The sequence below is a fragment of the Quercus lobata genome, chromosome 10 (genome assembly GCF_001633185.2).
Source record: "Quercus lobata isolate SW786 chromosome 10, ValleyOak3.0 Primary Assembly, whole genome shotgun sequence".
Taxonomy (NCBI): domain Eukaryota; kingdom Viridiplantae; phylum Streptophyta; class Magnoliopsida; order Fagales; family Fagaceae; genus Quercus; species Quercus lobata.
Genome location: NC_044913.1, coordinates 37713047 through 37857225, shown reverse-complemented (window position 1 = coordinate 37857225; position 144179 = coordinate 37713047). Strand labels below are relative to the sequence as shown.

Sequence of the window (144179 nt, the reverse complement as noted above, 5' to 3'; positions counted from 1 at the left end):
GTGATTTATAACTTTTCTCATATATTCATTTGTTTGTTATAATTTTGTCATGGATTGTCAAAGGGGGAGATTGTTAGGATATATGTGGTTCACATGTTAAGAAAATATGTCATGATTTTATGTTATTGGCTAATCTTTTGACAAAATGCACTTTACTTGTATTTAGGTAGATCTAGGATGAGGTTTAATACTTCAAGAAACAAGGTTTCAAGATCAAGTGTTGAAGTCATCAAGTCTATCCAAGAAACAAGTGAAGAAGTGCTGAGTTTTTAAAGTTCGATAGCTTCTTGACACCTCTCGATAGCTAGGCTATCTATCGAGCCTCTTAAGGTGTTTCTTATCACAATCTCGACACCTTCTCGATAGCTAGTCGATCAATCGAGAAATCTTCTGTCTCCTCGATAGCTTCTTGACACCTGGTGAATCGATCGAGATGATCCTCGACACCTACTCGACACCTTATCTGTCGCACTTTACGAAATTTAGTTTTTCAGATCTGATTTTCGGCCCATGTTTATATATTTGTTTAGGGTTTCTTTTCTCACAACCCTAGACCTATATAAGGCTTATTTTAGAGACCGTCACATAAGAAAATATAAGGAGAACATATGCAAAAGGTGACCGAGACCTTATTCTCTCTGAAAGAAGCTACTGCGTCTTTGCACCTTAGGGTTTTGTAACCAAGTGCTTCTTGATCTTCATTGTTGATGAAGTGAAGAACTTTGCAGCCAACATTCTTCTTCCTCAAGTTAGTGAGTGAGTCACGTACTGGGATTCGTACAAAGGAGTTAGTCACGTACTGGGATTCGTGCATCAAAGGGTGGTGTTCATATATTGAAGAGTTCAAAGGTTCTGAAGCGGTAGAAGATTTCTGCTGTAAGTTCATCTATGGGGATTGTAAAGTCTAGGGACAAAAGTTTTGTACTAGATTTGAAACTTCTCTTTTCTATAGTGGATTGCTTCTCGGGAAGGTTTCCCTCCAGGTTTTTTACTATGAAACTAGTTTGTTTCATTGGTTTTCCTGGGTTATCATATCTTGTCTTATTTATTTTTCCGCTGCATGATTTTGACATGATATTGATGTTTGTTTGTTTTAACAAGTTTTATTCATAATAAATTTGATTAACTACTTGGGTTTAAAACTTATTAATTCTATCAACCGGGGTCTAAATTTCCCAACAGTCAAGTCGCCAGACCACTCTGTTTAGGAAAAACTGACCTTTAGCATTCCAAACACACATCAGTATAAATACCCCTTATACCCACGTATTGTATATAGCTTCTAGAGAGAATTTTGAGAGAGAAACCCTAGAGAAAAACAAGATTGACTCATCCACAATCTTCATTCTTTGATTCTCCAAATTCCTCTACTTTTACCCTCTCCATTGTTACATCCTTGAGAGGTACATTAGCCAAAAACCTTTTCTCCCATACTCATATCTATGAGGAGGCTATTTGGTACTTGGGAAGTAGTTAGGAAGGGACCAAATGATATTGGTTGATGCTACGGTCTATAGCGGGATCCAATAAACTAGAGAAGACAAAGGTTCGGTGTAACCTCGTTGGAGCAAGAAGCTTGGAGGGTTTAGGTACACTGGGTAGATTATGCTTGGAGGGTCTTTTGTTGTTCACGTATCCTAACTTCATTCTCTAGTGGATTATTGGTCGCTTGGAGGGCGACGGAGAGGTTTTACGCCAAGGAATTTGGTTTCCTTTTCAATAACACATCGCTATATTGTCTTTGTGTTTGCATCTCTCTTCTTTTAATCTTTGCCATTTAATTTATGTTGTGGTTGTGATTTTATTTGGTTTAGATTGTTTTATCAATTCTGGTTTAGCTTATTTTCATATTTCGCACATACATTGTTTGATAATAAGCTTGAATTGGTAATTTGTAATTTGGGGGTCTAAACGTTTAAGGTGTTTTACATACTATTTGAACATTCACATAGCATTAAGCTCATTACAAAGCTTCATTGACAATTGGAATACTCTCATTGTGTATGTGGGAATTGATTGAGCCACTACCTTTATCAATACCTCATTCCCAGCTCTAGATAGCAATCTCCCTTTCCACCCCTGTATTTTTTTTCCAAACCCTTTCCTTAAGAAAAGAAAAGGCTTGATATTTGGACTTGCCAATCAGCATGGGCAAACCCAGGTAAGATTGAAATTTGTCCACTTCTTGGACTCCCAAAGAATTTTTTATCCAATCCCATTGTGCACCTATAGTATTGCCACTAAAGAAAATAGAGGATTTCTTCAGATTGATATGTTGCCCAGAAACCGTGGCATACAATTAGAGGATGTCAATGATGGCCTGTACTTCATCTTGCTTTGCTTGGAAAAACAAGAGTGATTTATCTACATATAGTATATTTGATATGCTAGGTGCTACAAAAACAGATAAATGGATAGAGGGTATCCTTGATAGCATAGTTTTAAAAACCAGACCAGCCGGTTCAACCGGTTCAATCGGGAACCAGCCTCCAATCCGATCCAGTTATGACTAAAAACCAAAAATCATCCAAAAACCAAAAATAACTGGAAACCTGCTGGTTCAATTGTAAAAACTGAAAACTAGTATGGTTGAACTAGTTATTGGCCGGTTTGCTTAAAAAACCAAAATGCAGCAATTTTGACTAGATAGTAAAGATCTGAAAAACAAAGCAATCAACCATGACCATCCTTTGCCACTGAAAAAAAAAAAAAATGTAGTTGAGGAGAGGAGGGATTCTTCAATGGGGGCACCATTTGACTATCTGAGCACACACAAGAATGTCAACCAAGACAACTTAAACAAGTCTAAAAGAAAAGAGAAGAAGCAGATCTAAGTTGAGAGAGAATGGAGAAATAAACTTTAATAAAAGAAGTGGGGATGACCCAAAGGTATCTAGTGAAAATAACAAGGAGAGAAACAAGTGGGGTAGGTTGGAAAGTGGGGTAGGGATACTAAATGGTTAATTATTAGAGTTTTTTTCTTTTTCTTTTTTTCTTTTTTCAATGCTGTCTTGTAGTGTATGTAGTGTCGTTCTTTTGGAGGGTGTGTTTCTTGCTTTTGGGCTTTTGGCAACCTTTGGGCTATTAGCCTATTTCAATGGAGGAAAAGAGCTAAGTAACATGTTACCTGCCAATTGCCAATTTTGATCATATAAATAAATAATAATAATATATAATAAATGTAGCCAAAGCATAATATATATAAAAAATGCACAATAATAATCCATATAAATTTAATAATAAATAATAGTACAATTTTTCTTTTTCTTTTTTTAAAGAATTACTAATTTATTATGAATTGTTAATTTCATACTAAATATTTTTAATACTATATAAGTTGTGGATTTGTTATTTTAATTTTCTATATATAAGATGTGATAATTAAACTCACATTTTTTTAAAATAAAAAATATATGTATTTAAAACTAAATATTCTTAGTTTTAAACTTATTACATATTTTATTATTTATACATTATAATTTAAAATTATTAATTAATTAATTATGACCTTACCGGTTCGACCATTGGTCCAACCACAGTCCAACCATAAAACCGAGAACCGCTACCTTTTTCAATTTTTTAACTGGTCCGGTTTTTAAAGCCATGCTTGATAGAGCCCTCTAGATGGCAGAATATTACGATATGCTTTCCCATTAATACAGACAGAGAAAGAGACAGTGGTGACACAACTCATAATATGATCAGTCCACACTTTAGGAAAACCTAAGTTGTTCATCATGCCTCTAAGAAAGGTCCACTTTACCCAATCATAAGTTTTGCTAACATCCAACTTCAATGCCAAAACACCATTTTTACCTTTCTTTTTGCAATGCATAGCATGAAGGGTCTCATAAGCCACAAGTACATTGTCAATGATAAGGCGACCTGGAACAAAAGCACTTTGGGTGGGAAAAATCAACTAGGGCAGAATTAGCTTCAATTTATTAGCCATAACTTTTGAAATTATTTTATAAATAACATTACTTGTTGATAAGTCTGTAACTTCATTAACATGTGTTATTTTCTCATGTATAACGCAAATATTTTTACATAAGGTAAGTCGTTACAAAACTATTTTTTTTCCATCCAATCAATTTGTAAATTGTGATTTTTTAAATCATATCGATCATAATTAAATATTCTATAAAATTTTAGATCAAGACGTTAAATAATTTAGAGATGATTATACCAATAATAGACTGTGGGTGCCTTTTCGTATTGTTGGGCCTTGACTCCTTCTGTTGTACTATGGCCCATTAGTTTAAGGTAAGAGAGTTGGGACTGGCCTTGCTGGGATTGTGCTTCAGGCCAACTTGTGCACAAGTCAAGCTCACCCAATGTAGACACATCTTGACATGAGTGTTGTGGGCTAAACGTAAGGTGTGGTCACAGCAGGAATAACTGTTACAGGTATTACAATAAGAATACACTATAGCAGAATAATTATGATAATAAAACGTATTAAGTAAAGCTAACATCGTGAATAAAGTTAACAGAGTTATGACAAAATAACACAGCGAGTGGAATAATACTACAGTAGAAAAAGGTAAATAACTTAGTAATTGCTAGCCAAACAGTGGGTAAATCATCCAATGGACATAACCAATGAAACAGCTTATTTGATAGATTATGTGCTGAGCTTTTTAGCAAAAGCGAACCTAAGAAGGGAGCCATTCTCCAAAGCAGGTAACCTCAACAAAAGGCTCCTACCATAGAAGTTACTCGCTTTAGGGAAAGGACCTAAGTGGTTTGTGCTTCGATTTACAATCTTTAGAGAGTGGGTCTATTAAGAGGGAGAGAAAATGTGGTCTATTGATGCATGCCTTTATTCCTACTGCCTTAGTTTCTCACTGGTTTTCTTTTAATCTCTCTTTCTTTTCTTTTGTCTCTCCATGTTTTCTCTTTTCACTTTTCTTTCTTTTCTACCTCCCTTTTTTGTTCTCTCATTTTTACTATTCATGGCTACCCTCTTTAATACTGTCTGCCATTGTAGGATTTACCCCTTTTGCCCCTCCCATTTTTGGCTTGTTGTGGGCATCTCTTTAGGATTGCCCACTAACCTACTGGTTGTCCAGCAATTACCTTTGCCCAGAGTGTGTTGGTTACACCACTCTTCATTTCTAGACAAAATTACTTGTCTTGTTTCTTATCTCTCTGTGTTTTTGTTTCATCTTAAGGGATAAGGATTGAACTATCTCACAACCTACCTTTATGGCATGCATCAAGTCGTTCCAGCCCACACTTACCTCTTTTAGGTGAAATGTCATCCTAGCAAGACATTCCCCCAAAGAAGCTTAGGCGAGAGCCTTAGAATAGACCCCCTTTTCTCCTCAACGCCAAACCACACCCTCTAAATACCTTGACCCATGGCCCATCTCCCATGTATTGGCTGGGTACAAGTAGGTGGTGCCTTGGTCCTTTATGCACACTCCACTTTCATCTGTGTTTGTTTCTTTCTGGCCTTCACACCATTTCTATTGCTCTTGCATTGTTTGGTTCTGTTGTGCATGCTAGTTTGTGTTTATCCTTTGTGGCGTGAAGGATGCATGGGCTTTTAGGCTGATGTTTTCTTTCTTTTATCCTGTCCTGGGTCAGGTATTGTCCAAGCGAAACCCTTTATCTCCATAGCTTGCTGAGCCCATGCTTTTGTCTCTCTCCTTTATGGCCGTGGGCCTTTTAGCCATTAATCTTGCAATACTACTTCATTGTGTTTGCCATATTTACCTCTTATCATTCTTATAGGCTTATTGGCCATCATTCCTGTCATGTCAGCTCATTTAGTTTACCACTTTATTCTTCGGGCTTCCTTGGCCCATTTACTTCTTCTTTACCTCTTTTTACTCTCATGGGTTTATTGCTTAATTCCTTGGGCTTCCACGGCCCTTTTACTATATCTTTACCTCTTATTACTCTTATGGGCTTATTGGCCATAATTCCTGCCATGTCAGCCCATTGAGTTTACCACTTTATTCATTTGGGCTTCCCCGGCCTATTTACTTCTTCTTTACCTCTCATTATTCTCATGGGCTTACCATTTCATTCATTGGGTTTTCTCGGCCCATTTACCTCTTGTTACTTTCATGGGCCTACTGGCTATCAATCCTGCCACGTCTGCCCACTGGGCTTGTTACCTTATCTCTTTACCGTTTTGCCCATCGTTTTCTTCTCTCATCTTCTGTATTGTTGGGCTTCTTTTGCTATTGGACCCTTTGTCAAAAATGGGCATCAATGTAGAGTATACTAATAGTTTTAAAATTAATAAAACATATTAAAAAATTAATCAAATTTACACATTTTAACTAATAAACGTTGCTTTACAAATATATAGAAATCAATATAAGGTAATATAACAATAATAAAAATTGAATAAAAACCTTATTTTTATAGATAACAAATACAAAAAGGATCTATAACTCTTTAACCATAAAATCTGCAATTGTCTTTTGTTTAAAAAAAAAAAAAAAAATTGTATGCATGTTTCTAATTCTCCAAATATAAAATAATAATAATAAAAATATTTTAAAAAATAATGAAGGATTACACTAATGATATTTATTTATAAATTTATAGAAACACATATCTTGAACATACTTTGATTTAACGAGCTACATATGATATGAAGAGGGTAAAATAGTAGTCGACAGGCCCGTTTAAATAAACCTGACGATGTTAGATCAGTGGTCCAGTAGTGGATGTGTCCATGATCAACAAATGAGAGGTGGACGGATCTCATTATGGACGGAGCTCATTATGGACAGATCTCTATGTGGATGGATCTCAAGGCCACGTGGCATGGTTTAAGTAACCACCAAGCAGCCCTAGATGGAAATAACTTTTGTCCTACGATTGACCTTAGTCAATAGAGTCCCAATATGAATAGAATCCTAATATGGGAAGAATCCCACAATATACACCCATCAATAATGATCTTCTCCATAAGGAAAGCCTTCCCATGCAAGAAAGGAAGGTCGATTCTACACTACTATAAAAACCCAAAAACTCTCAAAACATAAGGTACGCATAATTCACCCCAACTCTGGCACTCTAGAGTTGTAGAAAGGTTTTTAGACTTAATCTTCGGATGGTCTTTGGCTGGTTCCATACTAGTACTCTCTTAAGGTTTTCTCTATTGTTGTTTTACAGGCATTGCTACGAACGTGTGGGTATCGTGTGGCTTATTGACGATTTCTGGCATCATCAAAACATAAGGTACGCATAATTCACCCCAACTCTAGCACTCTAGAGTTGTAGAAAGGTTTTTAGACTTAATCTTCGGATGGTCTTTGGCTGGTTCCATACTAGTACTCTCTTAAGGTTTTCTCTATTGTTGTTTTACAGGCATTGCTACGAACGTGTGGGTATCGTGTGGCTTATTGACGATTTCTGGCATCATCATGATATATAAGAGTAATAAGTTGGAAAAAAAAATGATGTATGTGTTATTTAACCAATTTATTTTTTAAATCTAGGGGCCCATTAGTTAAATTTTATATTTAAAATTTTATTTATTTTTATAAAAAATAGGAAGGATGTGGCCTTCCCCCTCTCCTTCCGCCTCTAACTTTGATTTGGTTTACAATATATAATATAGAAAATATATACTTTCCTACAATTTTTTTTTCTTTTTTTTTTTTTGGTAAAAAATAGATAAATCTTGAAACTCATAAAGTCTCGCAAATAAAGATTTGAACATGAAACCAGGGTTGTCTCAACCACTTAGGCCATGGCCTCAAACCCTAAGTGGGAGAAAGTCCCAAGTATTGGTAAAAAAAAATTGCAAATATTAATCAATAAACTTTTTTTTTTAAACCCAAGTATTAATTAATAAAAGGGGAAATTGCAATTTACCCACCTGTGGTTTGACCCGTTTTAACAATGCCTACCTATGGTTTAAAAGTTGTCACTTAACCCACCTAAGGTGGGCTCCGTTAGACCCCGTTACCCACCTCTGCCCTTTCCGTTAGAAAATCTCATTTACTATATAAGCCAAAATTAGAGCACAATAAGAACCCTAAAAAAGGACTGAGCTCTCTCCCTCTCTCTACCTTCGAACCCTCAAAAATCCCCAAACCCATTTCCACTATATCAAGATCCCTAAAAAACCCCAAACCCATTTCCCTATGTACTCCAATTGCCTAAGCTTAATCCCCGAACATGTCTTCTTCAAGTTATTACTCGGGTTCCAGTCACCATTCATGCTCTGCTGACAGTTGCCGGCTACGAACTGCTCTGACCTTGAACAATTTTGGGAGAAGGTTTTATGGGTGCAGCTACTATGATGTGGTGAGTAATAGTTGGTTTTCATATTTTTTTTCCTTTTTTAGTTTTTTTTTTTTAATTTTATTTTCTATTTTTGTTGGTTTTCTGGTTTTGTTGGCTTTATGAATAACTTTAATTTGATTTTTTTTTTTTGTAAGATGATGAACCTACTTGTAAATACTTTAGGTGGTTGGATGGCAAAACATGTAAGCGTGGATCTGAAGTTACACCCATTGTCCTTGCAAGATTCAGCATGTACAAGAATCAAGCAAAAGTTGTAGAGGAAAAGGAAAAGGAGGCTATTGATAGGGAAACAGCAGCTATTGAGAGGGAAAACAAAGCCAAACAAAGGGAAGAAAAAGCTAGGGTGAGAGAGAGGATAGCTAAAGAGAAGTTACAAAAGTATAAATTTGCACTTGTTGTGTTATAGGGTTTTTTGCTATTTTTTATGTGTTTTCTAGTAGGATGGTTGAATTTGAAACAAAGGCATTGTGTCTGCCTTGAAGGCAAGTTGTTGTAGTTATTGTATAGTTTTGGGTACTACCACTTTTGACAAGTGTATTCCATGTATTTGGCACTATGTAATGTTGTTGTTTATTTGAATAGAGTATTCAATTTGTTCTTTATGTGATGTGTTCTTCTTTATGTGATGTGTTCTTTATGTAATTTGTTCTTGTTTATGTAATGCTACTTTGTTTGTGTAATGTGTTCTTTATGTAATGTGATCTTGTTATTTGAATAAAGCATGCTGCCTTGTTTATGTAATGTATAATGCTGCCTTGTAATGTGTTCTTTATGTAATGTGATCTTGTAATTTGAATAGAGCATGCTGTCCTATAATGTGTTCTTGTAATTTGAATAGAGCATGTTGCCCTGTAATGATGCCCTGTAATGATGCCCTGTAATATGTTATTTATGTAATGTGTTCTTGTAATTTGAATAGGGTATGCAACCTGTTCTTTATAAAGATTGTGTATGTTGTACATCAATTAGGTAGGCAAGGACATGCACCCCACAAGATTCTGTTTACATCAATTGAAGAAGCATAAAGAAGTATGTTTTCAAGTAAGACAATTCCATACATATATATTAATAAGCATTGTTCAAAAACTGCCAAATTTCATCTAACATTAATGGCTAAACACTAACAAATTTCATCTAACCAAGAGTACCATTCAATACTATATATAATAAGCATTGTTCAAAAACAAGTGGACTCCACCTAACATTAATGGCTAAACACTGCCATATTAATTCTACATAATAAGTGGTTCTGTCCCCACTAAGACAATAACAAAATAACTTTACAGTATGAAGTTCTGCACAATAGCAAAAAAACAAAAAAGTGGTGACATGCCACTATCAAACAAGCACAATAACAAAAAAAAAAAGTAAAGTAAAGTTGTTGCTTCCACATTCTCCAATCTTCATTTCCCAAAGACCTTGTCCTTGCCTTTGCCCTTGCCTGTTGAGAACATTGCACCAGATGTCTCAACTCTTATTCCACCTCCTCTCCCATATGAGAATAGATGACTGCTCCCAACTACCCTTGGTGGTACCAACCCCCTTCGAGGCTGTAAAATATATAGAAACTCCATATCAAGATCTAATCTAGTGTTTTATGTAAGTATAAAGGGTGGTGTTTGTGTTTGTATATATACCTGAGATAGAGGTTTCTTGTGTCCCATGTTTCCTTAGGAGTACAAGAGATGGGCTGGAACCATTGAGTTGTGGGTGCTTTACTTGCTGGTGGCCTGCTTGAATCTGCTGCAGATGGTGGTGGTCTGCTTGAAGCTGAAACAGATGTTTCAGTTGGCTGCCTCAGTGGCTGCTTTTGTGGCTGGTTGACTTGTTGACTTGCTTGATGGGTGGTTGGCTTTCTTGTTGAATGGCTAGCTACCCCACTTGTTAGTTGATTGGTTGTCTGCTTGACCTTCTTGTTTACTGGTCCAGGTGGGTGCCTTGCTTGCTGGTTGGCTGCCTTGCTTGTAGATCTAGGTGGCTGCCTTGCTTGAATGGTGGTTGCTTGGTTGGCCTTCTTGTTTGCTAATTTTGCTGACTGCCTTGCTTGCTCATTGGTTGCCTGGTTAGCTGCCTGAGTGGTTGGCTGCCTTACAAACCTCATTGGTGGTTACCTAGGTAGCTGGCTGGCTAGCTGGTTGGCTGCCTGCCTGCCTGCCTACCTGCCTGCCTGGTTGGCAAACTAGGGTGGTTGCCTTGCAAACCTCCTTGGTGGTTGCCTAGGTGGCTGACTGGCTGGCTGGTTGGCTAGCTGGCTAGTTGCCTGCCTGGCTGCTTATTCCTTGTCCCTACAAACAGAATTGTCTTGCATCAGAAATAGATTTGTAATATAATTGTCATAGTGAACAAATTCTTGCTTTACTTACAAAATTTTTTTGCCTCTTAAGTCTCTACCTCCTTTGCCATGGTGTCTCACCAGTTATTCTAACCTTACACCTCCTTGAATTATGCCCCTCCTGATGTCAAAACCCACATTTTATAGGTCTATATGACCTAGAAACTTTGTATGGGTTGTTTGGCTCATCTGCATCTTTCTTCCTTTTCATTGGTGGCCAGCCTACAGGCTTGTACACAATTGGAGCAATAGGGGCAGGAAGGTTGGTTTCAACCCATTCATCTTGGCCAGGCAGTGGGGTAATCATCTCCTTATATGCAGCCACATAGGCATCCTTTCTAAAGCATGCATGCACATAATCCTCAGGTCTCTCCAGGTTCTTATAGATTGCTGTAACACCATGCTTACATGGGATTCTTGTCAAATCCCAAACTCTACAAGTACAACACTTTCTTGTAAGCACATGCCTCTCATACTCATTATCAACCTCATATATATAGCATCCTGATGGAATAGCAGAAAATGACTTAGAATCAACTTTCAACTGCTCAAGCTTCTACACTATGTTTGGACATATGTCACTAGTTAATTTTTCAATCCCAGACCTCTTACTGTACGTTTTAGTCATCAACCTAACCCTAATCTACTCTAGCATGGCAATGATAGGCTTATCCCTAGCTTCTAGTATCATAGAATTAAATGACTCACTAAGATTGTTCACATAACAATCAGAGATGGCCCTTGGAGTGAAATGTGACTTGGTCCATTGGGTTGGTTGGATGTCTGCTAGATACTCCCATGCTTCTTTGTCCAATTCCTTCATATCTTACATTCTCTTCTCAAACTCCCTAACTGTTGTTGCTGCAGCACACCTCCATAATACAGCCTTCAATTCTAAACCCTTGAAGTTTAACTTAAAGTTGTTGTAAATATGCTTCACACAAAATCTATGTTCAACTGTTGGAAACAACATCTCCATGGTAGGTATCAATCCCTGGTTATCATAAATACAATCAAAAAACATCCAAAAAACAAAAAATGAACACCATCTGCCTAAGAAAAAAAACAAAACTTTCAAAAAGCATAAATGTAATGATTAAGAACAAACAACAGTATCAAAAAACAAGTGAATTATTGTATTACCTTCTGCCTATCTGAAATGAACACCAGATTCAGCTCATCTGGCCTCCCAATATCATCTGCAAATGTCTGTAAAAAACACACCCAAGAATCCTTGTTTTCTTGCTTAACTACACCTAATGCAACAGGGAAAATATTGTCATTCTCATCTCTTGCAGTTGCTGATAATATATAATCCTACAAGTGGTCTGCACCCCCCCAAGAATCCAACTTTTTGTGCATTGTATCTCACATACATCCTCTTGAACTTGGGTTGTGTGTTAGACTCAGTAATCTCAGTTTGCAAAATCACCTTACTCCCTACATCAGTTACTCTTATCATCTCTGCATAGTCCCTAAGCTTCCCATACTGCAACCTCTCATCACCTAGTATAAACTCTCTAGCTTTCCTCTTAGTTCTGTATGCTTGATTTATGCTCAAGTCCACATACACATCCTGTATAACTCGATGCTTCACACCAGAAACTACCCAATTAGGGTTTTTGTTGAAATCATCCAAGTATTTCCTAGCCACATATGTAGAAGTGACCTGGCTATGCTTGAATGTCCTCCCACATGTACAAGTTGGAACCATGGTCTTTAGCTGGAAGGTTAACTCCCTTGCAATCTGTGATGCATATACCCTTTAACCACATTCATACTTGCAGTGGACAGAAACTTTGGTCTTCTCATTAAGCTTGAACTTAATGCCCACAGGCTTCCTCACTGCATATTCCCTCAGGGCACCCTAAACACCTTCCCATTTGGGAACTTCATACCCTTGCATAACTCTGGGTTACTCATGCCAGTCTTCTCATTAAACTCTGGACATCTCACCCTTTCATCCTAATCCTCTGAACTATTTATGCTCCTAGTGTCATCATCATCAAGAGCTTTTTCAGCCCAATCATTATTATCACCAGCTTGATCACTTGCAGCAGCTTGATCACTAGCAGCAGCTTCTGATCTCTCCCCATTATCTGTAACTGGCTCTTTCACACCATCTCCCTCGTTTACATTTTCAGTATCTTTTTCATGCTCTCTCATATTGGGCACCTCATTGTTCTAAGCACCAAATATGTCATCAGGATAATCTGGTCCTTCATACCCTTCATCTAGCCAATCAGGTTCATCCACATGAATAGCTTGATCACTACCAACAATTTGTCCATGGGTAGCATGGTCATCCACATGCACAGCTCCACCACAACTGCCATCCCTTAAACCCTCAACAGGTTTTGCACTAACATCATTTTGGTCAACCACAGATGATCTAACAGTATTGGTCACCTCCTCACAATTAGTATCATCATCTTCATCATTTATTTCCTATGACTAGTCTACTGCAACTGGTTGATTTGGTTCAACTATAGGTTCTTCAATAGCAATTGGTTCAACTTCAGGTTCTACATAAAGTGTGATTTCATTTGTAGGCCATTCAGCATGTAGTTCACACATGTAGGTCACATCATCATCTGAATTAATTAACCTTAACCCTTGCTCTAAGTCACCACCAAGTATTAAATAATAAATCTTACTGTTAATGGGTCCCCCAGCCTCAGCACAAATGTCTTGTATCTCAAAATGACTTAGTAGATCTGGATCAACATTAGCCATTGTAGATACCTCACCACCTACATACTCTAAACTAGGATTCCACTCAAAATTCCCACTATGGTGAATGGTAAAATCAAAACAAATTTCAGCAGCCATCTGCAGGAGTTAAAACACATGCACAAACAACAGTAATTAAATACATAGCCAACACACGCATAAAGAGCAACAATGACAAAAGTAAAATAATTTCAGTTGCACACACCAAGTAACGTAGGGTCAGAGACAAGAAACACAACCAACTAAACAATTTATGTCCATGGGACCACAAACAACCTAAAGATGCATCTAACCAAAATATTCCTATGGACCATAGTCATCAATGTCAACTATAAAAGAAAAAAAAACCCAACAATGGTAAACCACTAATTTTATGACAGAAAAACTTTAATCCGAATCACCTTCATCAATCGTTACACATTGAAAAAGAATAAACACAACAATGGTAAACCCTAGAAACTCATTTCATACTTGATATAGAGGAAAACCCAAGCTTCAGCTTCAGCACACCTCCTCCTTGCTTGCAAGTGTTCGGGGATTAAGCTTTGGCAATCAAAGTAAAGAGAGAAAGGGATTATAGGTTTGGGGATTTTTGAAGGTTCGAAGGTAGAGAGGGGGAAAGGGTAGAGGGTTCTTTTTTAGGGTTCTAATTGTGTTCTAATTTTGGCTTATATAGTAAATGAGATTTTCTAACGAAAATGGCAGAGGTGGGTAACGAGGGTCTAACAGAGCCCACCTTAGGTGGGTTAAGTGACAACTTTTAAACCACAGGTAGGCATTGTTAAAACGGGTCAAACCATAGGTGGGTAAATTGCAATTTCCCCTTAATAAAATCCAACACACTTGTCTATTAGGCTTTGGGGATAATGGGGCTCCCAGTTTCGAGTAGTAGCCCGGGGGAAGGGGGTGGGGTAGAATGTAGATTATGTAAAGTTCTAAGTTCTAACCATAGATAAAAATTTAAATTAAAAAAAATTCTATTAAAAAAAAGTAGATGAAAGATTTAGGCTTGTAGGAGTATTAATTAAGTTACTAATAAATTTAGAGGTTTGGCTTACCTTCAGTAATTTTTTAACTGGACATTTCTTGTTATTTTAAATATACAATGATAAGTGGTGGTGAGTTTTAATCACCACTTTTTATTTAGTTAGTGGGTGATGTGACAGTTTCTCATTAAAATAAAAGGAGATTCCAATTAAAAAAAGTACTGGAGGTAAGTCAAACCCTAAATTTAGGCAATGCAAGAAAATTTCTATGCTCGTAGGTGCACCCTATTATCTTACTTTTGATCTCTTTTCATGAGATGGTTGAAATTCCCCCTTATTGTTGGAAATATTTTGCGTTCAGATATAATTCTTTATAAAATGTGGTCATAACTCATAAGAGAGAACACCCTTACCTTAAAATCTTACGTAGCCAAAAGTGTTATTTTCTTTAAAATTGCCTAATAATATTCCACTTGTAAACATTTCCAAATATTTAGTGTTGCAAAAACATGCATGAATTTAATGGATGATTTGGCTCATACAGGATTAATATAATCACTAATCGTGAATTAATTTGTTACGTGTCGAACTAGACATGCAATACTAGCTATAATTAGATTGACCATTTGGAGGAGAACATGATGAACGAGAAACCACATATTATCTTCAACCTTTTCTTTTCCATACAATTTTTTGGGGGAAACTCCTTCCAATCATTTTTAATTATATATAGAATTTCTTGCTCACCACCCTTCATATGCTACAAACTCCACTATATATTAAGATTTTCCTTTTTCTCTCAGCCTCATTTTCCATACTTCTTTCGTTTTAGCTACCTTATTATTACGCTTTAAAGTATTCTAATCAGATCTTTAAGTTTAGTAAAGATGGTTATTGGCAAAATTCTTGGTTTAATTTTACTAATGGAGATGATTGTGCATGGTTTTAGATTTGAAGTAGTAGATGGTTTTAGATTTGATGTAGTAAATGGTTTCAGATTTGGAGTAGTAGATGGTTTGAGCATGGAATATTATCTGCTCAGGTGCCCATTAGCTGAACTAATTGTGAAAATTAAAGTTATCAAAGCTTTGCAAGCTGATCCTACCCTAGCAGCCAGCCTTGTTAGATTGCATTTCCATGATTGTTTCATAGAGGTGCTCTCTCTCTCTCTCTCTCTCTCTCTCTCAAAAGATTGTCTTTTTAGGCTTGGTTATTTTCTTTTTAAATTAATAAAAAGATTAATTTGTTTATACTTTCTTGATCGACGAATTTTTAATTTGTTCAATTAAGTAGGGATGTGACGGGTCGGTTCTCCTTAATTCAACAAAGCAAAACAAAGCAGAGAGAGACTCCCCAGCAAATTTGAGCTTGCGGGGATTTGAACTTATTGATGAAATAAAAGAGGAACTTGAAAAACAATGCCCTGGCATAGTCTCATGTGCTGATATTCTTGCAATGGCTGCCAGAGATGCAGTATGCAAGGTAACCAAATAACCAAATGTTAATTTAAAAGTGAATATATATATTTTGTCATCTTCATTGTAATGATTGAGATCAAAATTGTAATGGTGTTATTGATTAATTTTAAAGGCCGGGGGTCCTCTTTATGACATACCTAAGGGAAGAATGGATGGTACGAGGTCTAAAATAGAAGACACAATCAACCTTCCTGCACCAACCTTCAATGCCTCTCAGCTCATTAACTTGTTTGGGCAGCATGGTTTTAGTGCCCAAGAAATGGTGGCTCTTTCGGGTAAATATGTTACAAGTTTTGAATATATATATTTGATAAATTCAATAGTTACATTGACAAAAGGTAACTTTAAACCCTAGATATCTTCATATGAAATATTAAGATATGTCAGTTTAGTTATAAAACTCATGACTTGAATGAATGATTAATTTTTATGATTATGTTACACATTTCTTCTCCCTCATGCCAAGATTAGTGTAATTATTATTAGGAACATGTTACAACTTACAAGTTTCTTGTTCCTGCAGACAAAATTTTTGTGCACACTCATTTGAAAGCTGCTTGTAATCTAATTTTTGTGATCTTGGCTTGCAGGCGCACATACACTAGGAGTGGCAAGGTGCTCATCATTTAAAAACCGATTAGTCGGGGGCTTGGATGCAAATTTAAATGCAGACTTTGCAAAGACATTATTCACAACATGCAGCGCTAGTGATACTGCAGAGCAACCCTTTGATGAAACAAGAAATACTTTCGATAATCTTTACTATCGTGCATTGCAATGTAAATCCGGAGTGCTCGATTCCGATCAAACCTTATATGCGTCCGCAGAAACTAAAGGAATCGTGGATAGCTATGCATCCAACAAAGTCATGTTCTTCTCTGATTTTAAACGGGCAATGGTGAAAATGAGTATGCTTAATGTTAAACAACGTTCACAAGGCGAAGTACGACAAGATTGCTATAAAATTAATTGATACTAAAGTTTTCCATCAAGACTTTAGTTTGTTTGGCAAAATAGTTTTCAAATTTTTTAAAAAAAAAAAAAAACTCCAAAACTAGCTTCTTCTTTTTTAAAACATAAGTTAATTTTTATGGTTTTGCCTCATATAATTTGACAAATAAACTACAAAAAAGCAACGATATACCGAACGGACAAGCATTTTTCTTTTTCTTTAGCCTGTACGAGTGGAAAGTTCTGTTAATAGATAAATGTGTGATAATGGCCCTTACCTAAGTGTGCTTTGTGTTCCTGTAGATTGAAACAATTGCTCGTCCTTGGCAGCCAGTGTTTTAGTTTACTGGAATTTTGTACCTGTCGATTTTTGTGTAAAAAAATAAATGAATATAAATTTAAAGATTTTGTCATTCCTTTTTTTGGAATTGAGTGGATTATTGAGGTTTATATATATATATATATATATATATAAAAGATGAGTTCAAGTTACACCTGATATAACTTGACTATAGTTACACCCATTTTAGACCATTCATTTTCATTAAATCTAGCAGCCAGCAAAAGACTAGTTTTCACATCATTAATATATAATTATTATTTGACAAGTCAACTCATTTTAATTAAATTCCCCCACATCCACCACCTCTCTCTCCTTAATAATCATTTTCCACTTAATGAAAAAAAAAAAAAAAAAAAAAAAAAAAAAAACTTATTCTCCCCTCCCACTTCTAATTCTATTCAAATAGGAAAATAATATACGACCTTGAAATTAATAGAAGATGTTTGTAAACATCTCGTCAATAGTTCTTTTTACTTCCTCCTTCTTTGGTGTAAATTTAATATTGGACTATTGGTGGTGAATATATTGCTGAAATTCACATTATATTGGACTATTGGTGGTCAATAGAATCAGATTATATTTCCTGAATGTACATAATTTTAAGATCATTATTGAGGTGTTTTGCCTAAATTTACTTGTTCAATGAACCTCTTGAAAGTTGAAACCATTGGCTGCATCTGATATAAATACAGCCTGCCAATCCTCAACCTAGGTGATTTACTTGATGAATAGGAAAATGATGATTAATAGTGAGGTGGTGAATGTGGGGAATTTAATTTAAATGAGTTAGACATGATAAAAAATAATTACATATTAATGATGTGAGAGGTAATCTTTTGCTAACCGTTAGATTTGATGAGAATCAACGGTCTAAAATGGGTGTGAATCCCATGACTCATGAAATTTTAATATCTCACTTAAAAACCAAGAATTTTCATCTCCCACCACTTGGAACTTGTGTGAAAGTTAAATATATCTCTATTTTTTGGGTATAAATAGAGCAAAATTATAAGAAAAAAAGTAAATATGCTATATTTACATAGAACATTGTCATCATTGATCCATCAAGGTCAAAAAAATAGAACACAACAACAAAGAGAGTATTGTCCATGAGAGAGAGCCATGGTCGTGCTATTAAAAGAAGGAAAGGCCCCAAAGCAAGGTCGTAGTGAGGGGACGAACTCAACATAATCTCTAGCATATGGGCGATGGTGGTAGCTTTGTTGCTTTCCCAAGGATAGTGGTAGCCGGGGCAAAGCCCGCTTTCTTCACAAAGCGAATGAGAGAGAAACTTAGAGGAAAACATGTTCTCTCTTTTTGAGGTCAGAAAGTGGAGAACGTATGAACAGTCCCCCAACTAGTTGTAGGGGGTACTTGTGGTAAGCTGCCTTAGATATGAGGAGTGCATCTAGTTAGCATTGTCTCTTGCTTGTTCCTTCCAGGACGATAGGACTAGGGATGAAAGAATCCATATTTTATACTTATAAACAAACAAGATTGGTTGGGACAATGATTGACCTTTAGTTCATTCGATCAATGACAAGCAAGGAAGTTTGGGAACATTGTGAGAATGGGAAAGAGCAGCTGTCCCTTCACTTTATGGAAATTGCAGCAGAAATCTATTCCAGTGTCAGTCGTGAATCCGAAATGATGGCACAGCACAAACCACCATACCTCTGGAGCCTCCGCTTTGCACCCCCCCCCCCCTTCCCTCACAAGGTGGATTAAGCCAATTTTTTTTTGTTGAAAAGTCTCAACATTCTTGTTGAGAATCACTTTATAGCATGTCCAATAGTCTATGACTCCCATAATAGTCTATGATTTAGTCTTCGAATTGTAAGTTTCCACTCGTTCTTGACTTGCCTATCTCTCAAGTTAGCCCTTCTACTCCATCTTTGAGACCGTGCGTCTCAATGTTCATTTTAATCACAAGTCTTGAAGACTCTTGAGCTACAACACTAAGCCAAGGAAGGTTAAGACAAATCTTAACATTGAGGTAACCCCGCCAACTTATCTTCGACGACAAGCAACCTCCGCTATCCCAATTGGGATGAGAAAGGGGGACTTGAAGGACAATGGGTGAAAGCCCGATCCCCTGGGGTTAGTGGGCTGGCACAAACACTAGATCGAAATCGCACCGGTATGTATTCATGTCATCACTCATCAACCACTTGCTCGAAGAGTAGTTAGAGAATGGGTTGGCTAGGTGGAGGATGTAAATTTCTAGACTTTCCTTTCTCAAATCTAGAAATTTCTAATAGATGAAGTTTTGGTTCTGAGATCATGAGAAAAATGGCTTAAATCAAATAGAGTTGTGCAAAATCTAATTGAAATGACATTCTATAAAGGTGGATTTAGGGCCAAAAAAAGAAGTTTATTTTACTCTACATTTAAATGCCCTTGGAGGCATGATTTTCAACATGATACAAAGTAGATCCAAGTGCTTTCCCTTAGAGCATTCGCATCCGGGGTTGTTTAAAAGTTGCTATTTTACGATCTAAAAAGTTACTTTATCTATTATACTATCTCACTTTATAATACACCCAACATCCCAGTTTATTTTTTTCCATACAACACAATAAAATAATATTACTACACCATAAAATATTATAAATCTCTCCTCTCTCTACCTCTCTGTCCCTTTTCTTTATTCAGCACCATTGATTCAAACGCAAGCCCCAGCCACTGAAACAACCCAACCCACACCGATTCAAACAAGCTTTAGCCACCAAAACACCCCAATACCACCGAAACAACCAACCCACATTGATTCAAAGAAGCCCAACCTCCAAAACAACATAGCACCACCGAAACAACCCAACCCACACCGATTCAAATAAGCCCCAACCACCGAAACTAACCCATCACCACTGAAATCAAGCCAAACCACACCGATTCAAACCAACTTTCCACCAATTCAAGCAAGCCCCAACCACAAAAAATAACCTAGCACCACCGAAATCAAGCTAGACCACCACTAATTCAAACCCACAATCACCAATTTAACATCTATTGAAAGCCACAACTTCAAACCCAAAACACAACAAATCTGAACTAAAGCAACCCATAACGGCAAACACGCTGCTATCTACTGGAGAGAGAGGGTGACAATGAGGGTAGTGGTGATTTGGAGAGAGAGAGAGAGAGAAAGAGAGAGAAGAAACACGGAAGGGAAGAGAGAGAGAGAGAGAGAGAGATGAGTGAATAAAATAATTGATTTTAAGTTTACAACTGGGTGAATAGTAGGTTGTAAATCTAGCAACTTACTGTAACTAGGTTGTATAATTTTTAAGATATACAACCCCGGGTGTTACATGTTTTGGGCCACATAGAGTGTAAAATAGCCATATGGGAGGTTTTACCCCCCCCCCCTAATGCTATTGCTCTTATGTGACCAAAAAGAAAAAACTGTTGTCCTTGATCCTATATCAATAAATCATATTTAAGAACCTAAATTCAATTGATAGTTTGAAACCATAAATATTATCACCATGTATCGTGGGTATACGCTAACTTCAGGGGTAGATGCACAATGTTGGTTGGGGGGCATAATTTCTCAATTTTTTATAATATGGGCTATGCGAATTTGTTGGGCCCTTCCCCAAAAAATGAATTTTGACATGGCTTGGGTTAATAATTGCATAGCCTAGTAAATCTTGTGTGTGTGTGTGTGTGTGTGTGTGTGACAGGAAATCTTTAGTTGCTTAAGTGGTTTCACCCAAATTAAAAAACTTTAACTTTTATAGCTTTACCTACAAATTCCCCGCTATTCTTTCTTTTTAATTCCTAACCCCAGTATAGTACAAGTAATTTTATTGGTTACATAGAGTCTAGACACAAATGTTTTGTAAGTAGACTTTATAACAACTTTTTATTATAGTACATTTTCTCTTGAGGTAGGTTACCCTTTTAAGTGGCTACGAAGAAATTTTTCAAAAATTTTTCAAAAGCTTTTCACTTTGTTAATGAATTCTTAAAAATATACTTGCGGTGATAAATGTGATTGATTTACACTTGGGAATTCTAATTTGTTTTAATTGATCTTGTGTCTATGTGATAATCAACTTTGATAATATGTTAGGAACTCCCATAGGTATATAGATAATAACTGTTGTAATGTTGCATTTAGTTAGTTAGTTGGTTAGTTAGTTACAAGTCCAAGCATGTTAATCACATTTAACACATATTGGAATTATTAATACACATGGGGAATAACAGGACCATTAGGATAAGGTCATATGGGCCAATAGAATAGTTTTATGGTTCTATAAATACCTACTTGTAATCACATTTCCATCATTAAAAAATAAACCAATTACTTAGTGTGTACATCTCTCTCTCTCTCTCTCTCTCTCTCTCTCTATGGAGGGTGACTACCTCGAATTAAGTCAATTCCCCTACAATTCCTACTTGTCCCTATTAGGAACCACTAGGTTCCTAATAAGTGGTATCAGAGCTGTCAATCTTGAGACGGATGAATATAACCGAATAGAACTTTGGAAAGAATTACGACAAATGGTGAACAAAGTTTTAGAGGATGTCAAGGTTTTGTATGAATCTCACAATGCTGTTTTAGAGAAGGTCAAGGCTTTGGCTGAATCTAACAAGGCCATGAATGAAGAGCTCTCAAGATTGCAAGAGAGTCTCAAGAACATAACGAAAGAGGAGTTACAATCTCTTAATTCAATGGAACTCGAAGAACAAATCAAGTTCCAAGAATCTACTGCTGTTGTTGCAAGCTGGGATGTTGATTTTTGTGTCAAAGTGGATGATGATATACATGTACACATTGCTCTTGAAGTTCGGTCCAAAGAACCAACAAAGAAGGTGATGATGATCTTTCAAGAACCAACAAATGAACATTGCAAATATGCTAATGCAAGAATAGAGTTTGCGGAGAAAGAAATGGATAATTTGTCAAGAGGACTTTCTGTTGGTAGTTTTAATTTTGGAATTGGCTCCATTGGGTCAAAGCATATGGATGTTGCACCCACAAAGATCTTCCCTATAGATAGCTCTTATATTCCACAAGCCAAGAAAGTAGAGCTTAGAGCATCTTCAGCAAATTAGCCAAATTTTTGTACTGTTTGGACAATGAACAGTAACATTTAGTTTTTACCTACTTACTTTTTCAAATACATTTTCCAACAAATTCTCTATCCTTTTCTCAATCTCATTTAAATATTATTTATTCATTCATTCTTTATTTTTTTTTTTTAACATCTACACATCTTTCAACATTTTTTTATTCAATACCTGATTATTATAATAGAAAAAAACATTTGAAGTATGAATAGTAAAAGTTACAGTGTTCTCTATTTGTAGAGAAGCACTGTAGCAAATCTAATCTAAAAAATGGAAATGAAAAATCTGTTGGAGAGTGAACAATGGTGTTTTTGCTCCAAAAAATAGATATAGAGTATTTATTGGAGATGCTCTTATAGCGGCATGTTCTTTAGCTAACCAATTTGCAACAGTGGCATGTTCTTTAGTTCCCTTTTGGTCAGTCGCTAAAGGTTATTATGAGGAGCGCGGAAAGAAAGGAAATTACATGAAAATCATGTGTCCTCTAATAAATATCTTTTCAGTCAGTCTCTAAAGGTTATTATGGGGAACGTGGAAAGGAAAGAAATTACACGGAGATTATTGCAACAGTGGCATGTTCTTTAGTTCCCTTTTGGTCAGTCGCTAAAGGTTATTATGAGGAGCGCGGAAAGAAAGGAAATTACATGAAAATCATGTGTCCTCTAATAAATATCTTTTCAGTCAGTCTCTAAAGGATATTATGGGGAACGTGGAAAGGAAAGAAATTACACGGAGATTATTGGCACTGACTTAAGGGAGTTGACTTGGAATCAAACTCTTGCAAGTTTATTCGTGGTCCAAGAAAGCTGGTTTTTTAATAGGATCACATTTGCATGCCATTTCTTAGTGTTGTTGTTGTTACTGTTTAATAGGTCATCTCTTTATTTGCATGGCATTGCCAAGTAAGGCACAAAGTGATTCTAAAGTGGCTTTAATTGAAGACTACAAGTGGACAACAATGGGACTTTGCAAAGTAACAACAAGGTGTCCAAGAGTGGCGTAAAATAGCTCTAGCAAGCATGCGGGTCGTGGTAAGAGACCAAACTTTCATTAAGATGCACAACAACACCTTGGGGCAAAGTGTTTTGAAAGGGAGGGAAATGTTAGGAACTCCTATAGGTATATAAATAACTAGTCGCTAACCCGTGCGATGCACGGGAAAACTATTATGTATGTAGAAGTTAACAATTATTTGTCTCTTTCTCTTTGATTGTTTATTAAGATTCCAGCCTCAGAATTTTCTATCCTTGATATAAAACATTAAATTACATAATGAAAAATATAAAATCAAACTTAAATTAAAATTAAAATTAAAATTCCAATCCTTAACATCCTTAATTATCCAATAAATATATGAAACACAAATTTAAAGAACTACTTAATTAATATTTGAAATAAATTGAAAGCCAACTTTAAAGTATTATTTGTATTTTCTTCCTTTGTTGCTTCACAGTAGCCACTGAATAACTCCTTTTATTTTCCTTGATTACAGATGTTGGTGTGAGTTGTACATTGCTTTCAACATCAACTTTTTGAAACTTTGTAGAATCACCATCTTAATGTCACATTCATTTGAAATACCACTGATGTAAGCCTGTCAATAGAATAGGTTGAGAAATCTATTAGAAACAAACACATAAAGAACAAACACAAAGATAACCAAGACAAAACCCTCAAACCCACATTGCTCCTTTTATAGAACTTGACATACAAAACAAAAAATTGGTTATATCATAGGTGCTAAAAAGTACTTAATACAGACAGTTATTTAAAAACAATGCAGAAAATTATTCAAAACAATGCAGATTTTATGAAATAGTGTAGTGCAGTGCAGTACAGTGCAGATTTTTATGAAACAGTGCAGTGTAAATTTTGGTTGTAAAAAAAATGCAGATTTTTGATGTAAAATAGTGCAGATTTTATGTAGAAAAATAGTGCAGAAAAATAACGTTTTGAAGAAGAAAACTTTTTAAAAAATTGGATCCATAGACCAAATTTTACACATAGAGAACAAACACAAAGATAACCAAGACAAAACCTTCAAACCCACATTACTCCTTTTATAGCACTTGACATACGAAACCTAATTTATTTAGATTCGAATACATGTTAGAAACAAAAATCCCAAAGCCAAAACCTATTAGTAAAATCACATACCAACCAATACAACAAATTAAATCATAGGAACAAATAACAGTGCTCCTTTTATAGAACTTAACATAAATAAAATAAATCCTAAAGCCAAAGCCTATTAGTAAAATCACCTATCAAACTATACAAATTTTAAGCCGTGAATTGCGATTGTAATAAATAATCTCTAAAAAAACACTATTTATAATATAGGGTTCTGTATTTGCCAACATACTTGAAAAATGTAGATGTCCATGGGTAGGAAGTATTGGAATTTGGGGGAGAAATAATTTGGGGGAGATATTAAAAGTCACAAACCAAAACAATGCAGAATTAAAACCTTTTATATAGGCAGCAATGCATCAACCACACACTAATAACACTAAAAGAAAATTACACAATTAACTTTTCATATATACATTACTAATTAAATTCACACACATGCTCAATGTTTCGGTATCATATTTCACTAAACAATCAATGAGTAAAATAAGAAACATAGAAATATGATACACACCAACATTGATGTAATACACTAAAAAAAAATAGAACTAACATAGTGATGACAATGCAAGAATACACAGAAGGTTCATTTCACTTATAAATGGCCTCGCTAAATGGTCAACAACAGAAGAGACATATGATAGAGAAAGCACAAGATTAAAGCTACTACAAAAGAAAATGAGCATTTTGAACTTACCAGTTACCAGTACTGCCCAAAAACAATGTAAAGTATGAAAAATCAGCAGATCCAAAGAGAATATATATTGGAAACTTAATTGGATTAGGAATCTCTCCACTTATGACTGTCAACCTTAGCATCAAAACTTCTCTCTTCTTGTATCCATCTGGGTTGGAAGAAACACAATGAGAAAGAAACATAAATCTTGCATACTTTCATGAGTTGGAGGACCCTAAAATCATCATTAACATATATCACAAATTACAATGAGAAAGAAACATTGTTAAATCTACATTGAAAATTTAAACACTGCCAAAATTCAAACATTTTTTAAGGGCTGAGTTATTGTTTTTCATAATTATAGTTGTCGGATGCTTTGGCTAGGTAATTTGACACATATTGATTTGAACTTAAAGCATCTCTTGAAATAGCCACCACTATAGAAGGATCTTATAAATTATTGAGAAACAAAGACTTTTAATTTTTTTTTTTTTCAATCAATTAAACAAATAAATGCATACCTAATAAAATCAATCTAAACCATGATATACGGTTGAGTACAAAATCAAGGAAGACAATAAGCAAACAATTTTATATTTGAGAATTAAAAAAGAATCTACTAAATTGAATTGATTATAGATTATAACTAAGCTTTCTTAGTCCATTAGTTATTCACTGATAAACACAATCCAAAACAAACTTGGACTATGTTAAGGTCAAAAGCTATCTTTATAAGCCATGCCTCCAAGCCAGGCATTTTGTCGAACACTTTGAGGATGATGGGGTTGGCCTCTTTTCTCTTCTCATGCAGTGAAGAACTATTAGAACTACGGGTTTCCATTATTTATTAAACAATCCAAAATTAGAAAAAGAGAGATAGAGATAGACCTGGTGATGCCAACGGTGACAACCGAAAAAGCAACCACACCTCTGCTAGGATTCAGTTGGCATTGGGACTGAGTAATTGGCATCATCATCATTACCTGAAACTGAAACTCAAAAAATAAGATTTAGAGAAAATCATAGAGAAAGAATTTCTTGAGACTAACCTACCCAAACCTTCAAAACAGAAATACTTGTTTACTGTTTCATAATGTACAAAACTAACTTATGTTTACAATGCCCGTATAATAAATTATAGAAAAGGAAAACCAATGTAAGATAAATACAACAAAAAATACCATACATCAAACCAAAACAAACCCAGAATCAAAACCAAATTAAAGAATCCTAGGAAAATAAAAATCCAATAAAATTGCATTAAAAAAAAATTCAATACCAGGATTTTAATGATTCTTCTTTGGTATAACTCTGACAACAAAGGAAGAAGAAGATGTAGAAACTCCGCAAAAAACAAAAAATCAATTAAGAGGAAAGAGAAAAAGGAAAAGAAGCACACCACAAAGCAACGATCGGGTTTTCTGAAGGACGACTCAGTCGACTGGGTCGGACTAATGGACGGGCTAGGAGGCGATTATGGAGGCCACTTTCGCCTTCAACGGTGGCGATGTCAACAACCCTGGTTAGATTCAGAGAAAGATGAGAGATAAAGACCGATGGCGTTTGGGATTGAAATTCAGAGTTGGGTTTTGGGGAGAAAGGTAGAGAGAGAGAGAGAGAGAGAGAGAGAGAGAGAGAGAGAGAGGAATCAGCGTAGGGTTTGTGGGTACTGGGTATCGGGTTTGCTTTTTATGATTTTGGAAAAATATTTTGGGCTTCTTATTGTTATTTTTTATAATTTAATTAATGTTTTTTTAAAAAATTTAATTAATGCTGATGTGGAAAATTGTGGGAGCTTCAAAAGCTTTGGTTTTATATATATATATATAGATAATTGTTGTAATATTGCATTTAGTTAGTTAGTTGGTTAGTTAGTTACAATTCCAAACATGTTAATCACATTTAACACATGTTGGAATTATTAATAAACATGGGGAATAATAAGACCATTAGGATAAGGCCATGTGGGCCAATAGAATAGTTTTATGATTTTATAAATACCTACTTGTAATCACATTTCCATCATTGAAGAATAAACCAATTGTTTAGTACGTTATCTCTCTTTCTCTCTCTTAATCTCTTTCTTTCTCTATGGAGGATAACTACCTCGAATTAAGTCAATTCCCCTATAATTCCTAGTCGTCCCCATTAGAAACCAAGTGGGTTCCTAACATAATAGAATAGGTAGGTGCCAAAACATATTTTTAGGGGGTTGGCCTCTAAGACCAAAATGAAATTCTATAAAACTTAAGTTATCTATACATTTTTTTTTGGTTTGAAAATCTGAGTGAAATTTTTTATATTTTATTATAGATACTAAACTACAACTACAATTATAGAGAAATTCTTAATTTAATTTAATTTAAAAAAAATATATATATATATATATATATTGAATAATTGAAATATCTATAAGTTTTATATAAAATTTAAATTAAAACTGCATATTTATATAGTATCTGATGATGCCGAAAATATCACTAATAAGTCACACGGTCCTCGCGCACTTCAAACAGCACCTGCACAGCAAGAAGAAAGGACCTAGCAGAGAGCACCGGTGTGGTGCCGGCCAAATACCCTCCAAAGGTCAAGTCAGAACTATTCTCATAACTCTAGAGTGCTAGAGAGGGTAAATTACGCGTATCTTGGTTCGTGAGGGTGCTTGGGTTTTTATAGTAGTAGGGGTTGACCCATTTTCCTTGGAGTAGAAGTCTTTTCCTTATAGGGGTCTTCTTGGGCGTATTTTGCGGGATCCTTTCCATATAGGAATCCCTCTTAGGTTTCTCAAAACGTGGAGGGCAAGTCATTTCCTTATACACGCAAACGTAGTTAGCAAGCATTCTTTGACTAGTGCCGTCAGCTTACATTATGCCTTCAGTCTTCATCCCGTCAGCTTCAGGATCCCTTTAGCTTTATGATCCTGTCAGCCTTTGGATGCCTCTGGTGCCTCTCCCTACAACTCTCGCCCGTCGTCAGTCATTAAATGGGGGCTGACGGCTCAATAGATCCCGTCACCTATAAACCATCGGCTTATCTTTGGTGATCAATCTCTTTTATCCTTATTAGTTGCCCCATACTCCATATCTCCGTCACTTTTCATACTGACAGGTTATGGAGTTAACGTTTTTGTTGATTGTTATATTCTTTAAGGAGGCAAGAAAATTATTTACATGGGACTCCTCAAGCCGCCATGCATTTAATGCTTTGGACAGGTGGCGTGTTCTCATTGGCTTTGCTTTTGACGAGGGCATCGCTTCGTCTTCCACACCCTTCTATTCCATATATAAGTGGCACCTCCTCCTCATTTTCTCTATTTCATCCTTACTGATCTTCGAGAGAGAGAGACCGTCGCCTTTAATTTCGTCAACCCATCCTTTACTTCCATCAGCTTATCTGTTGCTATCCTTAAAGCCGTTCTTCTCTAGAAGGTCAACTTACCAGTAAGTTCTATTTCCTTTTCTCTTTCATTTTTGCTTATGCCTGAATAATTTTTTAGTGAGGACGTCACCTTAGGTACTTAAATCGGATCCGTCACTTGTAGGTAGTCAAATGTCAAGTGACGCGTCTTGTGAGGAGTCGTCAGTCCGCGAAGGAGCGGGCTACGACGAGGCCTTTGGTTCTGGTGATGAGTTAGAGGACTTCTCACCTTCATCAGAGAGGGAGACGTTGGCCCAATCTCCTGACGATGATGAGGGTTATACTGAGGCAGGTAATGATGAAGTAGAAGAGGGAAGAGGAGAGAATGGAAGTGACGGGCATTATGTTAATGTTGACGGGGATGACGTCGATGTTGACGGGGATGACGTCGATGTTGACGGGGATGATAGTGACGGTGATGAGGAATCCAATGGAGGGACCTCGAAGGGTCCAGGGGATAACGGTCTTTTTATTCTTCCAGAGGATTGGGCCGTCAACAAGTTTTTACCTATGATGAGTGATAAGGTTTTTAGGGAGTTGCGCGTCCGTTACCAAATTCTAGACCATATCCCGATCCGTCTCCCTACAGAGAATGAGAGATGTTACTCAGGGAGAACCGCTGACGTTGGCATGTATGATGCCATGTTTGTTGCGGGTCTGAGATTACTGCTAACGGCCCTACACCGTCAGCTAGCTGATTTTCTGGGTCTGTCCGTCACTTAAATCGCCCCAAATGCCTGGAGAACTTTCATAGGTACTGAAATCCTGTAGGGTCGACTTAGTGGAGGAAACCGTCAGCTTACCTTGGACGAATTCTTTTACTGCTACAGACCCCATCACATTGCCTCGTCTAAGGGGACATACCATTTTAATGCCCCAGAGAAAAGTTTGAGGCTAGTATCAGATATGCCAGATTCCAATAGGAACTGGAAAAGTAGGTTTTTCTTTGTTAAGGGGACGGATTGGGTTTGCCGTCAGGAGGAATGGGCGACGATGCCCCATGGTTATTTTGACAACACTTGGGCTTTTGTCAGGGATTCAGGTTAATCCTGTCAACCATGTTGCTTTCGTTTTGAAGTGACGCTACTAATATTCTTTCTCTTTTTTCTTTTCAGCTCATACTTGTCCCCACATAACCGACGAACAGGAGGAGTTCATCCGTCGGGTTCTGGAAATCCCTTTGGAGGAATGTAAGTGTAGGGATTTGATCACCCTTGACACTATTCATTTATACTGTGGGGGTCCAGAACCGTCAGCTGAAGCTCGAAAGTTGGACGAATTTTCTTGCTAACGTGAATAGATTTCTTATTAGCTCCGTCAGTCTACTCCTCCGTCTGTTGTTCTAACTTTTTAACTTTTTTTTTTTGCATAGAGATGGAATCTGCTAAACAGAGGGTAAGGGTTGCCACAGCTCGTCAGAAGGAGGAGAAAAGGGCAAAGGAGGCAGGGGGCAAATCTCGTCAACCCCTAAGACCGTTGCTAAGCTTGCAAAGAGGAAGCCTGACGGGAGTGACGACTGTCCGTCTAAGAAAGCCGCCGTCACTCCTGGGGATAGTGCTCTAAAGGAAAAATCCCCTCTTATGCCAAGCCATGGTGCGGGCAAGGGGGTAATGACTTCCTCAGGTCCCGTCAATGAGGGTCCCTACTGCCTCTTGACCCATAAGGACTACGCCGTCAGGGAGGTTGTATCCTTCATAAAACCGACGGACATAGGGCCTTGTGATTTATTGGGGACGGATGACTTAGGGGCGTCAGCCCTTTTTGATCTCACCAGGGTATGCTTGCTACCTTTTTATTGGTTTTATTTTATTTTGATAAACTCTGACTGACATCTGTTTCTCTTCTCAGGCCTTGGTGCACGTCAAGGCCCTTTAGGATCGTTGCGTCGCCAAGGAGGGAGTCGTCACCCGGGTCCGGAAGCATAATACAAATCTGATGAACGAACAGGAGTAGTACAAGGATGCCATCCGCACGCTAAACCAAGAGCTAAAGGAAGTTAGGGAAAAGCTGGCGGAGGCTAACCATCAGAATGAAAAGCTCCAGGGGGAGGTGACGGATCTAGGCCAAAAGGTGCAGACGGCTGAGGCTGACGCGGTTCAAGACTTTAAAGCGACACAATCGTTCATTGACTCTTGTGTTGAGTATTATGGCACTGGGTTTGATGATTGCCTTAAGCAAGTCGCGTCGGCATTCCCAGAGCTAGACCTGTCTGGAATTACAATGGGTGATGGAGATGACGGCTCCTCTGAGCCTAATCTTACTCCGGAGGCTGACGGTGTCATTGTTCTAGCCCAGCCTGCTGCAAACCCTCCTACTCCTGCTTCCAATACTCCGGCTGTGATTGTAGACGTTGAAAGTCAACAAGCTGACGGGAGGCCTACTGACGCTCCTGTTCCTTAGTTCTTTTTATTCGTATTTTAACCTTGTATTCTAATCATTTTGCAAACAGTCATTGTATTTTAATCATTTTGCAAACAATCGTTTAAGTGCCTGTTTGGTTTTCTCAGGTTTTTGTTTGTATACAGCTGCATTTATTACATGGCATGTTATTCCCGTCGCTTTCATATTTTTTAATCAGTGATTGTGCCAGACGAAGTCTTGGTAAACATTCCTGTCTGTTTTGGGAACCCCGTCAGTTTTTTGAACTACTTGGGAGACTCCGTCGGTATAGCCTTTCTACGACTTCTTATCTCGTCAGTTTCACGAGTTTTCCCCTTGGATTTTCGACCTTGTTCGTCATTGTTCAAGGTCCGTCAGCTTGGTTGCATTATCCAAGTAATGGCTCCGTCGCTTGTAGCCCATTGGCTTTGCAGCTTCGCCCGTCAATTGTCACCATTTTTATTATTTTACTTACTTTAATGTGGCCGTCAATTTTCTAATTTCCAGTCATCTTATGGACTTAATGTAAGCCCGTTGGTTCTACAATGACCCCATCCGTTTGGTGAGACCGTCAGCTTTTTAGTTTTAGTTTGTCATGGACTTGATGAGCTTGTCATCTTTGTAGGCTCGTTGGTTTTAGAACCTTGTCCATATGATGATAGCCTCATCTATTAGGTGGGACCGTCAGCTTTTTAGCTTTAGTCTGTCATGGGCTTGATGAGCTTGTCATCTTTTGTAGGCCCGTTGGTTTTAGAACCTTGTCTATATGATGATAGCCTCATCTATTAGGTGGGACCGTCAGCTTTTTAGCTTTAATTTGTCATGGGCTTGATGAGCTTGTCATCTTTTGTAGGCCCGTTGGTTTTAGAACCTTGTCCGTATGATGATAGTCTCATCTATTAGGTGAGGCCGTCAGCTTTTTAGTCCATGCGTTATGGACTTAGTCGTTTACTTCTGTTGTTCACTTTTGTGAACTTAGTCGTCCACTTTTTTGAATTTTAAACTGTAGATTTCTAAAATAGATACTTCAGCAATTTTGAATAAACTCCTTTTATTGCCATGCATTTGTAAATAAAAGTAGTTCTAAAACCAAATCCTGCCTTTTGGGCTTAAAATGAAAAAGAGGTATTGTTGCAAAAAACTAAAGTAAATGATAAAGCTGAGGAGTAAGACTAAAATTTGCTGAAATGTAAATAAAAAAGGTTGGTCTTCATGTTGCCGCTTCTACTGGTAATACTTTTGTAGGTGCTCGGTGTTCTATGGGTGTGGCAGCTTCTATCCGTCTAACGTCTCCAGGTGGTAAGTGTCTTTCCTCTGCCACGACGTAACTCGGTAAGGTCCTTCCCAATTGGGGCTGAGCTTCCCTTACGTAGGGTCCCTAGAGGCACCCATAACCTTTCTAAGAACGAGATCTCCAACTTGGAAGTCTCTGTGTCAGACCCGAGAGTTGTAGTGTTTAGCCATGCGGTCCTGGTACCTAGCGAGCCTTTGTTCTGCCGCCGCCCTGATTTCGTCCACTAGGTCGAGCTGTAGTCGCATTGCCTCGTCATTTTTGTTCTTGTCATGGTTGTGCACCCTGTAACTCGTGAGCCCAACTTCGGCCGGGATGACTGCTTCGCTTCCGTACGTTAGTCGGAACGGTGTCTCTCTTGTGGGTGTCCTTGCCGTCATCCTATATGCCCATAGTATGCTTGGCAATTCTTCAGGCCATATACCCTTTGCCCCCTCGAGCCGAGTCTTGATAATCTTGAGTAAGGATCGGTTCGTGATTTCGACCTGGCCATTAGCCTGAGGGTGGGCGAGGGAGGAGTAGTGGTTCTTTATTCCTAACTGTGAGCAAAAATCCCGGAAGGAGTCATTGTCGAATTGCCTCCCGTTGTCCGAGACAAAGAATCTAGGAATGCCAAACCTGCATATGATGCATCTCCAGACAAAGTTTCGTACGTTCTTCTCCATAATGGTGGCCAAAGCTTTAGCTTCCACCCACTTTGTAAAGTAGTCAATGCCCACTACCAGGAACTTCAGCTGTCGTACTGTTGTAGGGAATGGTCCCATAATATCTAACCCCCATTGTGCGAACGGCCATGGGGCCGTCATCGGGGTCAGCTCTTCGGTTGGTTGTCTAATAATACTGCTGAACCTTTGGCACTTGTCACAGGTCTTGACATAAGCCTCGGCGTCCTTCTGCATGGTGGGCCAATAGTACCCTGCTCGCACAAGCTTGTGCACTAATGACCTTGACCCTGAATGGTTTCCGCAGATTCCTTCGTGTACCTCCCTCATGACGTAGTCTGCTTCTTCCGTACCCAAGTATCTCAGATATGGACGGGAGAAGCCTCTTTTGTACAGGACGTCTTTTATTAAGACGAACCTTGCCGCCTGGACCTTCAGCTTTCTTGCAGCCTCCTTTCCGTCTGGTAACACCCTGTTTTTTAAGTATGAAATTAACAGCGCGGTCCAGCTACTGTCAGAGCCTATTTCCTGCACGTTGCTGGAATCTATTAGTGGCGAAAGCTGAACAAAAGAGAGTACATTACCAGGGATGACCATATGTTCTACTGAAGCGGCCTTTGCGAGGCGATCGGCTCGCTCGTCTTCTCCTCTGGAGATTTGGACGATTTTGGCTTCTAGGTCATCTACTCTTGCCCTTACTTGATCAAGGCACCTCTTCATCCTTTCGCCCTTACACTCGTAGTCTCCATTTATTTGGTTAGTAATGACCTGAGAGTCGTAGTATATGACTACCCTCGCAGCTCCTGCTGCTTTGGCGAGGTTGAGTCCTGCTATTAATGCTTCATACTCTGATTCATTGTTGGTAGCGGGGAAGTCGAGACGGACCATACATTCAACTGTATCTCCTTCGGGCGATAGTAGCACAATGCCAGCCCCTCCGGCTTTTCTGTTTGATGACTCGTCGGTATATATGCTCCAATGAGGGGACTCTTCTACCCCCTTGTCTTCGTCATGAGTGAATTCTGCTATGAAGTCTGTGACGATCTGTCCTTTGATGGCGATTCGTGGGCAGTACTGGATATCAAATTCGCTCAACTTTATAGCCCATAATGCCAGTCGACCCGCGGCCTCATTATTGCTCATCGCTCATCGCAAGGGCTTGTCAGTCAGGACGTTCACCGTATGGGCTTGAAAGTACGGTTTGAGCTTGCGGGCCGCCGTAACTAACGCAAAGGCAAGTTTCTCCATAGGTGGGTATCTTTCTTCGGCACCACGAAGCGCTCAGCTCGTGTAGTATACGGGCTTTTGTACTTTTTCTTCTTCTCTGACTAAGGCAGCGCTGATGGCTGCGGGGGAGACGACTAGATAGAGAAAAAGCTCTTTTCCTAGCTGTGATGGGCTCAGCAGTAGCAGGGAGGAGAGATAAGCCTTTAACTCCTCGAACGCCTGCTGACATTCGGCAGTCCACTTGAATGATCTCTTCAGCGTGCGAAAGAAGGGCAAAAATTTGTCCGTCGCTCTTGACACGAACCTATTTAGTGCTGCTATTTTCCCGTTGAGGCTTTGTACCTCCTTCACCCCAAAGGCGCATTTTCCTGGATTGAGCTTCATGTTGTAAGAACGAAGGGTGTTGAATGTTTCCTCGAGATCTTTCAAATGATCTTCCTCCCTTCGGCTTTTTACTAGCATGTTGTCAACGTAGACCTGGACATTCCTCCCAATTTGCTGCGCGAACATTTTGTTCATAAGTCTTTGGTATGTTACTAGCATGTTGCGTTCATAAGTCTTTGGGATCACTCTTCAGCTTTCCAGGGAACGTCAGAGCCTCCTCGTCCTTGATTTGCATTAGGACTTGATCTATCGGGGCGGTCAACGGAGTGAAGCTTGTGAATCTTCCCCCCAGGGGCTTAAGGCGCCTCTCATCCCTTCGGTCTCCCGTCCTTGCTTTCTTTCGGCCTTGGTCCTGCCGGGTGTCTTCCTGCCTTTCTCTTTTCTTGGGCCTCTCTTCTCGGGCTAACAGCATGTCTTCGGCGTTCATATACTTTGTGGCCCTGTAAAACACTTCCGACATGGTCTTTAGGTCGTTTTTATATAGGGAGAACAAAAACTTACCCTTCTTCAACCCATTCATGAATGCTGTGACAAGTATCTTATCGTCGGTTTCGTCGATCGAGAGTGCCTCCTTATTGAAGCGGGATATGTAGGCCCTCAACGTTTCCTCCTCTCGTTACTTGATACTCATCAAGCAAGCCGTAGACTTTTTGTACCGATGTCCTCCGATGAAGTGTGCAGTAAATTGAGCGCTTAGCTCCTTGAAGGTGCTGATGGAGTTGGGTGTCAGCCTGCTGAACCAAATTCTTGCCGCACCCTTCAGCATCGTAGGGAAGACCCTACACATGATCGCGTCTGCTACTCCTTGAAGGTGTATCAGGGTTTTAAAGGTCTCTAGGTGGTCTAGAGGGTCTCTGACTCCGTCATAACTATCTATCTGCGGCATGCGGAACTTACTTGGCAGAGGGAAAGAGTTGACGGGCGCAGTGAACGGTGAGTCAATTCAGTTAACGAGGTCGTCAAAATCGCTGGACACTCGTCCCTTGAGAGCGTTCATCATAACTTTCATTTGTTCCTTCATCGCTTGCATCTCTGCGATAATAGGTGGCGGAGCCGTATCTGCGAGGGAAGGGAGGCTCACGTTCTGATGCTCTGGTTTGCTTAGGGCGTTACTGGCCTGGGGTCCCTCTTGATTCCTTCTGTCAACGCTGGCTCCTTCTTGATCTGCTCCTTGGTTGTCCGGTGCTGCGTTTTTCTGGCGCAGCTGTTCTTCCAGGTCGCGATTTTGCCTGGTGAGGCATTCCACGGCAGCGATGAGAGTTTTAACTTGCTTCTCAAGGGCGGTCGTGGGTAGTTCCTCTTCTTGAATGTCGTTAGCGGTTGCCATTGAGCGGGTGAGCACCAAGCAACTTTTGTCCGGGAAGCGGTAATATGACTTTACACTACAACCTTCCCACAGACGGCGCCAACTGATGATGCCGAAAATATCACCAGTAAGCCACACGGTCCTCGCGCGCTCCAAACAGCACCTACACAGCAAAAAGAAAGGACCTAGCATAGAGCACCGGTATGGTGCCAGCCAAATACCCTTCGAAGGTCAAGTCAGAACTATTCTCACAACTCTAGAGTGTTAGAGAAGGTAAATTATGCGTACCTTGGTTCGTAAGGGTGCTTGGGTTTTTATAATAGTAGAGGTTGACCCATTTTCCTTGGAGTAGAAGTTTTTTCCTTATAGGAGTCTTCTTGGGCATATTTTGCAGGATCCTTTCCATATAGGAATCCCTCTTAGGTTTCTCAAAACGTGGAGGACAAGTCATTTTCTTATACACGCAAACGTGGTTAGTAAGCATTCTTTGACTAGTGCCGTCAGCTTACATTATACCTTCAGTCTTCATCTCGTCAGCTTCAAGATCCCTTCAGCTTTATGATCCCGTCAGCCTTTGGATGCCTCTGGTGTCTCTTCCAACAACTCTCGCCTGTCGTCAATCATTAAATGGGGGCTGACGGCTCAGTAGATCCCGTCACCTATAAACCGTCGGCTTATCTTTGGTGATCAATCTCTTTTATCCTTATCAGTATCAATGGTATATTTTTAATATTATTCACATGTTATGAGATAATTTTTGTTTAGTTGAAACTTTTATCTGCTTAAGCATTTGGATTTATTTTTGAAAAAATAACTTCGTTTACCACTCACAATATTAAGAAATTTGTGGAATCCACTAGATTTCTAGCATATAAAACAATTATTTGACACAAATAGCAAAGTATTACACCAATCAATAATTATTTTAAGAAATTATTGTTTCAAGACTCTTACTTTTGAGTCATAAACTAGAGGTTTTGTGCAAAATGGATTCAGAGGGTGATTCAAAATAGTAAGTTAGGAACGGTTTGAAAGAATTTAGAAAAGTAGCATCTCGAGTTTTTAAAACTCGAGATCCATCTTAAAACTCGAGTGCTAAAGACTCGCGTTCTGGGTGGGAAAATGCCACATAGATCTCGAGTCTTTAAGACTCGAGTTTTATGCAAAAAATTTCACCTATAGTGGCGTTTTTAAGCCTTACAGTGACGTTTTAAAGCCCTATAGCGGCGTTTTCCTGCAAAAAATTTTTCTAAGTACCAGGTTTAGGGTGCCCTATAGTGGCGTTTTTAATCCCTATAGTGACGTTTTAAAGCCATATAGCGGCGTTTTTTGCAATTTATGGAAATCGAGTCTTTAAAACTCGATTTTCAGCGCATTTATTTTTCTTCAAATCGAGACTTAAAAACTCGAGTTCCATCTGGAACTCGAGTTTTAGATACTCGAGATGTTATTTTTCAAAATTGTTTTGAAATATGACAATTAACTAAATTTTTTAATATTTATTGTTATTTTAAAAAAAAATTCCATAAACTATTACTTTGTCCCCTCTCGAGTATTAAGCAAAGGCATTGACTCCTTAATCCTGACCCAACAAAATATCTTAGTCCAGAGGGCCCAAAAACAGTTGTTATATCAAATTAATCAAGCCAACGCTGTTGTCTCTTTCAGAACATTTTGTTTTTTCCTGAGAATTGAAGCAAAAGTTTCTCACTCCTTTCCGTTGGATTCTCATAATCACAGATCCAACAACTACATTCTTATTTTTTCTCGAGAAAGAAAGAGTGAGAAAACAAAAACAAAATCAAAAGTGAAGAAAAAAAGAAATGGAGAAAATGAACCAGGCGTTGGAGAAGATGAAGATGATAGTGGGAATGGAAGTGGACGAAGAACAGCAAGAAGAAGAGAGTAGCAGCTCCTTCGCTTTCATGGATGACTTCAATCGCAACTGCACCTTGTCCACCAAACAGGTTCCATCCCTTTTTTTTTTTTTTTTTTTGAAGTCTAAAGCTCTAAACAATTATAAAGACTAAACCAAATTATGTGAATTGTGAAGAGAAAAAATTCAAGTTAAAAACATTGTGTCAAATTGCAAGTAAATTTTATTTATTTTGGTTATGAGATGAATCTGAAATTTAATTTGCATTTTAGACTAGTACGACCTAGTGTGGCAGAAACTTCTTCTGTTAAAAAATTAACCCTTATATTGTTTGCTAAGGGAAGTGACAATGTATGAGAATAATTAGAGGATTCAGGATTTGCCTTTTGATTTGAGAAGAACATGCATACTTACTTGTAGGTTCTAACTAGCTCAACCAATAAAGTCTCTTTTAGTTAAGTAAGAGATTTGGGGTTCAAACCTTGTAGACACCAATAACCAATTGGTGTCTTGTATTGATAATGAAGCGTGAATTACCAAAAGTTGTATGACAATCGAGTCGATTTGATGATTTAAGTTCATTACATACCTGGAGGTCCAGGACTGACTGGAATAGGGTTAGGTTATATTGAAAGTAGATGATCTTAAAGACTATTTGAAATTCAAAAGAACCGCGCAATTTTTGGGGGGGGGGGGGTGTCCTCCCCTTGCAGGAAAATAGCTGGTTCCTTCACTCATGGGGCATTTCTATGGTTGATTTTCCATGTGAAGTGGGTGTTCAATACAAGTTATGATTGGTTAGATCTGTGTTTTTTGTATCCTTTATTTTGGGAATTTTTCATGGGTATGTTTGTATGTTTTGTTTTCAGCTATATAGTTTCAGTTTAGTATCGACAAGCTTTTATTTTTAGAGTATTCCATGTTTTGCTGATTGACCTTTGAACATTTTCTATTCGTTGATAAGATTCTTTTGAATTTATTGATCTCACTCACTCTTCTCTCGGATTAAACAGAGGCTTTATGGTTTTGCCATATGCTTTGTTGCTGGTTTGACTTGTACACTCTTGGTAAGTTTTGAACATTTAGTTATTTCAGTTTAGATTTCTTTCTGGTTAGTTACTACTGATTATTTTGAATTATATATGTGCTTTGAGTGGAAAGTTAATGGAGGTGACTTCATTTGGTCCAAGCTATTCATTTATTACCTAATTAGGTTTTAGTTTACTAGTCTAATTAGGATTTGCTTTAGTTTTATTAGATAGTTAATCCATATAAGTAATAAGTTTTATTAGAAATAAGGAAACACTATACAGGATGTATACTAGATGTACATCACAACCAAGCGCTAAGTGTACAATGATCAAGAAACTCTAATAAGCTGGAGAAAGAAAGACTGCCTGATGCCAACAACCAAACAAAGTTATCAGAAAATGCAATTTCAGATCTTTTTTTTTTGATAAATAGAAAATGCAATTTCAGATCTAGAGTTGTCCGCTCATACCCTTCAAAGTTTTCTCAGAAAAAAGTTAAGATCTAGAGTCTATATAAGTGTGTTATTGTACTAAAATAAGAGGAAGTTGTTTTATAAAAAATATATTTAGTTTTTTGAGTATTGAGGCATGTAGGCTTCTATTTCCTCTTTTCTCCCTCTCTTTTCTTCTTTGTCTCAGGGTGTCATTTATAGATACTATTCATACAGCCCCTAACAACATAAATTTCTCTTTTTTCTTTCTCCCTTACAACCCCAAATCAAGACCTTCCTCTTACCTATCAAAATCAAATAGGCCCACATAGTTTCTCCACTAAATAGTCATCAAATAACTCATCAAAACCATTCTTTAATTATGAACACAAGTGCTGTCCATAATTTTCTAGCAAATTGTTTTCTTCAATAAAGAGTATTCTTGTCCTTTTTACCCATCTTATCAAAATCAAGTCAACTTTGAGCCCCAACCCATTCTTCTACATCTTTAAACTCTAGATCCAAAAATTCTCCTAACCCTCAACCCACAACATGCACACATGGATAAATTTCCCCAATGTACTATGTCAAAGTGCCATTTGAGTTAGAGATCATTAGCACACTTGAAATTTTGACTCGTAGTCATATGTATCTCAGCGCCAAGTGGAAAGGTTTATGATCATTCTGGTTCATTGAAGCATAGGAAGGTTAAAGTAATGATTAGTATCCTAATGTATTTATCATACATTTTTTACTTCTGTGACAATCTCTGAATTGAAAATTGGTAGCTCTGCTAAGCCAATTTATATTAAAAGGTAAGAGATATCTAACAAAGGGCTGGCCCTAGAAAGCAAGCCCAACAGTAAAATTTAAGCTTGCAAACAAGAAATGGTACAATGACCACACATGTCGGCAGAAAATGAGTGCTTTTGGTACAGTAAAAATTACCCAACCACTTGCAAAAGAGGCTGCTCAAGATAAAGGCAATAACCAATAAACGACATTTATACTTACTAAATTGAGATGTGTAAAAATCTAAGAAAATGAGACACGGAGGAATCCTTACTTATCAATAGAAAAATAAATAAAAATACGAGCAACAGTAGAATCTTCAATGAAATCCTTGACAGAGAGAACCAGTTAGCAAACAAAGCATGGTTGAGCATGCTTTTTAAGATAAATTAGTCATGACTATGAGCTCATTCTAATTGAGAGATCCATTTTCCTTTCATGCAATTTATAATGATTTTTTTTTTAAAGTCTCTTGATGCATAAAGTTTCTAAAGTATAGACTCTAGTTATGTGAAGGCATGAAACTAAGTTTATTTATTAAACAATGAGCTCTTGAGATGCTACAGCCCTACTTTTCTTGACTTTCTCCCGAGAAAATCCTAATTAAAATTTCAACCCATTGCCAAGATGCTTCAGCTTATATAAAGGCAAACCAAAGGAAGAAATAGATAAATAAAATAAATTTTTGGAGCACTAAATTTAGTTTTTACGAACAAAAGTGTCACATATTTGGGGAATTGGAGCAACTGGGATAGATGGAAAGGAAATTACCCTTTTCTGCAAAATCTGGTTCATCCAAATGTATCTAACTAGAAAAACTTCATAGATTCAATAGTCTGCCAATAATTGCCTTTTTTTTTTTTATAGGTAATAATTCCTTCATTCAATATACATTTACCAGTTGTCAAGGTTCTTAGGAGAGATACACATCTTAACAAACACCTAATAAGCCACCTTTCGAAAATGCATCTAAGATACTTAGGATCTCCTAGAAATTTCTATACTCAACTAAATTACCAAAATACCCTTATATTTCTGGAGTTACTGAAATTACTGTTTTGACCCTGAATACAGAACTTAAATTTTTGTAACTAGGGCTTTAGAACCACTCGATATATACTTCAATTGGACTTCACATGTGGACCAAATAAAATCAATCTTGAATAGACAAATTTGCAGAGCAGTAATTAGTTAATCTTCCATGTCTGCATCACACTTTCTCCTCTCTTAAGAATGGGTGGAGGGTGGGGACTTAGGTTCAAAACCCATTGGGTGTATAACTTACAGACATCATGTGCAACTTTAACTTATTACTTTTTCACTTAGCAAAGAAAGAAAAAGGTATTACTCTTTCAAATAGATTCATAGCTGCATTCACTTGATCAGATTAGAAAATTTAGTTGGCATAAGTAACATGGTAGTCCTTGAATCATATCTAATACACCATGTCTCACTTCATGTATGCTTTTTAGTGGGGTAGCTCTGAAAAATTTTATAATGGATTACTCACAATTGGAAAAGGTATGTTGTTTCACAGTTTTGCTAGAACTTGAGGTTTAGTCACTGAGAAAGAGCTACTTTTGCATGAGTTAGAAATAAGAAAAATCTTAATACTTTCATGAGGATAGGACCGAGTTTAATGCACATATTCTTCGAGGGAATCAACCTCCAATAGTATCTCAAAGAGAACTAATCACTGTATTATTCTTCAATGAATTACACAATACAATCAGTTTAGTCTTATACTCTACAGACTAGCAAGAGTACAACAAATTACAGCTTATTCACTCAACTAACCAAGTACAAGCTTCTAATACATGTCTTAACCAACTATAACCAACTCTGTACCAGTATTTACTGTGCAAAGAATACTGCAGTAATGTATTGTACTGGAGCCTTAACAGTTTTTTCCCCCTTTCCATGCAACAGTCGATGCTTGTATTCTTCAACCCAATCAAGTTTGGAATGACATTCACAATGGGCAATCTTCTTTCACTTGGAAGGTGTGTTTCTAGATTTGTAAGTTGTATGCCCCATTTTGCTATTTTCAAATTAAATAATTAGGTGGCCATGCATGTTTCTTTCTTTCTTTATTTTATTTTATTATTTCTGCCTGAGGGTGGTGGGATTGAATATGGTATTTGTACTTAATGTGGATGAGATCATGTGAATTGTTTTGGTTTTTTCATTTATTTTGGCTCTACGGATGGTCCAAACCTGATATCTTCCAATTTCCATTAAAGTATCAGATGAATCTTTTGAGCTTATACAACTTCAAATGCTTGTCTTTAAATAAATGGTATAGAAAATAAAGGAGTAGAGAAAGGCTATTGGTCATTTCATGCATGGTCTTAAATTTAGGTTTTTCTATTCACCTGTGTTTCAGATTTGAAATGTTGTGATTTCATTCCTGGTTTAAATGTAATCTCACGGTTCCAGAGCATTTTTCTTTGTCCAAATTGATATGAGAGCTTTAGTTATTTTTCCACTGAATGTAGGCAGTCTTTTTTAAGAGATGAATTTCTTCAGCTCTTCTTCTTGTTCTTCTTTTGTTCCCGAATTTGCCACGTAGTGCTGGCATCCTGTTATATATTCAGATAATTGTATTGTTACTTGTGTCGATTTTTTTAATTCAGCCTTCTGAAATAAATTAGGCATGTAGCTATTTCTTTTCTTTTCTTTTTTTTTTTTCTTTTCATACTTACTCTCTATGGCTATTTTGTGTCTTTGGATGCTAAGCTGGACTCGTTTGTTTGGCAGCACAGCATTTCTCATTGGCCCTAAGAGACAAGTGACAATGATGCTTGACCCTGTTCGTATATATGCCACAGCCTTATACCTTGCAAGTATGATAATTGCCTTGTTTTGTGCTCTCTATGTAAGTTGCACAGTGGCCATTTTGTTAGTCTTGTTGTTTCTAATCCCCCCCCCCCCCCCTTTCCCCTCTTTTTAGAGTCATTCTAAAGGTGTTTTTTATTTTCTTGGGTATTGAAACAGGTTCATAACAAGTTATTGACACTTTTGGCAATTATTTTAGAGTTTGGTGCGCTAATTTGGTATGTCAAGATGCTGCATTCTTTCTCATTATGCCTCTTGTCTATCCAATCTCATTCTTATGTATGGAGTTGAGATCAACATAAATTTCATGTGGCATATTGTATGGTGGAAAAATTTAATTAACAAAATTGAATCACTAGCAAAACAAAATGATGATAAAAATTCATACAAGAACGAGGTCAATTTCTTAGGTTTTGAAATGCATCTTCTCTATAGATTGTTGAGTGAAAATAAACTTATTAGGCATGCTACAAAAAGCAAATTACCAATTTGGATGACTTGCAAAATTGATATTGTGGCATATCCTTCTTCACAAGTGTGGGTGCAGGGTAAGGTTGTCGTTTATTAAAAAAAAAAAAGAAACCTTTAGAGGGTCTAACAAGTGACAAAAGTTTTGAACTCAGTGTTTACAGCGTAATGATATCACAACTGAATCTTGTGCTCTGCTATAGCTGATTTTTCTTTATAGAATGTGTGCTGAATTTTTTAGTATTCTGGAGCTTGTATGGTTTTTGCCATGCTCACACCATTTGATTGCACCATCACCTGAATCTTGTGCTTGGCAGCATGTTGATATTGATAGTCTATTATAGTTGATTTCTCTGTAGAATGTGTGCAAAGGTTTTCTGTATACTGGAGTTGTATACTGTTTGCCTTGCCCACTCCATCAATTTCACTGTTTGTGTCCAACAAACAAATGAATTCCCATATTGGCCTAAACCAATAAGTTTCAAGTTGTCAAAAGGGAGTTGGCTTTAATTTTGAATGCTCAATTGAGATAAGAAAATAGCTTAAATCAGCTGACTCCCTACTTATTTCATGGTTATATATGCCAGATCTCATAAAGAAATGGAAAGCTATTATGTTCTTTCGTACTCCTTCAGAGATGTGCTACTTCTCTTTTCATCTTTGTCATTGTTGCACCATGTTATTTATTTATTTTTCCATTCTGTCATGTGATTAACAGGTATAGCTTGAGCTACATTCCCTTTGCGAGGTCCATGGTTTCAAAGGTCATGGTAGCTTGTTTTGACACAGAGTTTTAGGCTAATACAGTAAGAAACTACTATTGATGTACCCTTGAAGTGCTTCGGACATTATTACCATTTATACATGTTATTGAACTATGGAGTCTTGTTGAACAAAAAAACAATAACCGAGTCTTTTCACCTAGGCTGTTGAACTGTGTCTAAACCCAACTAATTGAACTGGAATTTTGTCTTTGTGAGCTGAAATTGTGGTGATCCTATGCAAATCTGTAATTATATCTTTACGTTTCTTCTATTTCTTCCATCTTATTCCCATTTTTGTTTGGGTCAAAATCTTTCAATTATTTCCCAAACTTCCTGTGGTTGCAACTATTTGTTGTGCTGGTGTGCAATTAATATTACGTATCTCAATGTTGTAGTTGTTTCTCACTAACACAGCTAATAAATATGTAAGCAACTAATTTTTGTATCTGTTGTTGTTGCTGTATTAGTGCTGAATATCAATTTTAATACACTATACTAACCAGAAATCGAAACCTAAAGGCGCACATAAACAAGTTCATCTATTCCAGCCTAATTTTGGCAGCCGATGATGCATTTTCGGATGGAAGCATTGCTGAGCACTTGCACATTCTGGTGGAGATGGGCTCAAATATTTTGCAGACCTGTGAAATTTATCACATGTTATTCAAGGAAAGAAATTCATAATTTCATTATGCATGAACCATCACCATTGAATGATTAAGGTGTGTCCTAAGGGTATACGTTAACTAGACTACTTTTTTTTTTTTTTTTTTTAAATTCTAAACCATAAAGAGTTCATTGTTATTCCTTCCAGTAACTTTTATCTCACGTGTTTAATTAACTGGTACTATTTCCTTTTTCCTTTTGGGAATTTGAACCTTAGACGTATCTATTAAAAACACTAGAAGGTGTCAGTTGGCTACTGTAGGGACAGAGGCCCAAGATCATACAATAGGCCTTGGGTCCCGTATGGAAAATTCGACCACATCCAAGGAGAAGGCGTGGGTGCCAAAAGGGCTCCCGGCCCAATTCTTGTGGGCCTGAAGATGTTTAAAGGGCGGTCTGAGGAGAAATGTCTCCTCAGACGTACCAAATATGGTTGAAACATGCACTCTGCCTGCTAGAAGGATCCACCCCAACGAGCATTAGTAACAAGGATGAGTCCCACAAGCCCGTAAGAAGGAAGAAAGCATAGGATGCCAAGGGTGAGGCTGCAGCTGCCACATTAAATGCATGACAGTTACTTTTTTGGCCGCATTAATGTGGAGAGGACTTGTAAACAGTGTTGTCTTGGCTACCACAACTCATAGAAAGATGGGGGGATGTCCGATGGGACAGGCACTCAAGTGAAGATCCAGATGATCAACAAATGTAAGGCCCTGATGACTTCAAGAGGGCTATATAAGAGAGGGGAGTTCCCATGAAGAGGGGGACAGAGAAAAAAGGAACTTAGAAGAGAAGAACAGTGTTAGAACCATAGCTTTTGAGCAGTGATCGAAATACATCCTCCACGTCTCCTCGGACTGAATATCTAATGGACATGAAGGGGATTTTCTTACTTTCAATTGTATTATGGCCCACTTTTAGCTTGTATACACTTCGTTAAGGCCTAGTTCTGTAACCCACCTTCTATAAATTCATTGTTTCGGGCTCCTTGGGACAGAACCCAATACCTGTTGGGCCTGGGTCTTGAATTGTGACCCTACAATTGGCGTCGTTTGTGTGGAGAACTTGTGCCTCAACAAGTGAGACCGTTAGAGATGGAAGGATCAGGTCCGCGTCAAATGGGACACACAGACTCCCAACAGCAGGACAACTTTTTGAACCTCGAACGGGAGAGAGATCAAGACAAGCGACGAGAGGGTAGCGTAAAAATCTCCGACACGAGCAGAAGTCGCTTGAAAAGGAAATGTCATGCATCCCAAAAGCGGGACGATAATAGGGCTCTACAGTAAGAAATCAACGACTTGAAGAAGAAGTTGCGCCGAGCGCAGCGAAGGCGTCCTTCCCCCAGTCCGGACACCAACGATAAGGAGGACAATGAGTACAAGCGAAGATCGAGAACCCCACCAAGTGAAACCTTTTCTTATGAGGACGAGTAACCTCACAAACGTGGCCACAAAAGCCCGTCTTACAAGGGCCTAGCAAACGACGCCATGAGTAAGGCCCTGGACCGCATCTCTCAGTCACCCTTCACGCGAAGGATAGAGGGGGCTGAGCTTCCTCGGCGGTTCCACCAACCCACTTTTGCCATATATAATGGTCAGACGGACCCCGTAGAGCACGCAAGCCAGTTTAATCAGAGGATGGCCGTCCATTCCAAGGACGAGGCATTGATGTGCAAAGTGTTTCCGTCCAGTTTGGGACCCATGGTGATGAGATGGTTTGACAGCCTCAAGCCAAACTCCATCAATTCTTTTAAGCAGCTAACACAGTCTTTCGGTGCTCGCTTCATAACGAGCAGCAGAGATGTATAACGAGATAGAGGGAAATTACGATGACGTCGCCATCAGCACATTCAAGAAAGACCTGCCAACAGAGCACGGTTTAAGAAAGTCCTTGACAGGAAAATCGGTCACCAACGTGTGCCAACTCATGGACCGAATCGACAAGTACAAGAGAGTCGAAGAGGACCAATAGACGGGAAAGGGCAAGGCGAAGGTTGTCCCTCAGGAGAGGAGGGACTTCAAGTCGGACTAATTTAACAACAGTAACTGGTCGAGAAGGGATTACTCAGAATAGTCTGGATCTACCGGGGTACAGGCAGTCCATGCTGTGTTTCGGGAACCATTACATAAGATCTTAGAGAAGGTCAAGAACGAATCATTCTTTCAATGGCCAAGTAGGATGGCAGGCGACCCTGCAAAGCGCAACCAGAACCTATATTGCGAATATCACCAAGAACCAGGCCACACCACCGATGACTGCAGAAATTTGAAAAACAACTTGGACCGGTTGGTCCGAGAGGGAAAGCTAAGACACTTCTTGTATCATCCTGTTGGACGACAGGAGCAGACAAGCATCGAGGCAAGGCAAAGCACATTGAGACCGCCCATTGGCATGATAAATGTCATTCTTGCCGGTTCAGGAAGAACCGGCTCCCATCCTTTCAGAGTGATGTCGGTGGCCTGACTCCCCATGGAAGCTGACGACCGGGAGTTTAAGAGGGCCAAAAGGATGGCCTCGCCCATACTCGGATTCTCGGATGAGGACAAAGCTGGAACCATCCAACCCCACGACGATGCTCTAGTCGTCACACTCAGGATTGGGGGATATGACGTGAGGAGGGTGCTAGTTGACCAGGGCAGTGCCATGGAGGTAATGTACCCCGACTTGTATAAGGGGCTGAAGCTACGACCAGAAGACCTGACGGCATATGACTCCCCTTTGGTGAGTTTCGAAAGGAAAACTGTTACTCCGAAAGGCCAGATTAGGCTGCCTATACAAACAGGCTCGGACATAGTGGAGGTGGACTTCATAGTGGTGGACGCATATTCGCCCTACACTGCCATTGTAGCTAGACTGTGGCTTCATGCCCTAGGAGCTGTATCATCAACCGTACACCAAAAAGTGAAGTACCCGTCGGAGGGTCAAGTCAAAGAAGTGATAGGGGACCAAGCCATGGCCCGGCAATGCATGGTGTCCGCCATCTCACGACAACCGCGTACTAAGCCCTCTACCTCTACCGAGAATGGTTTATAGCAATTAACAACCCCGGCCTTGGCCTCGGGTAGTGGGGGACCCGCCGAAGAGGCGAGTTGTGAGGATTGGAAAAAGTTCTTGTGGGCTCCAATCCAGAAAGATTTTTCCAGGTCGGCTCGGAATTGCCGCCCCAAGAAAAGGAAAAGCTGATTGATTTTCTCAGAAAAAATGTGGACATGTTTGCATGGGATGCCTACGAGACTCCGGGGGTCCATCCGAATTTCATCTGCCACCATCTTAACATTAGTCCGGCCGTGACACCTAAGAAACAACCTCCTCGAAGACCGTCGATAGAGCATGCGGATGCGGTAAGGGAGGAGGTGATGAAATTAAAGAAAGCAGGGGCTATCAAAGCAGGTGATGAAATTAGGTACATGCCCCGCACCGCTGTGAAGGGCCAAGTCCTCGCGAATCTGGTAGCTGAGTTTGTCGAACCCTTACCAGAAGAAGGGAGAAGGGCACTGAGCACAGACGGAAAAATGGTTGGCACAGTCTCTCAACAAGAGCCCATTTGTTAGAAAGCATACGTTGACGGTGCGGCCAATCAAAGGGGCTCCGAGGTGGGGCTCGTCCTGATTTCCCCCGAGAGGATTACCATCGAAAAATCGCTAAGACTGGGTTTCTCGGCCACGAATAACAAGTCAGAATATGAGGCCCTGTTGGAAGGAATGTCTATGGTCAAGAAACTGGGCAGGAAATCTATAAACGTGTTCTCGGACTCAAGACTTGTTGTAGGACAAATAAATGGAGAATTGGAGGCAAGGGATGAAAGAATGCAAAAGTACCTCGTCCAAGTTAAGCGCTTGTGAGCGCGTTTTAACTTTTTCAGCCTAATGCATGTATCCAGGAGCGGAAACACCCATGCTAATTCTCTTGCCACGTTAGCCACCTCCTCGGTGCAATGCCTACCTCGGGTTATACTCGTGGAAGATCTACACAGACCCTCGGTGGTGAAAGCTGGGATGATGCATGTTCACAGCGTCAGGGCAGGGTCTAGCTGGATGGATCCTTTAATGTTGTTTTTAAAGGAGGATACCTTACCCGAAGAGAAGAGCGAGGCCGACAAGATTTGAAGAAAGGCTTTTCGATTCTGGTTGTCCGAGGACTTGAAACTGTATAAGCGCTCATTTTTAGGACCGTACTTGCTATACGTACACTCAGATGCCACGGAGCTTATCCTAGAGGAATTGCACGAAGAAATTTGTGGGAGCCATACCGGGGGTAGATCCCTGTCCCATAAAGTCATAACCCAAGGTTATTGGTGGCCGAGCATGCAGAAAGAGGCGCACGAATACATGAAGAAGTATGACCAATGCTAGAGGTTCGCCCCAAATATACATCAACCAAGCGGGACCCTTAATCCGCTGTCCAGCCCTTGGCCGTTCGCACAATGGGGCTTGGATATTCTAGGACCATTTCCCAAAGCAGTGGGAACAAAAGGTTCCTTCTCGTCGGCACTGATTATTTCACAAAATGGGTCGAAGCTGAGCCACTAGCAAACATTAGAGACGTAGATGCCAAGAAGTTTATTTGGAAGAACATCGTTACCAGGTTTGGAGTCCCTCACACCCTAATCTCGGACAACGGTCTCCAATTCGATAGCAAGGCTTTCAGAAGGTATTGCGGCGAGCTGGGAATTGCGAATAGATACTCCACACCGGCTTACCCACAAGGGAATAGGTAAGCCGAAGCTGTCAACAAAGTCATAGTAAATGGGTTGAAGAAGAGGTTAGATGACGCGAAAGGGAGATGGGTAGAAGAATTGCCCCATGTCTTGTGGACGTACCGCACCACGCCGCGCAGATCGACAGGGGAGACCCCCTTTTCGATGACCTATGGAGCCGAGGTTGTCATCCCTCTAAAAACAAACTTTCCAATGTTGAAGACCAGCACATTCTGTCCTAATGTTAACAACGGGCTATTGGAAAAAAGCTTAGACCTCATCGAGGAAAGAAGGGAAAGAGCAATGGTCCAACTCGCCTACTACCAACATAAACTTAAACAAGGTTATGATGCCAAGGTGAAGCTAAGACCACTAGCACTTGGGGACCTGGTATTAAGAAAAGTCCTGGGCACTGTAAGAAATCCCGCGTGGGGAAAGCTCGAACCAAATTAGGAAGGGTCATATCGTATCACCTCGGTGGCCGGCATAGGGGCCTACTTTTTAGAAGATTTGGATGAACATGTAGTGCCACGTCCTTGGAATGTAAATAACCTGAAAATGTACTATTATTAATGAAAGTTCATATTCATGGTGTTACCCACTGTCTGTTTTTATCTAAGTGTTAAACAGAACTCAAGTCCTGCGTGGCCCTTCGGACCACAGGCTTGGGGGAAATTAACCACGATGCTGTTTTTATCTAAATGTTAAACAGAACCCAAGTCCTGCATAGCCCCTCGAATCACAGGCTTGGGGGAAATTAAACACGATGCTGTTTTTATCTAAGTGTTAAACAGAACCCTAGTCCTGTGTGGCTCCTCGAACTATAGGCTTGGGGGAAATTAACCACGACGCTGTTTTTATCTAAGTGTTAAACAGAACTCAAGTCTTGCGTGGCCCCTCGGACCACAGGCTTGGGGGAAATTAACCATGACGCTGTTTTTATCTAAGTGTTAAACAGAACTCAAGTCCTGCATGGCCCCTCGGACCACAGACTTGGGGGAAATTAACCACGACGCTGTTTTTATCTAAGTGTTAAACAAAACCCAAGTCCTGCGTGGCCCCTCGGACCATAGACTTGGGGTAAATTAACCACGACACTGTTTTTATCTAAGTGTTAAACAGAACTCAAGTCTTGCGTGGCTCCTCAGACTACAGGTTTGGGGGAAATTAACCACGATGCTGTTTTTATCTAAGTGTTAAACAGAACCCTAGTCTTGCGTGGCTCCTCGGACCACAGGCTTTAGGAAAATTAACTACGATGTTGTTTTTATCTAAGTGTTAAACAGAACCCAAGTCCTGCGTGGCCCCTCGGCCCACAGGCTTGGAGAAAATTAACCACGACACTGTTTTTATCTAAGTGTTAAACAAAATCCAAGTCCTGCGTGACCCCTCGGACCACAGGCTTGGGAGAAATTAACCACGATGCTGTTTTTATCTAAGTGTTAAACAGAACCCTAGTCCTACATGACTCTTCGGACCACAGGCTTAGGGGAAATTAACCACGACGCTGTTTTTATCTAAGTGTTAAATAGAACCCAAGTCCTGCGTGGTCCCTTGGACCACAGGCTTGGGGGAAATTAACCACGACGCTGTTTTTATCTAAGTGTTAAACAAAACCCTAGTCCTATTTGGCTCCTCGGACCACAGGCTTGGGGGAAATTAACCATGATGTTTTTTTTATCCAAGTGTTAAATAGAACCCAAGTCCTGTGTGGCCCCTCGGACCACAATTTTGGGGGAAATTAACTATCATTCTTTCATTCATACTTAGCTGTATTGCTTAAACTACGAGTAATGGTTTGTCCTCAGAAATTTAGTAACATAGTCGAGGTTCATTCTTAGTGAAGGCAAAAATGGAAGCAGCAAAACAAAATTCAAAGAAATTATATCATTCATTAAGTTCCAAGAGGTGTCATCTTACAAGAGTCAACAAAAGCTAAGGAAATGAAAGACATAACAAAACAACTACAAGAAAAGCCCTACACTAATGTCCTAAGTTTTATCTTGGGCTGAGCTCTTAGCAGGGACCTCTGTCTCGGGGTGATCACCTCCTGTCGTGAGCTTGGGTCCGGCCTCCTTGGCTTACGCGACAAGGTCCCTTATAGTAAGGGCGTCCTCAGGAGACTTGTCCTTAGCTGGTGGTTGCACCTCCTCGTTCCCCCCTTTTTCTTCAGGTATGAGGGAATCTGGAGTAGTGGTCGGAGCAGAAGGGGGCTCCTTAGGAGGAACCGAACTCGGAATCTCGCAAATATCTTCAGGAAAGAAGATATTCTCAATCTTCCTAAGGTCGAAGTCCGTAGGAACTGCCTCCCGATCCAAGGCTACCCCTCAGGACATGGTGATGTAGTCTCTGCAGACCGCAACCACCTCCTTGGTCAGCCTGGCCTCAGTATCCATCACTCCGCGCTCATAGGAGGTTGCCACCGCAGCCTCAGCCGCCTCCCTGGCCAGGCGAGCCACCTCTTTTGTCTGTAGCAGCTGTGCCTTGAGGTCCGAGACCATCTGCTTCTTGGTCGCAAGGTTTATTTCAGACAGATGAAGCTGTTGGCGCATGTCCTCGGCCTGCTTTGTTGTAGTCTTAAGGCCCGCCTCAGCACTGTCTCGAGCCTTAAATGCCTCTTTTATCTCTTTGCCCAGGCGCTCTTTTTCCAGCCTGAAAGCACCCGCAGCCTTCTCTACGGCAAGACGGGACTGAACCTTACTATTCAGATCTTCCCGAGATTTCTTCGCCCATTCCTCAGCCACGAAGATTTTTTGAGTAACCTGCACAGGAGTAATGGAAGAATCATTAGAAGGAAAACGACGAACAGACAAGCATGGAATAAAGGAACTGAACAAGGAAGAGCCTTCGTTTTACCATGGCCAGATCTCTCTTCAACGACATGAAGAGATCTGGTTGCCAGGTAGCTCGGAGCCCCTCCATGTCACGAGGCAGAAGGAGGGGCTGCTACAGGGCCTCGGCGAGATAAGACGCCTGCCTTCGTTGGGACTCCCAAAGAGTTGCGTCCCACGAAATAGGGGTGCCTTCCAGCTCTAGGCGGGGGGACCAGATGCGCTGTTCTCTCTTGATAGCCGCCTCCTCTCGGTTATCAACGAACCTTGTCCTCTTTTCCTTGGGCTCTTTACCTTTCTTCTGTTGTTTGGCCTTTTCAGGGCTGACCTCACCCTCTTCCAATTCTTCCATTGGCCTCTTCCGCCTCAAATTGGGAAGGGGTTGTAGCGCGGGGTCAGTGGAAGGAGGAAGAGGAGGGGGAAGCTTGGCTGGAACCTGCTCCTTGAGGGCATCTTTGGAAGACTGCCCCTTGTTTCTATTGGATAAAAGGCCCTTCAGACCGGACCTCGGCTTCAAGTCCATATCGTCCTCTTCAACCTCTTGGCTCGTGTCAATCTGAGCAATTACCAGGCCAGAAGTGTGAGTCGCCGAGAAACGATCAATGTCCGAGCCGGAATCTGAGAGCTCTACAGGCCTGGTTGACACCTCTCCCTCATCAGCGAAGCAGAATTGGTCGATTTCAGCCTCAAGAGATGAATGCGAGGAGTCAACTCCTTCTCCTAGGGCGGCTACCTCTTGGAGAATGTGCTGAACGGGCAGTTGGGCTGGTGGTAGGTCTCTCCGAGCAAGAAAGCCTGGTTTAGAAACGTCGATACAGGCTAATCGGGGACTTCCAGCCCTTATGGCTTGACCCACGTCCACGAAAGCGCGAGAAAGGGGCTCGTAGTCCAAGATAAGGGGAGCGGCACGCAGTTACCCGTCCTCACTCACAAAGATCTCGGACCTTAGAAGGAAGTTGAGGGTTTGGACGTTGACCAAACTTATCCTCGGAGTTGTTTGTTCTTTGTCTGCAAAATACCCAAAGGAAGGGTTATGTCAGTCCGAGAAGGCAAATAATCAAAACCAAAACCAAAATAAGTGAGAGGAAAGCTCAAAAGTAAGATCCCTGCCGAAGGATCTGACCCTACAGTGCCCCACCTGGTGTTCCCGCCCTAACTGGGCAGTGAAGACCGTCGTGTCATGCTCCGGAGATGATCAAATGGTCGTCCTTCAAGCCTTTGTTAGACTTGGGAAGGCAGGATATCAGCCTCACCTCGTCGAACCTAGATTTCAGGTAATACGACTCATTGAGGCAATGGCATTCGTACAAGTGAACTACATCGTGCCATGAGAGGCCGAGATTCATCTGTTCGTTCATAGCGTCTATGCACCCTAGGATCCGGAACATGTTCGCGGGGCACTGGTGGGGGGTCAGCCTATGACCGCGCAAATAATCCCTAGTTATCCTCCCCATGGGGATCGTCATTCCTCCTCCTATGAAAGCTATCATTGGAATGGCGACCTGTCTCGTCGCTTTCTTGGTGAAGATCTGGTCCGAGGAGCAATACTCTAGACCTACTCCTGGCGGGATACGGTATTTGGCCCTGAAATCTTCCATACGGGCCGGAGAGTCTACCAGTTTCTCAAACTTACCCATCCTACTAACCCTAGGTGATACGAAGAAGGTTTACTTAGGAAAGGAAGCCGGGAAAGGCAACAGAGAGAAAAGGTTAAGGAATATGGGAAATGAACACTTACGGGAGCGAAGATCCTAAACCTCTCGAGCTTGTGAAGAACTCGCCGGAAATCCTCACGGGAGTGGCTATGGAGTTTTGAATGTTTTGCAAAAGGAAGTACTGGAATGCTCTAGGATGTTTGAGTGCTTTTTCTAAAAAAAAAAAAAGGAAGTAATTCCCCTCAGAAGCCTTATATAGCAAGGAGAAACTGAACGGGCTTACTCCCGCCCAAAGGATTGGGGAAATATCAACCGTTGATTAGGTGCCCCACCGTTGGATGCGGGGGACATAAAGCCGCCTGGCGCAATTAATAGCGCCTCGTGGGTTACAAAACGCCAGTATCAGTAATGAGGCACGTGAGGCTATACTTCCATACGCATGAGTCAAGAAATTATAATAAGTAATCCCATAAGTATCAAAATCCCACATTTTCTCCTCGGATAAGAGGGAAAACTCGGAATTTTGAGGGGCTATTGTAGGGGCAGAGGCTCAAGATCATACAATGGGCCTTGGATCCCGTATGGAAAATTCGACCACGTCCGAGGAGAAGGCGTGGGTGCCAAAAGGGCTTCCGGCCCAATTCTTGTGGGCCTAAAGATGTTTAAAGGCCAGTCTGAAGAGAAATGTCTCCTCGGACGTTCCAAATATGGCTCAAACATGCACTCTGCCTGCTAGAAGGATCCACCCCAACGAGCATTAGTAACAAGGATGAGTCCCATAAGCCCGTAAGAAGGAAGAAAGCGTAGGATGCGAAGGGTGAGGCTGCAGCTGCCACATTAAATGCATGGCAGCTACTTTTCTGGCCGCATTAATGTGGAGAAGACTTGTGAACAATGTTGCCTTGGCTACCACAACTCACAGAAAGATGGGGGATGTCCGATGGGACAGGCACTCAAGTGAAGATCCAGATGATCAACAAATGTAAGGCCCTGATGACTTCAAGAGGGCTATATAAGAAAGGGGAGTCCCCATGAAGAGGGGGACAGAGAAAAAAGGAACTTAGAAGAGAAGAACAGTGTTAGAACCATAGCCTTTGAGCAGTGATCGAAATACATCCTCCACGTCTTCTCAGACTTAATATCTAATGGACATGAAGGGGATTTTCTTACTTTCAATTTTAGTATGGCCAACTTTTAGCTAGTATACACTTCGTTAAGACCTAGTTCTATAACCCACCCTCTATAAATTCATTGTTTCGGGCTCCTTGGGCCAGAACCCCATACCTGTTGGGCCTGGGTCCTGAATTGTGACCCTACAGCTACAATTTGACATATTTAACCTAGATCAATACATTGAAAAAAGAAAAAAGAAAAGATACACATGAGATTAATATGGCATGAAATTGTTGGTCATAAACAGAGTGTGAAAGATCTTTTTAAAGTTTAATGATAGAAAATATAATGTTTTCATTATTTATGAACGTTTTCATTATAATGCTAACAAACAAAGTCACATAAGGAGTGTTTGTTTGGAGGTGAAATAGGATGGATGGATGGAAAAATTTTGGAGAAAAAATAGGTTATTTGTTTGGTTGTTTGTCACTTTTTTTTTTAATTGGGCATCATTTTTAACAAAGGTATATGAGTAAATTTATACAAATAAAAATGAGGGAAATTAAAAATTTTTCTATTCTTTTGTTTTTCCACCTGTCCAACCAAACAAACCCTTAATTTTTTTCTTTAAGATAACATTAATCATAGATAATAGAAACCTCTGGAAGACTGTTCCTTTAAAGTTTTACTTAATATGCCTTGTCTCGTGACTCTAGTCAATGGCAAAATGGAGCACAAGTCAATAAAATGTTTTCATTAGCATTGTTTTTCTTCTCTCACTTCAATGAAAAGCTAAAATTCTAATTGGACTAAACGAGCATCCAAGTCTAAAGCGTGTTTTAACAATCAAAACTTTGGAGTAGTCTTAACATTAATCATATCATTGTTAGCAAAGAACATGAAGGAAATCAGGATCAGCCGCCTAGCAAATCCACTAGCCACCATTATAAAATAAAGAAATATGAGAATCAATTGCAGTGGCCTTTATATATCACAAGGATCATGGAAGCAATTAGTGCCTAGATTATCATAATTATACCTCTAATTCTAATTTTAACTTCTTTGGGTATCCTAAGCTTTAGATAAATATATTCCTCCAGTGAAGATAGATGATAGTCAGGTCCTATTCAACCCAGCTTTTTTTTTTTGGTTAATAATTCTTTGGCCTGGTGGCATTTTTTCAAACATTCCTCAAAATTATAGTACAGGTTGCTATTGGGAAAAAATTCAAGACAACCCATGTTCAATGTTCGTAGTGTTATATATAACCAGTAGAAATTAAAGGTCATTAATTATAATTAAACTAAAAAGGAAAATGACAAAAGTGTAGGGTGTTTTTGAGAATAAACGGCAGATAAAAGTGTAGGGTGTTGATGCCACTGGATTTGGCTATTATAGGAGTTTGACATGCGTAGTCGCTTCCGTGTGCTACCCAACAAGTTTAAGATTAGCATAAAATATATCCTAGATGGGTAGAGGGAGATCACCTAGTCTCCTAGATGTGGACTACCAGCAAATAAAACCTGAATAAAATGTTAATATCTAAGTCCATAGCAGCATAAAACACCATATCACACGCTGAACTTTTGCTTCATTTGGACACAATCATTTAAAAAGGAGGGCTGATTTCAATTTTTAAGTTTAAATCACTTCAGCAAGGTTAAGGTGTGAAAGGACATTTTTTTTATTTGATGAAGTTTATAAATCGAATTGAAATTTGCTAATATGTAAATTAAAATTAATGAATAGATATTAAATATAATTTTAAATTTCCATTCTTTTTTATATATGTTCATGACTTTTGTTATATTTTTATACTAGCTGTATTTATCTATGATATTTATTTCACCTTCTCATTTTTCTTTTTGTTACACATATTGGAGTAGAATTGTGCCGTGCGCCTATGCACATGCATGCATTACCATTCTCTCGACTCTCATTGCATTTTTTCACCTTCATATTAAATATTATATATATGAAGGCTCAAGCGAATAAAAATGAAGTTAATTTTTTGTTCTTTATTTGTATTCCCTTTTCTTTGGACTAGCAAATAACGTTAAAAGTTTAATTTGTATTGATGGAGGCGAATTAGGAATATATTTAGGTGTTTATCAGCACATAAGAGCTATAATTATGTGATGGATATACAAGTAAAGCACTCAAACCCACATCATGTATCAAATTCAAAGTCAGTGTACAGAAGAAACCTTACAAAGTAGAGGCGTACCCCAACTCCCAAGTGAGGATGGCCATGGAATTGAAAACTGTTCTTTAACTTAATTGTTAAAAAAAAAGGGGGGGGGGGGGGGGGGGGGTGTTATACATAAGGGAACAAAGCATGGAAAGCACTTTCAAGTAAGTATTTTCTTTGGGGGGATTAAAGTTTCAAGTAAGTATACTACTTTACGAAAAAATCATTCAAGAAACCGACATCCACTGATCCACATGATTACTTTTATGGTCTCTCTCTCTCTCTCTCTCTCTCTCACTCTTACACACACACACAGTGAGCAGGAACACAGTCACATACACACTTGCTCGTGCATGCAGACATAGCTTACCTTTTAGTGTTACCAAGATATATAACGAAGTGAGTAAATGGCTCATCTATCCTCTTCCATAACCTTTTGCGACTTTTTGGAGTTCGAAAGTACAATTGTCTATTTATGATCTCATTTTGGGTAAAATTCATTAGTGCATCAAAGTCTAGTTAGCAGTAAACTTGCTTCAAGTACATTAGCACGCTTTGTTCTATTCACAATTATGATCTTGTCATAACAAATAAAAGAAAGGGTGGATAGCACTTTCGGGAGTCCTACAGTGAACACCCTCCTGAAAACTCTGTGGTCACTGAATTATTTCATACACCACATATTATTGACTTCATTATCATTTCTTGTATCTCTAATTCAAACTGAAAAAAGAGGAACGTGTTTAGAGAGAGAGAGAGAGAGAGAGAGAGAGAGAGAGAGAGATGAAACAAACAAAGATGATAAATGAAACAATTTTACAAACTTCTTAAGCATGGACATTTGCCATTTGCTGAAACTGACAAACACCACACTAAACTAGACTAACATTTATATAACCAAAAAACAATCAGCAAATGGCAATCTTAAATGAGAAAAAGAAATAAATAAAATGTGAAAATAGTTTTGTTGCACAATAGATTCATCTAGCTATTTAGTGCAAATTTGTGTTTGTTGTTGTGCATCCACACCTTGAGGACTCTCCTCTTGATCCCAGTCTCTTGGCAGAACTGCTGCACAGTAGATTCTTCTAGCTTCTGCATCTTCCACCCAGCCTTCTCTGCAAAGCTCAACATCTTTTCCTTCTGTTCTTTTGTGAACTTGGTCCTAAACCTCTTTCTCACCTTTTCAGCTGGTCTTGCCACAACACCACATCCATCATCATCATCATCATCATCCTTCTCATCAGACTCTGAGGGGACTGATCCACTTTTGTAGGACACTATCAAGGAGTTTGCAGGGTACCCTATTGGTGACCCCAGAATTGCATTGTTGAGTATCAAAGGGGTGTGGTAACATTGAGAGGAACAGTGAGATTCTATCTCTTTCCTATGGAAGTTTCTGTGGCAGTTGCAGGCTGAACACTTGAGGGCTTCAATGGTGCCTTCATCTCCAGTACTCGGCATAAACTCACCACACCCATCAGTTGCATTCCCTCCAATTGTTGCTGCATGGTTCTTGAGGCATTCCTTGTACCTTACCACTTTCTTGTGGGGTCTGTGATCCTCCAAAGTTGGACTTGGACATGGAGGGCTTGCACTATTTGATTTTGAGGGTTGGGATTCTGAATAAGGAACTACATGACCATTTCCTTCAGCATGAATGCAGCTTCTTGGAAATGGCATTTCCCCTTTTTGGGTTGAACTATTCATCTCTCTCTCCAATGTATTAAACGAATGGGAAGCTAATTTATCCTGGGATTCTTGGGACCCTTTGGAAATTATGTTAGATCCTTTGGATCCTTGTTAACAAAAAATGAACCTTTAGTTTTCTACTTTTAGCTGGTGGAAGAAATCCGAGGGACTTTCTTAAGAAAACTCAATTATAAATAAGGGGAGGAAGCTAAAATGATGGCCTAAATTCTTTTTTCATTGGAAACAGTATGAAATGGAAGAAAGAGATCCTAGCTAGATGATCAAATTAAGAGCATGAAAAAAATTGCTGATAGAGTCGTAAGAGTTAAAGACATATGGACGAATAACATTCAACTTCTCTAAGATCTTGAGCTGAAAATGACCAGTTTTTAAGAGGAATATACCTTTTTTCAGACGAGAGAGAGAGAGAGAGAGAGAGAGAGAGAGAGAGAGAGAGAAGAATAAGGACAAAAAATTGAAAGAGTGAGGAAGCCTGCTGCAAGGAATAAACTCGATGCTGAATTTGGCAAGTGAAGCATCTGAAGCTCATTTATAAATGAGAAAGAGAGATTGGATAAAGCTTAGAGGGCATAAAAAAAGTCTTTTTCTTTTAATGATAGTATAAAACCTAATAGGAGGAGTACTAATTTGTTATAGGGGAGAACTGAAGGCTCTTGTCTTACAGACAAAATGGAAAGGCAGAAAGTTGTAAATTAAGGACGTTTAAAAAGGTTGCTTTGCTTGCAACACTATTAGATATCAAGCCTAAACCATGTATAGGTGTCCTCTTCATCTTCTTCATTTGAATTTCACCCTACGAATAATTTGTGATTTTTCAAAATAATTAATTCTAATTATAAATTAGCTTGCTTTTTTGGGACCTGCGCTTGCATCCGCATTCTCAGTAATTGGCTTGTGAGTTAATCTGATTATATATATTTTGATCGTCTCGTAATAGGGGTTTATGCTATCCTATTCCTAATCCTAACCCTGGCGTATGATTGTGGGTTAGTAGCGTTCGTTACTTTGGAATGTCTGACTAGATTGGGCTTGAAACTTGGGCCAAAGTTTGCATTTTGGGCTGTTGGACTTCACACACAGCATTGGCAGTGATTGGGTTTTTTCTTTTCATTATTGGGACTGGGGACCTTGGGTTTAGACGACTCTGTTACGAAGATTAGAGATGGGTTTGAAAAAAATTTACTTGTTAAACCAAAATGTTGTAAAATACCCCAAAATTGTTCATGGGCATAGAGGCGGATTCTAAAACTCAGAGGGATGTAAGAGGTTTTTTTAGAATGGATAGTTGGTGATGGTAGCAAAATTCATCCCTAGCATGATGATTGGCATCCTCAAGGGGAGCTTAGCTATAATTGTGATGATTAGGCTATCTTTGCAGTAGGTAATTATCCTTCTGCTAAGATATCTAGTTCCTTATACAAATTTTTTTTTTTTTTAGTTAACAGTAATACTTATTAGAACACACACGAAAATAGTAATAATAGTGTTTTAACCAGGTTTATAATACATTACATAACCAGAGTACAACTACAAAATAACCTAACATTTGTAGTTGTAGACCTTTGTAGTTGTAAACTGAGGTTATAAACCGCGAACATTAGACGCATACAACCAATGTGGGATAAACATATTATTGTAAAGAAAGGAAAATTAAATTGTTATGAATGGGGAAGCAAAAAAATTACTATCTCTGGCTTGTCCATAGGGGTCGTCTAGGAGCCAGGAGCCAGGTGTTTAAAGAGGTTGTCCATGGAAAAATGCCTGGACGATCACATGACACTTAGGAAATTCTCAATGATGGGATTTACTCACATATGTTGAAGATCCGGACCACAACGAGAATAAAACCCTTATTTGTCGTCGTAACTTCCTCATAAATGCTTAACTTCCAGTAGCAGTTGTAGCAGAAAGTTTGGAGGCTATAACTTCCATAGCCGTTGTGGAAGTGATGTCTGAACTTATTAATTCCCTCAAATCTTGGAGAAGTTATTAAGTAACCGTTTCGAGACCCTCTATATAAGGACTCACCTACATCAAATCAAAGTAAGTTTTTTCCTAAGAGAATTCCTCAAAAGTTGAAACTTTATTTTCCAGAACAAAACTGATTTAATCATCGGAGGGTACTTGGCTGGTTCACCCCAATCGCCTTTTGATTGTGTATTCTTCCTCTCAAGTCTTCCAAGTGAGTCATTGTCTCACTAAAGCCCGGAACATTCAGCCTACTAATCCTGTGTAGCATTAATTGGCGCCGTCTGTGGGAAGTCCAATTGTCTTACAATTTTTCTTTCTACAACAAAAGGCTGAATGGTTCGAACCAGATCGAGGGCTACCAGCCCAGGCCATCAGGAGAGTGGGATGCTTCAAGCAATCCTCATCGTGATCGTCAATCAGCCCCAATGATGCAACAATTCTCTGTTCAACACATGCAGTCTATGGCAGTCGCCATGGCGAAGTTAACCCGTCAGAATCAGGAATTGACCAAGGAGATTAATTTGAAGAAGCAATGCTACGAGGGGTACACTGAAGGTCAAGCCCAAAATCAAGAAGCTAGGGGAAATGTTGAACCTAAAAGCCAATCAAGGGGTACCATGTCAAGAAGGGTGCTACATTTGGAGAAGGAAATGGACCAAATGAGGAAGGTTATGGAGGAGATGAGGGAGAACATGAGAAGGGAAAATCCAATAGAAGATCTAGTCCACCGAACAGATTCCCTTTTTACGGCTTCCATCAACGGTCACCCCTTGCCTCCGAAATTCAAGATGCCTTCATTGGATTCGTACGATGGAACACGTGACCCATTTGATCATATTGCTACTTTCAAGACTACCATGCACCTTCAAGGAGTCCCAAATGAGATTATGTGTAGAGCCTTCCCTACCACTCTCAAAGGACCGGCACGAGTGTGGTTCAGCAAAATACCCCCGAATACAGTGAGTTCTTTTGAAGAATTGAGTAAGTTATTTGTTAATAATTTCATCGGAGGGCAAAGGCATAAACGTTCTTCGTCCAACCTGTTAACCATAGAACAAGGGGAGAATGAAAGCCTGTGCATAAACGTTCTTCATCCAATCTGTTAACCATAGAACAAGGGGAGAATGAAAGCCTGCGCTCCTTCATCACTCGTTTCAACAGGGAAGCCCTAACCGTGGACGAGGTGGATGACAAGCTACTCTTGGCGGCCTTCCATAATGGGGTTAATTCTGATTTATTCATCCACAAGTTTATGAGAAAGAGCCTTAATCCATGGCTGAACTTGTCCATTCGGCTCAAAACTTTATGAATGCAGAGGACGCAATCATAGCTAAGAAAAGGAAGATAGCTAAGAGAATGGAAGCAAACCCCACGCGCCACTTTAAGCAAGGTCCCCATCCAAAGAAGGGACAAACGGAAGATAAGAAGGACCAAGATAATAGGAAAATGGGCTCGTCCTCGGGAAGAAGTCAGAACTGCACGCCCTTAAATGCTCCACTTGATCAAGTGCTCGTGCAAATCAAAGATAACCCTTCCTTAAAGTGACCAGAGAAAATGAAGGGAGACCCCAACAAGCGAAATAAGAACAAATATTGTCGCTTCCATAGAGATCATGGACACGACACGGATGAGTGTTATGACTTGAAGCAACAGATTGAGAATCTTATTAGATAAGGAAAGTTAAGGCATTTCGTAGGAAGGGATCATAAAGATGAGAAATTGAAAGGAAAGGTGGAGGAATCATCACGGCCCCCACTTGGAGAGATAAGGGTTATCATTGGAGGAACTTCAACGGGGCAATCTTCCAAGTCAAGGAAGACGTATCTCAAAGTGGTTCAGAACGTCCAACTCTCTGGACGGTCGCTAAGGACGAGGGGGACAGACGAGCCACCTATTTCTTTCATAGACGAGGAAGTCGAAAGAATCCATCACCCACATGACGATGCAATTGTCATTACTTTACTCATCGTGGATTACACAACTAGGAGAGTGTTGGTGGATAATGGAAGTTCAGCAGATATATTGTATTACCCCGCCTTTTAGATAATGAGGCTGGGACGAGATCAACTTCTTCCAGTATGTTCGCCATTGATAGGATTTAGAGGAATAAAGGTGCAGCTTGTAAGCACCATTACATTACCTGTAGTGGTGGGATCATACCCACAACAGATAACCAAGGAAGTGAATTTCCTTGTGGTGGATTATTCGTCCTCATACAATACCATCATTGGAAGGCCAACCCTAAACAGTTGGAAGGCAGTAACATCTACCTACTATCTCTCAGTCAAATTCCCTACAGAGTACGGGATAGGACAAGCGTAAGGAGATCAGTTGGCAACTAGGGAATGTTACTTAGCCATGTTGGCTTTGGATTAGCACATGCAGACAATGAGTATTGAAGAAAGAAGGATTGTTGCATAGCCCACGGAGGTACTAGAAGATGTTCTTTTGCAAGAAGATGATCATGAAAAATTCATCAGAAATGGGACAAGCATGATGGAGAAGACGAAGCAAGACCTCGTCCAGTTTTTGAAGAAGAGTATCGATGTTTTTGCATGGAGTCATGAAGACATGCCAGGAATTGACCCAAGTGTAATTGCTTATCAATTGAATGTATACCCTTCTTCCAAACCTATTCGTTAGAAGAAAAGAATGTTTGCTCCAGAGCGAGACAACGCTATCAAGGAAGAGGTCTAGAAGTTAACAGCAGCATAATTCATTCGGGAAGTCTATTACCCGGATTGATTAGCCAATGTGGTGATGGTCAAAAGGCGAATGGTAAGTGGAGAATGTGCGTGGATTTTACTGATTTAAACAAAGCTTGTCCTAAGGATAGTTATCATTTGCCCCGCATTGATCAGTTGGTGGACTCCACAGCTGGTCATCAATTGCTAAGCTTCATGGACGCTTTTTTGGGATATAATCAGATAAAGATGGACGAGGTAGACCAAGAAAAGACGTCTTTCATTACCAGTCAAGGTTTATTTTGCTATAAGGTGATGCCTTTTGGCCTGAAGAACGCGGGGGCAACTTATCAAAGGTTGGTAAATCACATGTACCATCCACAGATAGGACGAAATATAGAGGTATATGTGGATGACATGCTTGTAAAGAGTGTGGATGAAGAAAAGCATTTGGAAGATCTCCAAGAGACCTTTGAGACGCTTAGACGATACAGAATGAAGCTGAATCCAAGTAAATGTACGTTCGGGGTGTCATCAGGAAAGTTTCTAGGATTTATGGTTTCACAAAGGGGGATTGAAGCAAATCTAGATAAGATCCAAGCCATATTGAACATAAAACCACCAAAGAACATCAAGAAAGTCCAGTCTCTTACTAGACGAGTTGCAGCTCTGAACATGTTTGTCTCAAAAGCCACCGATAAGTGTTTACCCTTCTTCAAAGTTCTCAGGAAGGCGCTCGAGTGGACGGATGAATGTCAAAAGGCCTTCTAAGACCTTAAAAACTATCTCACCACGACTCCATTGCTAAGTCCCTTCGTGCTCGGAGAAGAGTTGTATTTATACTTGGCAGTATCCCTACATGCTGTAAGTTTAGCACTGATCAGGGAAGAAGGGAAGGTGTAGAAGCCCGTGTATTATACTAGTCGAGCACTTAGAGGAGCAGAAGGATGATATCCGCTGATGGAAAAGTTGGCTTTTGCGTAAGTAACAGCTTCCAGGAAATTGAGGCATTATTTCCAAGCTCATCTCATCAATGTCATGACGGACCATCCACTCAAGAAAACAATGAACAAGTTAGAAGCCGCAGGACGATTGATCCAATGGGCTGTCGAGCTCAGTGAGTTTGATGTCAGGTACCAGCCAAGAAATGCAATAAAGGCCCAAGCTCTAGCAGATTTCATTGCGGAATTTACTCCAAGTCATGATAACTTAGACGAAATGGAAGGCAGTAAACCATGGGTCATTTATGTTGACGGATCGTCTACACAACAAGCAGAAGGAATAGGAGTTGTTTTACAATCCCCAGAAGGAGATAAAAATGAAGCATAAGGTTCGTTTGCAATATCAAACAACTAACAATGAAGTTGAGTATGAAGCCCTTCTTAAAGGGCTAGAGTTGGCAAGGTCTGTACAGGCAGAGTAAATACTCATCCTGGGAGACTCTCAATTGATCATAATCCAAGTGAATGGAACATATGAAGCCAAGGAAGAAGGAATGAGGAAATACCTGAAAAAAGGTTGTACGCCTTGTGAAAAAGTTTAAGGAAGCCAGTTTCGTTCAAATCCCAAGGGAAGAGAACATGGAAGCTGATGCCTTAGCGAAGGAAGCCTCAGCAAATAAAGCAATGGACGAGTTTGACAAAATTTAGTACATGCCTAGCATTGATCTTCCGGAGGTACTACAAGTAAGAAATGAAGAAAATTGGATGACCCCAATAATATCATACCTGAAGGATGGAACGCTTCCAGAAGGGAAAGACGAGGCCAGAAAGCTCAGGGTCAAGTCAGTTAGATACATCCTCATGGACGAGGTGCTATATAAAAGAGGTTTTTCTCAGCCCTATCTAAGATGTTTAGCTTCAGACGAGGCGAATTATGTGTTAAGGGAAGTTCATGAAGAAGCATGTGGTAACCATTCAAGAGCCAGATCACTTGTCCATAAGGTCGTCCGTGCAGGATATTACTGGCCAACCATCCAAGCTGATGCTAAAGCATATGTTAAGGTCTATAGTCAATGCCAATGATTCAGTAATGTCCCTAGACAGCCGTTAGAATACCTTACCCCAATGATGGCCCTACGACCTTTTGCACAATAGGGTTTAGATATTCTAGGCCCCTTTCCAACTAGAACTAGACAAATGAAGTTTTTGGTCATAGGAATAGATTATTTCACTAAGTGGGTGGAAGCTGAACCCTTAGCAAAAATCACACAACAGAATGTCAAGAATTTCGTCTAGAAGAACATTGTATGCAGGTTTGGGGTATCTAGGGTACTAGTGTCTGACAATGGACAACAATTCGACAATACACCTTTCAAGGATTTTTGTGAGCAATTAGGAATCAAGAATCACTACTTCTCGCCCTCCCACCTACAGGCCAATGGACAAGCAAAAGTAGCAAACCGATCCTTGTTGAAAACCATCAAGACTCGGCTTGAAGGGACAAAAGGAGTATAGCCAGATAAATTATTGGGTGTTTTATGGGCTTACAGAACAATAGTGATGACCCCCATAGGGGAAACTCCTTTTAAACTAGCCTATGGAAGTGAAGCAATCGTACCTGCAGAAGTGCACATGGCCAACCACAGGGTGATGAAGTATCAAGATAAAGAAAATAAAGAACATCTTCTTCTAAACCTTGATCTTATAGACGAGGTAAGGATGGACGAGGAGCAAAGAATAGCAAGGTACAAAAATCTGATGGCAAAGCACTATGATGCCATGGTGAAACCCAGACGCTTCAACATTGGGGATCTCGTCCTAAAAAGAGTTTCCTTGGCAACAAGAAACCCGGCGCATGGGAAGATAGGGCCAAATTGGGAAGGACCTTATATGGTTATCAACTGCAAGAGACAAGGATCCTACTACTTAGAAGCTTTGGATGGACGGAGGCTAGAGCACCCTTGGAATGTCGAGCACCTAAGGAAGTACTATCAATAAAGGGTGACCATGGACGAAAAGTGGCCATGGACAAACGCTATGGGCGAGTGAAAGTAATGTGCTGTTTTCTCATGTTTGTTTATGTTTACTACAACTACTACCGTGTGTCTTTAGTGTTTTAATAATCCCCTAAATAGTGCACTAGTTGTTAACTTTTGTGCTATTCATGGACAAAGTTGTGTTGTATAAATTTTTAATTCCCTAAAGCACTAGCTTTTAAGCATGTGCTAAGCCTATGGACGAATTTTTACGAATAGTGTGAATTTCCAAATATATATATATAATGATGTGTTTTCAAATACATATGATGATATGGGAATCAGTCATTTTTTGTGATTTCATTCAAAATAATCCACCATAAGGCAAAGAGTTAAGGACGAACAAAATCCCTAGACGCAGGGATATATAGTCTATAAGGTTCCCTTGAAAAAGGATAAAAGTAAAGGAAAATAAACCTAAGGTATATCCGTCTAAGCACAAGGTGAGGTAAAACCCAAGGTAAATTCATCTAACCAATGGATAGGGAAGATGTGCCTGCAAAATGTCTCAAACCCATGGATGAATCTAAACAGCCAAACAATCCAATTCATGGACGAGCAATGGCTGGGAACATCTTTTACTAAAGATGAATAAATCATCGTCCTAAGTGTAGATGAATGAAGTTGATAAAAAAAATAAAAAAATAGTAAAGCCATTCATGGACGGGCCACGCTTATAAATAGCAAAGGCTAAGCATAAAGGGTTTATTTTGTTTGGGACGATGTAAGTAAAAATTCGTCCACATACTCAAGACAAGATAAAATGTCTCCATTAGTGGGCGAACCCCACAACCACAGAAATAGCATGGACGATGTAAATAAAATTTGTTCATAAAGCTTATAACATATTCAAACACATAAAACGATGGAAATGAAAAGCATTCATTCATTCATAAAATTCAAAGAAGGGTAGACGACCACCGTCCAAAAACCCTTAAGTAATGTCAAGAGTGATTGTACATAAAACTCGTCCATAAATTTGGACGAGAGAATTGTACTTTTCTAAATTTAAAAAAAAAAAAAAAGAAAAAAAAAAAGAAAAAAGAAAGGGAGAAAATAACAAAGCCCAAAACAACAGGCATCCCCAGCAAGACTAAATAATAAATTTTCTAAGGAAAAAGTAAATTCACTTGGATAAACCACTGGGGGCATTGCCTCCAGACTTTGGATCGCCCTAGGTTACTTCGTTATTGGCATCGTCCACCACATTGACGTCCTCAGAACTCATTGCAAGCAAGGAACTCTCTATAGCGAGGGGAATCTTAAAGGTATCAAAGTTCAGCTCAGGGAAAGCCTCCTTGGCATCAGCATGGAAGTCCTCATAACCAACTGCGTAATGACTGTCTAGACGATTCTTGTACTCATCAGACTTCTTAAAAGCTGCCACAGCTTCTCCACAGGCCTTTTCCAAGGACGAAGTGAACTTTGAAACTTGTCCCTCTAGATGGGCAATGCGAGTTTCTTTCTCAATATCACCTGCTTTAAGTTCCTCAACCTCGTTTTTCAGCTTCGTCTCTATTCCTTGCAAATGATTGAGATCTTCAGTCAATCTAATTACCTCCCTCTTTTTCAATAAAACTTCATTGTTCAGCTTTTTGGCCTTTTCCTTAGACGTTTTAGCTTCCTCGCAAAGCTCCTTGGCCTGGTAGGATGCTGTGTAAAACTTTGACATAGCCTATGAGTGGATGAAGGAAAGTTAGAATTTTTTTTTAAAACTTGAAGAAAACAAAACAAAGACGAATGAAATTTATATACCTTGAAGAGGTCATGGATGGCAGAACGTTCAAAGTCTTTCACTGACATGTTATAACATGAATTTACTTCATTATCAGTTATTATTCCCTTGAATGTCCTCCATGCATAACCCTCGTCCAGCACCAGGTTTAGAGGACGATCAAATGACTCTAAGGGATGAGCCTTGCGAGGAGCTTTGGTTTGAGGGGGGAGGATCAGTCTAGACGGGTGGAATTGTCTGGATGGGCACCACATTAACCACAAGGTCGTCCAGGTCTATTGTCGGCGTAAATTTTGGAACCTTAGGAAGAGAAGCCTTGCCAGATTTTTGCTTCTTTAGGACCTCGACGACTTGGAAGGTCGTCAAGGTCCACTGAACTAGATATGGACTTGGGCTTTCTCTTCCCTGTTTGGATGGCAGGTTTCTAGACGACTGAGGGTACAGTAGTGTCTTCATCACCACTTATAATAGTCTTTTCCCTATTCTCTTTCATGGTAGCCATTCTTGTAACAAGGAAAAATAAAGTTAAAATAAAAAAAGAGAAGAAAAGACTAAGAAAGAAAAGAATAGACGATACTTACTTCGACGAGTAGTTTCCTCGTGACCAAGATTTTCAGCAGTGGGTACTGGGCCAAGTCCCCAAACGTCTAGACGACCAAGGGTCACTAGACTATAGAAGGATCTCCCAAGGAAGGCACGAACCTGGTTAATGCGATCCAAGTAAAGCTTGTCCAAATGTGGACGAGTAATAGCTGCATCAATAAATAAAAAGGTTAGACAACTAAAAGTTAATAAAATAATAAAAGAAAAAAGGAAATGGAATGAGAAGAAGACATACCCTCAGGACGAAAGTGACCTAGAGGGTTGGTAAAAGGAGGGAAGGGGACATTACTCACAGCAACTAGGTCCGCAGCCCAATTTTCAGAAATAATTAAAAATTCAATTTTCCAAAGCCTGTCAGACAAGCTATGACCCTTTATTAAACTAAAGTGAGGGCCCCTAGACGAGAACTGGTAAAAACCAATAGACTTTTTATTTTATTTTATTTTATTTATTTATTTATCTCTGAGGGCTTATAATAGTAGAGGAACTCATCCACTGTGATTGGATGGTTCCCTTTTAATGTCTCACGCCATAGCACTTGCATGGCAACTATCATCCTCCAACCATTGGGGTTGAGCTAGTTAGGTCCAATACCCAACCTATGGAAAAGACCTCTACAGAAAGAATTTAAGGGAAACCTAAGACTAGCTAAAAGGTAAGAAGTATATACTCCTAAACCAGAAGATGGAGAACAACACCATTCTCCTTACCTAGGTAGACGAGGCTTAAATTTCTTAGGGATTTGGTATCTATCTACAAGGGTTTTCAACTTAAGCGCGTCTAAGGTGGATGCTACTTCAGGGGCACAGCTATAAATCATATTCTCCTCCTCCTCTTTCTCGTCTTGGGAGGAGCTAGGTGGCTCTCTGGATGAGCTAGTCCCAGCTCTAGAAGTCGTCCTACGTTGCATTTCTTGGAATTCCTCTAAGGGAATACCAGGAACCCCAGATGAATAATACTCATCTGAGGAGCTACTACCACTACTGCTTATGCTACCCTCACCACTCTCATAACTACCTCCACTCCCAGAAGAAGCGTCCAGGTACTCGTCTATCTCTCTCTCTAAGCTACTACTAGACGAAGACATAACTATTTGGAAGAAAGATTAAGATGAAAGCCTAAGGATGAGAAGAAATACCTGACGAAACTAGGACGAGAACTAGACAAGGCTCATACACAAGATGGCAAAAGAGAAATTATGAGAAGGGTGAAGGGCAAGAGAGAGAATGTACCCATTTATAGGGCCCAAAGACAGGGTCAGCAAAGCGACATGAACCATCTAGGAAATGACACTTGGCAGTCTCTTTGAAAAATGGAATCGACGCAGCAAGCCAACCAACAGAATCACAACACGTGGCACAATTTAAGTTCTATCAAAATCATAAAGACACGCATTAGATCCCCACGGCATTCTGGATGACCCTTGGATGGGGGCAATTGATGGGGAAGCAAAAGAATTACTATCTCTGGCTCGTCCATAGGGATCGTCTAGGAGCCAAGGGCCAAGTGTTTAAAGAGGTCGTCCATGGAAAAATGCCTGGTCGATCACATGACACTTAGGAAATTCTCAATGATGGGATTTACTCACATATGTTGAAGATTCGGACCACAATGAGAATAAACCCTTATTTGTCGCCATAAATTCCTCATAGATGCTTAACTTCTAGTAGTAGTTGAAGCGGAAAGATTGAAGGCTATAACTTCCATGGCCATTGTGGAAGTGATGTCTGAACTTACTAATTCCCTTAAATCTTGGGGAAGTTATTAAGTAACCGTTCCGAGACCCTCTATATAAGGACTCGCCTACATCAAATCAAAGTAAGTTTTTTCCTAAGAGAATTCCTCAAATGTGGGAACTTTATTTTCCAGAACAAAACTGATTTAATCATTGGAGGGTACTTGGCTGATTCACCCCGTTCGCCTTTTGATTGTGTGTTCTTCCTCTCAAGTCTTCCAAGCAAGTCATAGTCTCACTGAAGCCCGGAACATTCAGCCTACTGATTCTGTGTAGTATTAGTTATGATTATTATAATTAAGAATATGAAATTATTTCTTGAGTGAATCAAAAAATATTTAATTATTCCCACTAATTTAAGCACAAAGATGAAGGGAATTCTATTTCCTTTTTAAATAATGAGCCACAAAGCATCGCCTTAGTGAATTCAAACAATTAAGTTGAAATATAATTAAAAATATGAACATATTACTTTAGTAAATTCACAATTATTTAATTATTTTGAATAATTTAAATACATAATAATTTTTATATTCTCGATTGCATCTATTATTAAGTTTCTTTTGCCTTTTAATGGTTTTTGTATTGTTACCAAAGCAACTTATTAACTTAACATGAGGAAGACCGTCACATTCTAAATATATTATTATTATTATTATTATTATTATTTTAGGTTGTTAATTTTTGTATTTAATGTTGACTTTATTCTGTAAGCAAATTTGATTGTCTTTCATGCTTAGTTTCTTGGGGGCTATTTGGTAGACTTGTTTAAACACATGTTTTTAGTTTTTAAACAATATTACACACATTTCCACAAACTTTTTTATCAACTCGTATTTCCACACATGTTTTCAAGCAATAAAACACATGTACCAAACACCCCTTGTATTCTTGGACTTTTTTGTATTTGGGTTGGGCTTATGGATTAGAATTACTAATGCTGTTGAAGATAATTTCGCACCTATCAAATGAAGTTGGCACCTATGAATTTGGCACATGACTGCCATTTAAAAAGCAATTGGGACTCTTTTCGTGAGTCGCTAGGCTTGGAGTTTGCACCCATGAATTGCTCGTACTAGAGACAAATCTATTACACATATCACCTACTGTTCTAGCCCCTTACCCACTACATATACTCTCTATTCCCATGAATTTTACACTAAGCACCTGCCTAATAGTTGAGAGAATTTAGCCTATTTTTGTGAGAGCAAAACACCATTAATTCTCTACACTCATTTCTCTCACCATTGTTATCGTACCACAGAGAGGAGCTTACCCAATTACAAACATCACCATCCTTGAGTGTTGTGAGTGTTTTGGAATGCTAGGAACCATTGGAGATTGCCTAATTTTAGCCTTGGAAGTTTGAAGGTGCAATCGGGCTTGGTTATGGGATCCGAGAAGCTAGTTGAAGAAATAATTCGGTGAAGTCGGTTGTAAGTAATCATTATCTTATCAAAGAGATTTAAAAAACAAAAAATCAAAAGCCTAGAATAAGATAGTGAGACATACATAGGCTTTAGGAATTAAGGAATTTGGATGTTGTTTGAAAGGCAGAAAACAGGCAGAAGTAAGTTTTGAGGTAGCTCCTCTTCTTTAATCCCTTTCTTTGCAATCATTTATTAAGCTAAAGGTGTCAATTGGTCAAAAAAGCCACTCCCGACTACCTTAAACAATGCCAAATTGCGTCTTTGGCTTTGCTTTTCAGACTTCTTAAGTTTTTTTTTAATGAACGTGTGATCTTGCTTCGATCATGAGACCTTTTTCAGTGACATCCCATTCAAATCATCTATATCTTTTCTTCAAATTTTTTTAGGGTCTATCGATTTTTGTTGCATGTTCATTTAATTTAGAATCTCAAAAAAGAGACTAAGAGAGTACATGTACCCAAAAAAAGAAAAGAAAAAAGAAGCTAAAATTCAAAATTGATCCTCTAAGTTTTAACTTTTGCCATTCCAATCCTTTAATTTTTAATTTTGTCATTTCAGTCCTTTAACTTTCAATTTTTGTCAATTCAGTATTCTGTTAAGCCCCAATTAAGCGATGGCACTAAGTGAGCCACCAAGAGTGTACATATACCAAAAAAAGAGACCAAGAGAGTACATATACCAAAAAAAAAAAGTTCAAAATTGATCCTCTAAGTTTCAACTTTTGTTATTTCAGTCCTCTAAATTTTAATTTTGTCATTTCAATCATTTAACTTTCAATTTTTGTTAATTCAGTATTTTATTAGGCCTCAATTAAGCAGTGGCGTTAAGGGAGCCAAAATAATGCCGTTTAGGTTTTTATTTATTTATTTATATAATAATTTCGTAATTAAAATAAAATAAAAAATTGTTATTTAAAAAAAAAAAAAGAAAAAGAAAACAATGAAGGGGGGAATGACGTCGTTCCCCTTCTTCCCCTGAATATCAAAACAATCCGATACACTAAGTCGTCATGTTCACCCAAGTATCTGAGGATTTTGGGGAGAAAGAAAGAGGGGGAAAGAGGGCAAAATTTGCCAAACAGTGAAAATTTTGAAAAATTTTAGCCGGACAGCACGCGTTCAAACTTATTTAGTTAGTTAGACTGTTTTTGAAAGTCGAGTTTGGCAAACTCGACTTTGGGCTGGAATACAGACACAATAGTGGCGTTTTTTTTAAACGCCACTATAGTGTTCGTTTTTTTTAAACGCCACTATAGTGTTCGTTTTTCAGCCCAAAGTCGAGTTTGCCAAACTCGACTTTCAAAAACAATCTAACTTACTAAATAACTTTAAACACGTGCCACGCGCCTAATTTTTTCCCAGAAATAGTCTGTTTGGCAATTTTTTCCAGGAAAGAGAGAAACCGAGTCGAGACAGAGAGAGAAAGCGAGATCGAAACCGAGAAAGAGGGATATCGGGAAGGGGGGGGGGGGAGACAGACTGAGAATGAGAAGAGGTTTCGCGGTGGGCTAGGTTCTACTCCGGCGGCTCCGGCTCCTGCTCCGGCTTTGGCCAAGTGCAGCTTTGGGTAAGTTCTGAAAACCCGTCTTTTTTGCTTTGTGTTATAGTCATATAGATGGGTTTTGTGCGCAATGTGTTATGAGAACTTTTGATTTCATAAATTTGGCCTCAAGAGGGGAATGAACGAGTTCTGTAGCAATTATTTTCTTAGTTGATTGGTTCTTCTTCTTTTCTTTTCTTTTTCTTTAAAAAAAAAAAAAAAACTTCTTTTTTGTTTTTAAGATTGATTTTATGGTTACAATTGTTCTGAAAGCCAAATCAGATGCAATATGATGTTATGGTTACAATTGTTCTGAAACTCAAATCAGATGCAAATTGATTTTATGGTTACAATTGTTCTGCTTTTGTTGGCTAGTACCTGTTCATTGGCTTTGTACTTTACTGATTTTACTGCAAATTAAGGAAGGAACACGTACTACTATATACTAATAACAAAAAATAGTAGAATTTGGTATGGCAATCTGGAAGTGTAGGCGTATTGTGACTAATTTTTGTAAGGGAGCAGTTTAATATCAGATGCAAGCTATGTTTTAGATGAATATCATATGCAAGTTAAAAACTATTGCTTCTGTCATGATATCCACATCCTCCACACCAACACCACAACCAACCAAATTCACAGCATCAACAACACTGACATCTCTGGCTAACAATTGTTTTTGAATAGGGGTTGTATGTTCTACATAAATGTCTATTTTAGGATCAATGGGGTCAAGACACTTAAATAGTTCCTGAGTATCAGCATCATTGGTCAAATATCTTAGGCCATTGTGAAGATCCAACCCAAGCACAAGAAAATAAAACTGGACATAATCTGACACTCCCAACACCACACAATAATGCTTAACCCCCAGTATAGAAAAGCTATCTAAATCCACATTATCATAGACTTTCACCTTACCGCGTATATACTTCCTCTTAACCGAGTGGTGCAATAGTCTATTGCTACTAATAGAGTGGCCTCTGTTGACTCTTCTCTGATAAGGCAAGGAGCAGGGGACATGAGAGACTAGGATGTTCGTTTTATTAGGGTCCTAATGATTAAGAGGCAGAGTTGATGGATGATTTCTTTTGGTTTTTGGCAGCCAATTTACTTGTAGAGGATGATGGTGACCATTTGAGATGGAAGTTGACAAAGAATGGAGATTTTAATATCTGCACATTTTATCATAAGTTGCGTAGTTCTTCTTCCATTGTTTTTCCATAGAAAGTTATTTGGAAGGTTAAGGCACCCTGGCATGTCTCTTTCTTCGTTTGGACAGTTGCTTGGGATAGGATTCTTTTTTTTTTTTTTTGATAGGTAAGAAAGATGTATATTCAAAAAACTGCTAAATGCAAAGTAGCACCAGCATATCAAAAGTACAAAAAAAGATGGAAAAGCAAAAACATAAAAAAACACTAATTACAAAGAAGAAGAGAGCTAAGGAATAAAGGAAGGGAATCACTAGATGTGAGTCCCCAAGCCCTAGTCCAATCAAAAAGGGAACTAGAAAAGAGGGCAAGCAGTTGGTCATTAGATCTATCCAAATCCTCAAATGTCCGCCAATTGCGTTCCCTCAAAATACACCACATCAAACACAATGGAATTAATTTGCGGAGTAGGGGATTTGATTTTGTTGATTGGTGCATCATGTGTCGTTGTGGTGGGGAGACAATGGAATGTGTTGCTACATTGTGGGAAGGCTCATCGTTGGTGGAGCTTTGTCTTTGGTGCTTTTGGGATTTCGTGGGTTTTCTCAAAATTGGTTGCAGATTTCTTTTTTGGTTGTTGGAATTGGTTGGGGAAGCATTCATCTAGCATTTGGAATTTAGCTCCGTTGTGTTTGATGTGGTGTATTTGGAGGGAACAAACCGGCAGACTTTTGAGGACTTAGATAGATCCGATGAACTGTTGCTTGCTTTTTTTACTGGTTCCCTTTTTGATTGGTCTAGGGCTTGGGGACTCACATCTAGTGAATTTCTCCCTTTGTTTCTTAGCTCTCTGTTTCTTTGTAATTAGTTTCTTTTTTCTGTTTGTTGCTTTTGTAATCTTTGATATGCTTTGTGCTTCTTTGCATAAAGTAGTTTTTTGAATATACATCTTTCTTACTTATAAAAAAAAAAAAGGTGAAATTTTGACCAATCATCTTTCTTGTGAAAGTTGTAAATTAAAAAGTCAACACACAACACAACACAAGTATTTTAGATGACAAAGACAGTGTTAAGTACCCTATACACCCCAAAATATCAACAGAAAAATAAAGTGCTAACTTCTAAGTACCCCACATAGCAAATAACTCCAAGTGGGGACCAACTTATTTCAAAACAATAAAACTGCACGTGAAGATGTTCAACAAACAGACAAATTATGTAGATTATCCACACACACACACACAAAACAATATAAAGTAGATTATCTCAACGCATTTAATCTCACCTATCAGTTAACAAAGTCCAACACAAACAAACAAAATGAAACAAAAATACTCTTCAACAGAAAAAATCACCGGCTTTATATAACACAGCAAAATCCAACACAAAACCCATCTGCTACTACCTATACCCAAAAAAACACAAATAAAAAATTCTGGGTTTTCATCACTTACCCAAAATTGTACTTGGCCGGAGCTGGAGCTAATGGAGTTGACCCTAGCCCGTGGAGTATACCCTAGCCAAGGCAGTGAAAGGCGAAAGGCGCCAAGGCCTTGTATCGCCCAAGGTGACGAGGCGCCAAAAAGGCACTAGCCTAAGTGAAGCAAGGCGCCAAATTCTAAATATTGTTATTTTACATATAGGGTTCCACTCTATTGTATTTGATGTATAAGAATATTATATGAACAAATCTAACTCCATTCCTAATGGATAGGAGCTGGTCTATAAAACCAGTTTTTGGGTTTGAATCCCAACTAAAAAATTACTCTCCATCCAAATATCAACAGTCAACTAAGTCTAGATAATTATCAAATATCAACTAAGTCTGAATATTAACCTAAATCACCATTTAAATATTAGTCTCCATCCAAATATCAACTAAATCTGAATATTAAACCAAAATATTTTTCATAACTTCATATTAGAAAGAAGAAAACTCCTAAACAAAACATTGAACTTCATGACTATCCATGACAAAACAAAAGCATTTGAAGATTGAACATTCTGCCTATTAGTCTATTTAATAGCCTAAATGTGGGTGTTAGTTTTAATCTAATGGTCATCATTAGACTCTTCACTTAAGTTTCCATCACTTTCAAAGCCACTTGAAGCAGATTTATAGCCATCAACATTCTCTTCCACGGTCTCATCAGAATCAACATCTTCCTCTTCAATATTTGGTTGTGATGTTGAGGCCTTTGAGCTTGCCCTTGATTTTGTTTGGAATCTAGTATTCTTCCTTGGTTCTCCAACACCAGCAGCTCTTGCCACTACACCCCATGTCAAACCATCATCATCATTATCAAAAACCAACTCATCTTCAACATTCATAGATGGTTTAGCACCTATTTCCCCCAACAACCATTCATTACTTTCATCTATATCATATAAGGAGATGGGATCAATAACATCACGCTTATCATATCGTGCCTTCATCTTTTGATTATACTTCACAAAGAACAAATCATTTAGTCGTTTTTGTGCAAGTCTATTCCTTCTTTTTGTGTGAATCTACAAGCATTTATGAAAACTAAGTATTAGACTATAGCGAATAATTAAATCATTGGAATTTTCTATGAAATAAAGTAGCTCATTAAAGGATAAAATCTACTTATTATACTTAAAAACTCACCTGCTCAAACACACTCCAGTTGCGCTCACAACCACATGCACTACAAGTCAAGCTCAAGATTTTTATAGTTAATTGTTGCAAATTCGGAGTTGAGCTCCCATACAAACTCCACCATTCAGCTATGTTAAAAAAATAAGTATGAGTAATGATATATGATATATCATAGAAGTCATATTTTTTTATTTGTAAAAAGTGCCACTATTCTAGTCATTATAAGTTAGATATAAATGCTTTCTTACTTGGAGCCCTTGTCTTTCTTGATCTTTGAATGCCAAAGAGTCCTTCAGCTTTCTTATACATGGATAGCTCAACCATGATCTTGTCCTGAATTTTAGTACTAGGAACTAGTCTTTGTATACAAGCATACAATTCTGCTGTAATTTCATGATTTGTCACTATGTTAGGATCAAAATAGAAATACTTTGGATTCAAGAAATGACCCACTGCATGCAAAGGATGTAGTTGACATTCCCATCTCTCATCAATGATTTTAAAAATATTTGAATACCTTTCTTTATTCTCATTAAAAGCTTTTATAATAGCTTCTTTGGCCCTATCCATTGCCTCATATATGTAACTCATAGTTGGTTTTCTCTCATTGTCAACACTGGGAAGAACTCGAACAAGAGGGCCCATAACTTTAAGAATGTAAACTATAGTATTCCAAAAAGAAGGCATCAAAATCATTTCTACTACTCGTTTAGCATTTGCTTCCTTTGCCCATCTACTATGAACCCACTCCTCAGAAGTAAACATGGCCCTTAGGCTATGCTTTTGCTTAAAAGTGGATTTTATTGTAAGATATGAAGTGCAAAACCTAGTTTTCCCAGTCCTAACAAGCTCTCTTTGGTTTGTGTATTCTCTCATCATTTTTAACACACCCCCATGGTTGTAGATATATCCAGTCAATTGAATGGCCCTTTCCAAAGTTTTTGCAATTCTAGGAATTTTCCCAATGTCCTTCAATATAAGGTCAATGCAATGTGCAGCACATGCAGTCCAATTCAAATTTGGCCTTTTTGTTTCCAACAACTTCCCAGCCAACACATAATTAGATCCATTATTTGATACTACTTGGACTACATTAGCCTCCCCAATTTGTTCTACAAATGCATTGAGTAATTTGAAAGTTTTTTCCCTGGTTTGCATAAAAGATGATGCATCAATTGACTTCACAAACATGGTTCTAGATGGGCAATTCACCAAAAATTTCATCAAGGTCCTATTGGTTCTACTAGTCCTCCCATCAGAGATAATAGAACAACCATATTCCTCAAAGATTCCTTGTGATCACTCAATAAATCATTTGCATAAGTCACCTCCTTTTTGAGAATTGGAACTCTTTAACTCATGGTAACTAGGAGGCTTCATATTTGGACCATACTGCCCAATAGCTTCAACTGCCCATTTAAATTCATCTAAGCGAGCAACATTGAATGGTATACCAGCTAGATAAAATAGTCGGCCAATATACTGAGAAGCTTGTGCTCTTTTCTCTTTGTCAAGTTTATCATTGATATTAGTTTGCTTCATCTTACCATGTTTCCTAAGCTCAACCACTTTTTCTGGGCTTAATGTCACAAAAGAATCCATGGGACCTTTCAATTTTTTAGACTTCAGCATTAATTTCACAGTTTTCACTTGGGTGCTACTGCCTACCCCTCTCTTACTAGAGCATGATTTTTTCCCTTTTTGGATAACTTCTACTTCCTCTACCTCATCATCATTTACATCCTCAATTTCAATCATATTATCTATATCATCAAAATCAGGCATCTTGTCATAGTTCTCCTTCTCACTCTTCTTCGCTATCATATAATGCGCAAGCTCTTCTCTAACATGATCAGGACATTTTAAACACTTTGTACTCTTTTTAAAATTCCCCACTTGATGCTCTGCTTTGCTCTATGTATCCCTCCCTTTGTGACTTTATTACAAAAGAGGCAAGTTACTGCATTTTTGTCTTCAACATTAACTAAATAATTATATTTCCATCCTGGATTTTTTCTCCTCCCATTATCTGAAGCCATTCTACATATAAAAAAATAAAACCCAATACAATACATTTAATAGGTTTCTATATTAAGCTAGCTATGTATCATTTACTATGGTTTAAGCTCTAAAAATTGAGTGAAGTAATGAGTTTGAGAAAAGGGAAAAATATAGGAAAAGAAAATAAAGAAAAAGATAGGGAGAGTTGCTGTAAGAAAGTCAGAGTTTGAGAGAAAAGGGTAAAGGAGAAAAAAAAAAAAGGAGGAGTTGCTGGAGATAGTCAGAGTCCAAGAGAGAAGGGTAAGGGAGAAAAAAAACCCAGAGAAAAAACAGAGAGGAGAAAGTTGCTAGAGACAGAGAGTCCAAGAGAGGAGAAAAGGGGGAAAAAAAAGGCAGAGAAGAAATAGAGAGGAAAGAGTTGCATGCTCTGAAAGTGTGGACATGGAGCATAAAAAAAAATTACCAAGGCAGTGAGAGAGAACTCAGAAAAAAAAAAAAAAAAAAAAAAAAAAAAAAAAGAATAGGAAAAAAATACCTGATGTTGGTTGACTGCCGACAACCATTGGCCCACTCTCTTCCAAACCCTAGAAGAAGAAAGACCCACTGCCTTGCTCTAAAAGTGGAGTGGTTCCCAAAATTTCTTATTAAATCTTTTGTTTTATGCTTTTTTTATATTAATTTATTTGATATAGTGGGTGACAGCTCATTCCCACTAAGGTAATAGTTTTAAAACCAACCTTGCACCCCTTTAAATTTACAAAACATGTCATTAGTGGCTTTAAATTGCAAAATTTACTTAGGCACTTGCCTCTCGCCTAACAACATATATCTGGGCGAGCACCTAGGCTCCAGAGGCGAGTGCCTCACTTAAGGCGCCTCACCTCAGTGCCTTTGAGGCGCTTTTCTCGTGCCTCGCCTGGGCGCCTAGGCAAGCGCTCAGAATGCCTTTGACTACATTGACCCTAGCCCATTGGAGTAAACCCTAGCCCGTCACAAAATCCATCTCCTTCTCTCTCGGTCTCGATATCTCTCTCTATCTTGGTCTCAATCTCGGTCTCTCTCAATCTTGATTGCCGATCCCTAACTCTCTCTTTTCCCCTCTCTTTTTCCCCCAATCTTCTCAGCCAAGGCACAAATTCATCGGGTTTTTTGGTTTTGTTTTCAGGGGAAGGGGAACGGCGTTGTTCCCCTTAATTTTTTTTTAATAACAATTTTTTATTTTATTTTAATTACGAAATTTTAAATAAATAAAAAGAGCCTAAACGGTGTCATTTTGGCTCACTTAACGGCACCACTTAACTGAGGCCTAACGGAATACTGAATTGACAAAAATTAAAAGTTAGATGACTGAAATGACAAAACTGAAATTTAGAGAACTAAAATGACAAAAGTTGAAACTTAAGGGTCAATTTTGGATTTTAACCAAAAAACTTTTACGACTTAAGTATTTGTTGAATTTTTACATATTCCGAGAAAAGAGTTAAATTTCAGCAATCTTTAGTTTGTTCGTGGATAAGTAGAATTTGCATGTTCTATTCACACAAGAAAAAAAAATAAAGTTGATGTTTAATCCAAATTCTACACAGCAGTAAGCATAATTAATTACCTAGATTAGGAAGCGTAGAACAATAGCGGAATTCGAAATGTTGTTTACACAACAAACTTTTTATTATTATTATTAATCTTGTAAATGAGATATGTCATTAATACAAAAGATAGTTTTACAAAGTTTCAAACATAGTTCAAACTGCAAACACCAAAAATGCCGAACTAGATCTGACTAAGACAATAAGCTGAAGCTGCAACACTGCCACCCAAACACAGTGTTATAAATATTTTAGTTGGAATGGAAGTGAAGAGTTAGTTAGGGACAGATTCAGGGGGGACTAATCCAAGGAAGTCATTTTAGAACTAAAAAGACTAATTCCACTTGACCCTATAAAAATATTTACGAAATCAGAGAAAGCCAATTTGTTGATAATAAAAGGCCAGGTTAACGAGTTCCCTTAGGGTATTAATGAACTACTTAAAAAAGTTTTTGATACTGCTTTCATAAAAAATATAAAAGGAAAAAAAAAAATTTCCTAAAGGCATTAGTTTATAAAATATTTTTTATAAACTTTTATAGAAAAAGAAAAAAATAATTGATTATTTTTTTTTTGCAGTTTTTTATATTTCCTATGAAAGTGCCTTAAGGACACTCGTTAAGTGGACCCAATATAAAAAACTATTAAATTTTTTTTTTTTTTCATTAAAAATTTTTAAAAATATTTCTTAAATTAATTTTCATAGGGAATTCATTAACTTTTCCCATAATAAAATTAAAATTTTGAAGCCACTTTCTCCCTTTCTTGATAAATGAGTTTTTGGTCCCAAAAGAAGAGGAAATAGGGGATTCGAACTGATGACCTGCATGGATCTCCACTTCATAATAGCTAATAAATATTTTTTTGTCCATTTTTATGTTGTTTTTGTTTCTTCCTTTAAATTAAGTCTTAGCAAAATTGTTATTTATTTATTGATTTTTTAGTTAGTGTTATTGTGGATAACTAAGTTGAAAGTTGAAAATTTTATCTGAATTTGTTATTAGTAGAAAGAGGTTTTGATGATTTATTTTTATTTATTTATTTATTTAATATGTATAATTAGTTAAACTATTACGGAATGAGTTCAAAGAGGAAAACTGTTGATTTGGTGTCAGAGGAAGGGTTTGGTTCAAAAGCAAAGAGGCAAAGAGTTGGTGGAGGAGGAGGAGGTGGAGTCATCTCCATTGCCGCCGCCTCTTCCAATTGCGAATCCTCTTTCTGGATTAGCGAATTATGATGATGATGAGGAGGAGGAGGAGGAAGAGGAGAGGCAGATGGCTGAACAAAATGGCAGTAGGGAGGGAGTGGAGAATGGCAATCGGGGTCAAGGAATAGAAGAGGAGGAAGAGGATCAAATTGAGCAAGGATATGGTGAAGGAAGGCGTAACCATGAGGTTGAGCGCCGGAGGGACTGTCCTTATCTTGATATTGTTAATCGCCAGGTATACTGCTCGTCTTTGATGCTTAAGATAAATTGACAAAATGGGCTTTTTTTTTTTTTTAAACTACAATGTCAATTATTTGAGTTAATTGTTAATGTTTTATAGGTTTTGGATTTTGATTTTGAGAAAACTTGTTTGTATATGCATTGTTAACTTCAGGCATGTATCTATGTTGAAAGCTTGAAAATGTTTGAAAACACAAGAACTGTTTAGACCCCTAAATTAAAATTACGGTTCGGTTGATTTTATTCTAACTTAAATCAAGTGCGGAATAGAGTAAATGCGAGCGGATAAACAAAGTAACTACTCTAAGCCACATTCATCATATCACAGCAGTAAAATGAAAGCTAAAATAGTAGAGAAGAAGAATGCAAACACAAGATAATACGTCAATGTGTTATCGAAGAGAAAACCAAAGTACTCGGCAAAAAACCTCTCCGTTGCCTTCCAAGCGGTAAATCGATCCACTAAAGAATAAGTTGAAGTACACGAATAACAAAAAACCCTCCAAGTTTAGTCTATCCCATGTACTCGAGCTCTCCAAGCTCCTGCTACCAACTGACTTTGCCAAGCCTTGTCTTCTCTAACTCTCCAGATCACGCAATTCAGCCCAATTGCATCTACCAAACATGTCTTCTTTCAATGCTTCCTAGCAGCACCAAAATCTCACTTTACACTCAAAATGGGTGTGGTAAGTGTTTGGGCTATCAACCTCTCAAGGATTTGGAAATAAAGAGGTAGGAGTTGAGGAAAACCACAATAAATTGTGTAGAGGATTGTAGGTATAACAATCTCTAACTCTCAAGAGTTGTGGCTAGGGTTTTCTCTCTGAAAAGTACTCCTCTCAATATGTAGGTAATGTGGGTATATATAATGTGTGTAGAAACCTGGTGTATCAGATATGACAAATTGGCAAAATATAATGTTTTGCGGGTATCTCGCAGGAAGGCCTTACCCGCGAGACACTCGCGAAAACCAGCTCACCATCTGTCATGACTCTTCGCATTCCAGTCATGTGCTGAGCACATACTTCACTTCGCAGGAAGGCTTCTCGCGAGCTACCTGCGAAAACTTCTTTGCTCTTCACTTTGCCTTAAGTCTTCACACTCACTCTCACTCTCACACACAACCCTTGCAAAGAAATTCTACATAAAATACAAGATACAGAAGATTGAACAAAATTACAATCAAATTTGACATGGAATTAAAGTCAACACAAAATAGTTGTAAATCACAACTTTTCATATGTAAATGCGTTTCTAGTGTGTGTATAGCTCATTTTGATGAGTTACATAATTTTTTTTTTTTTTTTTTTGGGTTTTAAGTATTGTTTTCGGTTGCTATTCTGTGCTTTGTAGGTTTTGGATTTTGATTTTGAGAAGTTTTGTTCTATCTCTCTGTCGAATTTGAATGTGTATGCCTGTTTGGTCTGTGGGAAGTATTATCAAGGAAGAGGGAAAACGTCTCATGCATATATACTCACAGCCTGGAAGTAGGCCACCATGTTTATATCAATCTTCGGACTGAGTAGGTTTATTGCCTTCCTGATGGATATGAAAAGAAACATGCCAAAATGTGAAACATAAGCAAATAACCAAACAAAGTCGCAATGATAGGAAAAATTGATGCATGGACATGGTCTAATGCTTATGCATGTGTACCCTTCTTCACCCACACGACACGTGCATTTGGGGTGATATCCCTAGAGGATTGGGTACTAGAGTTATGATTCTCAAACCTTTGACTAAAGCTTGCCAAACAGGATGTGATGGTATCTATTATCTTTATCACATCACCAAAGCCATTATCAGCTTCTCGCCCTTTTGATTGCTTGGTGTTCCAATTCCCTTTTCCTTGACCTCTTATCTTTTGAGAATCTGCTTTCTTCAATGCGTGAAGTTTATAATAGTTAGGTCTTGTGTGTCCTCTAACTCTACAATGGTGGTAGAAATGTTGAACTTGAGGACCTCTTTGAGACTTTGGAAGAGATTTCCCTTTAACCTTGGGTTTAGCCATATATGGATTTTGAGGTTTTGTCAAAACCTTTTGAGCAGTTCCATTTGGCTTCTTTTCCACTTTTACATTCTCAACACCGGGTGTTGCTACCATTGGTTCCTTAACTTTAACAAATTTCATCTCTTTGGACACATTGGCACTTGAACTACTCTCTCCGAAAGATCCTAAGTCACTTTTGTTAGAAAAAGGCTTTTGATGTGCAAGCACCTCGTTAAGTTTCTTGGAGGCAACGCGCTCCACTTTGGCATTAGCTTGAATCACTTCAAGCTCAAGAAACTTGATCTTAGAGTAGGCCTCGGTTAGTTCTCCATTCAGCGCCTCAACTTCACACTTCGTTTCCTTGTACCCTACAAGTATGCTCTTGTAGTCTTGTTCAGCTCTCTTCATTTTTCTGATGGCTGCCTTAGCCACTTTAGCATACTCTCTCGTTTTCTCAAGAAGAGAATTATAAGATTCTTGCAGTTCCTTGGTTTCTTCATCTTCATCATCGGATTCTTCCCTAATTCCCATAGACTCTACTTCGGTGTGCTCGCCAAGTTCTTCCATTAGAAGGCTCAAATCTTCCAATGAGTCCACGGGTGCAATGGTCATAAATGCGGAGTAATTTCCTTCTCTGTCATAGCTTTCTTTTGAATCAGAATTTGAACCATCTGAGTCACTAAGGGTAGTTGCAAAGACTTTACCCTTCGCTTTCAAATACGTGGGGCATTCCTTTTTTACATGCCCATGCCCTTTGCACTCAAAGCATATGACCATTTTAGATGGTGAGGAATCTCTTGAATCCTTCTTCTTGAAGTCTTTCTTGTCCTTTTTAAACTTTGAGAATTTGCCCTTCTCAAAAGACTTTCCATCTCTCTTGAACTTTAGGAACCTACGGAAGTTCTTAGCAACGTATGCCACATCCTTTTCAACCTCATCCTCATCCAAGGATTCTTGAGCTTCCAATCTCTCATTGATTGTCTTGAGAGCAAGAGATTTGCTATTTCTTTGAGATGGTAGAGATAGCTCATTTGTTTGAAGAGAACCAATGAGTTCTTGAATTTTAATCTCATTAAGGTCTTTGCTCTCTTCGATGGTAGTGACCTTTACACGGAAACTCTCCGGCAATGAACGTAAAATCTTCCTCACAATCTTGGAGTCCTCCGTAAATTGAATTTCCCAATCACCATTTCATTTAGCTTCCCATAAAATGAGTCGAATGACTCATCTTCACTCATTTTCAGCTCCTCAAAGCGTGTGGTAAGCATTTGCAACTTAGTGTCCTTCACCTTTTTGGTGCCTCCATAGGTCGTCTCCAAAATTTGCCACACCTCCTTGGCAATTGTGACATAAGAGATCCTGTGAAATTTATCAAGGGAAACATCATTGAAAATAGCATTTAAAGCCTTGCTATTAGCATTAGCTGCCGCAAGAGTTGCCTTATCCCATGTGGATTTGGCGGCTTTCGGCCTAGTCTATCCTATCTCGACAGCATCCCAAACACTATCATCAATAGAACATAGAAATGCCCTCATACGGACTTTTCAAAAAGCGTAATTGCTCCCATCAAAGTAGGGTGGAGCATTAAGTGATTGAGATCGGTCCATCTCAAACAGGGTTTAAGATCACACTTAGGTAATGAAACCACAGTAAGTGTATCTGCTCTGCTACCAATTAAAAGTTCGAAAATGTGTGAAAACACAAGAGTTGTTTAGACCCCCAAATTAAAATTATGGCTCGGTTGATTTTACTCTAACTTAAACTAAGTACGGAATAGAGTAAATGCGAGTGGATAAACAAAGTAACTACTCTAAGCCATATTCATCATATCACAGCAGTAAAATAGAAGCTAAAAGAGTAGAGAAGAAGAATGCAAACACAAGATAACACGCCAATGTGTTATCGAATAGGAAACCGAAGTACTCAACAAAAAACTTCTCCTCTGCCCTTCAAGCAGTAAATCGATCCACTAGAGAATAAGTTAGAGAATACGAATAACAAAAGACCCTCCAAGCCTAGTCTACCCTATGTACTCGAGCCCTCCAAGCTCTTGCTACCAGCTGATCGCCAAGCCTTGTCTTCTCTAGTTCTCTGGATTACGCAATTTAGCCCGATTGCATCCACCAAACATATGACTTCTTCCAATGCTTCCCCAGCAGCACAAAAACCTCACTTTATACTCAGAATGAGTGTGGTAAGTGTTTGGGCTATCAACTTCTCAAGGATTTGGAAATAGAGAAGTAGAAGTTAAGGAAAACCACAATAAATTGTGTAGAGGATTGTAGGTATAACAATCTCTAACTCTCAAGGGTTGTGGCTAGGGTTTTCTCTCTAAAAAGTACTCCTCTCAATATGTGGGTAATATGAGTATATATAGTGTGTGTAGAAACCTGGTGTATCAGATATGGCAAATTGGCAAAACATAATGTTTCGCGGATATCTCGCAAGAAGGCCTTCCCCGTGAGACACTTGCGAAAACTAACTATCACCATCTGTCATGACTCTTCGCATTCCAGTCATGTGCTGAGCGCATACTTCACTTCGCGGGAAGGCTTCTCGCGAGCTACCCGCGAAAACTTCTTTGCTCTTCACTTTGCCTTGAGTCTTTACACTCTCTCTTACACACAACGCTTGCAAAGAAATCCCACATAAAATATAGGATATAGAAGATTGAACAAAATTACAATAAAATTTGGCACGAAATTAAAACCAACACAAAATAGTTGTAAATCACAACTTTACATATGTAAATGCGTTTCTAGTGTGTGTATAGCTCATTTTGATGAGTTACATAATTTTTTTTTTTTTTTTTTTGGGTTTTAAGTATTGTTTTCGGTTGCTATTCTGTGCTTTGCAGGTTTTGGATTTTGATTTTGAGAAGTTTTGTTCTGTCTCTCTGTCGAATTTGAATGTGTATGCCTGTTTGGTCTGTGGGAAGTATTATCAAGGAAGAGGGAAAAAGTCTCATGCATATACTCACAGCCTGGAAGCAGGCCACCATGTTTATATCAATCTTCGGACTGAGCAGGTTTATTGCCTTCCTGACGGATATGAAATTGACAACCCCTCATTAGATGACATTCGACATGTTCTGAATCCCAGGTGTGCTTATATTTTTGCAAAGTGCTTTCACTATATTTTTCCTTATCTGTTTCATGCTGTCATATTCTCTATTAGCATATCTCTCTGGGCGTGTGTGTGTGTGTATGTGTGCTTGTGTGTGCACAGCCACATGCATCCTATGGATGTGGATGTGATGGCTGTCAATTGGATATGTTTGCTTTGATCCTAGTGGATTAGATTTTTCCTTTGAAAGAGAACCACCATGGTCTCTGTGTGCGTATGTGTGCTTGAGTGTGCACAGCCACATGCATCCTATGGATGTGGATGTGATGGCTGTCAATTGGATATGTTTCCTTTGATCCTTGTGGATTACAGTTTTTCTTTGAAAGAGAACCACCGTGGTCAGCTTCATTAAGTTTCTCAGTACTATTTATGATAGTAATATGCTATCTTTCATTCACACTGTATTTTATGTTTTATTTAAGAATTTAATTTAATGGATTATGTACTTATAAGCACTTAATTGTTGATTATTTTTGGCTACTATACATGCAGGTTTGCTAGGGAACAAGTGGAACAACTTGACAAGAACAAGCAGTGGTCTAGGGCACTTGATGGTTCTGATTACCTTCCAGGAATGGTACTTATTTTGGCCTTAAACCAAATTTCTGTTTTATTGTTGGAGATTTTATATGATATTAAATGGGACCTTTTGAAGTGTTAATCATGATTTTAGCAAATTTCAGGTGGGGCTTAACAACATCAAAGAGACAGATTTTGTGAATGTCACAATACAATCTTTGATGAGAGTTACTCCTTTAAGGAATTTTTTCCTTATCCCTGAAAATTATAAACACAGCAAATCTCCACTTGTTCATCGATTTGGAGAACTCACAAGAAAGATCTGGCATACAAGGAACTTTAAAGGACAGGTATGTTCCCAGTCTGTCACATTGAGTTAATGGTTCTTGAACATGAAATTCATATTTATCAAAATTCTTAATTTTTTACAGGTAAGCCCACATGAGTTTCTACAGGCAATTATGAAAGCCAGTAAAAAAAGGTTTCGGATTGGTGTGCAGTCTGATCCAGTTGAATTCATGTCATGGCTTCTTAACACACTGCATGCTGATCTTAAAACGAAGAAAAATAGAAGCATTATCTACGATTGCTTTCAGGTTGTCTCTATAATCGTTCTTGGTGACTTTGTTGCTAGTAGTTGGATAGTCAGTTGCACTTATCTAAAGACATCTGTACACTTTTATAGGGAGAATTGGAGGTTGTGAAAGAGATTCATAACAAAGCTTTCTTGGAGAAGAAAGATAACAGTGATGACCAGCATGCTGCTTCAAAACTCATAGATGGTGGAATTGAACATGATGCTGTTGTGACAGAAACTTCCAGAATGCCATTCTTAATGCTTGGACTGGATTTGCCACCACCTCCTCTCTTCAAAGACGTGATGGAGAAAAATATAATACCCCAGGTATTTTGATTTCTCAGTGTGTTTGGTTGCATAATAAATGAGATGTATTTTCTGTTGTCCTTAGTAGTTTTTCCTTTGGGGTTGATTCTAATTGACTAAGGGTTTACATTTTAATATGGGGTTAAAGTGATGGCCCAACGGTGATGGAATTCTTTATAATGTCCTGTGTTTGTGATTCAAACCACACCTCCCCCTCTCCCACTATTTGCCAATCTTTAAAAAAAAAAGAGTTTCTTATAAAATAAAATTTTTTACATTTTAATATTGGTAGAGACTAGAGAGGGATAGAGAGAGGCTTTTTTAAATTGTGGAATTAGCGAAACCCTAATGTGTAGTACAATTGGTTAGGGACCACACCTCATGAAGTGGAGGTTACTATTCAAATTTCCTCTTCCCCTTCTTCTTGGGGCTAAAACTTATTTTTGAAAAAAAAATGCGGAGTTGGCAAATGCTTTTAAGGCCTTCTTAACTCCTTGAAAAGTGTAATGCTTAGGAAAGGGGTGTGGGCAAAATTGTCTATGTGTGGTTGTGATGGGGTTATGGTTTAGGAGGATTTGTGGACTTAGTTTAGAACCTTTTTAGAAGAAATATTAGGGTTCAAGAGAGAACGGATTTGATTTATGGTTAAAAAGAGAAGGAAGAAAAAAGCCATAGAATTATTTTCTAGCGTGTGAACAATGCACGAGAAAATAGTGCCATGAACCATACCATAAATAGTTCCGTGAGAAAGAAAAGAAGAAAGAAAGATGAGAAAGGAGGAAAAAGAATACTACGGCCAAGTTGCCTCAATACTCAAAACGCTTGACATTTTATTGATCAATTCTAACTTATTTGAGTACAACTGCATAGACCCTACTCTTAACCTCTCTTAGTGGAACTGGGGCAGGGCTTCTACTTTGACTAGTGAACCAAATCCTAATTGAATTGAACCAAAGCCCACACATAACAACCCATTAACTATATAAGACTGACTTATTAATAAAAGAAGACCCATGGTCCATAACTATTGTTCATACTGGCAATTGTAGAATTGCTAAAATACCCTTGACTCTAGAATGACAAAATAAAACATTAAAGCCTAATTAACTACCATGGGCACTTATTGTTTAGCTTTGCCTTAACCTTAGATTTCCAAAGAGGATATTGTTTCTCTAGCCATGCTATGGTTATGCCATCCGTATGTGTGTGTGTGTGTGTGAGAGAGAGAGAGAGAGAGAGAGAGTTAAATTTGGTTGTTCTTTCTTGGGATTTACAGCTGCAGTATTCAAAGCCATTTTGTTACTGTGTAAAAGTTAGAGAAAGCCAGTGGTAATACTCTAAAGTGACTCTGAATTGAAATTTTTCCTTTTTCTTTTTAAATAGTAGAATTGGCAAGTTCTTTTAAGTTCATTTAAGAAGTTATTTTTGGTTCTGTTTAGTGCTAAGAATTGGCAAGTTATTTATTTATTTTCCCCTTTCTCTTGATTAACATTTGCAACATTCTATGCCACTTTGGTACTGTGTTAAAGTTGCGTGAAATTGGCCTATTCTCTTATGGCCTTGTTTAGTTTGAAAGGAAAAAATCATGCTAAAGAATTGGTTCATTTCTCTTACGAATGATTACAAAAATTTCAAGCATTTTCCATTTATTTCTCTCTTATATTTTGAGAACCAACTGGAAGGTATTTTTTTAGAATAAAATAAGAGGACATTTTTGGTGATATTTGGAAGAGGCTTCCTGTTTGGGAATTTAGGCTGTATATCCATTCTCAATTTATATTTGCATTGCATGACATCAGTATTAACTGCAGCACAAACTCATTGGTATATACGTCTAGCTAAATCAAATTGGCCTTCTTTATATTGCATGTTGGAAAAAAGGTGCTCTGCAGAAGTCCTTGAAAGATATTAGTACTAGAGAAAATTTGTGGGTTTTTATGTATTTTTGTTAGTAGTATTTCTTTCAGACCAAATTTTGCATATGCTTTTGTTATAGGTTCCACTCTTCAACATCCTGAAGAAGTTTGATGGTGAAACTATCACTGAGGTTGTCCGACCTCGTATAGCAAGGATGAGATACCGTGTTACCAGATTGCCACAGTATCTAAGTCTCCCATGCGTCGATTTACAAAGAACAACTTTTTTGTGGAAAAAAATCCTACATTAGGTGAGATTTCATTCCTATATTTAGTAGTTATATGATGAATAATATTGTCTGAAACTAGGCCAACTCGTGTGCCTTGTGCTGAATGATGTAACTTTGTCTCAGTGAACTTTCCCGTGAAGAACCTGGAGTTGAAGGATTACATTCCCTTGCCAACACCTAAGGAGAATCGGAATTGTGTTCAAAGTATGATTTGATTGCCAACATTGTTCATGATGGTAAACCTGATGAAGGGTACTACAGGGTATTTGTACAGAGGAAGTCAGAAGAATTATGGTAATCCCATATTTCATCAATATGCAAAAAATTGAAATTTTGAATTTTTTTTTTTAAATGTAACAAATATTGCAATTGACACTTTTGGCATTCAATATTTGCAGGTATGAGATGCAGGATTTGCATGTTTCAGAAACACTTCCTCAAATGGTTGCACTCTCGGAGACTTATATGCAGATTTATGAACAGCATCAGTAATGGAGGAGTTCAAGTCCTCTTGTTAAATGTTGATTGGTTGTTTATCAAGTTTAGGTGATCATAGTGTAATATTTTTCAAACAGATTATGAAATATCATAGGAGAAAGGAGAGAAATTATTTTCTTGCAAGATACACTAACTCTTGAACTTTCACATGTGCTCCTCACATGGCCTTCCACAGGTGTTGAGTCCCGAGCCAATCACGAGATCAATTATCTTGAGAAAATCTTCATCACTTAAGACTAAACTCATTACAATTAAATCTCACAAAATACAAGGAAATAAAAGGCGAAAATGCATTTTTAGTTCTTATATTTTGGGCCAATTTTTGTTTTGGTCCCTAAACTTTATTTGCGCCTACCTGAGTCTTGGAAAATGAAAATTCAAGTCCATTTTGGTCCCTATTGTCGACCCACTAATAGAAAATTCTAACGTGACAAATGAAGTGCATTGTTGGCACTATAAAATGTCGACATGGCTATTAAAATAATATTAAAAAAATTACATGTTCCTCTTGAAAATGGAAAAAATAAAATTTTGGGGAGAATAAAGGGAAGGAAAAAAGAAATTACTTGTTATTAAAAGAAATAAATTCATGTAATTTGTGTCAGCTTGACTGATTGTTCTTGGGTGCTCCTATCCAAGTCGTTGGTGTGATCACATGCGTGTTGGATACTCTAATCCAACAACTCATGGTCAAGTCAACTATAATAAAAGTCTTTTATTTTATTTTATGCTAGTATTATATCTGTGTGATGCACGACTTAATTAAGAATCAAGTGTATATTAAAGAAAATATTTTATTAATTTAAGAAAAATTAAATTAAAATAGATAACAAAACTAAAGTAAAGTTTTTCTATTAAAAAAATCATATATAAACCCAAAATTAATTGAATAGAAGATAGTAGATAATTATGTAACTAATATAAAAGGAGATGCCGAATCAAAAATAACTTCATTAGCATATTTAGATATGATAAGAATTAAGAAGTTATACCTTTTGGCAAGGTCCTGCATGCCCAAATATATATATATATATATATATATATATATATATATACACACATATAAGTGGGTTAAGTCTACAACCTGCTAGAAAAAAGTTATAAAGTATAAACCATACATTAGGGCATCCATACCCACCAATATAAATCAACATAAATCATAGCTAACATGCACATTAAAATTTAAGATTCAAAATATAATGGGAATTAAAGCCCTTATAGACATGCATGTTTCCATGATATTGGCAAAAAATAATATACACAAAAAAAAGACCTAATCACTTGATGCATACTAAAAATTTTAAAAAGTAAAATTTTCTCATATACATTGCAAGATTTTTTTGTCACACCAAAACTTTATGGTCAATATCATGTTTTAGATAAAAACAATAGTTTAATTGTACTTATCAATAATTTTAATGTGAACTTATTTGTTTATAATCATGTGATGTTGCAACAGTCATTTAACAAAGTATTTAGGAGTAATCAAGAAATTCATTGTTAAAAATATACACTAATAAATTAATTTATTTCTATTGATAAGACATAATTGTAGCATTAATAGAATATTTCATCTAGCCTGCAACTGCATATTTAGCACCAACTTTGATCAGAATAAAATATTTACAAAAGCAAGCAACAAAAAACTTTTAAACAAACCACGAAGATAGGATGTATTTGTGCAAATTGTCCAAATCAAACTAGTATGGTAAGCCAAAAAAAAAAAAAAAAAAAACCTTCAATCAAACATATTTTCAAATGGTTTGAATTTTATAATTAAAAATTGCAAAAAACTTGAGTGAAGAGAAATACATACTGGCTATGTCTTTGGGGTTCAGTGATTTATATATTGGCATGTATTTCTCTTTCTCCAAAAATATAGATGATATATCAACTTAAAAAAGTTCTAAATAGTAGAATTTTAAATTATAATGAAATTAAGATTTTTAATTAATTTAAAAATAATAAGATAAAGAAAAGTTATGTAAATAATGAATTTGGAAGTTGTAATTTACAACTAGTTTATGTTGGCTTTAATTTCGTGACAAATTTGATTGTAATTATGTTCAATCTTATGTACCTTGTATTTTATGTGGGATTTATTTGTAAAGGTTGTGTATAAGAGAGAGAGAGTGTGAAGACTCAAGGCAATTGAAGACTAAAGTTGTTTTCGCGGGTAGCTCGCAAGTAAGCTTCCCGTGAAGTGAAGCATGTGCCCTGCACATGACTAGAATGTGAAGAGTTAGGACAGGATGGAGACAGTTGGTTTTTGCGAGTGTCTCGTGGGTAAGGCTTTCCTACGAGATACCCGCGAAACATTCTATTTTGCTGAACTGTCATATCTGATATATACTATCTGTACCCACACTATATATACCCACATTACCCATAGATGTTGAGGAGTGCTTCTGAGAGAAAATCTTAGCCACAAACCTTGAGAGTTAGATATTGTTATACCCACAATTCTTTACATAATTCATTGTGGATTTTCCTTAACTCCTACCTCTCCATTTCCATACCCTTGAGAGGTTGATAGTCCAAACACTTACCACACCCTTCCAGAGTGTCAAGTGAGGTTTCGGTGCTGCTGGGAAGCATTGGAAGAAGCCAATCTTTGGCGGATGCAATCGGGTGTATTGCGGGATCTAGAGAGCTAGACAAAACACGGTTCCGAGAAGCCTTGTTGGAGTAGGAGCTTGGAGGGCTTAGGTGCATTAGGTAGATTAGGCTTGGAGGGTCTCTTACTACTTGTGTATCCCAACTGATTGTCTAGTGGATCGATTTACCGCTTGGAGGGCGGTGGAGAGGTTTTACGCCGAGTACTTCGGTTTCCTCTTCGATAACACATCAGCATGTTATCTTGTGTTTGCATTATTCTTCCTTACTCTTTTAAATTTCATTTTATTGCTGTGATTTTTTGAATATAGCTTAGAGTAGTTATATTGTTTGTACGCTCGTATTTACTCTTTTCTGCACTTAGTTTAAGTAAGAGTAAAATCAACTGAGCTGTTATTTTTAATTTGGGGGTTTAAACAGCTCTTGTGTTTTAACACATTTTCGAGCTTTCAGAAGTGAAGAGAAACCTAAGGCTAGTAAAATACTAATAGTGTAAAAATATAGGTGTATACTATGGGTACAGAAATTTAATCATGCCACGTGTCATACCCAAGACCGAGGAGGCCATATAGTTCCAAGGAGTCCATACACTCATATGGTAAGGTCGGAGAGGCGGGTCATGGCCACGTCAATGGCACATTATAGGAGGGGGCCGCACTGTAGAGGAAGAGCTTCAGAGAGGGGGTTAGCCCTGACGTGATTGGAGGAATGGTAGCTACCACCACATTTAATGCACCTCACCAAACACCCTAGCCACATTTATGTGGAGAAGACCCCTGAACAGTACTGTTTTGGTTGTCGCAACTCACAGATGACTTGGGAGGGCGTTTGATGGGGCAAGCACTCAAGTAGAGGCCTGCATGATCAACAAATGGAAGGCCAAGATCAGCGAAAAGAGACTATATAATGTGAGAGATCCTCCGAGAGGAAGAGGTTCATCGAAAAAAAAAAAAAAAAAAAAAAAAAACACTATAACACAAAGAACTAAAATTGTAATCAAGTTTAAGAAGAATATACTCCAAACTGCTCTCCTCGGACTTTGCCGAGGAAGGATTTCTTTGCATAAAACCTATTTTCCTTTGTTTTATTTCAATCTTAAATCCATTGAGAGCGTTGTCCCATTCATTGAAGCCTAGTTTTTAGCCCACTCTCTACAAATTTATTGTATTGGGCATTTTGGATCTTAATCCATTTACTTTTTGGGTTTAGGATCCAAACCGTCCCCTTACAATTGGCACTGTCTGTGGGAATAGCTTGAGTATTAGTGAGATCAACGTCTAGCTATGGTAGATTCGAGGTCCAACCAGGAGGAGTCTATTGGTTCTCAATGTCAAGACCAATTTCTCAATCTTGAATGAAGGAGGGACCGCAAGGTTAGTGTGCACACCACGCATACTAGTAGGAGCTAGTCTCGAGGCGGGCGTTACATCTCTCATGAGGAGAATACTAGAAGCATGCAGTTGGAGATTGACCGTCTTTGCAGGAGGCTACGCCGTTAGCGATGAAGAAGGACTCCATCAGACTCCGACCCTTCTTTTGATGATGATAGAGATGGTAGTTATAGGCCCAGGTCAAGGACTTCCCCCAACAAGTCTTTTTCGTGTGATAAGGATCACCATTACAAGCGCAAGAATAATGGCCCGTCTCGCAAAGGCCTAGGAAATGATGCTTTGAGTAAGGCGCTGAACCAAATTTTCAAGTCACCTTTTACACGTAGAATTGAAAGAGGAAAGCTTCCTCACTGGTTTACACAGCCCACATTCACCATGTACAATGGTAGAATAGACCCTGTGGAGCATGTGAGCCACTTCAACCAGAGAATGGCTATACACTTCAAGAATGAGGCCTTGATGTGCAAGGTGTTTCCATCCAGTTTGGGGTCTATGGCGATAAGATGGTTTGACGGCCTGAGGGAAGGCTCTATCAACTCCTTTAAGGAGCTTACTTAGGTAGGGGCTTGTTTTGTTACTTGAAGCAGGGTTCCTCTGCCTTTAGACACCTTGTTGTCCATGACTGTGCGAGAGGGAAAGACCCTGAAAATATATTCTGATAGGTATTGGGAGATGTTCAATGAGATTGATGGGAATTTCGACAACATAGCCATAAGGACTTTTAAGGTTGGCCAGCCCGCTGAGCATGATTTATGAAAATCTCTGACCAGGAAGCCTATTGGGAGCGTGCGTCAGCTCATGGATCATATCGACGAGTACAAACGGGTCGAGCAGGACTAGCAGTAAGTAAAGGGAAAGGTTAAGGTGATCCCCAAAGAGTGGAGGGATTTCAGGTCGAATAGGTACAATAGTAGTCAACCTTAGAGAGATTTTTCCGGGCACTATGGCTCGGTTGCCACCCAGATGGTTAATACTGTATTAAAAGAACCTGTGCATTAAGTTTTAGAAAAAATTAAGAACGACCCATACTTTAAGTGGCCAACCAATATGGGAGGAGACCCCACGAAGTGCAACCAGAGTCTTCATTGACAGTACCACCAGGAATGAGGGCATACTACCGAGGATTGCAGGACTTTGTGGAGCCATTTGGAGCAATTGGTTAAGGTGAGAAAGTTGAAGCAATTCCTGTATCAACCCAACGGATAGGGTGGTCAGGCGAGGTTGGAGGCTTAAAGAGATGCTTCTACAAGACCACCTCTAGGTGTAATCAGTGTCATTCTTGCTGCTTCGAGAAGGACTGGTCCTTAGCCATCTAGGGTGATGTCTGTAGCTCGGCCATCTGCAGAGGGCTCATCCCCTGATTTGAAAAGGAGTAGAATGGAAGTCTGGCCGACTTTGAGCTTTTCGGATGAGGATAAGGTTGGAACCTTGTAGCCACATGATGATGCCCTAGTGGCCACCCTCAGGATAGGTAGGTATGATGTGAAGAAGACGTTGGTAGATCAAGGTAGCGACGCAGAGATCATGTACCTTGATCTATTTAAGGGGCTGAAGCTGAGGTCCGAGGACTTGACCTGCTATGATTCCCCTTTAATAGGGTTTGACGGGAAGATTGTCTTTCCGAAGGGCTAAATTTGACTACTCGTTTAGACAGGGACAGAGGTCATGGAGGTGAACTTCATTGTGGTAGATGCCTACTCTCCCCATATTGCTATTGTGGCAAGACCCTAGCTTCATGCCATGGGGGCCGTTCTTCCAACCTACATTTGAAGGTGAAGTATCCGCTTAGGGGCCTGGTCAAGGAACTGGTGGGGAGCCAATCTATGGCCAGGCAGTGCTTGGTGGTCACAATTAGACATTAGATTAGAGGTGATTCCTCAACCTCTGCTAGGCAGGATTTATAGCAATCAAAGGTGCTGGTGTTGTCCGTGGGGGTAGTGGCAGAGGGGGCAAAGTATGAGCAACTGGAAAAAGTTGTTATTGGCGATGATGAGGAGAAGTTCTTTTAGGTCGGAGTTCAATTGCCTCCTCGGGAAAGGCATGAGCTAATAGATTTTCTTAGAAAAAATATTGATGTATTTGCGTGAAGCGCCTGTAAAGCCCCTGGGGTGGATCCAAATTTCATTTGCCATCATTTAAACATTAATCCATCTACCATACCCAAGAAGCAACCACGTCGGCGCTCATCTAGGGAACATTCTGATGCTATCAGGGGGGAAGTACTCAAGCTCAAGCAGGCTAGGGACATAAACGAGGTATTTTACCTCGAGTGGCTAGCCAACACAGTGGTGGTGAAAAAGAAAACTGGTAAGTGGTGAGTATGTGTAGACTTTACAGATTTAAATAAAGCTTGCCCAAAAGACCCTTTCCCCCTGCCTCGGATAGATCAATTAGTGGACACAACTGTAGACCATCCTCAGATGAGCTTTTTGGACGCCTTTCAGGGCTATCATCAGATACCGTTAGCTCTAGATGATCAAGAAAAGACTACTTTTCTTACACCCACTGGGAATTACCACTACAAAGTAATGCCCTTTGGATTGAAAAATGCAAGGTCTACCTACTAGAGGATGACGACCAGGATGTTTGAGCCTTAGTTAGGCAAAAATATTGAGGTGTATATAGATGATATGGTGGTAAAGAGTAAAATAGAGTCCAAGCATATAGATGACCTCAGAAATATTTTCGAGATATTGAGGAAACACAAATTGCACCTTAATGCCGCTAAGTGTTCTTTTGGCATAGACTGCCGCCTTAAATCGATTCATTTCTCGGTCAGCAGACATGTGTAGGCCTTTCTTCTAGTTGTTGCTTAAGTTGAGTGGATTTGAATGGATAGAGGAATGTTCCTTGGCCTTCCAGCGATTGAAGGAATATCTTTCTCGGCCACCTATTATTTCTAAGCCTGAGGAGGAGGAGGTTCTATTTGCTTACATTACTATGGCCTCACATGCGGTGAGTTTGGTATTGATCCCAGTTGATGATGGGGTGTAGAGACTAGTGTATTAAGTGAGCAAATCGTTACATAACGCAGAGGTTCACTATTTACCATTGGAGAAAGCCATCTTAGCAGTGGTACATGCTACATGGAAGCTCCCACATTACTTCCAAACTCACACTGTTGTAGTTCTAACCCAACTCCTTCTTCGATCACTACTTCGGAAATTTGATTACACAAGGAGAATTGCAAAATGATGATCCTAGGAGCTTTTGATATTAAGTATATACCACGCACTTCTATAAAGAGCTAGGTCCTTGCATATTTGGTGGTTGAGTTCGCTGAGCCTTCGTTAGAAGAAAATAGTGAAAGGCCGAACATGAATGGAAAATCAGTTAGGATGATCTCCTTGCTGTAACCTCTATCTTGGAAGGTGTATGTTGATGGCGCAGCAAATCAAAGGGGATTAGGAGTGGGGCTAGTTGTACTATCTCCTGAAAGGATCATCATTGAGAAATCCTTAAGGCTGAGGAGGCTGAGTACAAGGCTTTGTTGGTGAGAATGGCTATGGTTTAGAAAATGGGAGGAAGAACAATTGAGATATTTTCAGATTTGAGGTTGTTTGTAGGTCAAATGAAAGGAGAACTGAAAGCCAGGGATGTGAGAATGTAGGACTATTTGAATCAAGTTAGGCACTTGCAATCAGGGTTTGAATCTTTCTCCTTACAACAAATCCCAAGGAGTAGAAACATGCATGCTGACTCTCTTGCCATACTTGCAACCTCCTTGGCGTAGTGTTTACCTCAAGTTATCCTGGTTAAAGATCTATGCAAGCCTACTGAGCTGAGAGAGGAGAGGGCCCTTATTCACCAAATTAGGGTGGGCCCTAGTTGGATGGATCCTATTGTGCTATTTCTTAAGGATGACATCCTGCCCGAAGAAAAGGGGGAAGCTGATAAGGTGCGAAGAAAAACACCTCGGTTTTGGCTGTTTGAGGATCAAAAGTTATACAAGTGCTCTTTTTTCTGAGCCATATTTGCCATGCATTCACCCTGAGGCAGTGGACCCACTCTTAGAAGAGCTACACGAAGGGATTTATAGAAGTCATACAGGAGGTAGGTCGCTATCTCATAGGGCCCTTACCTAAGGGTATTGATGGCCAAATATGCAAAGGGAAGCGAAAGAGTACATGAAGAAGTGTGACCAATGTCAGAGGTATGCCCCAAATATTCATCAGCCAGGGGGTGTCCTCAATCCTTTGTCTAGTCCCTGGCCTTTTGTTTAGTGGGGTTGGACATTGTGGGGCCTTTCCTTAGGGCAGCAAGAAATAGGAGGTGGTTGTTGGTTGACATTAATTACTTCACCAAGTGGGTTGAAGCTGAGCCCCTGTCAAACATCAGAGATGTGGACGCCAAGAGATTTGTATGAAAAAATATTGTCACACGGTTTAGGATCCTTCATACCCTTGTCTTGAACAATGGGCTTCAGTTTGATAGCAAGATTTTCAGAAGGAACTGTTGTGAACTGGGTATCAAGAATAGGTACTTGACTCTGCCTATCCACAAGGGAATGGATAGGCTAAGACTGTCAATAAAGTCATATTCAATGGACTCAAGAAGAGGTTGGACGATTCAAAGGGTAAATGGGTGGAAGAGCTGCCACGTGTTCTTTGGACATATTGGACTACCCCTCATAGGTCCACAGGGGAAACCCCCTTTTCAATGACTTACAGGGCTGAGTCTATGATTCCTTTAGAGACTAGATTCCCAACACTGAGGACAAGCTTATTCACTCCAGACAGCAATGACAACCTACTAGAAAGGAGCGTGGATTTAATTGAAGAACATAGAGAAAATGTCAGGGCTCAATTGGCATATTATCAACAAAAACTTAAACAGGGGTACGACTCAAGCGTGAAGTCAAGACCGTTAGCCCCTAAGGACTTGGTATTTAGAAAGGTTGTAGGTACTACAAAAAATTCAGCACGGGGAAAGTTGGGGCCCAATTGGGAAGGGCCATACCGCATCACCTCGGTAGCTAGTATAGGTGCATACTTCTTAGAAGATTTGGATGAAAATGTTGTTCCATGCCCCTAGAATGTAAATAACCTGTGAAAGTATTATAATTAATGAAAGGCAGTTCTGCTATGTTTTTGTAAATAACCTTGGTCATGCCTGGTTCCTTAGACCATATACCTTGGGTAAATTAGTATTCTTAATTACTTGGGTGAATATTAAACAGAACCTTGGTCATGCTTGGTTCCTCGGACCACATACCTTGGGTAAATTAATATTCTTAATTACTTGTGTGAATATTAAAATGAACCTCAGTCATGCCTAGTTCCTCGAACCATACTTTGAGTAAAGTAGTATTCTTAATTACTTGTGTGAATATTAAACAGAATCTTGGTCATACCTAGTTTCTCGGACCACATACCTTAGGTAAATTAGTATTCTTAATTACTTGGGTGAATATTAAATAGAACCTTGGTCATGCCTGGTTCCTCGGACCACATACCTTAGGTAAATTAATGTTCCTAATTACTTGTGTGAAAATTACACAGAACCTTAGTCATGCCTGGTTCCTCGGACCACATACCTTGGGTAAATTGGTATTTCCTGAGAAAACATCCATGTGTTAACAGAACCTTGGCTATGCCTTGCCCCTCGGACCACGTGCCTTGGGTAAATTAACACTTCGCAAATTCACCAAGGATGGGACCTCAGCATATGCATCATCATGTGAAAACAAGGGCTTACCTTAGGTCCTGGTTAAGGGATTCTGAGGGTACATATAAGGTACTCTTAAAATGAGAGACCTCTGACACCCCCTCTTCCTACTAAGTGTTTTTGTTTTTTGGTCTCTAATGACTTAGACCTCCCTGTTGATTACATAGTTTTTAGTACCAACATATAGTTATTTCTCTCATTGTTTACATGGGTTTATTTTGTTTGAGTTAACAGCAATTCATTACTATTAGCTTTCGTTAAAGTATGGGTGTTCACCCATAGAAGCATCATCAATCTAACCTCTCAGTAAAGGGAAAAACAGTAACTACAACCAATCAGAGATAAATATTACAAGGAAAAAAAAAGTTCACAAAGAAAAAGTTGAAGTGTTTTCATTGAACAAAAGAAAGATACATCATAAACAATGGAAAATTGCCACAACAAAAGAAAAAGTACCCAAAAAAAAGAAAAGAAAAAAAAGAAAAGAGAAAGGTCCTAGGTTATGCCTTGGCCAAAGGATGGTCTCCTTTGTTGCCTAACTGGGAGATAGGAGGGTCAATGGCCTTAGGATCAGCTTCCTTAGATTTAGGATCAACCTCCTTGGCCTTGGGAGCAGCATCCTTGGCCTTGGAAGCAGCCTTTGGGCCCTTGGCCTCTGGCAGGGGCTTGGTCTCCTTACCTTTGTCCTTATCCTCTAGCCGAGAACCACCTTGGCCAGCCCCCTTACCCTTGGCCACCTCCGCCCCCTGGCTTTGGTCACTAGCCTTGCTAGGCCCTTTGGAGACCTTAGGAAGAGGAAGAGAGACCTAGGTGGTAGAGGGCTGCTCAGATGCGGTTGGCACAGGGGCAACATCTACTCTAGGGCCTAGAAGTGCTACTGGAGCTTTGCGGATGTCTAGGGAATAGTAGATATTTTTAGCCTTCCTCCACTTCGAAGCAACAGGAACTCCAGCCAAGTTAAGTGCCTCTGTCCACACCTCTTGGCAGTATCCCTACAGACTTCAGCCAACTCCTCCGCTAGATGGACCTCAGTCTCCTGCACCCTGAGGATGTAGGATTTCTACTTCGAGGCCTCCATAGCTTTCTTAGCTACTCAAGCAACCTCCTTGGCCTTCTCCAATTCTGTCTTCAGATCTAGGACCTACTGTTTGGCCATGGCCAGCTCTATCTCAGCATAATGGAGCTTTTTTCCCTGCTCCTTAGCTTGGTCCTGGGGGTTCTTCAGGCTGGCAGTGCTCTTCTGCCCCCTCTCCTCAGCGGTTAGCTTCATAGTGAGCTCTTGTTTCTTCTACTCAACTACGCCCAAGGCCTTGCTGGTCTCAGCATGAAGGTTGGCCTCGACCCTATCCTTATTTTGGGCATCCTTCACCCACTCCTCGGCCATAAATACCTCCTGGATGGCCTGCATAGAAACGACAAACGAGTACGTTATTAAATAAGAGAAGGGTGACCTAACATGACGTCAGTAAGGCATGTCGGGAAACTTACCAAGGCCAGGTCCCTCTTCAAGGACAGAAAGAGGTCTGACTACCTCACATTCCTCAATGCAACCATATTCTTTGGCAACAAGAGGGGCGGCTCTAAGGCTTTGGTAAGGTAGTGGGTATGCCCTTTCTGGAACTCCCTGATGATGGAGTTCCATGGTATGGCTGCCCCATCCAGCTCCAGCCGAAGGTCCCATACTACATTCTGAGGGCACACCTCGACCACGCTCTGATCCTCCTTGCTTTCGACTGAGGAGGCCCTTCCCTTGCCCTTGGCTGTCTTTTGTTGCATGGAGGGAACCGCCACCTTTTGAGGGACCAACTTCCTCTCCTTAGCCACCTCCTTCTCTTTCGTCCTCTTCTTCAACCTAGCAAGAGCAAATGGGCTAACCTGGAGGAGGAGAAGGAAGAGGAAGAGGAGGCTAAGACCCCAAGGCGTCCTTGGGTGCCGACCCCTTGGCCCTGTCAACGAGGAGCTCACGCAAACCTCTCTTCCTATTCAGAGACATTTCTTCTTCTTCTTCTTCTGAACTGTTGTCTATGTGTGCAACGACGAACCCAAAAGTACGAATGCCCGAAGACCTGTCAGGCTCGTCTTCTAAATCTGAGACTTGGATCACAAGCTCTCCTTACTCCTCTCTCTCTTCCTCAAGATGGAACTGGTCTATCTCCACCTCGAGTGACAGGCGTGAAGAGGCTGTCTCTTCTCTTAGAATAGCTGCTTCATGAGGAGAGTGACAAGAGGGCAGTTCAACTTGCACGATGTCTTCTCGGGCTAGGAACCTAGGCACCAAGATGTTTATCGAAGCCAATCGAGGATCACCTACTCTGATTGCGTGGCCCACGTCCTGAAACTTGTCAGACAAAGGCTTGAAGTCGAGGATGAGGTGGACAGCTCTCTGTTTTCTATCCTCACTCATAAACACCTTTGCTCTCAACACCCTGTTGAGATCTGTAATGTTGACGAGGTTCAGGTTAGGAGACACATGTCTTTTATCTACAAAAACAAACGAGAAGCAAAATCACAGTTAGAAAGACGAACCCTTAGTCAGAAGAAAACAAAGTGCTAAAGAAAAAAAAAGGGGAAGGGGTGGTGAACCACAAAACTAAGTCCCGTGTCAAAGGATCTAAACCTAGGGTACCCCACTTGGTACTCCCTCCTGAGTTGGGCAGTGAAGACCATCATGCCATTCACCTGAGGTGGTTAGAAAGTCATCTTTCATGCCCTTGTTACATTTGGGGAGACACGAGATGAGCCTAAAGACAGAAGACCTAGACTTAAGGTAATAGCTTGAGTCTGTAAGTAAATGGCATTCGTACATCCAAACGATGTCGTGCTAGGTGAGATTCAACCCTATTTACTCGTTGAGAGTGTCTACACTACCTAGGACCCTAAACAAGTTGGGCACGCATTAATGGGGGCATAGCCTATGGGCGATCAGATAATCCATAGTCACACTACCCATGGGAAGCCCCATTCCCCCTTCTATGAAGGCGATCATAGGAATGACGACCTCCCCTTCTTTTTTGTGGGTAAGCCACTCACCTGAAGAGTAGTACTGCAAGGAAATGCTCCGGGGAATGTGATATAAGGCCTTAAACCCTTCCATACCAACGAGAGAATCTACTAGGTGAGCAAATCTACCCATCTAAGCAGGCTAAGGTGAAGTGAAAGAAATTTTTGTGAGGAAAAGAAATAGAGAACAGAAAGTCGAGGAGATTGGCCAAGGAGAAAAGAGCCTATGAACGAAAAAATTTACGAGAATAAGGACAAGGGTCACTTTAGGAGCTTCTTGAAAGTTTGAATATTTGGGATGTCTTGGAGATTTGAGGATTTGGGAAGTCTTGAAAGCTCGAAGATTGGGAAAGTGGGAGAAATGAATCCCCCAGGGCGCCTTATATAGGAGGTGAAGTTGGGTGGGAGTTATCCCACCCCAAATTTCGAGGAAAAATATCAGCCATAAGATCTTCATCTCACTGTAGGACGTGGGAGACAAGGCGTCACCTGGAGCATTTAATGAGGTGCTACAGACTCCAAAGCACTAGGAGTGGTTATGGGGCATGCGAAGTGACATTCTCATGTGGGAAAAACAAAGATGTGTGTGGAGTCCATTACTCAGGATCAAAACCCCATTTTTCTCCTCAGATAAAAGAGAAAAACTGGAGTTTGAGGGGTTATTGTGGGGTACAGAAATTTAATCATGCCACGTGTCATACCTAAGGCCAAGGAGGCCATATAGTTTCGAGGAGTCCATACACTCAAATGGTAAGGCCGGAGAGGTGGGTCATGGCCACATCAATGGCATGTTATCGGAGGGGGCCAACCTTTAGAGAAAGAGCTTCAGAGAGGGGGTTAGCCCTAACGTGATTAGAGGGATGGTAGCTGTCACCATATTTAATGCACCTCACCAAACACCCTGGCCACATTTATGTGGAGAAGGCCCCTGAACAATGCTGTCTTGGCTGCCTCAACTCACAGAAGACTTGGGAGAGCGTCTGATGGGACAAGCACTCAAGTAGAGGCTTACATGATCAACAAATGGAGGGTTAGGATCAGCGAAAGGAGACCATATAATGTGAAAGATCCTCTGGGAGGAAGGGGTTCATTGAAAAAAAAATAAAAATAAAAAACTATAACACAAAGAACTAAAATTGTAATCAAGTTTAAGAAGAATATACTCCAAAACTGCTCTCCTCAAACTTTGCCGAGGAAGGATTTCTTTGCATAAAACCTGTTTTCCTTTCTTTTATTTCAATCTTAAATCCATTGAGAGTGTTTTCCTATTCATTGAAGCCCAGTTTTTAACCCACTCTCTACAAATTTATTGTATTGAGCTCTTTGGGTCCTAATCCATTTACCTTTTGGGCTTAGGATCCAAACCGCCCCCTTACATATACAATGTACTAATTAGAAAACAAAATAAAAAATTATTGATAATAAATAAATGAGAAACCATGTATATAATAAACATAGGTGGATAAAAAAAGAAGTGAAATAAATTAATTGATAAGAAGAATTTTTATTAAAAAAAGATAAAAAGACTAAAACAATTTTCCCCTTATTTTCTGTTTTCAAAAATATTTTTCTATTTTTTAGATTAAAAAACTTGTTTGGCAACCCAAAATGGACAAAAAACAAAAATTGTTCTTAAAACTCAATTTGTTAAGGAAACTGAAAACATGCAAAAGACTGTTTTTAGTTTCTAATCTTCAAAAGTCAATGAAGACATGTATTTGATTTAATGAATTTGTCTCATTTAATGAGTTAGTATTAGAGTTCAAATTCTAATAACAACATATTTTAGTATTTTCTATTTTTTTTCTTCAAAAAACTTTTTTTTTTATTTTTAATTTCAACTAACCAAACATGTTTTTAATTTCAAAAATACAAGAATTTTTTTTAATAATATTGCCAAAAACTAATTTTTGAAAATAGAAAACAAAAATTATTACCAAACATAACCTTAACTGTTACTGCATTATATCTAGGCTTGCATTGTGTTGCTACTAGTGGTCTTTCTTTTCCTTTGGGCATTATAACGTCTTTGCATTTTCCCTTGGATGTTTTTAGGGTATTTACTCACTTGTATATGTTTTCGAGCTTTGGCTCTTTTACTCAATACAATATCTATCTTCTATCTTAAAAAAAGTAATATATATGGCAAATTGAAAAGTATCGAGTTTTTTTTTATATATTTTTTTTATCAATTAAGATTTTTTATCAACTTCTAAATTATGAGAATTTGATTGTAATCAAATTAAGATTTTTATAAGTTTAGAAATTATAGGAGAAAAAGATAAGAACAATATATATATATATATATATATATATTTATATTTAAAATCTAAAAACAATTTCTAATACACTAAACGTAAAAAAGAAAAAAAAGGATTAGATAGATTAGATGAAGAATTTGGATTGTATTAAATTAAGATTTTTATCAACTTAGAAATTTATAGGAGAGGAAAATTTATATATATATATATATGTTTTAAATCTAAAAATCTTTTTTTTTTTTTTTTTGTAATATAGTGAAGTCACTTAGCACAACCACGGCTTTTAAACCCAACTTTTATTATATATATATGATTTAAGCCTAACTTTTATTATATAGTACTAGTCTCATCACATGCGCTTCGCGGACGCGATAAGGCTTTTTTTTTTTTTTAATGCTCCTATTTGTAGCAAAAAAAAAAAAGTGTTTTTATTTTATATATATATATATATATATATATATAATTTTTATTTTGAAATTTTAGTTTATAAGTGGATAAAGCAATTTGAAAATCAACAGGAAAGTGACCCTATTTTTTAGATAATGTTTTAGTAGGAGTTAGAGTTGTATTTTTACCGGATTGTCCTTTAGTTTTGTCTCTACTTAAATAGGAGAAGCTCTTGTTGATTTTCAAATTACTTTATCCAGTTATAAATTAAAATTTCAAAAAATATATATAAAATAAAAGCACATGTTTTTTTTTTTTCCTACAAAATAGGACCACTAAAAAAAAAGCCTCATCGCACGCGCAAAGTGCTTGTGATAAGGCTAGTACTATATAATAAAAATTGGGCTTAAATCATATATTATATAATAAAAGTTGGCTTAGAAGTCATGGTTGTGCCAAGTGGTTTCACCATGTTGCAGAATTTTTTTTAGATTTTTATGTAACTGTGTTCAAAGACTTTGATTGACTTGGACGCATTTAAAATCTTCATTTCATATTGATCCCATCCCATGCCTCACCTAGTTTAATTCATAATATCAGATATATTTACAGTGTTTTGCCTTCTCCTCTTCTTGGGTATCAAATTCAAATGGGGTGTTTAGGTTGGAAGTATCAATTGTTCTGTCTTCTAGTTCTACTCTCCTTGCTCTTTCATTTTCCACCTTCTTCCTTGTCTTCAGTCTCACCCTACTCTGCTCTACTCCATTTTAATCACTCTCTTTCTCGTCATAGAGATGATTCTTAGATTTGTGATATTTCATATCCAAAGACAGCCTCTTGGAAGGAGGATAAGGACTGCTGTACTTAGGATGACGTCGTTTGTCACCAAACCACACACCAAGCTATTGGCCTTGACCTCAGTTGCAGCTAGCTTTATGGCCCTGTTCATTCCAACAGTACCCTCTTCTTTCTTCGCCATCTCACGAGCTTGAATCTCGCTAGGAATGACTACGGTCGCTCCCTAATTTCGTCCCAGTTTGGCAACTTTAAGACTTTGAATCATCTTAACTTTTCTTATTCCGTGTTTTTCTGGCAAAATCCCATATGAAATCTCTATTTGTCTTTACTGGTTTCACTTGATCTTTCTTACAACTATGGGCTGTTAATTGAAACACCAGTATGAAATAACCTAACTTAGTTAAGGGAACTTCTTTTGGATAGGTCAAATATGTCCTCAATTAGGCCTAATTCTTTGATGAATCTATCCTCCTCTTTCACAACTCTTTGTCCCCATGGCTGTCACTTGCAAGGAAAACTTCAAAATAACACCCTCTGCCTTCCCAATATACAAACCCTTAATCTAGGGGAGAATGAGAATCTTGATTTGGGTTCTCTTCCAAAGTGTAATTAGAGTAGTATTTCCCTGAAATTCTTAGATCTCTCTTTGATAAGCTTTTTAGGAGAATTACCTGACTTTATCAGCAATATGAAGTCCTTGAAGCATTTGAATCTCACTTATTGCAATTTGACTAGGTCAATTACAACATCACTTGGTAAGCTTACAAAGCTTACTATTTTGAATCTATCATATAATAGTTTTAGCGGTGAGATTCTATTACCACTTTCAAATTTTAGTTGTTTTTGGCATACGCATGAACAAACAATTTGTTTTAATTATTGGGGAATATTTCAACAGGTTTGCTACAGTTTTCACTATTGAAATTGCCCAATCTCTCAACTTTATACCTTTACAACAATCAACTTGTTGGTCCCCTTCCTAATCATGTAAGTGGTTTTAATCTAATTCATCTCTCTTTATGTTCAAATTTCCTAAATGGGACACTACCATCTTGGTTGTTCAATTTTCCCTCTTAGGTGACGTTAAGTCTTGATGGTAATCAATTCGTTGGTGAGATTGATGAATTCAAGTCCAATTCATTGGAGTATCTTGATTTGGGTTGTAATAAACTATAGGGATCTATACCAAGGTCAATATCTAGATTTATTAACCTTACTTATCTATTTCTCTCATCAAATAACTTGATTATTATGTTGGAGTTAGACATGTTTTCAAAGCTCAAAAATCTCTATTATCTTGATTTTTCAAATAACTTAGTTAGCATCAACAATAATGTGACCTATACCCTGCCCAAACTTAGCAGTCTAAACTTGTCTTCTTGCAACATTAGTGAATTCCCAATTTTCTTAAGAACAGCAACAACATTACAATTCTTAAGCATTTCCAAGAACTGAATTTATGGTCAAGTTCCAAGATGGTTGGGTGATGCGGCGAGGGGTTCATTATATTTCTTGATCTTCATGACAACTTGCTTCAAGGACCATTTCCCACTCTAAGTTTTCTTAGTCTACGATACATCTCTGTCTCCAATTGCAAATTAACTGGAGAAAATACCTTCTTTAATTTTCAACACAAGTTTTCTTGACGTTCTAGACTTGTCTCATAACAACTTAAGTGGTGTGGTTCCAAAGTGTTTGGTACATTCTAATGTCCTCTCAGTGTTGGATTTATGAATAAATAGCCTTCATGGTACCATCTTTGCAACATTTTCCAAGGGAAATAATTTTAGGAATATTAAACTTAATGGCGCAATCAATTGGAAGGGCCATTGCCAAAATCTTTGGCAAATTGTAGGAACTTGGAAGTTCTAGATCTTGGAAGTAATAGATAAATAGAACCTTCCCTTAATGGTTGGAAGGTATTTTATATATAAGGGTTCTTGTCATAAGATCAAACAAATTTCAAGGTCATATAGGCAATCCTAAAACCAAATTTCCTTTCCTAAATTTGTAAATCCTAGACATCTCTAACAATGAGTTTAATGGTCCTTTTCCAAGAAAATATTTCAAATATTTGAAAGCCATGACAAATGTAGATGAAGGAAAAGTTGCGTTGAAATATATGGGAGACGGGTATTATCATGATTCCTTGAATGTGATGATGAAAGGGTGGTATATTGAGTTGGTGAGAATCCAAACTATCTTCATGACCATTGATTTTTCAAACAATAGTTTTGGAGGAGAGATGCCGATGATAATTGGGAGGCTAAAATCACTCAAGGGGCTCAACTTTTCTCACGATAACCTTACAAGTTATATTCCATCTTCATTTGGAAATTTGCAAAATCTTGAATGGTTAGACCTCTCTTTCAACAAGCTTATCGGGAAGATTCCTAGGCAATTGGCAGATCTACCATGGCTTGAAGTTTTAAATTTGTCACATAACCAACCTATAGGAAACATACCTTCAGGAAAGCAATTTAATACATTTGATAATGATTTGTACCTTGAAAACTTGGGATATGTGGAATTCTGTTGTCAAGAATGTGCGACAGCCATGAGGCAAAGAAACCACCACCATTGACCTTACAACAAGAAGACAATTTAGAGCCTAAAAATGGGTTTGGTTGGCAAGCTGTGTCAATGGGTTATGGATGTGGAGTGATATTTGGAATGTTGATGGGATATCTTATGTTTAAAATTGGAAAACCAAAGTGGATTGTGAGGATGGTCAAGTTAGAGCAACATATCATGCTCAGAAGGCTGAAGAAGAATGCCCAAAGACATGGTGGAAAAAAACAACTAGTCAGAACAATTTATGGGTGGTTTCGCTAGAGTTTTTCAAGAAGCTTTTAAAGGCATGTTGTACTATGTTGTAATTTTTGGAAACCACTTCGATTTCATAAAATGGTCGAGAGTCTATGTAGAATGCATCTATAGTGGGTCTTCCTCATTTCTGGATCATGAGGTTTTCAACCAAGGAGGAGATTTTGACACAAATGGTGAAGCCCAGTAGAAGGCGGAGCTCTCATCCAGCTGTGTCTATGTGGCAAGATTAGGCTAAAGAAGAAGCCTCTCTAAACACTCACTTCCTCATCATCCTTATTCACTTTCTTCTTCATTTTTTAAACACTGGAGACAGCACAAAATTGTGATTTAAAAAAATATCAACCTTCTTTCATGGTCCCCAAAGATAGAGGAAACCATTCTTTGCCAAGGTATGCCTCCCTCTTTAGTTACATCTTTTGGTGACTTTGTCATTGTCTTCTTTCTTTTTCTCCAAATTCAAAGGCTCATTCAAAGGGAAATCAAGATGCTGCTTTGTAATTATTATTTATAACATACGTGTTCGATTTATTTATTTTAATGCAGTTGTTTGCATTGTTTCTGTTGAAGTAATTGGTAAGCCCAAGATCTCTTTCCGCCTTGCAATATGGTTTTCTGTTATTATAATATTTTTCTTTTATTGATCTGATTTTTTTGCCCAATAAGGTTCAAGGTTGTTGCCTTCAATGTTTCAAAACATATCAATAACCTCTGTTTTCTTGAACATATCAAGACCTCGACGGCTAACACTAAGGTCCTATTTCTCTCTATTTTGATTTTATGGCTAGGTTCTGTACCATATCCTTATATATACAGATTTTGCTTCCGTTTTTTGTGTCCATTTTTTTGATTCTTTGGTGGATGCATTTCTTAATGTTTAACATTTGCAATCTATGTTGAATGTGAATATTGTCAATTTTTTATTGAAAAAAGAAAAAAAAAAATGAGAATTCAAGTTGGTTAAAGATATTGAGATTGTATCGTACATATTAAATTACCAATTCTCCCAAAAGTTTAAGCTATTAGAAAAATGGTCAATTTAATCAATTAACTATATTTTAACAAGTATCATTTCTCAAGGAAGCTATGGCAGTTAAGTCATGGTGTCTAATAAAATCCCAAGTATATACCTGGTACTAAGTGTCAAGTCTGAGGAGACATTAAGGCTTGGTTTAAGGTTCCAAAGAGAATTTTTTGTAAGTGAATAGTCATGTTTTAATTGCGGGGAGGTCATTTCTCTGATTTTGATGATAAGCATAATTGAGGGTTTTAGACTTTTAGTTTGATTCTTTGTATGGTTAGTTCTAGCTTCTATTTAGTTTCCTGCTTGCTTTGTTTTTGTTGTTAGATGTTGCAGCATTTAGTGGCTGGAGTTTGCCGTTTGTATGGTTTCATTCATAAATAATAATAATAATAATAATAAGTTATAGTTATCTATGATTTTCCTTAAGGACCTTGATTATATTTGCTAACTTAGTTTTTACATTTCCAAACAATCTAAAATGAAAGTGCGCACTCAAACCTGCATTCCCTTGTAGCCAAATATTATTGTTTTTTTAACTAAATTAACTTTCTTTTTTTTTTCTTTTTTTTTTTGTTGATAACATTACTCCTATGGTTATAGTTTTTTTTTTTTTTTTTTGTTTTTTGTTTTTTTTGTTTTTTTTTTTTCCATTTACTGTGTTCTTTTTTGTGGTTTAATTATTGAGAAGTTCTAAATTTGGATAGAAAGTGAAAGAAATGCTACTGTTGAGGAATGTTCTGCAACATTTGAGGTTCATATCCTTTAAGAGTTAAAAGTCAAAGCTGATTGAGATTTCAATGACCCTTACCTTTGTCAACGATGATTCCAACTCCAGTTTGTATCCATTCTCAAAGAAAATTAGAACATATTAATCAAACTTCGGAGAAATATGCCTCCATCTTGCCTAGATAGGCTTCTTTCTTTAGTTACATCTTCTCCCTTCTACTTAAAGAATAATAAATAATGCATTGAGCCATGTTGGGAGTAGAACTTAAGTTTGTATTTCTATTGTAAATAAGCTTTGGAGTAAATAAGAACAATATCTCCAAAAATGAAGTGGTAGAAAGTGATATGACTTTCCACTCAAGGTAGACCATTTAAATGGGGCTATCATGGTGTGTCTTCTGCAAGATCTGCCTTAAAAGTAGGACCACTTGTTCTTTGAGTATCCTCTCTCAAAGAGACTATGGGAGCAAGTTAATTCATTATGTTTAACAAAATCCCTAGTATATATCTTGGGTTAAGTGGTTCAACGGGGTATGGATAGGTTTAGGGGCAAAAGTTTTGGGAGCTAAGTATGCAAACTTGCTTGGTCTATGGTGGTTTATTATATTTGGATTCAAGGAATTGCTCTTGTATGTAGTGGTAATGTAAAGTTTGAGGAGACTATCCCAATTTTGAATAGAAGGGAGATTAAGGCCTATGTTGAGTTTGTAATGAGAATGAAAAAATTTGTTAGTCAATAATCTTATGTTGTAATTATTTGGAAGAGAGGGAGGGGAGTTGCCGATGCAAACCTCAATCGACACGCTTTGAGACCCAACAAATAATATTGGAATACTTGCCTAAGAAAGCTAAAATTCATTTTGATAGAAACCTTGACCCAACATTTATAAATGAAACGTGAACCAAATGTATAAGTAACAAACCTCGACCCAATGATTATAACTGAATCATGAACCGAAGGTATAAAATTTGAATGCCACAAGGAAGAATCCCTGATAAGTTCACAGTTCTTGAAGAACCAAAAGAAGAAGCAAAACCTCACGTTTTTTCTGATTTTTATTCAATAATATCCTCCATTACAATGAGTGCATGCTATTTATAAGATGTGACTGAAAATAGGAAAATATAAAAACGTACTAAATAATAGAAGCCTAAATTAAAGTTGATTTGGTCTGAAATTAGCAGCTCCAAAATGGGAAAAAAGATTAAAAAAAAAACGTACTAAATAATGGAAGCCTAAAATTAAGGTGGATTTGGTCTGAAATTAGCAGCTCCAGAATAGGAAAAATAGCTATTAATTGGTAGATGGAAAGTCAATCAGCCTTATCAATAGCTTGGATTAAATTTATTATGCCTTCATCTTCTTTTGGGCCAAGCTTGGAATGTCCTATGTTAGAATCAACCCAAATCTCTTGAATCAGCCCATTAAGTGCTTCTTTAATCTTCTTGGATCTTGCTCTAGTAATAGGCACAACTGGAACATGCAATAAATTCTTTAATGCTTGTTGATTCTCATTAGTTGCATTTCACTATCTTGTATGATAGTCGTAATTGATGAGTTTTAGTTTGATTATTTGTAAGTTTGGTTTCAGTAGCTAATTTAGTTTGCTACTTACCCGGTTTGTATATTTTGTTTACTTTAAAAATTCATTCATAGGGGGGAAAATGGTTATGCTTATCTTTGATCTCCTTGACCATTTTTTCTTACTTATTTTCTACATCACGAAACAAACCACAAAGAGAACATGCATTCAAACCTGAATTCCCTCATTGCCAAACCTTACTTGAATTCAAACCAACATTTTTTTGGCACAACAAATTACACTTTCGGTCCTCTAACAATAGGGTGGATTTATTTTCATCCCTACACATTTGATTGTGTCAGTTTTGTTTCTCAACTTACAAAATGAAGTCAACATTTAAGGATACAATTGATTTGATTTTGAATAGTTGAAGGATGAAATTGATACAATTAATAGTTGATGGACCCCGATTTTAAAATTTGAAGGACAAAAGTGACACAATTAAATGTATAGGGACAAAATTGGCCCACACTTTTTTATTGATCATATTGCTCCTATAATTATTGTTTTTTACTCTTTACTGTCTTTCATTTTTGATTTTACTATTGAGAATTTCTAGATTTGGACCGAAACTGTAAGACAATGCAACTCTTAAGAAATGTCCTGCAATAATCAAGGTTTAGATCCTTTATGAATTAAAAGACAGAGGTGATTGAGATTTCTATATGTTGTACAATTGTATTTTTTTTTATCAATTTTATGGTTGTTTTTATATGGTTATGATATTAAATTCAATGATGAAACAATTTATGTGTTTCAGGTTCAACTTTTAGAGACCAAAATGCAATAGCTCTATCAAAGCAGGTTGAATCATGTAATGCTCAGAATGGTAAAATTTAAGGTCCTATTAATCTAAAGGTTTGGCTTTGCTATTAGATTTTTCTTTTTAGGTGTTTGAAATGTTCATTGAATTTTAAAACCTAGAGGCAATAGCATAGAGATGTTGTTTTGTGGATCTTCTGCTTTAGTGATGTTCCACTCCCTTTTCCAACTTATTGGACTCTTCTACTGCTGATTTATTTTGTTTATCAAATCAAAGAGTTTCTCCCATTAATGTTTGCTTTGCATGTTATAAAACAAATTATTTTATATATTTCTATTTCCCAAAGCCAAATTAGATATATGTTTCATTTCTTCTTGGCAAAACTCAAAGTATTTTCTGCCTTTTATTTTATTTTCTTTTTTTGGTTAACAAGATACACAACCAGCCCCCTAACTAGAGGAGGAAACAAACTGGAGATAGGTCTCCGAAGAAGAGTCAAAATCCACCAAAGATATCATGCACCTCTAGTTAGGTATGAAGGTATTCTCAAGAGATTCGAGGTCCACTTCTCTCTCCACAATAATCACAGCCTCCTTATAAAAGTCTGTGAATGCCTCAAATGTATCTCTATTTCTAAAGTGATGCTTTTCATATCGTTGATGCTTAAGAGGATTTTTGGCAATGGTTTTCTTGCAAGGAGACATCTACAAAAGGAAACAAACACAAACCATACACAAAAATGGCAATAAACTTGATTAAATGCAAGTTAGTACAAAAACCAAGTAAACAACTCTTAAAAACTAAGTAAAAGATCATAAACTAGAACACAAAGACATGAAAACAATGCTAGAAGTTTAATTAGACAAAGAGCATGAAAATATGCATACATGTCAAGTGTGATAGGGTGTGTGCATCAAGTGTGCATGTGCAATGCATGAACAAGAACCCATGGGGCAAAGTGTGTAAAACACACAAGTGAAGATAGAAACATGTTACAATTAAGTAAACATGGCAATCCCCAAAGTTTCGTACTCATTGGAGTCCAAACAAGTGGAAAAATGCCTACAGAGCATTTTATCAAACACTTAGCATGCATACAATAACCCTATAAGAAAAACAATTCATGAACATATACAATTCATGAACATATAAAAATATGCCTCAAATACATGTTAAAATGCCACATGCCAATACAAAAAACATCAACACAAAAGGGACTAAGCCCAATCAACAAAATTAAAAATTTTCGCAAGAAATTAAGTTTTGCCAACCCAACACAAAAATAAACCCCAACCATATGTTTTAAGTAATCTAAGACAAAATCAAAGGAATAGATAAAGGAAATGTGTTAGAAAATACTTTTGAGTAGTCTTAGAGATGAAATGCAAGGAAGATGGGTTAAGATTTGATGAGAAAATGAGTTTTTGAGGGTGGGAGTTGCGGAGTGCGAGAAGACAAGGATTTTGAAAAACTGAAATTTCGAGCCTTTAAAACTATCTTTTCATGCATTTCGTGGGTTGGCACTCGCGAGCTAGTTGCGAATTCTTAATCTTCACAGATTCTTCACCATTCTCTCACACATAGCCCTTACATTAAATCCCACAAAAATACAGGGAAATGATTGAACATAAATACAATCAAATTTGACACAAAATTGAAGCTAACATAAAAATATAGTTGTAAATCACAACTTTACAATGCATAATGAGGTTGAGGTATACGTTGATTACATGATTGTAAAATCCAAGGATAGAGGAGGTCACATCATTAACTTAAGGAAGTTCTTCAAAAGGATCAAGGAGTATAGATTGAGGTTGAACCCCCAAAAGTGCAGTTTTGGAGTAACAGCTAGGAAGTTGCTAGGTTTCCTAGTAAGTGATAGAGGGATAGAAGTAGATCCATCCAAGATCAAAGCCATATTGGAGATGCATCCACCCAAGAATGAGAAGGAAATAAGAGGATTCTTAGGGCAACTACAATATATCAGTTGATTTATTGTCAAGCTCACCTCCACTTGTGAGCCCGTCTTCAAACTCCTAAGGAAGAATGAACCCCACACATGGAATGATGAATGTCAGAAAGCCTTTGAACTTTTCAAGGAATACCTCCTCCATCCACCTGTCCTACTACCTCTACAACAAGGAAAGCCTTTACTACTATACCTCTTTATCATAGGAGATGTTGTTGGGAGTTGATAACGTCTTAAAATGTATAAGTGTTATATATTTATATGGGCGTTATCTCCTTATTACTATGCTTAATTTGTATAATTAAGCCATGATTTTCATTAGTCCATATTATTTATCTTTACATAATTTCTTGAATAAGATGTCATTCATTGTGTGTAATTTTCTACTTTCAAGAAATCATGTGAGAAAGATGAGTTTACAGGAATTTGTGAGAGAATGGAGGCCAAACTAGAATTAAAGTGGAGCTAAAGGACCATGCTTAAATGTCTAAGGAGGTGCAGCTAGAGTTCCTAGATCGTCTACCATGATTGGAAGCTTCAAATAAGGAAAGAAATCAAAGAGGCAGAATCTGAAAAGGAAAAATCTGATTTGAGCACTGATCAGTATTTTGGGCGTATCTCTCTCCTAAAAATATCCAATTGACACAAGGTTGGATGGGTTGGAACCATGACTTAAATATCTACAACTTTCCTGTTTTGAGTTTTCCGAAATTATCAATTTTTAAGGGCCGAAATTAACTCACAAGTTACTGCTGTAAACCTGGGTGGAAATTAAAATAGTAAAAGTTTTATTTCTTTGGACACTTAGACATTAGGGTTTTAAAGGGAGGCTGGTAGAACGAATTTTGGCAGAGTAAACCTTGTATTTTTCTTTCTCTAATGGCAACCTAAACTCTTTGTTAGGGCTAGGGGTTATGTTTCTTCTATACGGTATGAATATTTAATGTGATTCTTTCTAGGATTTTATCAACGACATATTTGATTGTTCAATTCGATTTCTTTTGATGTATTAGTTCTTCCATTCTTTCAATAAGTTCAATCATGTTTTTCTTATTGTTTAGATGAATTTCTAATAGTTTCAAATAGAAATTAGGTTTTAAAGTGAATGGGTTTTTCTGAAAACTTTTCTAACCGTATTATCAATCGAGGTTATCATGCATTCTTGAATTGTCTTAGTTCAACCGAATCATAAGTTTTTAATTGTATAAGAACAATCAATTATGAAATAGATATTTTCTTAGACCACAAAGACTTTCATATCAATATAGGGAAACACCTCGATGCCCTAGTATTTACATTATTGATTTAAATCAGTTTTTATTATTATTCTTGTTAATAATCACCAAGCAAAAGTATTTTTCTTCTTCATCCAAATTGTTATTTAATTATATTGTTTTTGAATTTACCCTGCTCCTTGTGGTTTGACCTCGGTACTCCGAGAATTATATTGCTACGATCTCCTGCACTTGGGAGTGAGCAAGCAGGAGTATGCTTCTACAAGAAGATGACGATAAGAATGAGAAGGTAGTGTAAAATTTGAGCAAAAGATTCCATGATTATGAGACTAGGTACACCCCCATAGAGAAGTCATGCTTCGCACTCGTGTGGGCCGTACAGAAGTTGAGACACATCCTCCTACCATTCCAGATTTGGGTGGTAGCCAGAATGGATCCCTTGAAGACTGTTAAGATGGTTGATCCTATTAGTAGAATTCGATTTGAAGTATGTGTCAAGGAAGACTATCAAAGAGAGTGCCATGTTTGATTTTTGTGCCGAGAATCCTATAGAGGGAGAGGATGGAAAAGAAGACTTCTCGGATGAGGACATCTTGGATATTGAGCTAGGGGCATGGAAAATGTATTTTGATGGAGTTGTAAACCAATATGGGAATGGGACAGGAGCACTTTTGATCACCCCTGATGGATCCCATATGCCTTTGGCTGTCAAATTGAACTTTGAGGCAACTAATAATATGGTAGAATATGAAGCTTGTTTCGTCGAAATGGAAGCTCTCCAAGAGTTAGGGGTAAAAGAGGCAGAGGTGTTTGGAGATTTAACCTTGGTTATAACTCAAGCCCAAAAGTTGTGGAGGGTAAAGGAAGAACATTTGAAACCTTATCAGCACTATCTAGAGGATTTTGCCAAAACTTTTGACAAAAATTGAATGCACGATCATCCCTAGAGCTCAGAATTTGTTTGCAAATGCTTTAGCTACTTTGGCATCCATAGTTGAAATATCAGAGGGAGTATAGACACGACCTTTAGAGATTGAATAGAGTTATGAGTTAGTGCACAAGGAGAAGAATGAAGCTTCAGTCTTGGTTATGGAAGAAGAAGAGGTTCGTTGGTGTTATGAAACCATGAAATTCTTAGAGTTAGGCATATATCCAAATGGTGCCGACAAGAGGGAGCATCGTTCGATTAGGATGATGATAATGCAATACATCCTATGTGGGGGACAGCTCTATAGGGGGTTCTATGATGGTATACACCTTCGTTGCCTAAAGAAAAAAGAAGCAAAAAGAGTTATGGAGGAAGTTCATCAAGGGATTTGTGGTCCTCATATGAATAAGAGAATGTTAGCCAAGAAGATTCTAAAGGTAGGGTACTATTGGAGCACGATGGAAACTGATTGTGTGGACTTTGTGAGGAGTTGCCACAACTGCCAAACGCATGCAAACTTGAACCACGTACCACCTAGTGAATTATACAGCATGACCTCTCCTTGGCCTTTCTCAGTTTGGGGCATAGATGTAATTGGAAGAATAGCCCCTAAAGCCTCAAATGGACACAAGTAAATCCTAGTGGCAATTGACTAAGTGGGTAGAAGCAGCTTCCTACTTTGTGTTGAAAGCCAAGCACATGGCTCAGTTCATTGAGAATAACATCATCTGCCAATATAGGGTACCCCCAGAGATCATTTCGAATAATGGCTCCCACTTCGAAGGGGAGGTTCGAGGGATTATGGAGTTGTACAACATTGAGCATCACAAGTCTTCACCACACCGATCATAGACTAATGGGGCCGTAGAAGCAGCCAATAAGAACATCAAGAGCATCCTAGCCAAAATGGTAGTGACATACAAGGATTGGGCCAAGAAACTTCCCTTTTCTTTATGGGGATTCGTGCATCAACTGGGGAAACACCTTACTCTTTGGTCTATGGTAGTGAAGTGATACTTCCAATTGAGGGGGAGATACAATATTTGAGAGTGTTAGTAGAAACCAAGGTCTTAGAAGAAGACTGGGTGAGAGCAAGATATGAGCAATTAGCTTTGATAGATGAAAAGAGAGCTAGGACACAATACCATGCACAAGGGTACCAAAAGAGAAATGCTAGAGCATTTAACAAAAAAGTGAAACCTAGAAACCTTAAAGAAGGGGACTTGGTCCTAAAAGTACTTAGAGATGAAACTTTTGATCCGAGAGGAAAGATAAAGCCAAGATGACCTGAACCTTTTATTATCAAGAAGATCATGTCAGGAGGTGCTACAAGGATTACATATTTGAATGAGGAAGAGATGCTTTGCCCAATCAACATGGATAGACTCTGAAAATACAACGTTTGAAAAGAAAAGAAAAGAAAAAAGACTGTTAGGTTGAAAACCCAAAAGGGCGGCCTTGGCAAAAGTTAAGGCAAAAAGACCCCGCTAGATTGAAAACCTGAAAGGGCAGTCTAGGCAAAAGATAGGGGAAAGACCATGGTTATGGCGAAAATTCCTTCAAGGACGTCATGGGCAAAAATTACATGGTATGGAAAAAATAAAAGAAAAAATAAAGACAATAAGCAAAGATAATAAATAAATGATTCTCTTATTGATCAAAATAAAAGATGATAAATTGTTTCCATAGGGGATTTGGAACATTCCAATCATTTATTAAATTCAAAAGAAAAGACATGAGAATCATAAAGTGCAGAAAAGTAAAATTTGGGCCATATCAAGTTTTTCATTCAGCCTTTTTTCCTTTTGTTGGACGTATTGTATGCTTTTTCATCTATGAGGACAGATTTCATGTCTTCTTGTAGCCACTTTTGGTACCCCGAAGTTGGATGAAGAAATTGAGGAGGGCAGATGTCTCTAGTCACCCTTCATCGTGGCCAAGCCTCATGGATCCTGCTCAAAGTCCTACTAGTGAACCCCAAGGTATGGAAAGAGCCATCATTATTAGGCCCCTTGGGAGTCACCAAACTATCTGGCAATGCAACATGTGGAGTAGTAAGAGCAGTAGCAAAGTCCCACCAAGGGAACACAGTTGTCATTGAGGCTATGATGAGCCATGCTTGAGATGCGCCACCACTCCACCACCCATTGGATGTTTGTGGCATCAATATGCTCCATAAGCTCAGTAAACTCTTCAAAGCTCATCTTAGCACACTTGGGCCTACGGCCACGATAATGCTTGGATAGATATTAACTAGAAGGAACAGTAGGAGGTTAAAGCAAACGGAACATCTCAGACAGCCATATCTACGAAAGAAGAGAAAGAAAGGAATAAAAGAGAGAGCATGAGTGAAAAAAAAAAAAAAAAAAAAAAAAAAAAAAAAAAAAAAGATAGAATAAAAAAATGGAAAAGACAATATAAGGTGCCTCGATGGGTTGAAAATCGAAAGGCGACCTATGCAAAAATTAGAGGAATCCCTCTAGTTTGGAAACCTAGGCAAAAATTAGGGATCATACCTGAAGAAGGAAAGGGCTCCCCACAAAGAAGTTTGCTTCCTTCCTATGAAATGCATCTAAGCCATTGAGGGTTTCAGCCAAGATCGTGCCTACAAGATTCCTATTCCTCAAATTGGCAACCACGAAGCATATCCTGTGATCTACACAATAGGTCTCATGAACCAAGAAGTATCTTGCAAGTATACATAGGCAAAAGGCATTGAGAAACCGGGAGCGCAGTATATCAGTCATTGGGATAGCTAACCAAGAGAAGTATGCAAAGATGAGAAGAATATTCAACTTGCCAAAACACACAACTACTTTGCCTTTTCAAAAGGAACACCTAAGGTGGGAAGATCACTACCCATGGTAGGAGAGACAAGGTCGTTCATCAAAGTTTCACCCATGATCGTACTAAACTCCTCGAGAGTGTTGCATATCTCTACACCATTGAATTGAAAAACATGTCGAGAAGGGATCTAATAATTGGCAGCAACACAAAGAAGAGGTTCATCCACCTTGATTTGTTGGTATGGAAAAATGCAAGAGAGACCATAAGGAATGATATCTTTTTTGAAACTAGGGTCAAGCTTTCTAATCTAAGTTGAGACTTCAAAAAGAGAGAATTATGCCATTGGAAAGCATTTAAGGAGTGTTTTCTAGGAGGAAAATACGTTTGGTGAGGTTTGGGAGACCCCAACAACTATATTATACTAAAGAAGGGCAGCTAGGGTTTTTCTAACCTGCGGCATACGTACGCATAGTTAAACTTACATATGTAGGGTCAAGGCTGCGTACGCAGGCTCATGTACACGCACGCGTAGCGAGGGGTAGAGACTTGTTTTTCCCCTGTTTTGCATATGGTTCTTCCAAATTCTTCTCCTATGAATCCTTTGGCCCGAAAGACTATTCAAGACACAACACAAGTTCAGATTTTCAAGCATCAAAGACCAAGAAAAGCATAGAATTGTGCATTTATCTCCATAAGTTGTAAATTAAGTTCATATCCCGAAAAAGAAGCATGAATGTAAAAGATGTTCTTAAAATACAACCCAATGTCTCAAATCAAATCCAAAGTGCAGAAATGTGTCCTAAAAGGAGAAAATAATAATAAGAGCAAAAAAAGAAAAAAAGAATAGAAAGATATGTTATGTTATGCTATGCTATGTGCTATGTGTTTGTCTGTCTGTCATGCATGGATCACTAGAAACGCCTCTGCCTTGGTTGGTAACTAGGGGTCGCCTCTGAGTCCTCACCACCATCACTGTCACTGTCATCATCATCATCATCATTACCAGGATAAGCTAGTCCTCTGGGGCCGAACAAGTCCTTTGAATATTGAGTCACCTCCAGCTTGAGATTTCCAGCCAGCCAAACCAACTCCTTGCTCTTGGATAGTGGGCTGAAATTTGAAGGAAAACAGGTAAGAGAAGAAGAAACAAAGAAAAAAAGTGGAAGAGAACTCACCGCCTATGTGCCTTCCAGAAAAGGGTAACCCATGAAATTGGAATTACGAGGCACGAGACGCTCCCTAGCAAAACCATTAGGGTCGTAAGCATAGACCTTCCAAGGCAAATGAGGAGGGTTAATGGGAACACTAGGAGCAGGGGCATCTTGATACAAGTATTTCAGTTGAATGTCACCATGTACAAGAATGCAAAAGAAGAGAGTAAGAATGGAAAAGATGGGAAGAAAGAGCACATACCTCAACAGTAAGGGAGGGCATGAGGCAAGTAAGGTTGAACTCATCATATTCTAACTCCTCCCTAAGCCAGTTGACATAGGCCTTACTAGGACCTCCACAAGGCATACACGACATCAATCATGGAGAGCGGGGCAAGCATGAACTCTAGGGAATCCATAGGGACCTGTATGGCATCCTTACCCACCAATTGACAGCACACCCACTCTGCTAAGTAAAGCACCCTCAAACCCGCACCCTCGAAAGGCTGGGTGATCCTGGAGACAAGAACAACAGATGTTTCCAAGTCAGGAGTTGTAGCAGGAGGAACGCCGGCCCATGAGTTCTAGTTGATCTGTAAAAAATGCATGAGGTTAGGAGGAAAACATAAGAAGCATGTGAAAAAAAAGAAAAAAAAAAAAAGAAAGAAACACAATGAAAGGCATTGAAATTCAAACTCACATCATCGGAAGACAACCACTCGATGTGGGCCCTCACTATGATAGAATTTCTAAGACTCAAGTCTAGCCCTTGAACGATAACACCATACCGAAAGGTCCAACGCTAAAAAAGAAAAGGGTGGCATGAATACAGTTTGCAAGAATACAATGTTACCATTTTTTCTTCCATTGACATAAAAAGTTTGCTTCTTGTGGCCTTGCTTTTTCATATTAACTAATTTGAGTGTTTGTATGAAAATATATATGATCATTCTTGTTAGAGAATGGAGAGGACAATAAATTTACTTATAGATGAATTTCTGACATAGTATGTGGAATAACTTATATATTGCAAGATGAGTTTTACTACCAAGGATTTAAAAGGAACAACTTTCTTTCTTACTCATGCAAAACTAATGTCAATAAGCAGCAAAAGAGAAAATATGTATTCTTATATCACTTCTAGGGATTTCTGGCTTTAGGCTAAAAATCCCTCTTGAAATGAAAAAACGCTTGACAAATTTTCTTTTGCAATTAGATGAAACATAAGAAACAATGAAGTGATTACCTTTAAAAGAAGTGTATTGCATTTATCAAGAAGACCAGAAGCACATAGATTTCATATGTTTAAACCGATAATGCTCAATCATTAAAGGGGAAAAATAAAGTCTTTGTGTTTTTATCTGGTGGACTTCATTTAATGAATGGGTGCTACTTAGCGGCAATGACGTCATTATGAGACCAAATTGATAGAAGCTAATAGAAGATAGAAGAAAAGTGTAAAATGAGAGAAGAATGCTAGGATAACAATCATGCATACACACCCTATAGAGATTAATTTATTTTAATTAAAAGTTTTTAATGAGATTAAAGCTCTAATTAAAATTTATATAGATTCTAATGAGAAAAGAATTCTTTATCAAGTAAGTTAAAGATAGAGTTCTATATAACTAATTTTTTGATCCAATAGAGTATATGGAATCCAAAATAGTTTAGGACTTCCATTTTAGTTAGTGATTCTAATGAGATTAGAGTCTTTAACAAGTGTAAGGTTATAAATTGTGATGAGATCACAATATTCTAAAGAAAACCCAAATAACTTCCACAAGATGACTACAGAATACTCTAACTTGTTGATAGACAAGATTGATGACAAGGGAGCTGAAAGGATTGCTATGAGAGAACAATTTCTCAAAGACAACTGGGAAGGACCTGATGAAGACAATTATGAATTCAAAAGAAGGGACAATGCTAACAAGGTACCTATCATAGAGGGAATTAATGATCAACAGAAAAAGAAAAGACTGAAGACAAAGTGACCTTATTCTTTGGCTTTGAATCATGTTTATTTTAGAAGTTGATGAAAAAAAAAAAAAAAACCCTCTTATGTTTGGGAATTATTTAGAATTTGCAGGTTAGGGATTCTATTTAAGGTGTAGGCTTTTGGGGTTTGGAATTTTTATGGTTTGGTTTAGGGTTTGGGCTTTTGGATTTTGGATTTTGCGTAATGACATGGTTTAATGTAATGATTTAATTTTTTTGGTAATTTTGGCTAATGGGAAAATGATGGGTTTTGGGAAATTATGACCGAACCAATGCATGGTTGCCTACATACCCCTTTGATAGAAGGATCAGGTCATCACGTAGTTCATTGATGAGGGTTTTTTTTTTTTTTTTTTTTTTTTTTTTTGCCTTAACTTTTGCCTAGGTCGCCCTTTTGGGTTTTCAACCTAGCAGGCTCTCTCACTCTCTCTCTTTTTTTTTTTTTTTACTCTCCTTTTGCGTAGACGCCCTTTCAGGTTTTCAACCTACCCCCTTTTTTTTTTTTAGTCAAACCTAGGAAAGGAAATAAGTTAATTTACAACCACCTCAGACGTGGTCTAGGAAAGGAAATAAGTTAATTTACAACCACCTTAGACATGGTATTTCTTCAATTGATCCATGTTGGTTGGCTCAGTGAAAGGGTTTGCATCCAAGTCCATCAATCTTACTACTCCCCCAGAATATATCTGCTTAATAATGTATGGGCTTGCCCAATTTTGCTTGAACTTCCCATTTGCATCTTGAACCGGTGCTCAAATTTCTTTCAACACCAAGTCCCCCAACTTCAAATCTTTGGTTCTCACTTTTTTGTCAAAAGCTTTTCTAAGCCTCCTCTAATATCCTTGAATGTGATACAAGGCTTAGAGTCTTTTCTCATCTAGCATGCATAACTAATCACATCTGCTTTGCAACCAATCTGCTTCAGAGATTTCACTTTCCAATACTATCCTTAGTGAACGGACACCCATCTCAATAGGAAGGATTGCTTCCATCCCATACACCAATGAATAAGGAGTGGCTCCTATGGAAGATCAAATTGATGTTCTATAGCCCTAGAGTGCATAGGGCAACTGTAGGTGCTAGTCCTTGTAGTTCTTTGTGCTCTTCTTCAAGATTCGCCCAATGTTTTTATTAGCAGCCTCAACTGCTCCATTAGTTTGAGGACGATAGGAAAGGAAATAAGTTAATTTACAACCACCTCAGACGTGGTCTAGGAAAGGAAATAAGTTAATTTACAACCACCTTAGACATGGTATTTCTTCAATTGATCCATGTTGGTTGGCTCAGTGAAAGGGTTTGCATCCAAGTCCATCAATCTTACTACTCCCCCAGAATATATCTGCTTAATAATGTATGGGCTTGCCCAATTTTGCTTGAACTTCCCATTTGCATCTTGAACCGGTGCTCAAATTTCTTTCAACACCAAGTCCCCCAACTTCAAATCTTTGGTTCTCACTTTTTTGTCAAAAGCTTTTCTAAGCCTCCTCTAATATCCTTGAATGTGATACAAGGCTTAGAGTCTTTTCTCATCTAGCATGCATAACTAATCACATCTGCTTTGCAACCAATCTGCTTCAGAGATTTCACTTTCCAATACTATCCTTAGTGAACGGACACCCATCTCAATAGGAAGGATTGCTTCCATCCCATACACCAATGAATAAGGAGTGGCTCCTATGGAAGATCAAATTGATGTTCTATAGCCCTAGAGTGCATAGGGCAACTGTAGGTGCCAGTCCTTGTAGTTCTTTGTGCTCTTCTTCAAGATTCGCCCAATGTTTTTATTAGCAGCCTCAACTGCTCCATTAGTCTGAGGACGATAAGGCAAAGACTTGTGGTGCCGAATGCTGAATTGTCGTAGCAACTTTTCTATTTCTCCTTTGAAATGCTACCCATTGTCAAAGATAATTTCATGCAGTATCCCATATCTACAGATGATATTGGTCTGAATGAACTAAGCAACTTTTTTTGAATTCAAAACTTTGTATGAGGCAGCTTCTACCCATTTAGTAAAGTAATCAATGGCTACAAGTATAAATTCATGGCCATTGGATGTTGTAGGGTAGATCTTCCCAATAATGTCTATTCCCTATGTAGAGAATGACCAAGGTGATGTCATGGTATGTAGTGGCATGGGTAATGGTGTGCTATCGTAAGCAACCAAAAATAAAACATATACTCTTAAAAATATATGTAGTAGTGCGAGTAAGGATCGTTCCCACAGAAAGTATCTAACCTAGTTTTATGCTACGTGAACAAGGAGGGGGGCAGTTTGAGTATAACAAAAACAATTTTAAGAAAAACAACTAAGGAACAATTCAAATCAAAGTATCAAAATCAATCAAGAGAACAAACCTTGGTCTAAGTCAACATCCACCATCAGAATATTATAACTGATCATCGATGCAAGCATATATCAATTCACACTTTGAATATTCACCGTTGGAACTATTTTTCTATTTCTCCTTAGTTGCAGTTAATTAGAAAACAAGCGATCTAATTAACCCTAACTACTAAACAACCCAAGACAAGCACTAAAGGTTTAATTTAGTAGCAGCCTTAAGAACTAGAAAGATTGATGAAGCTAAACAACATAAACACAAACGGTTGCATTTAATTTAGTCGAGCGTTCTTCCTAAGATCTAGTAATTTCTAATGCAGCAAATCAAGAAATCTTGGTTGCTTCACAAATTGAAGGGATCAAACAATTACGGATTTGATATCTAACCTAGCAGTAGATTGCAATGAATAATAAACTAGTAGGCCTCCTAGTAATTAAACGAGACAATCATGAAAATAGGCACAAAAAAAATCTAATATTCAAAGCATAAATTGAACAATAAAAACAAATTAGATCTCACAGTTTTATTGATTCTAAGGCTTCAATTTCCTTCGACCAAGTATAAAAGTTTAGCCAAGTAAGGCCATGATGAAAACTTAAAGGAGAAGTTAGAGAAGAGGGGAGAGAGAGACGTGTCTCAAGTCTGATTTTTTCTCCCCCTTTATACATGTTAATTCCCCCTTTTCCAAGCCTACAAGATCTCCTAAAAATATTCTAAATACTATCCTAAAATAACAACATCTAAATCTGACTAATTAAAGAAAAATATAAAATAAATAAAATAGAGTCCTAATATAACTAGAAAAGTGGTGTTTTCAGTTGGAAATTTCGTGCACCAAATCTGGAAACTTCTGAAAATAAAACACATCAAATCCGCATATTAGAATTTCAGGCAAAGGAACATTCCAGAATGTCAGCAATGCAGGTGCAGCAACTTCAAGCCCGATTTTGACCTTGATGCAGCCAATATCTTTCAAAACATGAAAGTTGTAGAGCTATTTCTTGGCATTCCATAACATTTTGAATCATCTCAATCGAAGCTAAGATGAGAGAGTTATGCCCATATTATGAAGCAATGTTGAAACTGTCCAGAATCACCCAATTAGCTACGTTTTGCACTTAATGCCTCCATTTGCATCCTAAATCAAAATATAAGAATAATGAGTACATTTAGGCACCAAATAAGTATAAAGGACTAGACAGTAAGGGAGAAAAATATGACATTTTGCATTCTCATCGGGTAACATATGCTTCAGATCTCCATGGACTTGGCATTGATGGCATCTTTAAACATGAGACGCACAATTGGCTTCCATAGTGGTCCAGTAATAACCCTGTCTCATTATCTTCCTTGATAGCATATGTGCATTCATATGTAGCCCATAAATTGACTCATGAACTTCTTCAATTATCTGTTGTGCTTCCTTAGCAGTTACACAAAGGAGATGAATTCCATCATATGATCTTTGGTAAAGCCTCTCACCACAAATAATATAATTAGTGGACAACCTCCGAATGGTTAACTGATCATTCTTGTCTGCAAACTCCGGGTATGTTTCATCCTTGAGGTATTGTAGGATGTTTGAATACCATTCACCTTCCCCATCCTTTCCTTCATCTTCTTCTATTGTCATGCAGTAGGCTGGTTCTTCTTTTTGTTCCAAAACTATCTATCTAGCTTCATCTTTTTTTGGCCCATCCATCATGGATGCCATGGTTGCTAAAGCATTTGCAATTTGATTCTGCATCCTCGGCACATACTGATATTGGATCTTGCTAAATTTTGATGACCACTTCTGGAGACATTGATGATAAGGCATAAGCCTCTCTTCTTTGATCTTCCATTTATTTTGTATCTGAGAGATTATTAGAGCTGAGTCTCCATACACCTCCAACTCTTTCACTCTAAGGCCTAAGGCTGCTTATAGGCCCATGATGCAAGCTTCATATTCTATGGCGTTATTGGTGGTAGGGAAGTTGAGTCTACTAGAAAATGGGATGTGTGCCCCTTTTGGAGAAATTAAGAGAACTCGAATTCCACTTCTGTTTTGATTTATTGCTCTATCAAAATACATCTTCCACGATTCTACTTTAATCTCCATGATGTCTTCATCCGGAAAGTCTCCTTGAATCTCTTCAGCTTCTTCTGGTGAACAATGGGCTAGGTGATCAACCATTGCCCTCCCCTTTACAAATTTTTGAGTCACATACTTGATATCAAATTCTGACAAAAGCAAAACCCATTTAGCAGTTTTCCCATCTTGCACAGGTTTTTCCATTAAATACTTCAAAGGATCCATTCTTGCAATCAACAGAACCTTGTAAGCTAGCACATAATGTCTAAGTTTATGGGTTGCCCATACAAGTGCTACACATGTCTTTTCTAATGGTGAATACTTCTCTTCATAAGGCATCATCTTCTTGCTGATATAGTATATGACATTCTCCTTTCTAGTCTCCTCTAAGTATTGAGCAAGTAAAGCCCCCATGCTGTATCTGTAGTGGTGAGGTACAACAACAATGGCTTTTCAAGAGCTGGTGGAACAAGTATTGGTGGTTTCATCAAATAACTTTTGATCTTCTCAAAGGCTTCTTGGCATTGTTCATTCCACATGGTTAGGACCTCCTTCTTGAGCAGTCGGAAGATTGGTTCACATGTCATAATGAATTGAGCTATGAACCTGCTGATGTACTGTATTCTCCCCAGAAATCCTCAGATCTCCTTTTCAGTCTTTGGAGGCTTCATTTCTACGATTGCCTTGATTTTGTCAGGATCAACTTATATTCCCCTCTGGCTTATGATAAACCTTAACAGTTTTTCGGATGTGAATCCAAAAGTACACTTCTTCGAATTCAACCACAACTTATAGAACCAGATTCTCTCAAGAACTTCCTCAAAGCCGGTATGTACCCTTCACGATCTTTGAACTTTACTATCATGTCATCTCAACATAAACTTCTACTTCTTTGTGGATCAAATCATGCAGCAAAGTGGTGGCTACTTGTTGGTAAGTAGCACCAGCATTCTTAAGGCCAAATGGCATGACCTTGTAGCAATATGTCCCCCATGGTGTAATGAAGGAAGTCTTCTCCATATCTTTTGGAGCCATCTTAATCTGATTGTATCCTAAAAATCCATCGATAAACGAGAGTAGCGCATGCCCTACTGTGTTGTCAACCAGGACGTCAATGTGAGGCAATGGAAAGTTGTGGTTTGGGTTGGCCTTATTCAGGTCTCGGAAAACTACACACATTCTAACCTTCCCATCCTTCTTTGGTACTGGAACCATATTAGCTAACCACTCTGGATAGTTGACCACTCTTAGGAATCCTGCATTGTACTGTTTTTCTACTTCTTCTTTGATCTTGAGAGTCCATTCTGGTTTCGGTCTTCTCAACTTCTGCTTGACTGGCTTCATGGTTGGATCTGTTGGAATGTAGTGTTGTACTATATTTGTATCAATCCCAGGCATGTCTTCATGTGACCAAGCAAAGATCTCTTTGAACTCTATCAGCAATGCCACTAATGCATCTTTCTCTGAGGCGGTTAGTGTATTGCCCACTTGGATCATTTTGGGCTCATCATCAATTCCTAGGTTAATGGGTTAGGTTTCTTCTTTTATAGGTTCTAGGTATCCATGTTTTAATTCCTTATTATTAAGAGTTTCTTTACCAATTTTAGAAATAAAAACATTCAAAGCCAGCAAATAAGCAGAATCAGAATTCATATTAAAAGGGAAAGAGTTTTTAACAGACTCAACTGGAAAACTATCACAAACAAACTTAACAAGAATAGAAATACTATCAGAAATAGACTCAATGGGAATGGAAACAACGTTCTTGGTAGGAGAGACTGGCTCGGCGGTCTTGATCCTCTTGGCGAAAGTGACTGACTTGACAGTCTTGATTTTCCTCATAGAGTCCTCCATAGGGTGGGCAGCTCCCTTTCATGCCCAGTTCTTCAACTCGATCTTGGCTTCCACAATGGCAGGTGGCTCCTAGTATTTCTTCCCTCAGCATTAGTACCTAGGATCTACATCCATATAATCTGTAGCTTCTCCTTCAACCTCCATATTTATGGGCTTATCGGTCACAAGAGCATCCAGGTGCTCTATGCCATCCATCCATTCATCAAATAGCTCATACTTGCCTCTATTGCCCAAATCAGTAGGTTGAGGGAAATTCTCTGGCTCACTTCCTTCCATTCTCTCCTCATTACGTTCAGCATTCTCAAATGTCATGATCCTAAGACTGTGGACCATCGGTTTTTGGTCTAGAGCAGCCAACCTAGCATCTATGTCATCATCCTCTACAGTATGTAGGGTTGGTGTACTTGGCTCTGACTCATAATACGACCCCAAATTCCAGAACCTCTCTTCCATGCTTGTCATACCTAGAGCTAAACCTTAAGCTAACATTGGTGATATCACTCCAATCTGAAAGATGCCCATAGAGATATTCTTCATGATACATCTGGTTGGCTTGTGCATTTTCCTCTCTTACATCCTCTAACACACTTATCAGCCTGTATTGATCACTATCAGTATCGCTCCACCTGTTAGTTTCAGTATCATCTTCAATAACTTGATCACAGTAGTCCACATCACTATCATATTCCTCACAAAATAGGTCTGCGTCTTCATCTTCTCTATCACTAAGGGGTTCACCCCAATCATCTCTACTGTATGGGCTATCATAACTTTCATTACTATTGTCATCACCATGTCCACTATCACTGCTACTGTTGTCAGTACTACTATTACTCTTGTCTTCACTTCCATCTTCATCATCACTAAGGGTTGCTTCCCCTTCCTCATCTTCATCATTAGCTCTTAATTCATACAGGTTCTTCAACGTATGCTGGCAGGCCTCCCAATATTCTTCTTCTTCTATGTTGTAGATATAATCTCCAAGGAGTGTAGTCATGGCGTCAGGATCCATGTGATCAACCCAATCAATAGGGACCCAAGTTGTATCTCCCTTCTTTAATTCTGGAGCTTTATTGTGACAATCGAGTAGTATCTCGAAACCAAGCACCATTGTCTTTGTTATAGGATCGAATCTTGGTTCTCTGAATCCCCAATAACTTTGACTTTCTCCAGCTTTTATAAACTTCTCATTCAATGTAGGAGTGTAGGGCTTCAGAGGTTCTAGAGGACAAGGAAGTCCTTTTGCTTTGGCCTTGGCTCGGGCCAACTTTCTCACTTCCATTTCTAACAAATCATCATTAGTGGGCTTATAGCCTAGCCCAAAAGGTGGTGTGCCAGTAAGAATTGCCAAGTCTTGAATAGTTGGCTTCTTCACAACTCTCCCCAAATTCATCCCAGGAAGGTAGTTCATTCTTTTCATCATTGGACCACATTTTTGTTACCATAAGGAGCAAAGTCCATTGGGATCTTTTCAGCTTCTTCTTCTCTCTTTTCAAAGCTGGGCTTGTTGATCTCAAAGCCATCCAAGTTCAATGGCTCCTTCTCAGAATCAATATCATAAATAGGTTTAGGCACAGTCAAAGTATCTCCATAGATGGTCACAATAGCCCTTTCATGTGGAAACCAAACCTTTTAATATAGGGAGGAAGGTACGGCTTCTGTGTCATGGATCCATGGTCACCCAAGGAGCATATTGAAGCATGAGGCTATATTGAGGACTTGAAAATCCACCTTCTTGACCATTGGTCCTATGGTAAGCTCTAATGTTATGGTTCCCAAAACTTCTCTCTTACTGTTGTCGTAGGCCCTCACATGTTGATCAGTAGGCACAAAGTCTTCAATGCTCAGGCCAAGATAGCTTGCAATCTTCAAAGGACACACATTCAAGGCACTTCCATCATCTACCAAAACCATTGGTATTCTCTTCCCCATGGAATCTACAGTGATATGCAATGGATCATTGTGGTGCTTCCCCTTCTTGGTCAAATCCTTATCAGAATAGGAAATAGTGAGTTCCCTATTGATGGACCCAATCATAGCATTTAGATATTGGGAGGTTGTGGTTGTTAGGACTTGGATTTGGTTGAGCAAGTCTACTAGGTTTTGTCGGTGTTTGTATACGGCCATGAGTAAACCCCATAAGGATATGTTGGCTTATGTCTTTTGCAGTTGCTTGAGGACTTCATCTTCTTCGGTAGGTGTTTGTTGAGTGGACCTATTCAAAGCTTCAACTGGGTTGTCAGTCTCTAAATGTGGAGGTTTGAAGTGTCTTCCCCCTTGTGATGTGGGCAATTTTGATTGGATCATTGGGATTCATATCTTAGGGTTTGAAGTGTCTCCCCCTTTGTGGATGCTTGGCCATTTTCTTGGGGTTTGAAGTGTCTCCTGTCGTTTATGGATATTTGGTTGTTTTCTTGGGGTTTAAAGTGTCTCCCCCCGTTTATGGATATTTGGTTGTTTTCTTGGGGTTTGAAGTGTCTCCCCCTGTTTATGGATATTTGGTTGTTTTCAGATTCTGGTATTTCATTCCATATGTTATATCCTGTGGTGGTAGTAAAGGTCCTATCCATTAGTTCTTCCCATGTCATCATGAGGTCATAGATCAGGTAAAATGGGCCTTTCTTATTCTCTTCTTCAATCATTAAGCAATTAATCCTCGGTCCTTTCCCAAAATTGTGAATGGGCAAGGGATTGTTAGTGAGGCTAGGCCTTGTAGGCGGTGCAATCACTTTGTTGTCTACTAAGTCTTGAATTGCATGACGAAAGGCAAAACAACGGTCAGTGTCATGACCAGGTACTTGGTGGTAGGCACATCTTTTATTCATATTAAACTTTAAGGACAAAGGGTTTGGAATTGGTCTTGGGTCCAAGGGTTTTAGTAACCCTTTTGCCTTTAGCTTATCAAACACTTGGCTCATGGACATGTACAACTCATGAAATTCTCTCATGGGTCTAGGCCTTTGGTGTACTTGCACAGGTGCAACGAGTGCTATCAATTGATAAGGATCATTTTTATGAATATTGGAAACTTCTGCAGTCTTAGAATTAGAATCTAGGTTCTTTCTAAACCTTGGAAGTTCATCAGTCTTTATAGTACCATTGTTTATAGCATCTTCCATTTGAGTTCCAGCAGCAATTAAAGCCTTAAAATTGGGAAAATTTTGTGCAAACAAATATTTATGGTATACAAGAAATAAGTTCTTTACAACCATGGCTAACTGTTCTTCTTCACTCAGCCTACTCATCATTTGTGCTGCCTTGGCTCTCCACTTGGTGATGAAAGTAGAGAATGATTCTTTCGGCTCTTGCTTGGTAGTCTCAAGGTCTCTTCTTGTGATGTCCACTTCCATATTGTACTTGTATTACTTGTGAAACTCTCAGCAGATGTCCTTCCAACTTCTTGCTCTTGCATCATCCAGGTTGAGGAACCATCTAAGAGCAGCTTCGATCAATATGTTTTGGAACATCTAAGCAAGTACTTCCTCGGTCGCACCTAAGGGCTACATAGCTCTCATATACATTTTCAGATGAGACTTTGGGCAGTCGGTTCCATCAAACTTGTCTAGATTGGGTATCTTGAACTTGGGTGGCAACCTTGCATTTGGGAATAGGGAAAGAGAATCGTAATCCATAAGTTCCTCCATCTTACAGGCTCTTCTAATCATCTCCTCCATTTTATTCATCCTTTCATTGATCTTCTTCTCACTCTCTAGGGCTGGTGGATCATGATCAGTATTGTCCCCCTCTTGATTGTTCTTCAAATTCTAAAACTGCTGCATCATACAGTTCATATCTTCCCTCAGCTGAATCTAACTAGCTACCATAGTGTTGAGTAGCTCTTGGGTGTTCATAGGTTCCTCAGTGTTTGGGTGTTCTCCCTTTTCTGCCATGTTACTAGGAGCTTCAGACTTCTTGTGACTTGAACTGTCTTGGAGGTCGAAGATGGGGTTGTGATGTTGCAGTAGTGGGGTCTCTTCTATGCTTGAAGGCTTTAGTATTATGATAGGAGTGACAAGCTTGGAGCTGGAGCTACTGGCTTGAGTGTCAAACATTAGTTCTCTTTGTAGCCTTCCTTCAGATCTTGACCAAATTCTCCCCTAATGACAGGCTTGGTCAGGTTAATCAAAGCTAAGACCCCATCCACATCCATCAGTCAATCAAAACAAACACACACACAACATGCAATGCAATTTTAACCGGGACCGATCTAAGGATAGGTTCTAAGTCATCATGTTGTAGGGTGGGTTTGTTGTTTCATTGTTTCCCATAGCAAGGACGTTACACCTCCCAACTTGTAATGTAATGAACATTGCATTGGTCCAAGTGGCATGGTTTGTCCTTTACAGTCAACAGGAAATGATCTAATGACTTTGGGCTATGAGTTGGTGAGTTGGCCACTGGGTACCCGAATCTAATGAAGACTGGTGATCCATGGTTACTACTACCACAAAATTGTTGAAAAGGGGTGCACACATTGTTGTTTGGATGGCACACACTATGACAGTTAGGGAAAGATTTTAACAACCAAAACAAACAACAAAATATCGTACACCAAAATACAACATCCCATCAAACATAAATAAACAAACAAACAACTATATCATGCAAGACCATGCAAAACAAAAGTACATATTTGGTCACTTAAGTCTAATACAAAGCTTAACCCTCAACATCCCCAGTGGAGTTGCCACTATAAGAGACATGTCCCTAAAAAAAAGAGATTCAAGTACCTTTTTAGGTTACCTCTCTTTTTGGGTAAGTGGTATGGAGTCACCACTTATTTTTCTTTATACAAAAAAAATAAGAAAAAATACTAATTACAAAATATATGACTTAATAGTCCCATTCATTAATTGAATAAAATTACATATCTGAAAGAAAATTAAAAAGTTACATAGTTTTGGGTCCTAGTTACAATCTACCAAATATTTACATGGCTCGTTGTCCTAGTTACATTCTACCCAAAACAAATGAAGATAAGGCTAGATCTACTAAACCAAAAACCTAAATCCAAAGGCTAGATTACATAATGGGAAGGTGTTAGGCACCCATTCCACCCAGACAAAGTCTGGTCTTCTAGACTCTTGTGGCTAATATACTATGCTATGCATGTCATGCATGATATGTTGAACATGTGAATGAAAAATTAAATCACACAAATTTATGTATGGATGAAATCTCTTCTTTTTGTAAAAAAATCATATCTGTTTTTATTGTTAAAAAAAATGATTTTGATTTGTCAAAATATCAAATCTGCTTTATGGGATGTAAAAAAATGGTTTTTGATGATAAAAATTCAGATTTGTTTTGTTATAAAAAAAAATTATTTTTTTATGACAAAAATTCAGATATGTTTTACTATATATTTTAAAAAAGATTTTCTAAGAAGAAAATTTCACTCATAAACTATATTTATGTAATCATGAATTAAAATAAACACAAACACAGTAATACATAATATCTTTCTTTATTTCAACAATTTGCATGTATTAAGAAAATCATATTTGAGAAAAATTTAATTCTGCATCTCATAAAGATGCCAATCTCTTTTTGTTTGAGAAAACTCAAATCTACATCAAAGGAAGATTTAGATCTATTTTTATATTGAGAAAAAATTCACATGCAAATTTATTGACATTCAAGAAAAAGATTATAACAATCATATAGAAAATATCATGCTTTAAATAAAAGGACAATTAACAACTCATAAATATTTGAAAAAGAAAGAGATATAATATGCATCATCACATCACAAGAGAAGGGGGAAGGAAACAACCTCTTGCATGAGCACACTTTGTTCTTGAGAGGATGTTTTAGGGTTCAAAGAAATTTTTTCAATTCTCATTGAAATCTAAAAACCCTAATTTTGCAGCAACACTTAGAGAGATGATCAGAAAATATGTGTGGATTGAGAGTAAAAAATGTATGCCTCTCAAGGCGTAAAAAAAAGTTGCTGAATTATGAGGTTCAGTCTCTATTTATAGAGGCCAAAAGACTCTAAAAAATAGGTACGGACGATTAGGGTTTGAATCCGAACGCATCCTTTTGCGAAAAGGTCGCAAAGGGTGTGCCTTATCATCACCCAAAGGCTGTTGCGCCAAAGCCCACAAGATGGCAATTCAGCACTTTTAGAGTGCCGTTCGGCACTCCAAATGTGCCGTTCAGCACTCCAAAAGTGCCGAATTGGCTCTTGGAGGTCGAACGCACTTTCGTGTTCGGGTGCCATTTGGTCTCTCCTTCTAGGGTTTTTTGGCCGGTCTTTGTACCTAGACGTGTTTTCAACCTCCGTTTATGATTTTTTTATATCTTTTCTGGATAATTCAGGCTTTTTTAAGAAAAATTATCTTGAACAATTTTTTTGTGGATAAATCCCTTAAAATAAATCTTGATAATGTTCAAATTATCCCCAATTTTGTTGTTATCCAATCATCCATTTTATTCCTATGCATGCATCCCAATTTTAAATACTAATTATCAACCAATTACAAAATTATCTAATTAATTTTAATTGCTTAACCAATCATAATTAATTTAAATTAATCATGTGTGGTCGATTCTACCTAGACACAATGCATACTGACCATGCAAACTTGATCATGCGATATCTTTCAATCCGATGGTTCAATTCGGAAACCTTAAACACAATTGCGATCGTTAGAATCTCAAGACCATTTTTATGATATGCAATGAATGAATTAATGCATACAATGCAGGAACAAATTGATGCATGTGATGCAAGAACAAAATGATGCATGATGCAAGAATGATTTTTTTTTTTTTTTTTTTGGTTCATGGATGGTCACTCCAATCATCTTCCTTGATTAAATCATGGGTGCAAAATTGAGTTTCTACAATAAGAAAAAGTCCTAAAAGGCGATCAAAGAAATACTTCCATTCATCCAAATTTCTCAAACCACATACTCTCAATCCCAATCTCTCAAAATCTTGTCACATCATTGAAGCATTTATACTTCTATTCCAAGAGTAATTTATTAAAAGAGTTTAAGTCACTGTACTTACGGGAAAGCATCACTAGGGATAGGAGGCCGCCTTTGGTAACCCACATTATTCCTTGACACCTATTACAATAATTATCCATTGCTAGCCAACTTGAGCCTTTAAACAATTAGCCTGTTTTTCAATGAACCCACTAAAAACTTAAATCTTGGGTGGGGAAATTAAGTATGCTTGCTTAAATCTCAAGATGAGGAAGTGTTGACCTTATGGATTCAACACCACTTGGTAAGGTTCTCAATGGAGACACTGAGAACAATAAAATAGGAAGATTCATCAAGTTCAATAAAGAGAGTCCATCAAGAAGAGATAAGATTTTGAGGAGGTATCAAACTATGAGAAAAAGAGAAGGCCATCAAGCTAGAAAAGATTTCAACCAAAAAAAAAAAAAAAGAGAGAGAGAGAGAGAGAGAGAAAGAGAGAAGTGAATGCAAGAATTTTCATCAAGTTGTGAGAGAATACTAATTCATCAAAAGACACAAGAGACATGAGATTCCATGAAAGATCATTCAAGTTGAAAGGGATGAGCAAAAGTGAAGACTCATCAAGAGAAGAAAATCCAATCAAATTGAGGAAAATGAGAAAAAGTAAGACACATTTCACAAAAAAAGTGTGTTCAGTCAAGTCAAGAAAAATGAAAGTGCATTAGAAAGGATAAGAAGGTATCAGGGAGTCATCCAAGAAAGATGGAAGTCTATCAAATTGAAAGAAAAAATGCAGTTGAATTTGCCAATAAAATTCAAAAAAAAAAGCTCGCTAGGCTGAAAAGCTGAAAGGGTGGTCTAGGAAAAAATTAGAGCCAAAAAAAATTTTAAAAATAAAAACAAAGAAAAGTTCGCTTGGCTAAAAACCTGAAAGGGCAGCAAAAACAAAAACAAAAAAATCAAAAAACAAATTTCACACAAAAGAGAGAGAGAGAGAGAATGAGTGATCTAATCACAAGATAGGATGCTAAGAACACCAAAATAGGAAGTCATCAGGCTGAAAAGATCAGGACCAAATGAAAGGAATCAATGAAGACCAATGAGAAGATGATGAACATGACAAGGATTTTAGCACAAGAGTCAATGATGAAAGATGTGGAAAATCTTCCAATGATTGAATTTAAAGTATTGCATACTTAGGGAAACATCATAAGGGTTTTTGAGCCTTTTATATCCTTCCTTTTGATAACCTGAACCCGGCCTACTTTACAACCTTTGAATAAAGCCCCCCTTGAAGTCCTGCTAATTGAGAGCACACATTTAGCTCTGATGATATTTTCTCTTGGATTAAGAAGGAAAATTGCTCAAGATTATCAAGCCCCACTGGCTGATATCTTTAAAAGAAAATTTTCACAAATTCTCAAGTAACCGAAATTTTTTTCTAAGCTCCAAACACTCACTTTGTTTGCTCCCAACAGAAAATAACTCTCAAGAGAACAAATTTCCAAATTCTCAAAAATTTTCAAAATATTCAAACTTAGGATTTTTCCATTTCTTACTTGCTCCTAATATGTGTGATTCCCAAGCATTTGATTCCTTGGATTGTCTTTGAAGACTTAATTTAAAAAAAAAAAAAATTCAGAATGAAGAAGCAAATTTGATTGCATGTTTTTAATGATTTTAAATCCTTTCTAACCAATGAGATCGAGTTAACAATTAAGCATTATGATTGGTCAAAAAGGTTGTTAAAAGGATCGCCTTTTGTTCATTTGAAAAAGATAAAATTTCAAAAAATCTCATTCTAAGTAAATTGCTTTCAAAGAAAAAAAGAGACTCATTTGAAAAAATTCATTTCAAAAAAGCTTTTTTTCAAAACTTCATTTTTCAAAACTTTTTTTTCAAATTACGTTTGGACCTGATCCTCTATGAAAGAGGTACATAGGTAGCTTTTCCAAAAGCCCAGTCACAATCATCCAAAAAACTTCATTTTTTCAAAGGCTCAAAATCAAAACATTTTTTTTTTTTTTTTTTTTTGTGAATTTAGGCTAGAAGCATTTGTTTTGCATTAAGTATATCATCAATTTTCTGTGCAAGCATGTCTAAATTAGGGGCATTGGCCCAAAACATTTTTTATATAATAACTGAGTACTAACAAGTTCATGGGAAGAATATTTTGCAAGAGGAGGACATGGATCTTTCATCTACTCAACAATCACCGTCAATCTTCAATTTAGATGTGCCAATCGGCACTCCAATAGAACCCATTGGCCCTCATCCCAACAATTATTGTTTTGCCCAGTTTTGTGATTTTGATCTTGTTTTACTCAAATTTTTCTTTATTGAGATCCCTACACAATAAGATTTTTCAAAATTCACATTGATTTCTGAACTAGGGGCATTCGTCCATACCTCATCCATTTTGAAAAAATCATCATCATCATCTTTTCATAAAAAATCAAGATTTCCAAAAAAATCATGCATTCATTTCTAAACAAGGGACATTCGGCTCCACCTCATGCAAGTAAATGCAGATTCCAACAAGAGCCAAGCAAGATATGTTTAAATTAGTACTACAAGGTCTCATCAGGTAAATTCTAAACTTGTCTTAGTTAAAGTTTCCACATGTCCAAAATTTCCCATGACTAAAATCACATGTCCAAAAAAAATTCCCATGACCAAAATCACATGTCCAAAAAATTCCCATGACCAAAATCACATGTCCAAAATTCCCATGCCCAAAATCACAACCAAAAATTCCCATGCCCAAAATCACATGTCCAAAAATTTCCTATGACCAAAAATCATGCGCCCCAAAAAAAATCAATGTCCCACAAAAAGTCGATGCCCCACCAAAATTTTACCACAAACAAAATTTTTCACATGTCCATATACAACTACCAAATTTTTCCCATAACCATACACAATAAAAAATTCCCACATGACCATGTCCATGTACAACTACGAAAATACCATATCCACAAAAAAATTTTCCGTATCCACAAAATTTTTCTATACTCATACCCACAAAATTTTGCCATAAATTACACATGCCAACAAATCTTCCACATTCATCATGATTTTGTTCAACCAAGCCTACACAACAAATTCTTCACAATTTCGATGCCCCCAAAATTCAAGCCAAAGTTCATCCAACAAACATCACAAATCACCAACATTGCCAAAATTCTTCACAACTTCAATGCCCGCAAAATTCAAGCCAAGACTCATCCAACAACATCACAAATTACCAACATTGCCAAAATTCAATAAGCCACCAACATTGTCCAGATTACACCATGACCAAAAGATACAACACTTCATCAATGCTCCAAAGCCAACATTTCCAAAACATGATCAATCACACAATGCCCTCAAAATTTCAAAAGGAAAAATCTCCTGAATAAATCTTTGAAGGAAAAATTTCCCAAACAAATCTCCACTGACACACATCTCTTATAAAAGGAAAAATCTCCTGAACAAACTGAACACATCTTCATAAAAGGAAAAAAACACATCTCTTAAATACATGTTCTAAAGGAAAAATCTCCTGAACAAATCTTCGTGAACACATCTTCATAAAAGGAAAAATTTCCTGAACACATCTTCAAAAGGAAAAATCTCCTGAACCAATTTTCAAAGGAAAAATCTCTTGAATAAATCTGCAAAAGAAAAATCTCCTGAACAAATCTTCATGAACACATCTTCAAAAAAGGAAAAGTTTCCTGAACACATCTTCAAAAGGAAAAATCTCCTGAACCAATTTTCAAAGGAAAAATCTCTTGAATAAATCTTCAAAGGAAAAATCTCCTGAATAAATCTTCTTGAACACATCTTCATAAAAGGAAAAATCTCCTGAACCAATTTTCAAAGGAAAAATCTCTTGAATAAATCTTCAAAAGAAAAATCTCCTGAACAATTCTTCATGAACACATCTTCATAAAAGGAAAAATTTCCTGAATGAGTCTTCAAAAGGAAAAATCTTCTGAACCAATTTTCAAAAGAAAAATCTCTTGAATAAATCTTCAAAGGAAAAATCTCCTAAACAAATCTTCATAAACACATCTTCATAAAAGGAAAAATCTCCTAAACAAATCTTCAAAGGAATCTCCTAAACAAATCTTCAAAGGACAAATCTCCTGAATAAATCTTCACAAGATAAATCTCCCGAACAAATCTTTAAGAACAACTCCAAATCCCAAATTGTCAATTCAAAAATTTTCATTCCCAAGCTTTCAATTTCACATTCTCAATGCCCAAATTTTAAAATCAAATCTTCAGTTTTCAAAAATTCAAACTGCAGATTTCAAGATCAAAATCCCAAGCCTTAATGTTCAAAATCCTAAGGCTCAAAATTTCAGATTTTTTTAAGTTCCAAATTTCAAATGAAAATTTCCAGGTTCCAAAGTCCTAGAATTTGAAATAAGAATTTCAAAACTTCCAAGTTTCAAAAATTAAATGTTAAACTTTTCTTGATAAAATTCAAATCAAGAGTGAGCAAATGAAAATTACACATCTCAAAAATGGTGGGACCACTAAGCACCCATTAGTTAAAGTCTAATTCTGAATCTTGACTTTTTGCAGACGACATTGCAACTCTAGATTGAGGTAGAGGAGATCTCTTTGATCATCATTTTAGTTCCAGATTATCAAAGTAGAGGAAATCCCTATGATCATTATTGTAGAAACAAATCCGGATTGAGTCAGAGGAGATTCCCTTGATCATCATTTCAGTTCCAGATTCTCAAAGTAGAGTAGATCCCTTTGGTCATCATTGCAAAAAGCAAATCCTAATTGAGGAAGAGGAGATCCCCTTGGTCATCATTTCAGTTCCAGATTATCAAAGTAGAGTAGATCCCTTTGATCATCATTGCAGAAAGCAAATCCAGATCAAGGTAGAGGAGATCCCTTTGATCATCATTGCAGAAAGCAAATCTAGATTGAGGTAGAGGAGATCCCCTCGATCATCATTTCAGTTCCAGATTATCAAAGTAGAGTAGATCCCATTGATCATCATTGTAGAAGGCAAATCCAAATCAAGGTAGAGGAGATCCCCTTGATCATCATTTCAGTTCCAGATTATCAAAGTAGAGTAGATCCCTTTAATCATCATTGCAGAAGGCAAATCCAAATCGAGGTAGAGAAGATCCCATTGATCATCATTTCAGTTCCAGATTATCAAAGTAGAGTAGATCCCTTTGATCATCATTGCAAAAGGCAAATCCAGATCGAGGTAGAGGAGATCCCCTTGATCATCATTTCAGTTCTAGATTATCAAAGTAGAGTAGATCCTTTTGATCATCATTGCAAAAGGTAAATCTAGATCGAGGTAGAGGAGATCCCCTTGATCATCATTTCAATTCCAAATTATCAAAATAGAGTAGATCCCTTTGATCATCATTACAGAAAGCAAATCCAGATCGAGGCAGAGAAGATCCCCTTGATCATCCTTTCAGTTCCAGATTATCGAGGTAGAGGAGATTCCCTTGGTCATTATTCCATTTCAAATAAAAGAAGAGAAGATCCCTTTGATCGTCATTCCAGACAACTCCATTTTCAAGATCAAGATAGGAAAATTTCCTAGTCACCCTAATTGCTAAGAATCATTTCCAGAGTCATCAACTACCAGCTAAGTCCGGTATTTTCTTTTTCTTTTTTTTTTTTGTCAAAAGATAAGGCTAGTTCTATGTTCCAAGATTTTAGGTTCGAAGGCTAGGTAACCTTTGAAAATTCAACCTCAATTAAATTATGGCCGCTAAAATCAATGTCTTTGTTTTACATTGACATTCGCTTTTCAAGCTCTGTCAATGAGGGGCATTCTGTAGATACTCAATTTTGCACCCATAATTTAATCAAGGAGAATGACTTGAATGACCAATTCATGTACCCTAAAAATCATAGTTGCATTACATGCATCAATTTGTTCTTGCATTACATGCATCATTTTGCCTTTGCATTACATGCATTAATTCATTCATTGCATATCATAAAAATGATCTTGAGATTCTAACGGTTGCAATGGTGTCTCCAGATTTCAAATCAAACCATCGGATCAAAAGATATCACATGATCAAGTTTGCACAATCAACATGCATTGTGTCTAGGTAAGGTCAACCACACACGATTAGTTTAAATTAATTCTGATTGGTTAAACAATTAAAATTAATTAGATAATTCTGTGATTGGTTGATAATTGGTGTTTAAAATAGAGATGCATTCATGGGAATAAAAGAGATGGTTGGATAACAATAAAATTATGGATAATCTAAACTTTATCAAGATTTATTTTGGGGTATTTATCTACAAGATAATTGTTCTTAAATAGCCTGAATTATCCTAAAAAGAGATGAAAAATCATAGACGGATGATGAAAACGCGTCTAGGTACAAGGACCGGCCAAAAAACCCTAGAAGAGGAGTCCAAACGGCACCCGAACACGAAAGAGTGTTCGAAGCCATAGGGCCAATTCGGCACTTTTGG

The 144179-nt window shown here is 38.1% G+C and overlaps 6 protein-coding genes and 1 pseudogene across 7 annotated transcripts; 4 read left to right on the top strand and 3 right to left on the bottom strand.

The window, feature by feature from the left end:
- Window positions 1-9686: 9686 nt before the first annotated feature.
- Window positions 9687-10384, bottom strand: LOC115964704. The gene is made up of 2 exons (XM_031083965.1): window positions 9921-10384; window positions 9687-9825 (listed from the first exon to the last, which is right to left on the bottom strand). Exons 1-2 carry the CDS (start codon window positions 10382-10384, stop codon window positions 9687-9689), a joined length of 603 nt encoding a protein of 200 aa, XP_030939825.1.
- Window positions 10385-15157: 4773 nt separating this feature from the next.
- Window positions 15158-16837, top strand: LOC115965866 (peroxidase 47-like). The gene is made up of 4 exons (XM_031085158.1): window positions 15158-15488; window positions 15628-15816; window positions 15925-16087; window positions 16403-16837. Exons 1-4 carry the CDS (start codon window positions 15222-15224, stop codon window positions 16783-16785), a joined length of 1002 nt encoding a protein of 333 aa, XP_030941018.1. The 5' UTR covers window positions 15158-15221; the 3' UTR covers window positions 16786-16837.
- A 20389-nt stretch (window positions 16838-37226) lies between these two features.
- LOC115966052 (vesicle transport protein SFT2B) lies at window positions 37227-44282 on the top strand. 2 transcript variants are annotated; one of them, XM_031085389.1, is made up of 6 exons: window positions 37227-37636; window positions 38559-38612; window positions 41729-41802; window positions 42560-42677; window positions 42797-42855; window positions 43824-44282. In XM_031085389.1, the coding sequence occupies exons 1-6, from the start codon at window positions 37493-37495 to the stop codon at window positions 43900-43902; spliced, it is 528 nt and encodes a 175-aa protein (XP_030941249.1). In that variant the 5' UTR covers window positions 37227-37492; the 3' UTR covers window positions 43903-44282. The 2 variants fall into 2 exon arrangements, with proteins under 2 accessions (XP_030941249.1, XP_030941250.1); XM_031085390.1 differs by lacking the exon at window positions 38559-38612 and having other exon boundaries at window positions 37291-37636.
- Window positions 44283-57951: 13669 nt separating this feature from the next.
- Window positions 57952-58775, bottom strand: LOC115962447 (zinc-finger homeodomain protein 4-like). Its single transcript, XM_031081285.1, has one exon. The coding sequence runs from the start codon at window positions 58732-58734 to the stop codon at window positions 58009-58011; it is 726 nt and encodes a 241-aa protein (XP_030937145.1). The 5' UTR covers window positions 58735-58775; the 3' UTR covers window positions 57952-58008.
- Window positions 58776-61181: 2406 nt separating this feature from the next.
- Window positions 61182-64163, top strand: LOC115964703. Its single transcript, XM_031083964.1, has 2 exons — window positions 61182-61667; window positions 63636-64163. The coding sequence occupies exons 1-2, from the start codon at window positions 61182-61184 to the stop codon at window positions 64161-64163; spliced, it is 1014 nt and encodes a 337-aa protein (XP_030939824.1).
- A 12451-nt stretch (window positions 64164-76614) lies between these two features.
- Window positions 76615-78376, bottom strand: LOC115964702. Its single transcript, XM_031083963.1, has 3 exons — window positions 77434-78376; window positions 77195-77313; window positions 76615-77073 (listed from the first exon to the last, which is right to left on the bottom strand). Exons 1-3 carry the CDS (start codon window positions 78374-78376, stop codon window positions 76615-76617), a joined length of 1521 nt encoding a protein of 506 aa, XP_030939823.1.
- A 3471-nt stretch (window positions 78377-81847) lies between these two features.
- On the top strand, window positions 81848-91499 carry LOC115962598 (annotated as a pseudogene).
- Window positions 91500-144179: the final 52680 nt, after the last annotated feature.

What these genes read in the sequence shown, in the direction of transcription:
- LOC115964704 (XM_031083965.1), bottom strand. Translation starts at nt 10,384, where the DNA reads ATGAGGTTTGTAAGGCAGCCAACCACTCAGGCAGCTAACCAGGCAACC. An exon ending in ACAAGAAACCTCTATCTCAG is followed by an intron (nt 9,826 to 9,920) that starts GTATATATACAA and finishes ACAGCCTCGAAG; the next exon opens with GGGGTTGGTACCACCAAGGG.
- LOC115965866 (XM_031085158.1), top strand. Translation starts at nt 15,222, where the DNA reads ATGGTTATTGGCAAAATTCTTGGTTTAATTTTACTAATGGAGATGATT. An exon ending in TCCATGATTGTTTCATAGAG is followed by an intron (nt 15,489 to 15,627) that starts GTGCTCTCTCTC and finishes TCAATTAAGTAG; the next exon opens with GGATGTGACGGGTCGGTTCT. An exon ending in AGAAATGGTGGCTCTTTCGG is followed by an intron (nt 16,088 to 16,402) that starts GTAAATATGTTA and finishes CTTGGCTTGCAG; the next exon opens with GCGCACATACACTAGGAGTG.
- LOC115966052 (XM_031085389.1), top strand. Translation starts at nt 37,493, where the DNA reads ATGGAGAAAATGAACCAGGCGTTGGAGAAGATGAAGATGATAGTGGGA. An exon ending in GTTTGACTTGTACACTCTTG is followed by an intron (nt 38,613 to 41,728) that starts GTAAGTTTTGAA and finishes TCCATGCAACAG; the next exon opens with TCGATGCTTGTATTCTTCAA. An exon ending in AATCTTCTTTCACTTGGAAG is followed by an intron (nt 41,803 to 42,559) that starts GTGTGTTTCTAG and finishes TTTGTTTGGCAG; the next exon opens with CACAGCATTTCTCATTGGCC.
- LOC115962447 (XM_031081285.1), bottom strand. Translation starts at nt 58,734, where the DNA reads ATGAATAGTTCAACCCAAAAAGGGGAAATGCCATTTCCAAGAAGCTGC.
- LOC115964703 (XM_031083964.1), top strand. Translation starts at nt 61,182, where the DNA reads ATGGCGAAGTTAACCCGTCAGAATCAGGAATTGACCAAGGAGATTAAT. An exon ending in GCAAAATACCCCCGAATACA is followed by an intron (nt 61,668 to 63,635) that starts GTGAGTTCTTTT and finishes GGATATAATCAG; the next exon opens with ATAAAGATGGACGAGGTAGA.
- LOC115964702 (XM_031083963.1), bottom strand. Translation starts at nt 78,376, where the DNA reads ATGTTTGTGAAGTCAATTGATGCATCATCTTTTATGCAAACCAGGGAA. An exon ending in AAGAAAGACAAGGGCTCCAA is followed by an intron (nt 77,314 to 77,433) that starts GTAAGAAAGCAT and finishes TTTTTAACATAG; the next exon opens with CTGAATGGTGGAGTTTGTAT. An exon ending in ACTGGAGTGTGTTTGAGCAG is followed by an intron (nt 77,074 to 77,194) that starts GTGAGTTTTTAA and finishes AAATGCTTGTAG; the next exon opens with ATTCACACAAAAAGAAGGAA.